This window comes from Vulpes lagopus, chromosome 11 (genome assembly GCF_018345385.1).
Source record: "Vulpes lagopus strain Blue_001 chromosome 11, ASM1834538v1, whole genome shotgun sequence".
NCBI classification, from domain to species: domain Eukaryota; kingdom Metazoa; phylum Chordata; class Mammalia; order Carnivora; family Canidae; genus Vulpes; species Vulpes lagopus.
Genome location: NC_054834.1, coordinates 105,539,382 through 105,683,560, shown reverse-complemented (window position 1 = coordinate 105,683,560; position 144,179 = coordinate 105,539,382). Strand labels below are relative to the sequence as shown.

At 41.1% G+C, this 144,179-nt stretch overlaps 3 protein-coding genes and 1 non-coding gene across 5 annotated transcripts; 2 read left to right on the top strand and 2 right to left on the bottom strand.

The window, feature by feature from the left end:
- Positions 1 to 55,740: 55,740 nt before the first annotated feature.
- NUP35 (nucleoporin 35) lies at positions 55,741 to 90,990 on the bottom strand. Its single transcript, XM_041722622.1, has 9 exons — positions 90,863 to 90,990; positions 87,199 to 87,369; positions 83,654 to 83,781; positions 80,959 to 81,025; positions 63,753 to 63,894; positions 60,543 to 60,612; positions 59,198 to 59,326; positions 57,785 to 57,949; positions 55,741 to 56,380 (listed from the first exon to the last, which is right to left on the bottom strand). Exons 1-9 carry the CDS (start codon positions 90,900 to 90,902, stop codon positions 56,303 to 56,305), a joined length of 990 nt encoding a protein of 329 aa, XP_041578556.1. The 5' UTR covers positions 90,903 to 90,990; the 3' UTR covers positions 55,741 to 56,302.
- Positions 90,991 to 92,419: 1,429 nt separating this feature from the next.
- On the top strand, positions 92,420 to 93,710 carry LOC121471710 (ADP-ribosylation factor 3-like). Its single transcript, XM_041722475.1, has 2 exons — positions 92,420 to 92,435; positions 93,185 to 93,710. The coding sequence occupies exons 1-2, from the start codon at positions 92,420 to 92,422 to the stop codon at positions 93,565 to 93,567; spliced, it is 399 nt and encodes a 132-aa protein (XP_041578409.1). The 3' UTR covers positions 93,568 to 93,710.
- A 20,069-nt stretch (positions 93,711 to 113,779) lies between these two features.
- DUSP19 (dual specificity phosphatase 19) lies at positions 113,780 to 132,348 on the bottom strand. 2 transcript variants are annotated; one of them, XM_041723367.1, is made up of 4 exons: positions 130,871 to 132,278; positions 125,705 to 125,751; positions 120,210 to 120,362; positions 113,780 to 114,825 (listed from the first exon to the last, which is right to left on the bottom strand). In XM_041723367.1, exons 1-4 carry the CDS (start codon positions 131,997 to 131,999, stop codon positions 114,586 to 114,588), a joined length of 1,569 nt encoding a protein of 522 aa, XP_041579301.1. In that variant the 5' UTR covers positions 132,000 to 132,278; the 3' UTR covers positions 113,780 to 114,585. The 2 variants fall into 2 exon arrangements, with proteins under 2 accessions (XP_041579301.1, XP_041579302.1); XM_041723368.1 differs by having other exon boundaries at positions 114,622 to 114,825; positions 120,210 to 120,244; positions 130,871 to 132,348.
- Positions 132,349 to 139,988: 7,640 nt separating this feature from the next.
- LOC121472452 lies at positions 139,989 to 140,095 on the top strand. The gene has a single exon (XR_005982918.1). It is a non-coding gene; the product is annotated as a U6 spliceosomal RNA (small nuclear RNA).
- Positions 140,096 to 144,179: the final 4,084 nt, after the last annotated feature.

The following is a 144,179-nucleotide window of genomic DNA, read 5'->3' as shown; positions in this document are numbered from 1 at the left end:
CTTGAAAGTAATGTAACACTGCATGTCAACTATACTTAAATAAAAATAAATTAAAGAAACTATGCTGAATGGGGAAACTTGTTGCCATCATTATGAGTAATTGCATCAATGACTCAGGCAGTATACACTGGAAATCATATTTCATCTCCCCAACATTCTGTGAGGCATGTAGTTCTTACCCTCCTTTTTTATATGTTAAGAACCAGGCTCAGAGAGGTTGCTTAATGCCCCACGTCACATGGTAGGGCTGAAATGAATACTCGTGCATAACTGGGAAAGCCTGAATGCAAGAAGAAAGTCAGGCAAATGAATTCTGTGTTGGACCCTGCATCATTCGAATCTTGAAGATTTGACCAGAAAGAACAGACTTAAAAAAAGATCTCACTTAGTTGAAATCCCATTTTTGTAAACTGTACACATATAGGAACTATTTATACGCAGGAACTATTCTAGTGGCTAAAACAATAAAATTAAAGTTTTATAAATGGCGCCTGATAACTAGTTATCACCACTATTGGGAATTTTATTTTCATATTTAAAATTTTAGATAACATCTTTTTTACCCTGACTTAATCTATGTAAAACAATCTGTGTTCCATATATCTCATTCACATATGTTATCATTACGATTTGAAAGATTTTATGTTATCTATGCCTAAAAAAAGTATCAAGAGTGGACTAAATTTACAGTTTAATTACAGAAATTTGAAAGCTGACCACTAGTTTCCTAGAATTCTAATTCTTTTTTTTTTTTTTTTTATTGCATTGGCAGTAAAATGCAGCCAATATGAGAGAATCCTTTTGGAAGCAATCCCAATGACCACAGGATATCTTTCATCTACAGCTCATGTCTTACTTAACATCAGAGAACACAAAGTGGGTGGGTATTCAAACTATTACAAATCAGTTTTGAATTATAACACAGGCAAATCTTGTTGATTTTACCATGATTTTTTTAAAGATTTTATTCATTTATTCATGAGAGATACAGAGAGAAAAGCAGAGACACAGGCAGAAGGAGAAGCAGGCTCCATGCAGGGAGCCCAATGTGGGACTTGATCCCAGGTCTCCAGGATCATGCCCTGGGCTGAAGACGGCGTTAAACCGCTGAGCCACCGGTAAAATCATTTACCATGATTTTTTTAAGGTCCTTCTAACACTATTTCCACTTATTAAACAGGACCCTCCAACTTCAATAAGATCTGCATCCCTAGAAATTGAAGAATTAATTTCTTTGTTTAAAAACAAAGTTATTTTTCTACAGTCTTCTCCTTTCCCCTTAAGACTTCCAAGTCAACACAGTAGTGAGAGTCTCTCTCTCTCCCTCTCTCTCTCTCTCTCTCCCCCCTTTCTTATTTATAGATCTATAGTAGCATTAGCTCATTTTTAATAATAATTTAAAAATAAATCTACGTCTTAAATCTCTTGATTTGGGGGTGATAAAGACAACTAAATCTTGAGAGATACAGAATTTAGGAGGGACAGAGTTACTTTTCCTTGCCAAAGCATGATATCCTGTTACGCAATTAAATGAGGAGTCTTCAAAAGGCTTAACTGACATCCCGGGCACGTCTGGGCTCAACAGCATAACATTTTGATAAGGAAAGTTGTAAACAGATGAGATACATATGGATTATGTTTCCCTTGAAATGCTCAGGGTTTTAAAAACTAACAGATAATGTGCTTTGAGCTTTCATCCAACTCTCCCTTCTTGTGAAATTCGATGACCCTGAACACAGCTCTCTCCCTCACCTAGGATTATGAACTGGTGTGGAAAGAGGAGCCACATATCGCAGCAGATCAGTGATGAGGGCACATAAAAATATCTGATGTACCAAATCCACCCTGTGTATTAAGATTTGTAGTTCAAGCCCACGAGGCACATCAGAAAGTAAAGGGTAACAGAGAAAAAAAAGCAAAAGGGGCAAATGAAACAAACATGGCACAAGAGCATTGGAAGGATTTTATTGTACTACAAGTCCACAATTCTCAATTTTGCAAAATCCCTGAACATTGAAACAATATGCAGTAAGTATGACCAGCCTATGAAACATTACTAAATGGGGCATTTGTCCTTATGTTCAATTGCCACAAATAATATATTTAATCAACTGAAAGGGATATAGTTGTATAAGGAAAAAACAATTGGACATATTCTACTTAACAGTGTCTTGCAGGACCCTGTCTCAGAACTTTTATTACTTTTAATATATAACATAAATACATGATACTAAAATATAATTAATATTTTTAATATAAGCGAATCCTTAGGAGAGGACTTCTGTATACTAGTAACCTGAAAATAAGCCCACAGCAGACGGAACTATACACAAAAGCACTTTGGGAAGGAGAATGAATGGACATTGCAGTTTGCTGGATGGCATAATTATGCTGTGGCCACAGTTGCCTGGAGCTTAAAAATACTATAGGACTTAGCACTGGACAAATAAACTAACATTTTCAGAGTCTGCTATGAGCCAGGCACCATATCTAAATCACATACCCAACCCCTTTGCCTCCTAAAAGCTCTCATCATGATCATCACCTTGAACGTGTCAATGACAACCTCCAGGACTCCAAGAGATCAAGCCAGGTTATTGTTAACTCTCAACTGTGTATATAAAATTTTATAGTTAACTTGTAGTTCAACACGCCATACAAAGCACACATATTCCTCTTCTCCCTCCCAAACTCCCTTCGAGATTACAAAGGTAAACAGACAAAAGAAGAGGAGAACAAAACCCATGGCACGGTGGAGTCAGAAGGGATGCTTTCTAAGGATTTGGAAATCTGATATTTTCACAAATTTCTGGAAGATGGAAGGAGAAAGGACTTACATTTATAAATCCAGTCTTACAAAACCAAAACAGTTCAGCTTACATACGTGAGGAGGCTATAAAAGGGGATGCTGGCTTTCTCTTGAAACAGATACACATTCAGGAGGGCTGTGGCATTCATTTCCAGCTGGAGCTGCAAGAACTTTCCACTAAAAACAGTGTAAGATTTGTTTGGGAAGGATTATCACTTAGAGCGTTTGGGCTGGAGACATAGGCAGAGCAAAGCCTGCAAGGATCCCAAAATAACTTAGTGTACCCAGAGAGTCCAACAAGGATGGCAGTTATCCCCAGGGGTAAAACTCAGTGAAGGCCTCTGCTACGGGCTGAATCGTGTCCTTCCCAAATCCGTATGTTGAAATCCCAACGCTAGTACCTCAGAATGCAATGTATTTGGAGACAGAGTCTTTAAAGATGTGGTTAGTTTAAGATTATGGGGGGGGGGGGGTGCCTAATCCATGAGGACTAGCGTTCTTATAAGAAGAGGAGAAAGAACACAGACATAGAAGAAAAAAACCATGTTAAGGAAAAGGGGGAAAAAAAGAAGGAAAAGGGGAGAGAGGCCTTGGAAGAAACCAAGCATGCCGACACTTTGATTTCACACTTGAAGCCTCCCGGACTGTGAAAAAGTAGATTTCTGTTGTTTAAGTCAACCAGTCTGTGGTCCTTTGTTACGGCGGCTGTAACAAACTAACACAATCACCACCCTATTGGTCCCAGTGAATCTCCACTGCTTTGAAAACTGTGAGGGTTCCAAGCTAGACTATCAATCTCCACCGATGGAGCCGAAAGTCCATGGTCAGTCTTGTATCCCATTCAAGAAAGACCTTGTGCCGAGGAGATGCCATACCGGGTATTTAGATGAATCGATATACTCCCCGTTTCAAAAAGATGATTGCTCAACCAAAACCCAACAAATATCTAATAGAAACTGAATAAGATGGAGAAACTTAACCTGGATGGATGAGAAATAACACAAGACAGAAATGCAATCTAAAAAAAAAAAAATCTAAAAATAAATAAATAAATAAATAAATAAATAAATAAAAATCTAAATAGTATCCTCAGAGTGTTATGGGCATGAAGAGCCAGCCTCCGAATGGAAAGCTATCTCATTTGAAATCCCCTTCTCATACCCAGGCCACCAGCACTGCCAGCCACCTGTTTCTTTAGGCTCTAGATAGCTAGGGACAACGATTAGTAAATGAACGGGGAAAATACAAAGACAGAAAGAACAGAGTGCGCGGGTTTTCTTGGGCTACATTCTCACAAAGTTTCAAGAATACCTGGTAAGGAAACTTTGATTAGTACCAGAACTATGCTGTATCCTAGTAAGAGATGATAGCTGTAAGCGTGTAGATGAGTCACAAATGTGAAATATCACCATACATCTGATATGCAGATAAAAATAATTATTATTATAAAGAAATAAATAATTTCCTTATTTCATCTGTGATGCCTCCAGTCTAGGTTTCTACCCGGGGGTAAGCAAAAGTATGCACATGAGTACTGTTAGATGATAGATAGACAGACAGATGGATGGATATTAGGATAAATGTCCAATGGTGTATAAAGCTTAGCCTCATCCAATAGTTAAAGCAGTTCCGTGAGAACCAGTCCATATGAGTGTATCAGCGTGGTGCTTCGGCACAGCGGCAGGTGACTGGCACTCGTGGATCCAGATCCCTTTGCCCGGCTTGTGCTCATTCAGCTCTGGCTGCTGCAGGCCCCAGACCCTCGGCTTCACCTTCCATGGGGTTCCTAGCCCATGGGTCCCCTCCACCGGGAGGATCTTTGGGCGAGCTGGCTAGAGCTCCAGGCCCCACTGCACAGGAGGGCTCCGAACTTCAGATCCCTACACGACCTCAACCCGTTTTGTTATCAAATTTACGTTCCTGTGGCTGTGCCCCAGGTTTAAGGAGGAAGAACTCGAGAGACAGCCTCTTTCTAGGGGCCTAACAATGAGCGGGGAAGGTGGCACAGCTGTAGCAGCCACCACCACCACCACCCCCGCCCTGGACATTGCCCCGCATAGGGAGGTGCCCCTTCCCGGGCCTCCCTGGCTGGCCGAGCGTCAACAGCTCTGTGCTTCTCTGCCCAGGGTGGGAGAGGGCGGGCCTGCCCACCTCGGGGGCCCACCTAGCCGGCCCAGCAGGCCTAGATCTTGATAAGGCGGAAAGAAAGAGAAGTGAACTCAGACAACCCTTTCTGAAGATAATAGCTCAGTTTCCAAATCTGCAAAATCTTATTTTTGACCGTGAACAGTCAAATATGATCTTTGTTCTCCTCGCATTTATTCATGCTTTTCCTAAACCAAACCTAGGCCTTTGGACGCTCAAAGCCAAGCAAGATCATCCACTCTAAACAAGGTGGGTGAACGAGACGTGGCCACACAGAATATTCTTTGGCCGCAAAAAGCCCACTTTATAGTGCTAGTTTATGCTACAGGGGCCTCAGTCAGGGACGGGAGTCTGCACGGTGGGAGCGGAGGCCTCAGGCCTCGGACTCCCCAAGACAAGAACTCGCCCGGGTCTCCCCACTTTAGGGAGGGACGAGCACGGAGGGCAGCATTCAGGCCAAAGGTGGGAGAGTCCCCAGGCTCCGTGAAGGTGAACCGGTGAACCGGCCCCCAAGTGATTCTGGAAACCGGTATAATTAGGTGCCCCCCGGGTGAGCCGTGACCTCAGCGGGTCTCTCCGGGAGGCTGCTTCCAGTCCTGCCGCACCTGGCACAGGTGGGCAGGGAGCAGCGCCACGGCGGTCTTGGGGGGGGGGCTGCACCTGCCCGAACCCGGGGGCTGCACCTGCCCGAACCCTGGAGCTGCACCTGCCCGAACCCAGGGGCTGCACCTGCCAGAACCCGGGGGCTGCACCTGCCCGAACCCTGGAGCTGCACCTGCCCGAAACCGGGGGCTGCACCTGCCCAAACCCAGGGCTGCACCTGCCAGAACCCTGGAGCTGCACCTGCCAGAACCCGGGGGCTGCACCTGCCCGAACCCTGGAGCTGCACCTGCCCGAAGCCGGGGGCTGCCCTGGAGCAGAGCTGGAGCCAGGAGCGTCGGCCGCAGGGCTCAGAAGCCCCCAGGCCCGGGTGCTGTGTCCCCAGGCTTCTAGCATGCGGCTTGTGTATCAGGGTCATGCATCTACCGCTTGCCTTGGAGGACTTGGGGGTCTGCCCGGAGGCACGTGCGCCCCCCATGCTCCCTTCTAGCTCCTCCCTGAGCCTTGGAAACCTCAGGTGAACGAAGCCAGTTCCAGAAGGCCGCAAGCTGTGTGGGTCGGTGATAAGGAAGCTCCCAAGGGGCAAATCCATAGAGACAAGAATGGCTCAGCCATCGATTGTCTGGGGCCGGGAAGGTGGGAGGAACTGGGAATGACTGGGGTGCCAGAGTGGCACAGGGTTGCTATATGGGCTGATGCTAAGGTCCTAAAAATCGTGCCCAACTCTGCGAATATAATAAAAACAGTTAAACTGTAAACTTTAAATGGGTATAATGTATGGCGTGGAAATTACAGCTGAATAACCTGTTATAAAAAAAGTAAACCTAAAAGGTACCGACCGTACTTCCCAACCGACGATTGCAGCCAATACTTTGTGGCCAAGGATGTGCGGCAAGCAAGCAACACCACTTTCTAGGACATCTTAACTCGCTCTGCCCTCTCCGGGAGTGTGATGCGTTGTCATAGCTCCACACTGATTGATATTTGTGATTTAGCAGCATCATCACCTTCATCTCCCGCAGCGATCGCACAGTTCAGTGCCACCTGCTTATCTCCTGCTGAGACTCCTATTGTTCTGTTTATCTTATTACTAAATAAATCTGTTTCATTTTAAAATGCTATGTTTTGGCTCCTGTGGCACAACAGCAAGCCCCTGGAAACTTGGCTCTTCGTGTTCATTCCTGATATCATTTTAATGGACTTCTGGCGCGCATAGGCAAACTACAGGTGGGCCATTTTCTAAAAAGATTCTCTTTTCAGAGTTGACGTGGAGATATTTAAAATCTCAGATAAAAAATAAAATGAAATAAAATAAAATCTCAGATAAGATTTTTTTAAGATTAAATTTTCTCTGTAGGATCTTCAAAACTCTAAGATAAATGAGTACTAAAAAAAAAAAAAAAAAAAAAAAAAAGCTGGTAAAACCAAAATACCTCACCAGAGCATAAATGTCAATTATTGAAAGAATATCTGAACTCATTAGGTTTTTTCTTAGTCATGAAGAGTACGTAATAGCTACATTTTCAAATTTATGTTCATCAACGTTGGCTTCTTCGGGGGCTCGTATAGACCCACAAGGACAAGGAGGAGGCCCAGGTCTTTGTCTCAGAGCAGGGTTGCCAGAAAAATAGAAATCTGAGCTCAGGAAAGAAAAGGTCATTCTGGGTTGTAGAAAGGGATAACTGCATCCAAAGTAAAGTGTCAGCCAAGGACCTCAAAAGATGATTGGGTCCCTTTGGCAGAGCCTAGGACATTCTCTAAGGAAATGAGCTGCGAGAGGTAAGATGTGTCGAAACGGGGCTTTGTAGTAGCTGCTGCAAACAGCCCATTGACAAGAAAAAGATTGGGAAGGACATTGGCATTCTGATTTTTTTAATCTTTATTTTTTTTCTTAAGGACTTAAAATGTAGTTGATTCTATGCCCATGCATATTTCTTGAAATGTTAAAGGAGAATTGAAATGCAACTCCCAAATCTTCAAATCTGCAAAAGTATTTGATCTCAAAACTCATGTTCATACCATATACAATAACTTTTACCTATTTCCTTTTTATTTTATTTTATTTATTTATTTATTTATTTATTTGAGAGAAAGAGCACAAGCAGGGGGAGCAAGAGAGCAGGGGTGGGGGCTGGAGGGTGGGAAGCAGACACCCCGCAGAGCTGGGTGCCCAGTGTGGGGCTCCATTCTAGGACCCCAGGATCATGACCTGAGCTGCAGGCAGACACAACCGACTGGGCCACCCAGGTGCCCCACTGTTACTTCTTCCTGTGACTTTCCTATCAACTAGAGTAAAGGGGAAAAGACTAAAGCATCTGACTCAGACACAATTCACCACAAGTTCCCAAATAAACACTTCGTGAATTCATCATGAGAAAGGACTTCTAGAGGAGTCCTAGAAGAGTGCCAGGGTCAGTGAGTTCATACGTGACTATAGATGCTCAACAAATGTTTGCTGATTGAAGACAGGTGACTAAATATGTGCCCAGACTGAGTCCTTACAACAACCACTCCTTAGCCTCACCATACACTATAGTTTTTGGTGAATCCTGCTAAATTCTAAGTGTATAGAGACACTACTACCAAAATCATATTAATCCCCACAATCCTTCACACCAAAGGCTGCAACTGAAAGTCAGACACACTGTAATTATGTTGATCTTAACTTGCGATAAGCTCCAAAGCCCTGGAGATGAGCCACATTAATCATTTACTCCATATACTTACTCTGAAGCTTCCAGACTGAATGGGCAACTAGTAACGATAAGTCCATGAGTGCCTGATGATATTCCATGACAGATAAAATTTGGAACTCTTTCTACAGATGTCAAAAAACATTTGTGCTTTTCCGTATTCTGGTTAGAAATGTTCCTTGTGTCAGTAATTTTGCACGAAACCCCAGACTATTTAGGAAAAAGGATTTTAGGTATATTAAGAGAAAATATTTATTAAATTAATATGAGATGAAAATTGCCTGAGGAAATAGGTGAAGTCTTAATCCTATTGACCGTGTGAGCTACTAATGCACAATTAATTATTCTCACACAATAGTCATTTGTGACATTGTTCTGTACTTGAGGGAAACACTAGGAATTTTTATGGAAACCAATTTTCATTGTGACGTCATAATATCTGCTAGTTTTCTAACAGGTAATCAATAAGAGGCATTTGAGCCACCACGTATTCCAATAAATAATCATGCATTTTACAAGCTTAGTAAATGGGGAACCAGACAGTGAGAAACAAGATGGGAAAGCTTTTAAGCAGAACAGGAAATAGAAATGGGTAATTGTAAGTGATTATTTCAAAGTCGGGTTAGTACTTAAAATAAGAATAATTCTGGATCCCTGGGTGGTGCAGCGGTTTAGCACCTGCCTTTGGCCCGGGGCGCGATCCTGGAGACCCGGGATCGAATCCCACGTCGGGCTCCCGGTGCATGGAGCCTGCTTCTCCCTCTGACTATGTCTCTGCCTCTCTCTCTCTCTCACTGTGTGCCTATCATAAAAAAAAAAAAAAAAGAATAATTCTAACCAAATAAAATACATTGGGTTAATGTTTTTGATCGCAGAAAAAAAAATAGATCAAGTTCAAAGTTCATGATAATGAAAGACAGACAACTAAAACTCTGAGTGATGCCAATCTCTAAACTATAGACAACACAATTGACCCACAGGAGCTATTTGAACAGTTTCTGAAACTTAAAAAAAAAAAAAAATCCATCTAATTTTGTCAGCTGCTGCTGCCAAGGAATGCATCGTGTTAAAATAAAAATGTCATACAATGTGTCCTTCAGCATAAAATCACCAAAGTGTTCTATGTTATTAACACAAGCACCTTTTATTATTCATAGAGAACTTCATTTCCATGCCTTTGAGTTAAAGGGGTTTAACTTAGTGAACAGTGTCCTCCATTTATTGCATACTTTCTCTAAAGCCCTGGACATTTCCAGCTGACAAATACAGACACAGTTTTCATTTTCAGAAACAACATTAGTTTGCTGCACCACTGGGTGAAATCCAAGCATTTAGTCAGGCTTGTTTCCCTTGCTGCCTGGCTTAGCACATGTAATGAGAATTATGTCTTTCATTTCTACGCCAACTTGAATATATTAGATGCAAGAATAACAGAGTCAGCACTATATCAAGATAGACATGCCTGCAGAAAATAATCTAATGCGTCCTTACCCAGGTGGCATTCAACTCCTAAGCACTGTAACTAATGAACCACAAAAAACTAATGACAGACCACGGTTTTATATTAGTCCCATAAAATTTCATAATTTAAACTATTCAAGCCATTTGTTCTTTTAAGCAGAATTACCTTAAGACACTGTCCAACAATCTACTACTACTAGGGTATTTTCTGCCATTTTGAAAGTAAGCGTAGGAGGGACACAGAGACATAATCAGACGATATTTGAGAGGTTACAAAAGGCTGAGTACCACACCAAACAATACTCTTTTCTCAAGAACAGTTAGGATCAAGAAAAGTAAATCAGAGTAATTGTATTTATTTTTTTACTTAGTTTTTTATATGTAGATTTTGGACTTTTTCCCAGTAAAGTGCCAAGTGCTAGGCTATCCTATCTCACATGTCTTTTCACTGAAGACTTACTGTCATGAATGAAATAGACTTCAATATCTTCATTTTAATGATGGAAAAATAGGCTTGGAAAAACTAGGCTTGGAAGAATTAAGTAACTTACTCAGATGAGCTAAAATCCAAAATGACGTTTGCTGATTCATTTAATCACTCGACTGTATGGCCCCCCTAGGACGTTTTGTCCTTAGTAAACAATAACTACGTGGAGTGCCTACGTGGTTCAGGCAGTTACACGTCCGACTCTTGATTTTGGCTCATGTCAGGATCTCAGAGTCCTGGGAGGGAGGCCCCATGCTGGGCTCTGTGCTCAGCAAGGAGTCTGCTTAAGATTCTCTCTCCCTCTTCTCCCCCACCTCCACTGCACTTTCTCTTTCTATCTCTCTCTCAAATAACTAAATAAAATCTTACACACACATACACACACACACACACACACACACACACACACAATGACTACCTGCTTTTATCATTTTTATAATTTTATTTCATTTGTTATTTTTCATTGTATTTGATTCTAGGTCCTTACACTCTCCTTAGGTTTAGCTAACTGTCCAAAAAACTCAAATTCCTTACAAAAGTTAATATTGATAAACAGGAATTTAGGCATTTACTATACTCCTGAGCTAAAGCAACTCTTGTCGTTTTGGTTAACATTCATTCAATGACTTTTTGTTGACTGCTTTGGTAGATGCTATTGGCCATCCCCAAGGCTCTCTTCCCCTTTGCCTGCCTCTGCTAAAGCATTTGGACGTTTTGAACCGTCATCTTCCAGACTCCTTTTCAGCTAGGAGTGGCTATATGACACACTTCTATTCAATGACATGCAAGCAAAAGTCACCTGGGAGTTTGTGGAAATATCTCCACTGCCTGATAAAAAAGTAACAAAGGTCCTGGAACTGAAGTAACAAAGGTCCTGGAATGCCTGGAACTGAGGCAGCCATCTTGTGTTTGAGAGTAAAAAACAAAAGGACCCAAGAACAACACTGAAAACGGGCAATCCAGATGTAGAGTGAAAGTCTTAAGACTCCACTCCAATCCCATGACAGTCAGTATTTTAGGAGTCTTGTAAAGTGTAGATAAATGTCCTTATAGTTCAAGGCTCTCTTGGCTGCATTTTCTGTAACGCAGAACCAAAAACCATTCTAACTCAGGTATGTGCTAGCCACCTTAGTGGCACTTTCCTAAGTCCTGTTGATACAGCAAACATTCTCGCAGAACTCACATTCTCATGAAAATGACATTAACAAATAAGCAAGTAAAGAATTTTGAGTACAGTAAAGAACTAAATAAAGCAGGGCAAGGGGATAGAGTGTGACAGTATATGTCCACAGAAAGTTTCTCGAAGGAGGTGACATCCGACCTAAGTAACATGTGGGACAAAACCATGCTTTGGAGGAAAATCATTTTAAACTAAAAAACAGTATACGCAAAAGCCATGAGACAAGAAAATTCCTGACATATTTAAGGATTCACAAATGACCGGTATGATGGAAGCCCAGTGGAAGGAAGAGCAGACACTGCCACAAAAGTAAGCAATGCAGTTTTAATATCCATGAACTTTGATTTTAAAGCCTTGTATTTATCTGGGAGCATTTAATTTCTTTAAAAAAAAAAAAAAGCCATTCCCTTGACTTTTGGTAATTCCCTGCCATGCACTAAAAACTTTTTGTAGAACATTATCCTATCTCAACTCTCCATGACATCATTGGAACCATTTGAAACTCCCATCCATTCACCTGTTTTTAAGGAAATTGGTGATACCAAAGAATGGTGGAGTTTCTTCGAAGTTTGTCTTTAGACATCCAAGGGATGCGTAACAGCACTTGCTGAGACCATAAAATAAATCAGTTCTCTGAATAGAGGTCTGCCATTTTTTCGTACTTCTTTCCCTAAGATGCTTCTAACACTAACCTACAGCATTTTTTAAATGAGTTAGCACCTAAGAATGGAAAAAATTAAACAATTTCCTCACAACATATTCAGAAATGTTGACATCCACGTTAATGATGAACTATGGGATTCCTTCAAGTCACCATCTGTTTGCAGAGCTATTTCAGAACCAGTGGTGCAAAGATTCTGGATATTTCCTTCTATGAGGAGACAGCTGGTAGGTAAAAGAGAAAAATGATAGACCCTAATCTAACCAATTAATCTGGTTTCCATATCCCTTTGTATAAGCATTATGGCAATAAGCTAAGGATGATTGCTTTTCACCTTGCATCTCAGTAGGGAAAGTGATGGATTTGCAAAATTTAGAACAATTCTAAAGATGGAATCAGAGGAAAACACTACACCAAGTGGCAAGACTAGGGTTCTGTTAAGGTCTACTTGAAGTTCTAGTATTAATATGTAGTTGATCTTATGATAAGCCTCCAAGACTCCATTATAAGTCTAAATATTGACTCTGAAGATAAACAGAGAGATACATTCATAGAAATGAAATACATCAGATTATATTTCATCATATTGAAATATTTATGAAAGTTCTGTTCAATACAAGAGGAAGTCATTTCTTCATAGTAGTCCAGCTAATCAACGTCAAAGAATTGATAACATTAGAATATCACCATTTTGCAACCCAAATGAAATCACTGATTCAAGCACTACTCATTAATGAATGAAACCATTAGTTAACAATTTGATGGTGGACTTTTCAACGGGAGGCAACAGGCTTCACCACCAGAAACCACTGGTCAATCTTGGAGCTTTTTTTTAAAGATTGTATTTATTTATTTGAGAGAGAGAGAGAGAGTGAGCGAACAAGCATGAGTTGAGGCCGGGGGGGAGGGAGAAGCAGACTCCCCACTGAGCAGGGAACTTGAAGCAGGGCTGGATCCCAGAACCCTAAGATCATGATCTGAGCCACCCAGGTGTCCCTGATCTGTTTTTATAACAAGTGGGCCAACCTGACATTGTGCCTCCACATGTGATACAACAGGAAACACAAAGGATGACCTGGAAAATAATCTGTTTCAAAAATTTGAATATGGATCAAATCAAATCTGTAGCACTAACTTTCATTTACAGGAAGTATGTAGGAATGAGGAACAATTATAACATTGAAAGAAAGCAAATAGACAAATCCAGAACTTGGGCAACTTACAGGGCACTTGCCATGAGTCAATGACATGGGGAGAAAGCTAATGAGGAGATGACTTCAAGTGAAAAGAGATTTAAGGGAGACAACCAACAAATGCATAAACTTGTTTGAATCTTTATTCTAAAAAAAACAAACAAAAACAGGTAAAGAGTTTTTTTAAACCAGAGAAATGTAATTATGAATTGTTTATTAGATGATACCAAAGAATTATTTTCAAAGTTTATTGTGAGAATGACACTGTGAGAATATAGCTTTTTATCTTTGAGAAATGAATACCAAAGTTCATTGAGGTGAAGTGATGCTATGTGGAGATTGTACCTTACACTAAATCAGCAAAGTAGGGAGTGGGGGGAGTAGATGAAGCAAATGTCAAAATCCTGATAATCTGAGTGAAGGGAATAGAGAGTTTATTGAACTATTTTCCCTATTTTTTTTTCACAAGTAAAAGTTTTTCTTTTAGAGAGAAAGAGCATGCAAGGCGAGGGGAGGGCAGAGGGAGAGAGAGAATCCCAAGCAGGCCCCATGCTCGGCACAGAGCCCATGTGGGGCTCAGTCTCATGACCCTGAGATCATGACCTGAGCTGAAATCAAGGGTGGGTCGTTTAACTAACTAAGCCACTCAGGGGCCCCTCATATTTGAAAGTTTTTATAATAATTTTTAATACTCGGGATCCCTGGGTGGCGCAGTGGTTTAGCGCCTGCCTTTGGCCCAGGGCGCAATCCTGGAGACACGGGATCGAATCCCACATCGGGCTCCCGGTGCATGGAGCCTGCTTCTCCCTCTGCCTGTGTCTCTGCCTCTCTCTCTCTCTCCCTCTCTCTGTGACTATCATAAGTAAATAAAAAAAAATTTTTTTTTAAATAATAATTTTTAATACTCATTAATCAGAGCTTCATTAGGTAATTTGTTTGAAAATGTTTCTCTTAGGACAAATAATATTACCAAAGCACTTTAAAAAATACGTGGCTACTGAAAATGTGCTAATAGATGGAAGCCGTCCTACATCCATGCATTCATATATGGCACCTTTCATTAATGGTGATAAATCTGCCCTTTTTTACTGGTTGATTTTAACATAATTTCCTCCCAGGCAGCCCGGGTGGCTCAACGGTGTAGTGTCGCCTTCAGCCCAGGGCATGATCCTGGAGTCCCGGGATCGAGGGCTCCCTGCATGGAGCCTGCTTCTCCCTCTGCCTGTGTCTCTGCCTCTCTCTCTCTCTCTCTGTCTGTCTCTCATTATTAAATAAATTAAAAAATTTTTAAAAATAGTTTCCTCTTTGGTGGTCTGGCATTTTATTTTTACTTTTCCTGTTTGAAACTAATTGTGCTTCCTACAAACAAGACTTTGTAAAAAAAAAAAAAAAAAAAAAAAAAAAAAAACAAGACTGTGTCTTTCATCAATTCTACTAAATTCTCAGTCATCATGCCTTCAAATATTTCTTCAAATATTTCTAGTTCATTACTTCAATTTTCTCTCTTCATCTCTCTTCATCTCTTTTGCTCTCCTTCTGGGTATGCAATTAAATGTATGTTGAACATGATTTTTCAATGTCTGCCACTATCACCTTCCTATTTTCTATTTTCTTGTTTCTCTGCATTTATTTGGTTTATTTATTCAAATATGCCTTCCATTTGCTAATTTTCTCTCCAGCTAACCTATTGTTCAACTTACTCTTCAAATTTTAAATCTAGCGACTACATTTTTTCATCTCTAAAAATCCTATTTTAAAATTTTACCTCTTTATAAATATTATTTACCAATAGCTTCTATTTTCTTGCCTTTTGATTATTATAAACATATTTACTTTACAATTTCTTACAGATTATTCACTATTATTTCAATTTCTTAGATAATCTTGTTTGCTGAGTCAGTCTGACTCAATCATTTTCTTGCAGGTGTGTGTGATTGTGTCTGTACACATACGTGCGCCTGTGTGTTCACTCATTTAGAAAATATATATTGGGCACCTAAGTGCCAGGCACAGTTCTACCTGCTTACCAGTAGAAGTGAACAAGAGATAAAAATAGTGAACAAGAGATAATAATCCCTGCCCTCTACAGCTTTCTTTCTAATCTTGTTCTTAAGCAAGACTCTCCGTCCTTATCCCAATCCCAGGAAAATATGGTGCATTGTGCACCATTGACACATTTCTCCTGAGCAGTTTTATTTTCCTTCCGTCAGGTGACCCAACATGTTACAGCTTCAGATACATTTTTATGTTAATTTCTCATTTTAGAATTTCCTAAACCATCAAGATACTCTAACTTAATTCCAAATCCATTTGAAGGATAGACCAAAGTTTAAATGTCTCCTACCCAAAAGAGAGGTAATTTTCCTTTTTCTCTCTTTCACCGTCCACTCTAATGGGTGATGTTTTCAGTCCCTTTTCTTAGAATATATTCTGGGCTCTATGCATGGGTCCAGCCTCCAACTCTCCTTCTCAAGAGCCCCAGGTCCACTCTCACATCTTTGTGTAGGTGATCAAATCTAAGCCCCTAGCTGCTTTCTGGTCCAATTCCTCTTCCAGGCCGTCACAATGTCCCGTTTGTACCTATCCAGGGCTCGTGTTCCTATTTGCTCAAGCATCTGAGAATTTCTCTCATACTCTGTTAAGTTCATCTATGCATATTATAAAAAAATATTTTGCTTGTTTTCTCAAGGTGGGAAAATTTCTATTAACTTTCGGGAAGCAGAAATAGCAATACTAACATTTAACAAGCTGCTAAGCTGGCCTGGCTGTCATAACGTTGGGATGTCTTCACATGAAACTAAGAACAATTCTTTTGCTTTTAACTCTGTATGCATGTTGAATTGTTTTACTGCTTATAAAGTCAAATTTTCATCTTATAATGATAATTCGCAAGTGAAAGGACTTCATAGAGTAAGAGTTTAGTTTCTAAGATACTTGATGAGACTTGAAAAAAAATGTGAAAAAAATACATACTAGAGAAAATTTATAGCTTTAGTTATTATAGACCAAAAAGTAAGGGACATAGGGGACTAAACACCAAAATGATTCCAGGTAAAACCAAATAGAATCATGGAGTTATACGAATAAAATTTCTCAGTGGACAAAAAGTAGAATTAAGGGGCACTTGGCTGGCTCAGTCAGTAGAACATCAGTAGAACATGTGATTTTTAATCTTGGGGTTGTAAATTCAAGCCCCATGTTGGGTGTAGAGATTACTCAAAATCTTTTTTAAAAAATTGTTGATGTGAGTTATCAGTTAGATATGACACTAGGGCCATTATGACCAAAATTCTTATTATAAAATATGATTTAGTTTCAGACAAACACTACCTCTATCATATTAAATTATTGTTAATTTGAGTTTTATTTGTTTTTATGGTTTGATATGTAGTGTATAACTTGTTATGATTTTATGGTTCTATTAGAGCTACAAGAGTGAAAAGAGTCTAATATTACATTTATATATATTTATGTAACATTATAAAAATGTAAGTAAATACTAGAGACTGGACTTTTTTTCTCTAAAAAGATTAAGAAACAGAAATGCAACTGCAAAAAGTTATCCTTTCCAGGTTTGTTTGTAGTTGCAAAATATATGCCCACACATAGGAGAGTAATATAACAAACTGTGGGCAAGTCTCTTGAGGCTGCAGTTTTAGATTAATGCTCAAAAAGTGAATTTTTTTATTATGTGAAACTAAAATGACATTATGTTTTGTCAAAAGATAATTTAAAGACCCCCTTTCAATAATAAAGGAATGAAGCTAACATGTTAAGGTTAAAAACATGGTGTTAAACAACACTACGTTCAAATGCTGACTCCATCATTTACTTACTCTGTGACCTGGAATAAATTATTTAACCACACTGAACTTCAGTTTTCTCCAGTGTAAAATGGAGTTAATAATTACTTCAAAGGGCTGTTAAAAAAATTAGACGAGATTTACTATTGAAAGTATATGACTAACGCCCAATTGGTCTTAACTCAAAGTCAAATCCCTCCTCCTACTTTTCCCTTATCCTGTAGAGGACAGGCAATAGAGTCCTGACTCTTTTTTTTTTAATCCCTAAAGATGTTCATATTCTATAAAACTCTTGATGAAAAATGATGGCAGTTCAAGTATCTTTAGAAAATAGCAATGGAAATAACTTTTATTTTTAAAATGTAAGCCTGTATCATGTCAAGTGTTCAATAAACAGCTGTGGGGTTTTTTATTTGTTTGGATAATAATCTATTTTATGCTTTATTATAAATAATTCATCATGCATAAGTTTTTTAGTCAAATATTTTCTTTAGTATAAAACTGCATTGGAATTAATGATATAATAATTTTTAAAGAGTTATTATTGAATGAGCTTCAATTTTTAAGAGAGCTAGTTCTGAAAAATTATAACCACAAATACAGAAAATACTAGAAACTTTACATAGGATTAATCAGCCAGTTAATACTGTTTTCTGAACATAACAATCGGATGACAATGAATGAAAGAATATAGAAATTAGATAATTCAGTCAACATAACTCATCAAAGCTTAGGTTGAAACATTTTTTCCTAATAATAGACATGTTCTGGTCTAAAGTCTACTCATTAAAGCCAAAGTATTCTGTACCTTTATTTTTTAGTTAGTTAGCCCATGGAGTCACAGCCCAAATAAGTATAATCCAAGCTCTTCCAAAGAAGTAAATCAGCTGAAATTATTTAAAGACACATTTTTTTAGACTCTTAACTATAGAGAACATTATAATCGTGACCAGAATGGAGGCAAGTGGGGGGATGGGTGAAACAGGTGGTGGGGATTAAGGAGGGCCCTTGTGATGAGCACCAGGTGCTGTATGGATACTACATTGTACACTCAGAACTAATATTACACTGTATGTGAACTAATTGGAATTTAAATAAAAACCTAAAAAAAAAGAGAGAAGGGAAAAAAAACCTAAAGGTAACATTATTGAAACCTAAGCCTAAATTGTATTTATGGTACTATGATAAAAGGTGTTCACAAATTAATTTTAATACTCACTAATGTCCTTCACATCACTATGTAAATAAATAAAATGCCTGTTACTGTAGATAAAATATGTATAAATCAATATTTATTGAAGGCTTATTTTGCACAAGGCAATGTAATGTAATCATTGATTAAAATCATTTTTGATAAAACTAATGATGTCCTACATTTGAAACCAAAAAATTGCTATTCAACAATCTATGACCAGGAAGCCGCTGCATACCTTATTAGTCATTAACTTTACCTTTCTCTGTCAAATGAGTAACTGAGATTTTCTCTGTCTTCCTCTCCCTGAATGCTGTATTAGAGAGTGCAAATCAATGACCACTACAAAATGACTACTCCTGACTGATTAAAGTCTCTTCTTGTGCCTATAAGAAGAGTCACATATGAAGAAGCAAAGCACGTTTCATATCCACCTACAATAAAAGCTCATTAAAGTTATGCAGCCCTCCAAATCCGGCTCAGTAAACGAGATTTACAGAGACATATTTGCATATATTAGAAGTACTAGACAGGATTTCTTAAATGCCTAGGAGCACTAGGCTGCCTCAGTTGGTAAAGCATGGGACCCTCTCCTGGGGTTGTAAGTTTGAGACCCAGGTTAGGTGTAGAAATTACTTTAAAAAATAAAATCTTAAAAAAAATATATGGCATAAAAATTTTAGAAAGGAAAACTACGAACAGGGACACCCAGGTGGCTCAACAGTTGAGCATCTGCCTTTGGCTCAGGTCGTGATCCCAGAGTCCTGGGATCGAGTCCCGCATTGGACTCCCCTTGGGTTGCCTGCTTCTACCTTTGCCTATGTCTCTGCCTCTCTCTGTGTGTCTCTTATGAATAAATAAAATATTTCAAAAAGAAAAGAAAACTATGAACATATATACATATCATTGTAGCCATATTTATGTATAGTTATATGTAGCTTTATGGTATCTAAGTTGTCCCTGTATCATTTTTAGAAATAAAATGTTAAGAGTGAGTTGAGAAATAGCAAAGGATTCTTCAGGAGCCCTTCTGTCCTTTATCAAAGACTCCTTGAGAAAGAAAATAGCTTCCAGACAAGACCCGTTCCTGATTAAACCCATAGAAAATAAGGACTCCTGAGTGGCTCGGTGGCTTAAGTGCCTGCCTTCGGCTCAGGTGGTGACCCCAGGGTGCTAATCAAGTCCCCATGGGGCTCCCTGCTCAACAGGGAGCTTGCTTCTCTTTTTTTTTTTTTAATAAATTAATTTTTTATTGGTGTTCAATTTACCAACATACAGAATAACACCCAGTGGGGAGCTTGCTTCTCCCTCTCCTCCCCGCTCACACACACTCTTGCTCTTTCTCAAATAAATAAATAAAATCTTTTAAAAATAATATAAAAAACTTAAAAGTGGGGAATAATAGGAGAATCTCAGCCATCTGAATTGCTTCATAAATGCTCAGGAATTGGAGGGAGAACAATGTAACAGTAGCAAAGGTGAGGGATGTCGCTAACTTCTTCCTCTTGTCGGAGCCCATGAGAAGTAGCAGGTAGGGAAACAGAATGGGAAATGTGACAGCTTCATGGCAAAAGAATTCAACTCCCATAAATACTAGGCAGAAACAACAAAATTGTCAAGACTTCTCATTTACAGTGATGACTCTCAAACTGCAGGGTCTTCTAGTCATTAAGTGTCCCAATCAAAGTGTTGTTTTTCAAGTACAGGAATCCCTTGCTTAATGATTTTCATTAGTGCTTGAAAACCCCGTGGTTAAGTAAAGAGCTTTTAAATGAAAAAATAAAATAAAATAAAACAAAGTGTTTCCATTAAGTTTAATAAGGAAATTGTGATGTGTTTGATCTCAACACAAAATTCTCAAATCATTTTCACAGCTAGAAAAATATATCAGTTGAATGAAAACATGTTTATATTAGTAATAAACAGCAATTTGAAAGTAAACAAATACGGCTTGTACATAAAACCCACTGTTATTGTACTTAACTATTTTCCTTATTTGTGAGACATTTTTCTTTTTTTTTCTTTTTTTTTTTTTGGTATTTTTTTTATTAGAGTTTGATTTGCCAACATATAGCATAACTCCCAGTGCTCATCCGGCCAAGTGCCCCCCTCAGTGCCCAGTCACCCCGTCCCCCCGCCCACCTCCCCTTCCACTACCTCTTGTCCGTTTCTCAGAGTTAGGAGTCTCTCAGGCTCTGTCACCCTCTCTGATATTTGAAACATTTTTCTTGACCAGTCTTTCAGATTTGAAGGCTCGTGATCATTTTGTACTTAAAATCATATCCCAGAAAAATACCTTTTGGGCAAAATATAGGCTAAGTAAGGGAGGACATAACAGATTGAAGATCCACAGAAGATGCTAAATCTCATCTCTCTCTTTAGAGTACACACACAAGGAAGTTTAGGACACGTTACCTAAACCACAAGCGCCAGCACATGTTTTAAACGGAAGGAATTTGAGAAACAGCAGGAGCAGGCAGTGCTCTCTGACCATCCCTCCTTCCTTCCCACCCCCCCCACCCCCCCCACCCCCCCCACCCCCGTGAAGCAGGTAATGTAACCCTCCTGTGAGAGGTGCCCTCCCCATTCCCAGAGGAAAGGATCATCCTTATTTCCAAAGATGCAAATGGAGAGGAATCCAAACAGGATTCATAAGCTTCCCTAGTTTACAAGTCTTAGCTCATACCCTCTGTCCTATCATATTTTCCCAGAGTCTTCCACTCTTCATCAAACCTTGAAAAAAAAAACTCAGATTCCACCATTTGTTTGGATCTTCCTTACAAAAAGATTCCTGTGTCCCATAAAACTCATGTTAAAAAAAAAAAAAAAAAAAAAAACTTGTATGCTCTTCTCTTGTTAATCTATCTTTTGTCAATCTAATTTACAGGGCCCCAGCCAGAGGACCTGGGACAGGAGAGAAAAAAGTTACCTTTCCTTCCCCTACACACACAAAGCAAAATGGTTTGGATTCATATGTACATGGCAGACAATTCAAATATGTTCCATGTGGAAAGCTCTGAATAGAAATTTTTACATCAAGGAAATTGTCACATATGTCTTTGCCTGAAATCATAATGTTGAAATGTCATTTTTATGGTGTATTCCTTTAGTGTACTTTGGGGGGAACAAGTTATCTAAGGAAAAGAATAAATAAAAAGAGTCATTGTCCAAAATGGTATCACTTTTCCAGTCATCACAGTGAAAAGTTCCTTCACTAAACAGTCATTATGGGGATAAATCTGAATAGAGTCACAAATGGAAGACAGATTAGTTATTCAATAAGAATTTTTTAAATGCCTGTCCAAAGCAAATTGGACTGCTTGCAGAACCTAACCCTTAGATGGGTTGAACTATGTTTACCCTTGTTGAGATTTTGCTGGAGGAAATGCCACAGGCTAAACCTGTTCAACCTCAAGGTAGCTTTCCTTTAGCAAAACTCTGCAAAACAAAAGATGTGTCATTCTGGTACCATTTAGCCTGATTGCTTAAAACAGAATAATTGGCCCTGGCGTTATCAGCCACAGGATACCTAGATCAATCTTGTAGACTGAAAACCTATTACTACTTGTAGATCATAGTCAAAACAACTGTATTCTAAAAGCGCTCTGACTCGGGAGGTGACGAATGGCATGAGAGGAGATGAACCCCTGCCTGGCCAGCTGGGAATCAGCAAACTCAACCCTGGCTTGACAGATTTGTAGCTCATTTCCCTTTCCTCTGAACATTACCTTCATGTCATCCCCTCTGTCTTAAACTCTACCCTGAAACAATTCCTGTTCCTTAATGTTTTGCACAGAGAGTTAATATTTTACCATTTTCATTATCTTTCAAAAGTGTATGACAGTCAAATATGGATTATTCCCCCATTGGCTGATCCTGTGTGATGTCATTTATTTATTTTTTCAAACATTTAATTTTTAGGGAATCTCTACACCCAACGTAGGGCTCAAACCCATAACCCCGAGATCAAGAGTCACACACTCTACCAACAGCCACCCAAGCACCCTAGACTGCCATTTAGATGTCAAAAAAGCAATAGCCATCTGAACTCAAGTCTGAAAAGCTGTTCTATTTACACCTCAAGTCTTTTTAGAACAACATAAAGGCAGTGCTAGCCAATAAATTTCTGCAATAATGGTTATCTTCAAGAACTGCGCTGTGCCATAGGGTAGCCACTAGCCAATTTCTGTTAATTTGAGTTTGAATAGCTGCATATGCCTGTTAGGCAAAGGAAAGGGACAAAAAGTGAAAGTCTGGAAGGTCTCGGCAAAGGAACCCATGTAGCATAGTAAAGAAATGTAGTTGGGATGTTGTTAGCACAACGCAAACAGAAGTCAGAGTTATGGCTCTCAGGCAAGAGCCCTTGATCTCCGCAGCAAGAAAGGAAGAGCCACAACTCTGTGCACACCGCTGGAGCTTATCTAAGACTTGCTATTGTAGAAGAGGAAAAAAACCGTATTCTCTACCCTCTTGAGTTTACTACCTGAGATGTGTGAATTAAACTGACAAAAGAGAGATTACAGAAGATAAGCATACAAGTGTTATTTGATCTGAATAGTTTATGGCTTATCTGCATAGGGATCTTCATCGAAAAGAAATGAAGACCCAAAGAAGTAGTTATACCGAAGGGCTTATATACCATTTTAACAAAGACTGATGAACTGGTAGAGAAGTGACAAAAAGAGAGGGGCTTCTCGGGCTGGTCAGTGGTGTGAAGGTAGATATATGAGGGAACTAATGGAAGATAAAGGTAATTTTAGGAAGGGCTGTTAGTGTAGATCCAGCTCAGTGCTGACTTTCTGTCCAGTAATGTCTGTTCCCCCCCGCCCTCAATCCGGGTATAGGAGATGCAACAGGGAAGATCTCCACAAAGGGAGATCTGTGTCCTGCTGCTATTAGGCTGATGAAGAAGAGAGACACCTCTTTCTGCCTTTACTGTGCCTTAATTGCCTTCAGCTCAATACAGTTCTCCTGCAAGAGTGGCATATTTGACTGAGGCGTGCTCTGATCACCTTCACTATCACTACCAACTTCTGCACAAGCTAAAGTCCTTTGTTTTCTAAGATGATTTTCGTTTCAATGTCTTCCCTCTTTAAAAGAAATGTGTGTGGAAATATAATAGGACAGGACTATGCAGGTCCACCTTCTCAAAGTTACGGGCTCACCCCAACCGTTTCTGAGATTTTTGCCTTCCCGGTCTCTAATTCACCTCAAATTTGGACTCTATGAATCTTTATAAGGCTCCTTTTTCTGCTGACATCATTGTAACCCATCAAAATACATCAGATGGTAATCAGATCGCACGCGTATGTAGTCAGAATCCACCAGGTACATAAGACTGTGCTAAGGGATCCCTGGGTGGCGCAGCGGTTTGGCGCCTGCCTTTGGCCCAGGGCGCGATCCTGGAGACCCGGGATCGAATCCCACGTCGGGCTCCCGGTGCATGGAGCCTGCTTCTCCCTCCGCCTGTGTCTCTGCCTCTCTCTCTCTCTCTGTGACTATCATAAATAAATAAAGATTTAAAAAAAAATGTTTAAAAAAATAATAATAAAAAAAAAAATAAGACTGTGCTAAGTACTGGAAATGTACTGCTGAACAACACACACTGACTCCCTCTCAGTCCTCAGTGAGCTTACAGTTTGATGCATCAGATATGAAAAACAGCAAACAACCTTTTTTTGAACTGGAGTGAGGCTCTGCAGGAAATGAACTGGGTGGCCCAAGAGAGAATAGCAGAGTGGTTGGGGGCGGGGGGTGCATACTCAAGCCAGGAGAGTTAAGGAAACCTCCCTGGAAACGTGAGCCGAGAGCACACAAAGGAGCCAAAGATGGAAATATTAGAAAGGGCTAAAAAGCAGGACTGTGGGAAGGTGCATTTGAGGGAACAAAAGGACAGAGGTGCTCGGGAGAAGAGGCAGAAGCAGGCAGGAATGCCTTTATTCAGGGTCCTGTAGTCCTGAGCAGGTGTTGGGATTTTATTCTAAGTGCAGCAGAAAGCTTGGAAGCATTTTGGAAAGAAAATGATATGATCCGATTTACATTCTAAAAGAGTAGTTCTGGCTGCTGCATAATAGAGAACAAAATAGAGGGAACAAGAATGGATGCAGGGAGAACGTTCTGGAGATTATAAAGTGCCCTTGTAAGTGCTCACCGAATGACTGCAAATATTCCCACAGCAGTCTATAAATAATCACTGTCCCACGTGAACCATTTTTTGAAACCCAGAACTGTATCAGTAGGTTAGGAGGCTGGGTCCTGGAATTTCATCACAAATCAGCTTAATCCTGAGGCTGAGGCCTGAGATTGATGCGACTGAGAGACTACAGTAGCAGGGTCAGGCATAGGTGATGAGAACCCAAAAAATGAGAAGAACGAACGATCCAAAGACATATGAAATGACAGCACGTGGTGACAGAGGGACTACCGGAGCCAAGACGGAATCATGAAATGCAATTCTCCAAGGTGATGAGACTCAGTCCCAAGAGCACACAGCTGCTCAGCAGCATGTGTCCATGTGCAGCTCTACGTCCTACTTTCCTCATCGGTAGGATGGGCAGGGGGCGGGTTTCTAGATCCTGGTGGGGCAGTGACGATCAAACAGCTAATAAATAGGAGCACTGGGAACAGTATCTCAAAAACCGTAGCCAGTTCAGAACACGTACAAACCTTGTTGAAGTACATTTAAGTAAAAATGTCAGATACCCCTCGAGTTTTGTTCTGACTTCCAAAAATAGCAATGCCATATGGCCATCCAGGAAAATTTAAGGTAATATTTACAAGGTCATTTTAATATAAATTTTGTTGACTTACATGGTTTAGCCACCCCATCTTATTAACTTTTATTTTTTTTATTAGTTATTTTATATACACCCAGTACCTCCTTTAGAAATCTTGCTTATTCGTTTTGTGGCTCCCTCTTGAGTTTAATAAGATATTTACCCTTAATAATGTAATAATTCTAGGTAAAACAGTATTGAAAAGTTTGAAATTTATTTTCTGACTTAATGAAAAATATTTAAGTCTCTAGATAGACCAAAGTTCTATCTTGCAAGGCTAGGATCAACCTGGAAAATAATCACCTTCAAGATGATGAGTAAAGGTCTTGAGACATCAGACAAAACAGAGAAGCATCCTTTTACTTTGAAACATTTTGGGGAAAGGTCAAGAAAAGAAGTACTTTTATTTGAAGGATGATTCATATTGCTCTTTCAGTGATTACAAATCAGGAGAAAATATTTCATTACATTTCAATACCTAACTTGCAAATCAAATAGCTGTTGGGGTCATAAGTATTTACAATATATAATAAATTTTTCAGTTACAAGTGCTGATAGGAATCAACATTAACATTTTTATTCTTTTCTCTCACAGAGGGATTAAGGGACTGAAATCCCTTTAATTGTTACTAAATCCTATTCCAAGCTTGAATTTGCTCTTATGGAAATTTTAAAGCACTAGAAGTCTGAACCCATTTTAAAATAAATGCCATTTGCTTCTCCCGACTTTCCTTTAATAATTGTTTAAGTTATTTAAATGCATGCAGACTTCTTACCGAGTGCTGAAACTAGGTGCCCACACTAAGAGTAAAATTAAATGCCTCATTTCCTTTATGACCAAGGCGGCAAACCTTTTCTTGCTATTATGGTGTGAATTCAGCAAATAACTCCACCGCCATTTATTGAATTTTTCCTCGTTCAGATATTCACATTCCAAGCTCTTGTATAGGTAGTGAACTGGTAACATTTTTCAATAAACCTCAAAATTTCATTTGAAATGCCCTGAAGCGAAGACAATACTAGCTATTACCTAGCAGAGGGGTGAGCCAGTTTAGCCTTTCGAAAGTTTGACATTTAAAAGAAGTCCGGAAACATAGATTAAGAACATCTTAAATTAATGCTGTAGGTTAACATCCGGCAAAGAACACATTTGCCATTAACTATTTTTGAAGAAACCTCCTGCTTGAGAGAAAAGAATTCCCTTTCTTTCCTAAACAAGGTATCCCCTTGTGAGTAGCCTTGAAATACAATTTCCAAAGCCACAAAGCACCTTTGCCCTTTTTCTGCAAATAGAACAACTCTAATACCTCCACTTAGAGCGTGCCGTCATCCTACTGCAAAAGAACAAGAATCAGGGACTCTGCAACAGTGGAGCCTGGCAACTGCTAAATGGCGATTCGCAGGAGTCAGGAATAGAGAACGTCATGAATGGGCTCTAAGAATCCTGGTAATTGTTTAAGAATTTTTGGAAAGCTTGAGAGGACTGTGGGATGGAGGTGCTTTTGCATCTCCTCTAAAATCAACTTTCTTGCCTCCTTTAAAGCCCCACCCAAGATCAGTTTGGCTTTAGATGGAAAACTATTTTTAACCCACCGATCACTAATAAAAACATGATCTTTGTATGGTTGGTACATCGCATGCGTTTCTGGTTGCAGATGAAGAAGATAGCAAGAGACCCATCTGTTGATAGAACATTCCGAAGATGTCATGTTTTTGCGTCATAATTATGAGATGAATTAGGGCAAGGCTACGTGCGATACCAATACTAAAACCGATAGCAGGTCGCAGTCTAATTTCTGAAGGTATCCTTCACCCTCTCCCTTTGTCGTCTATATTCAATCTGTCACCAAGCACTGTCCTTCTTCCAACATCATCTTCCTGCCTTCATTGTTCTTTCTCCTCCTTTCCTAGATTCTCATCATCTTACGCCTGAATATTGATGACATTCCCTTAGCTCACTGACTCTCAGACATCCGTCTGAGGAGGCGGGCAGGCACAGGACACAGCTTTACTGGTACAAGAGAAGATGAGAAAATAAGGACGATGCAGTAAGTCTTTAATGACACCAAGTGGATTCGTTCTAATGTTCTGTCCTTTGCTCCGGGAGAGTGTCCTTCCTACTAATTTGGTGTTAAAATTCAATTCCTTTGTGAAATAGTGGAGATAACAAGCAGTCATTGCTTTTTTTTTTTTTTTTTTTTTTTTTTTTTTTTTTTTTTTTTTGGTGTGTGTGTTTTTTTCTTAACGTCCTTCCGTAGCAAAACAAATATTTGACAACTCTATGTTAGTTCTCAAGAAGAGCCTGCCCACGTGGACTAGTGAGCTAGGTGGCCTCCCTCACTCCCACGTACCCTGTCCTTCCAGCTCCAGCTCTGATTATGCTCTTAATCTCTGGAAACAAAACAAAACAAAATGAACCACCTCATTCTTTCCCCAGTTTAAATATGCCTGAAATTTAAAAATTCTATGCATTCCTATAAGGGGTTGCTCATCCTGTTCATTTGCTCTAGTTCCCTTCTAGAGCCAGATTCCCTCAATTTCTTTTCTTGCTGAGTCAGCCCGTTAATCTTCTTAATCTTTCGTCTTGACTATTCCCAGGAGTCTGTGCATATTCTCAAGGAGGCTGACTTTGAGAAGGATTTTATTAACATGAATTTGAATTGGGAAAGGCAAAGCCAGACTTTTAGTTCTAAGTGTTCGCCCCTCTGGTACACTTTAATGTTGAAAAGAACCTTTCAGGGAGCCACGCTTCAGTTTACTGCATACGGATCAGCCTTACACATCGAGTGGTGTTCTGTAGACTCCCAGACACGGAAAAACCAGCCAAGGTGCCCAACAAATTTTGTTATGACTACTTTAGGACAGATTGAAACTTAAATCAACAGCCTGGTGGCTATGCTTAGGATAACAATTGTATCCAATTACTTTTCTCACCATTTCTGCCCAAACGTCTTTACCCTCTTCTCATTGCCAAAGACTATTAAACACCTCTCTCTGTGTTAAGGACAAGGCCCACTTACATGTTCGGAGCAGAGTGGTGGAAAGAGCATCTCTCAAAGTGTCTGGCGGTTCCTTAGTGGCAGCCTAAGCTCATTTGACATCTAAACGCACTCAATATGTAATTTTGATAAGGCATCAAAATAGCATTAAATTATGGGACATGAATGGTCCTGGAATGTTTGAACAAAAATGATGGTTTAAAAAGTAGATTTACTGAGCAGCCCAGGTGGCTCAGCAGTTTAGCACCGCGTTCAGCCCAAGGTATGACTCTGGAGACCCAGGGTTGAGTCCCACCTCGGGCTCCCTGCATGGAGCCTGCTTCTCCCTCTGCCTGTGTCTCTGCCTTTCTCTCTCTCTGTGTCTCTCATGAATAAATAAAATCTTCAAAAAAAAAAAGTAGATTTACTTTGAAGAGTCACTGTACCTCTGTTTTTCCTTGTGTCCATGTGCTGCATCCAAGTAGCCAGGTCCTAGTGGAAACAGCTCTAAATTGGGACCAGAAGAGCTAGCGTTGGGCAAACCCATCCTCACAACCTGTGGCGAGGTGAATTGTGGCCATTTATCTCCTTCTCTGAGTTTCAGTTTCTTCATTTGTAAGTAGGGTGAAAATTAAATACCCTTCAAGAAGTCTTTGGGGGAGTAAATGAGGAAATGTCTGTGAAAAATCTCTGTAATATTATTGTATTACTATAGGGAAGTCTCAAATTGAACAAGCCTTCATTATATTTGTGTTCAAGTATTGTGACCGTCAGCCAAAAGAGAAAAAAAAAAAATAGACACTACGCAGCCTGCAATCAAAGTCCCTACTGAAATAAATAAGGATAGGAAATCACTTTGCATACCTTCCAAACTTGCAACCAATGGTACCGCTTCAAGTGACACAAAACATTTTTATTGTACAAGTTTCTGTTTACTGCTAACAAAAATATATTATTTCTTATTCCATGCAGTTTGAGTGACAGGTTCAATTTTCTCTTTGGCTAATACAAAATGAACTACTCAGCAAATAATCGTGCACTGTGTCACAATATAAAATTAAAGAGATTTATGCAGAAAGTAAAACACAGAAAAGCTAATTATAGGTGGTTTTCATGAAAAATCTCCTTGGCATGAGCCATTTCAGTAGATTGATGAGGTCAAAAGTCAATTTGTAGTAGGCTGAGAAGGTGAAGAAGTGCAAATTGCAATTACATGCTTCTCTTTTAAGAAGTTCCAGGGAGAAAGGATGGAGGAAGCTGCGACACAATCTCCAGGAAGCCCACAGAGGTGGGAAGGAGGGGAGGAAGGAAAGAGTATTGGAGGAACGGAACTTCAAAGCTAGTAGAGAAAAGGGAAGGGAGAAATCGGTGGGATCAGAGGCCAATGGTTGATGTTGGCCAATTAAATGAGAAGCAAGAGAATGGCAACAGCAAGAGCCTCTCTCCCTTCTCCTACTGCCCAGACCTGTCATTTTTCTCTTGAGTTGTTAACCCTTTGAAAGGGACTGTGTTTGCTGCACATCGTGTGACTTCCTACAATCACGAATGACCCTCAAATGCCAGAGCAAATGAAGACTTCTCAGTCTCTGTCTCGCAGTGAATCCTTCCCGTCTTCATCATCTCAAAACCTCTCACCAACATCTTTTCATCTTCCTGAACGTCTCCTTTCCTAAAAGCCTTCCCGGAACCAGTAGGGCTGCCAGGGTCATCATGAGGTAGCAGCATCCCCCCCACCCCCACCCGCCCCGGCCCCATGGCATATCCTGAAAAAAGCGTAGCCCTCACTCACACTACAAGCCCCAGCTGGGTCGTGAGGGGCTTCAGTATGGATGATCACTCAACACAGGGTGACAGAGACTCCATCTCAACACATTTCATGATCATCAAGGCAGGAAGGAGGGAGCCGGCAGGCTCACGCGTTGCAGCCTAAAGCTCCGGTGAGGAGGGACACGCATCACTTCTGCTTACATTCCATTGACCTAAGCAAGTAGCGTGGCTGTCACTTCACAAAGGCCAGGGAAATGGAATACTTCTCTATGCCCAGAAGGAAGAGCATAGGAATATTTGTAAACAGTCCCTAAAACTCTATCCTCTCCCTCCCACCCTAAATATTTCACAAAATTAGATTCTTAACTTCCTTTTTCCACTTGTACATTCTTCCTGAATAAACTCATTTACTTCCCACGTGACAATAACACCAAATCGACATGTCTTGCCCCAAATTCTCTTATAAACTCAAGACCCGTTTACCTCCACTTGGATATCCCAAAAGCACCTTTAATTTAACACATATAATTGTGAACTACCATTCTCACCCTATCCTATCTCCTATAATTGACTGTTTGCTGACTTTCCCTCCTATTAAACCGTAATTCCCTTTAAATTATGTTTTATTTATGCTTGCATCGCCAGGACCAAGCAACACGTGAATTCTGGGAGGACACAAACATTCAGTCCAACTGCTATTGAAGACTTTGGATTTTACCCTGAGGGAAGTGGGGAGCCATTGGACTGCTGTGGCTTGCCATTTTAAAGCAGATTGATGGAGGGTATATTAGTTATCTGTTTGTACATGAATTTCCAAAAGACGTAGCAACTTAAAACCATAAGCATTTACAGTTTCTCAGTTTCTAAGGGTCCATAATTTGGAAGCAGCTAAGCGAGGTCATTCTAGCTCAGGGTCTCTCATGAAGTTTTCGACGAGATGTCAGCTGGGGCTGTAACTCCAAGGCTCAACTGGGGCCCGAGGATTCATTTCGAAGATGGCTGACCTATGCAGTTGCTGCCAAGAGGTCTCAGTTTCCTGTTGGCTATTAGCAAGAGTTTTCGGTTCCCTGCCATCAGGTTTCTTCATAGGATTGCCTGAGTGTACGCATGTCACGCCCGCTGATTTCCCCCAGGGAAGCGATCCAAGTAAAAGAGGCTAACATCACAATGTCTTCTATGACCCAACTCTCAGAGATGCACCTGCCCTTTGTGCCTCAATCTATTCACTAGAAGCAAATCTTTAAGTCCAGCTCACACCGGAGGAGAAGGGAGTTAGGCTCTACCTGTTGAAGACTCAGAGTTTGTAAATAGACTTTCAACCTCCACAGAGGGCAAGCGTAGAAACAGAGGACTAGTTAGGAGGTGCTAGCACAGGGAAAGGTGATAGTAGGGTGGGACAGGGTGGTAGCAATGGAGATATTAGGAACTGATTGGATGGTTGCCAGAGGCAAGAGGGTGAGAAGTTGGGCAAAACGGGTGAAGGAGAAAGGGAGATACAGGCCTCCAGTTATGGAATGGGTGACTCTAAGAATAAAAGGCACAGCGTAAGGAGCACAGTCAATGATATTCTAAGAGCAATGTGATGGGACAGCTGGTAGCTACACTTGCGCTGAACGTCATGTATAAACTCGTCAAATCACTAAGTTGTATCCCTGAAACTAATGTAACATTGTGCGTCAACTATATTCAAAAAAGGAAGAAGAAGAATGGACTGGAATCTTGATATAAATTGAAAATTGAGCTAGCAGGATTTACTGAGGGACAAGCAAGATGAGGAGTAAAAGAGGATGAGGGAAGTCAAGAAGTGGCTACAAGTTGCTTGGCCTGAGCAACAGAAGGACAGGGTCATCCCTAACAGATAAAACTTTGGGGATGAGTACGAGCAGTTCAATTTTGGACAACTGAAGTGAGACCCAGAGGGAGTAACCAACAAGACGGGAAGGGAACCAAGTCTGCCGGCCCTGGAGAAAGCAAAAATGGGTATCAAGGGGAAGGCCGCGACTGATGGTCAAGTAAGAGGAGGACTAGAACTGACCAGGGCGTTAGGACAGCACAGGACATCGGGAACCTCACGTGATGCCATCTCAGGGGGTGTGGAGAGAGAAGCCTGGAAGGGGTGAGTGAGCTCAGGGAAGATGGAAGAGGAAGAAGGATCTACCCTCAACGTGTGAGGAGCCGGGCACAAGGGCAAGTGGAAGCTAACACACATTCTCATCTTTTAACCGGTGATTCCACCTTTAGTTAGTGAATAATAGGATGTTTCAGGGATTTCACGTGACCTATTGACCTATTCAAGCTGTGGGTCTGATGAGAATAACTTTCTTGCTCATTTTCCTTATTTTGATCAATAGTTAAGTCATCATTAGTTTATTAAAATTATTAACTTATCATGTTCTACTCATGATTTTTATGTGAGTCATCCTCAAAAAGAACTTTGTGCTTTATTTCTAGCTTTTAAAAACGTAAGCAGATTGCCTTTTTTGTAAGTTTTCTATTCCTTTTCTTCCCTTTTTTCCCCCCTCTAATTTTCTTCCTCCTTGAGCCTTACTTTTGAGGAAAGTACTTAAAAAGTAAGACTCCATTTTTTTCTATTTTTTTTCTCTTTTTATCACCATGGTGACATATGCATTCCCAATAACTTAAAGAATTAAAAATCAAATGGGGGCACCTGGGGGCCTCAGCCAGTTAAGCATCTGCCTTCAGCTCACGTCATGATCTCAGGATCCCAGGACGGAGCCCCACATCGGGCTCCCTGCTCAGCAGGAGTCTGTTTCTTCCTGTCCCTCCACCCTTCCCCCTGCTTGTGTTCTCTCTGTTTCTCTAAAATAAATAAATAAAATTTAAAAAAAAAGAATTAAGAAGTAAATATAATTTTTTCAGTATTCAAATGTGTATTTGTATCAAAAATATGAGTTAAAGCAAATGTTGAAAATTGAAAAATTATTCCTCATATATTTTCAGATAGTTTTTCTCTTAAAATATTCAAAACTATTTTTTAAAATGAAAAGTCGCAGAGCTACCAGTTTCAAATTTTCACATCAGAATTATTTAAAGTCAGTAGTTTAGTTCCTTTTTTTAAATTTACTTAATAGTAATTATTCAATTAATATTAAGTTAATATGAATTAATATTATTCATTACTTTGGGAATTCAATACTTTGGACAAGTAAAACCATTCCCGATTCTCACCTGGAATAGCCATCTACTATCATACTTAATACGTAGTGAATCTAAGCATAAATACACGAGAATTGTGTTTAAGAACAAAACAGATTATCGTCGCCAAACCTGCCTCAGTAGCCATGTGCAACCACTGAGAAGACTTCGCTAACTGGTGAGTGCCTCCGACCCACACCTTGGAACACGAAGGGAGACGAGGAGAGGACACCAGGCCGCAGGGGGTCCACTGCATTGGTGCCATCTCCCAGGAGGGCTTGGTAAGTGAACCTTTCGTCTCACTGATGTGTTTCCTGGGCTCACAGCCTCCCCAGGCCTTGAAGCTGGGTCCTTCCCAGTGTGGACACCAGCACAGCACACGCCCTTCACAGCGTTCAGGCTCGAGGACCTTGGGCGAGAGAAGGAGGGATGCTTCCCCCGAGCCTAACCAGTGCGAGTCCCGAGAGCAAACGCTTCCTAACTGAAGTCCCCAGCTGTGCTCTCACCCTCCCTACCACGGAGAGGAGGCAGAGGGTCAGAAAGGCCCCATTTGGTTTCCAGAGCAACCTCATACCCGCTACAGGCTGGTAAATGAAAATCACACAATCACCAGGGAGTCAACTAAGAGCTTGGGCACCCGGGGCTTTTTGGATAGTTGAAGACGCTCACCTCCAGGTAGAGGCTGAGAGCAGTGTGACCAAAACCAGAATATTATGGGGACACTTGCATTGGACAGAGAATAAGGGGCAGGAAGAAGCCTTTGAATGATCTTAGCTTTCCGAAACTTCCATTTCATTGCTATTTCAAAACTCAAAGTAAGGTCCAGACCAAGGTGGAAAGTCATCTCTACTTTTGGCAGTCAACTATTTTCTCATTAAAGCTCTTTTTTTAAGGGAGGGGAGGGGCAAGGGGAGAGGCAGATGGAGAACCCAAGCAGGAGCCAAGCCCAGCACAGAACCTGATGTGGGGCTCGATCTCACAACCCTGAGACCATGACCTGAGCTGAAATCAAGACTCAGACACTTAACTGACTGAGCCACCTGGGCGCCCATACGTAAAGATCTTTTTATTATTTTATTTTCAAATGCTCTGTCCTGTTTCCTTTAGTCTTAATTTCTTTTAGTTGCTATAGATGCGTTAATTTCTGTAATTGCAACATATCTTCCATAAACAGTCATCCATAGGGAGAAATTCTATAGTTTTGTGTATATTCTAACTATTGGATTGAATCATGCAGAATTTTTTAAATAGTTGACATCCAAAATTTAGGTTTTTTGAAAAATAATCGCTTCTAAGAAGGTGATATACTTTTTTTTAAATAGCCACTGTGTTCTATACTTAATTTTATGAAAGGTTTAGTCCTCCATTGAGCGATGATAAAACTGATCCCAGATGGGGTTTTTATTTCACTAAATGCAATCTGAAAATGAACATGCTCTTTCATTTGGGAACAAAATTCAATTATAAAGAAACAGAAAAATGTGATCTGAGATCAATAGCCTATTACAGTGCCAGCATGAGGGATAATTTCAGTTCAGTTTAATGTACTGAAATATGTGGCTATATACTGTTTATTTGCTTGTGCATTCCTACGTGAGAACTGACATACATTTAGCTTAATTTTATGAGATACAAAGGATATACGTACAATTGAGTAGTGTTGAAAAGCGTAATAGAAAATTCAAAACCAACAAGTTAACATCCTATGGGGGAAAAATTATCGCAGCAAAATATGTAGATTCTCTTTTAAAAAGACAATGGGGGACGCCTGGGTGGCTCAGCGGTTGGGCGCCTGCCTTCGGCCCAGGGCATGATCCCGAGGACCCGGGATCGAGTCCCACATCGGGCTCCCTGCATGGAGCCTGCTTCTCCCTCTGCCTGTGTCTCTGCCTCTCTGTGTGTGCCTCTCTCATGAATAAATAAATCTTAAATAAAAAATACAGTGGAATGTTTAGATCCAACAGTCTCATTTTAATGAAATTTATATTTTTTTAAAAGTTGATTGTCAACAGAAATGCACTACGTCCCTGAGCTAATTAATTTTAAAGACGCGTATTTCAATTTCATAGATTTGTTTTTTAAGGTATGAGATTTATACAGATTATGTAATCCACGTCTGTGCTTTCATGGGTGGACAAGCAGAGGTCCAGAGAGGAGGCAGAGTGACCTGCTAAGGTCCATCAGCTAGTTAGTTGGGTAAGAAGTGTGCTTTCGCGGCTGGTTGGATGGGATAGGAAGCCTCCGTATTTGAAATGTCTCTGACGGTGCTCAGGACATGCTACCCCAAAATATGGAAACTTGGTATATTAAATATTTTAAGCTGAAGGAATCTGGGGAATGGTGTGTTGAAATAAATTTCCAGGCCCAGGATGGAGCCACACATGCCTAGGGTACAACTCAAAACTTAGATAACTGTCTGGTCTCTGAAAAGGATCCGCTCGACCAGCGCCCATTTTCTTAGTTATCCATGTATTTGTCTAAATATTTTACTTATGAAAGTAATGCGTGTTTGTTTTAAATAATTCAGGCCCCAAAAAAGCGTAATATCTCATTTCACAAATACAGCATTTCACAATATGCAGCCATTACACACCATAATTCTCTTAAACTACATAATGTCCAACTTCACAGCCGTCTCAGGAAGTTTCTCCCTCCGTCACAAATACTGACTTTGATCGAGGGCTAGTTTTCCAGTCAAACACATTTTTTTGGTGTTAGTGAAAAGCCCCACTCCCTTGCTAGGATTCCATCACACTGATTTTATAAACAGTGATACAGGAAGGGAAGTCCAGGTCCCTGACATCACCGATGTCTTCATCTAGTAAATTGGCTCATCTCCTTACAAGAGTAAATAAACAAATAAATAATCGTCATCAACAGAAAGAAGAAAGAAGAATGCCGTCTGGATCCCTAAATCCTTCAATGCTCTACAACAGCATAAAATTCTCTAGACATGCCTTTCAGATTTTTTTTTTAAGATTTTATTTATTTATTCATGAGAGACACAGAGAGAGAGAGGCAGAGACAGGCAGAGAACAGAACAGCACAATAAACTTAAATTTGCAGTAAATATAAATTTGATTAACCTAGAAAGAAAGAGGACAGCCTAAGTTTCTGCACGAGGTCTCGCACTTTTCGTTTTACATCTACATGAACCAATGATAATCCTCAGATCCCCTGGAGAATTCGCTCTAAAAACTGCCCACAGGGATCCCTGGGTGGTGCAGCGGTTTAGCGCCTGCCTTTGGCCCAGGGCGCGATCCTGGAGACCTGGGATCGAATCCCACATCGGGCTCCCGGTGCATGGAGCCTGCTTCTCCCTCTGCCTGTGTCTCTGCCTCTCTCTCTCTCTCTGTGACTATCATAAATAAATAAAAATTATTAAAAAATAAAAATAAAAAAAAAACTGCCCACAAAACAAATTGGATGTTTCTTCACACTGCCCCAAGTAACAGAGTTCCCTTTAAAATGTACCCAACCCTGCCCTTGTCTAGCTGTGACCTGAGTGTTCTGTCCTTAGCAAACTGCAGTCAACCTCTGCTTCTTGGACACATTCACACAACACTGAAGACAGCCCTATTAAAATAAATAGGGGCGCCCGGGAGGCTCAGTCTTTTGAGCATCCGACTCTTGCTTTTGGCTCAGGTCACGATCCCAGAGTCATGAGATGGAGCCCCGAGTGGTGCTCCTCAGTCAGCGTGGAGTCGGCTGGTCCCTCTCCTTCTGCTCCTCCCCCTACTCATGCTCTCTCTCTCTCTCTCTCTCTCTCTCTCTCTCAAATAAACGGGAGACCAGGGTGGCTAAGCAGAGTAAACAAGGCAAACAGTGGTGAGTGAGGTACAAAGGTGAGGGAGTAAGGACAGGAAAACCGTAGAGCCGCTTGCGAACCAGAGTTAGAACCTTAACATTTGCTCTGAAGGGTACAAGGGGCCCCTGGAGGGTTTTGAGCAGAGGAGCATCCTGACCTCACACTCAAAAGCGTCTCTCTGGTTAAGAAGAGGTTCTAGGGGCACCTGGGGGGCTCAGTCCATGAAGCATCTGATTTCAGCTCCGGTCATGATCTCAGGGTGATGAGACTAAGGCCTGCATCAGGGTCCACGCTCAGAAGGGAGTCTGCTGGAGAGTCTCCCCCTCTCTCCCTCGGCCCCTCCCCCTTGAAAATAAATAACTACGTAAATCTTAAAATAATATATATTTTGTATATATAAAAATACATGAATAATATACATAATATACATCTATACATAAAAATGTATAAAAAATATATATACAAAAATATATAAAAATATATAAAAATATATATACCCTCCGGGGCACAAAGGCGCAAACGGTGATGGCAGTGGGGATAGTGAGGGTCGTGGGAAGGAGCAGGGTTCTCGGGTTTGCCGGTGGCTTTGATAACAGATGGTGAGAGAAAAGAGGAGTCCAGGGTGGGTCCATGGCTCTTTGGCCTGAACAACCGCAGGGTGGAGTCACCGGCCGAGGAGTAGGTTTCATGTGGACACGTAAAGTCGGGGCCCGGGGGCTGATGAAGAGGCGACGTGTCATGGGACGCGAGAGTTCAGGAGAGTTTGAGGCCGGATCCAGGGACTGGGAAACACCAACATGGGATGATGTCAGAGTCGTGAGACTGGATGTGGTCACGAGAGTAAGTGTAGACAGGAAAGGGGAGAAGTGCAAGGGCTGAGCCGAGCCCTTACGGCCCAGCACCGAGAGGCTGCAAAGACCAGGAGGTGCCGACCGAGGAGGCTGACAAGGGGCAGCCAGTGGGCTAAGGGGGACAAGGAAAGAGGCGCCGGTTGTGCCAGCGCTGGCGAGGGGCCAAGCCCACGGGGACGGGCAAGGAGCTGTCGCGTTCAACAGCAGGGAAGCGGCTGGTCCCCTCCGTCAGGGCACTGTGAGCAGGAAGGCTGAGGCGAGAAGGCGCGGCCGTGAGTGCGAGGAGAGCGGGCGAGGGGCCTGCAGGCATCCGAGGAGGTTCGCTGCCGAGGAGCAGGCTGCGGGCTGGCTCCGGCCCCTGTGGCCTGGCCGAGGAGAGGCCGCCCCCGGCCGCCGCCGAGCTCCGAGCTCTCCCAGGCCGCAGGCCGCAGCCCTCACCCCGGCCTTCCCGCCCGGAGCCGTGAGGGACACGCGCTGGTGGCCGGAGGGCCCAGCCTGAGGTGATCCGCTGAGAACCACGACGGACGCCAAGGGCACCACGCGGTCTCCTGACGGGCTAGTTCCCGGCCAGGACAGGGCTGGCGGCTCGGGAGGGAAGGGAGACGCGGCGCGGGAGGCAGAGGGCACAGAGCCTCGGCCGCAGGTCCCCTCGGGGCTGGAGGTGACAACGGGCGAAAACGGTCACCGAGGCGTGTAGGCCACGGCCACTTGTGGAGGTTCTCGCAGGCCCCTGCCATGCTCATGCTCCTGAGGAGACAGCAAGGCCGGAGGCCAGCAGCGGGCGGCGGGCCCGGGCCGCGGGCTCCCAGGGCTTCCAGCCGCCCCTGGAGGGAGCAACGTCTCGGCCTGCCATGCCCCAGGCTATGGTTCCCCCGACAGTCCCCCGCTTGGAGGAAAAGGGGACGCAGAGGGTCACCTCGGAGGCGCCGGCACAGGGTTCCGTCCACTCCAGTTTGACTCCCGGTCACAGCTGTTCTGCTCCGGTCCCCGACCCCGCTGGCTCCTGGGCCACGAAGCTTCCAGAAGCCAGGGCGTCGTCCCTCCAATGGGGCCGGCCGTGCTTGTGCAGATCCCGGGGTGGGGGGTGGCTGTGGGACCCTGGAGGCCACCAACCCGCACGCCCGATGAGCGAGGCCTGCTTGCTTGGCCGGGTCCTAGGCTGGTGACATCGGGGCAGTGAGGGGACCCCCAGCCTGCCGCTGCCTGCGCTGCGGGTGTCCTCAGGAGGCCCGGGACGGCCCCACGGGGCGGCCCACCTCACCCAGGCCGCAGTGGCCCACTGGGGCAGCAGCTGGCCCGTGGGAGCCCGGCCGCTGCCTCCGCCTCACCTCTGCAGCCGCCCCAGTTGGCCACCCCCACCGCCTCCCACCCCAGCTGGCGGCCCCACAGCCACGCTCCCAAGGAGAAGGGACGGAGAGCAGGTCTATGCGGGGCTGCCTCACGGACTGAGCAGCACCCGCCCTCACTCAACCTCCTTCCCTCAGGTTCTGAGACGGTTACAGACAAGACTTTCTCCCTTCCTGCTGGCCGAGTCCCCTGCGCACAACGTCCTCCTTTTGGGTACTGACCCCTACGGCTCGGTCCGAATGGGACAAGGGTCATCTTTACTGTCACAGAACAAAGGACGTGATCCGAGGCCTCTGGACACGGCTCTAGACGAGGGAAGCCCTGGATGAACTTGGAACTGACGGGGGAGCAGCAGGTGGAGTGGCCCTGAGGTACCGGGGCCCCCTCCTCACCAACAACCACTCTACTTGCTCCGGGTGATCTGGGACTATTGAAACCCCCTGACTCTCCGCACTAGTGAGTCATGCCAAGGGGGGGGCTTTTTCAAACCACTTTTCATTCCATGATTGTTTTAGTCGTTCATGTTTGTTGCCATCACTGCCATTTTGCCTTAATTCTGCACTGAGGTGATTTCCCAAAGGGCACAATTTTTAAGAACCCAATCAATAAATAAATACGCTCCATGGCTATCTAAACTGTAAACCCAAAATATTATACCAAGTGATTATGTTGAGATTATTTATGCATTCCCTTTTAAAGGTCACTTCTCTAAATTGAAGGCTTTCTATCAAACTGACATTGCCTGTGTTTTGCTCATCATTGTTTAACCTGTAACAACCTATTTTCCTCGTGGGAGCAGAAAACCTCATTAATTCACCCAGGTTTGACAGCCAGGGCTGTAAGGAATTCAGTGCTTATTAACACTTAGGTAGCACAACCTCACTGAGAACTTTTCTTCCCGCCAACACACTGAAAATACATGGAAATATAGAGGCTTGCTTGAGAGCCAGCGCTCTACCTAAGGGATCAAAAATATTGATTCCATTGATTGTTCCTCCGCAAAGTTTGATACGCTGATCATATAGGGTCGTTTTGTGAAGCCAGCCCTGTAGCATTTTCAAATCTCTCGGTGACTCTGACCCTTCACACTCCCTCTTTCACATATTAGGATCCATGTGATCCCACTGGGGCAAACCGGATCATCCAGGATGGTCAAGATCCCTAATCTGATCGATTCACAAAATCTCTTTCGCCAAGGATGGTGAGACATTCAGAGGTTCTGGGGGATCAGGATGTGGACATTGTGGGGTGCCACTACTCTTCCTCCCGCACTAAGGTTTAATTTTATAATTAGTTGTCTATAAACTCTCTTCACAAACACCTCCAGGAAGGTGTCTGAAGTTTCCAAACTTGGGGGCACCTGGCTGGTTCGGTTGGTAGAGTGTGCAACTCTTGATCTCAGGGTAGTGAGTTCAATCCCCATGATGGGTGTAGAGATTACTTAAAAAAAAAAAAGAAAAGAAAAGAAAAAAGGAAAGGAAAGGAAAGGAAAGGAAAGGAAAGGAAAGGAAAGGAAAGAAGAAAGGAAAGGAAAGGAAAGGAAAGGAAAGGAAAGGAAAGGAAAGGAAAGGAAAGGAAAGGAAGAAAAGAAAAGAAAGAAAAGAAAAAGAAAAAAGAAAAGAAAAGAAAGAAAAGAAAAGAAAAGAAAGAAAAGAAAAGAAAAGAAAAGAAAAGAAAGAAAAAAGAAAAGAAAAGAAAAGAAAAGAAAAGAAAAGAAAAGAAAAGAAAAGAAAAGAAAGAAAGGAAAGGAAAGGAAAGGAAAGAAAGAAAAGAAAAGAAAGAAAAGAAAAGAAAAGAAAAAAAGAAAAGAAAAGAAAAGAAAAGAAAAAAGGAAAGGAAAGGAAAGGAAAGGAAAGGAAAGGAAAGGAAAGGAAAGGAAAGGAAAGGAAAGGAAAGGAAAGGAAGAAAAGAAAAGAAAGAAAAGAAAAAGAAAAGAAAAGAAAGAAAAGAAAAGAAAAGAAAAGAAAAGGAAAGGAAAGAAAAAAGGAAAGGAAAGGAAAGGAAAGAAGAAAGGAAAGGAAAGGAAAGGAAAGGAAAGGAAAGGAAAGGAAAGGAAAGGAAAGGAAAGGAAGAAAAGAAAAGAAAGAAAAGAAAAGAAAGAAAAGAAAAGAAAAGAAAAGAAAAGAGAAAAGAAAAGAAAGACTTAAAAAAAAGTTTCAACTTGGCTACATACACAGGGGGTGGTATCTAAAAACCTAAAGGCTGCAAGTTCCTAGCATAGGAGAGAGTCAAAAAGAGAAAACTGGCAGGTTAAAACAGCCAAGAGGAGACTGTTTGGACTTTATAGCTACAAATGACTGATGTATTTATTTACTCCCTTCCTACTAACACCAGAACAGGTAAACATCAAGAAAAAGTGCTAAAGCAACATTTTCAACAGAGATGAAACTGCTCGTCAGTAGTTACTGGGAGGTTAGTGAATATGCCAGGTAGCTAGTTGATGTTCGTGGAATGTTCTTGGTTGTCATAACGATGGGGAGGGACCCTAGGGGCATTCAGCAGGTGGGGACAGACATGCCGGATACACTGCAACACGGGGACGAGGACTACACAGATTCAGTAGGAAATGGCAACCACATGGCTTGTGTAGGTGAGAACCTGTTTAAGATTGCTTCGGCAAGAAGATGTGAGGTAGATGTATCTGTGTATGTGTATATATATATAAATTTATATATATATAAATGTTACCAAGCCATCAAAAAGGATGAATCTTGCCATTTACAGTGACATGGATGGAACTGGAGGGGCTGAGTCAGGTAAGTCAATAAGGGAAAGATAATCATATGGTTTCACTCATATATAGAATATAAGAGATTGCACAGAGGATCATGGGGGAAGGGAGGGAAAACTGAATGGGAAGAAATCAGAGAGGGAGACGGACCATGAGAGACTCTTAACTCTAGGAAACACACTGAGGGTCGCTGGAGGGGAGCCGGGTGGGGGGATGGGGTGACTGGGTGGTGGGCACTGAGGAGGCCACGTGATGGGGTGCGCACCGGGTGTTATATGCAACTGATGAATCACTGAACACTACCTCTGAAACTAAGGATGTGCTATATGTTGGCTGATTGGATTTAAATTAAAAAATAATCATTATAAAAAAATTAAATAACTTGGGCCTAGAACCTAATTCCACTTTACACATGAATACAAAGTATTTTTCGCGTTTTGTTATGCAGTGACCATATATGTGGTACGGTGTAATCCAGGACAAGATGTATTTTCTATTCAGAACTTAACCAAGAGTCGCTTATTATTTTGGAAAATCCTACCATCACCAGTCATGCTTCCTCGACCTTCTAGTACAATCCGATCTGCATCATCAGCTACTGCGGCCAGTGTGCTTCCGTGTCGACACACAAGTCTCTCACGACATCACTATGTCTTCCAGTGTAATTGCGCTCATGGATTTACATACCACAATACATGTATATTATATATTATTTTATTTTTCTCTTTGTCTTACAATTACAGCATTTCCCCCCCTAAATTTGTGTGTGCGTGCAGGTTACAGCGTCTATGAATTCCTTGCTCAGAGACTAAAAGAGGCAAAACAAAACACCTGTTATTTAAGGGAGCCTTAGGATTGTGCTGGATTTCTAGAGCTTACGCCTAGCGTCGATCTACACTTTGGCATTGATTTTACGTAGCCTTTGAAAATCACAAATATTCCTTACTAGAGTCACCAAATAGCTATGAAGATTTCGCATGCCACTTTCATACCACAAGCACTTTAGGGGGCTGCGTAGAGCGTGGTTTTATTCCATGTCTAATGGCCCACAACGAGTCCCTCTACCAGACCCCAGGGACTTTCTCTAACGCTATTCAATCTACACTTGTGGACTGTGGAGGAAACACTAAACAAATGTATTTTATTATACTAGTAAAAGGGTGATAAATAACAAAATAGAGCCTCATTTTGAAAAATAGGGACGTGTTATGATACCAGTTCTAACTACGGGAATTTAGTGTGTGTAAAGAGTGACCTTTTTTCCCCAAACAAGATAAACAGTGTGACCCTACACAGAATGTTAGGCAGTAGGTGTCTGTAGAGGGAGAATGCTTTACTCCCTTTTTAAAAACACGAATTGATATTTTATTCCTATCTCTAAACTTAAGGACATAGTTTTCTATGTCCTAGAGAATTTTGATGTATATGTTGAGTTTTTAGAGGGAAGGGTAATTCCTTTAAAAGGAAACATACTGGATAACCCTAGGTTGGGGGAGATATGCACAGAACCTAAATATAGGTGGGCTTCCGTGAAGCTGATTTCAGCTTATCAACCCCCCAAAAAATAAAAATAAAAGTAGAAAAAAACAGAAAAGAAAAAAAAATTGCCAGAAGCCTCAAAAAATCACATATTTGCCACTGCTTTCCTGAAAGGAACAGTGCAGGGTAAGTGTTACATAGCACATCACACAGAGTTGCCTAAAATTCCTCTTGACATCTCTCCCTCTTCCCGATACATGGCCATTATTAAGCTTTCTTCACAGTCCCCCGTATGTTTATAATCACAGAACTTACCAGTCCCTTAGGATAAGGGTTTTGTACTCCAGGACAACCACTTTTTTTGAGAGAGCAGCCCACCAAGGTTTATTAATCATCTATCCCAGTTGCTCCCTGCTTTGGTCTTGTCTTCGAGAGCACCTCACTGAGATGCTCTGGGCCCTGCTGCGTCTCACCAGCCTTAACACTTACATCCTTGCAAGTCATGAGCCGGACTGCAAGCTCCTAAACCTGAGATACTGTGTGACATCCGAGCCGTTACAGTTATCAGGAGAGTCTAATTGCGTATGTTTTTTTAAGGCTTGATTTCACCTTTTTCAAGAGCGCTCCTTCCATGAACCCTTGACCCAATTCCACCATCTACCAAATCCTTCCTTCCAAGATGGACCTTCACTTCTCCGGAAACCAACCAAATCTCCAAATCTTCCAAAATCTTCTTTCCTGTGACTTTTTCATTTGCTTTTTATTTCTTAACTGTGAAACCGTTTAAATATCCATTTTCAAATTTTCTAAGATACTCTTTACTGTGGAATCATTTCTACTTCCTACTGAAAGAGAAAAAAAAATAAAATCTTTTTATGAAAAAAAGTAAAAATAATAAAATCTTTTTATGACTTGACTCTAATTAACTACAAGCCTTTTATGCCTCTGTTACTAGGCAGTATGAGATTCATTAGAGTTTCCGTCCAGTACCGCCCAAAAGGGAGATCCCAGAATTCCCCAACCCTTTGACTTCATTTAGTTTGCTCCCAAAGAGTAATCAGTGGATTGGAGTTAACTGGAAACTACGTAGGTAAATAGATGGATAGATAATATAATATCCATATCAATATCTCTATATGATTTTCTAGTCCTGAAAATTCTGCTTTCTTTCTTAAATAGTCCAACCTCCAAATAGGTCAGCTGCCACTTATCAGAATTAGCATATAGTCTCCTTCTTACTGATGATATCAGCTTTCACATAACACCTGATTTTCTCTTCTGTGCAAGTAACTCTCACACAGAAAAACCGAAAAAGGGGGAACAGATTAAGACAGAAACGATTTCCTGCTTATGTTCAACTGATGTTCCCTTTAAATGATTTTTATCCTATTATACCGTATATATTTTTAGAAGCTCCTTCCAATGCTTTTTTGAAAAAGATCAGAGTGCAAATATAGACACACATACTTACATAATATAGTTATATTTTCTCCTGACACTTCCCATTCTGATCCCTGTTAGGATATTCTTCCCCACTCTGGCAAAATAGCTAACATAGATTTTTTTTTTTTTCTTGAAGGTTAACACAGTCTCTATCAAACTTAATATAAATAGAACTATTCTAGGAGCCTCAAAAATCACTATTGTTAGCAGGATGGAAAGGGCCTCACCGCTGATTGGCAAGATAATTAGCATCATGCCCAGCAAAGGGCCAGAGTTAAACTTTAAGGATGTTTTTATTTTTTTTTAATCGTTTTATTTCATTGTAATCTATTTCATCACGGTAAGTGTACGAGGAGGTTTTTAAAGCAGGATGGCTTCGTATTTCTTTTGCACACTCACAGAATTGCCGACGTCAAACTCCGGTAGCTCTAACACCACTCGGGGCAGTTGTTTGAGGCCATTTAGCTGGACGCACCTTTGCTCCTTGAATGGAGCCAAACGTGCTATCGCGTCCCCTGCCCGCCCACAACTCTCTACCGACAGGTAAGTCTGCGTAGCAGTTTGAAGAGATTAGGAAAGGAATAAAATACCTCCAGCACATGAAGATTTGTCCAACCATTTCTTGAAGACTGGCCTCTTTATGATTTTTTAAAGTATGGAAGAGCTGCAATTTCCCACCGACGGGCAGCCTGCGCCTCAGCCTCCGAGCTCACCCAACATTTACTCATCTAATAGTTACTGCTCCCCAGGTGCTGTCTTAAGCACTTTTAGACGTCAAGCCATTTAATTCTTTCACCAGCCCCAGATGATAGACGCGAATCCATCTCCCGAGACGGGACGGCTCGCGGGGGGCGGCAGCTGCCCCCAAGGCCACGCAGCCTGTCCTGTCTCTGGAAGCCTACGCTACTGTAGAGCGTCACGGAACACGATGCCTTTTTTTAATGGACGTAGGTGGTCAGAGGTAAGATGGGAGAGACGTGCGCCCCGGGGAGGAAAAGCGACCTGGTGTCACTACAAGATTTGTGATACCTTGAACTTGATGACCTGAAAGTGTTTATAAGTCTCTATTTTTGTACTGCCTACATGTGCCCCCTGTCGACCCACTTGGAGCGGCCACACCTGGTCCGTTGTCGCGGCCACTGGGACGCCGCCTCATAGGCCTTCCCAGTAGTGCGAGCTGAAGCCACCGGACCTCTGCGGTCAGCCACTCACCATCCCCGACCTGGCGTGGCTTTGTCCTCCAGCCGGCCCAGCCCGGCCTGCGTTCCCGGGGCCCTGGGGACGCTGCGAGCCCCGTCAGGCCTCAAGTGGGGGCCTTCGCACCGTCACAGCCCTGTACTCCGTTGGTCAGAGCAACTCCCCCAGCTGCCCCAGGCTCGGGGGGGCACAGAAAGGGACCCCACTTTGCAATGCAAGGAACTGCCGAGTCACGTTGCAAGGGATACGGGCATGAAGTACACAACGGGGCGTCTGGCGGCCCGTCCTCCAGGTCCCAGGCCACGGCTGGCCCCACTCCCGGCGCCTGGCTCTCTGCAGCGCAGGCAGCAGCCTGGACCAGATTGCAAACCCCAGCAGATCGGAGAGCCCCCCAAAGACGTCGAGACGCAGGAGTGCACAGCTACTACTCCACCCGCCACGGCCGGAGCCTCCGGACACCCTCCGGCGCCTCCCTGCCAGCCCGGAGCAGGCGAGCTGTGGGCCCAGGCACCCCCGAAGGGCTCTCAGCAGCCCCGCTGGTCCCCAGGCAGCACTCTCGGGAGCGGGGGGCAGACACCAAGGCTCGGGGAGCCCGGAGGCCAGGGGGCGTCTAGCTAGAGGACGGGGGAGGGTGGCTCCAGCCACCGTGCTGGGCTCTGGACTGCGACCCGCAAGGCCCTGCGCCTGCCCTCCAGTGCCAACACCACGCAGTCGTCAGAACAGGTGACACGCGTGGTCTCTGGCGCAGGTAATCACAGGGCTCCTGACGCTGCCTTTTATTTTTCTCCTTTAGTCCCAGCCCGTGACCTCACAGTGTCCTGTGGGTGGGACCTGTCACCGTGGACTAGGTGTGAGCTGACTCACGACAGGAAAGACCGTGGGGCGCCCAGCAGACTTCCCAGGTGAGGAGCGAGTCCCCGTGCAACGTCACAGGCCCCCGATGTCCCTGGGCCTTAGCGACTAATCAGTCGTTACTCTAACCACGAGCATCTCAAAACTCACAGGACTAATTTTCTTTCCCACATTGGTCACAGCATCAGTCGTTGATCTTGCAAGAGCTTTACGTCGAGCCCGACAATGTGACATGGGGATCGGGGTTCGGTGGGAGCAGGAGCTTGCTGCCTTGAGGGTGTGCATCGCGCTCCAGTGAGCGGGCTTCCGGCACTGCGACAACCAGCTGGGCACGAGGCAGCTGGGTCCCCAGAGAGACTTGTCACCATCGGGAAAGAGTCGTCACAGCAGCGTGCACCCATGCCCAGCGTTGGGCCCAGGGGGAGAGCCTCGCAATGAGACCCTACCCCCCAGGGACTCGGGGACTCTGGAGGAGCACTCTGGAGCTCTGGGCACTTGACCTACTGCTTCAAAGCTTGTGGCCTCTCGTGAGTGACAGGGTCAGCTGGGGTGACGGAGACCGCAAGGGCACCCAGAGGGTCAGCCTCGGTCATCGCACACAGGACGCCGAGCACAGAGCTCGGAGGAAAGCTCTTCTCGGGAGGATTCCCACGGCCGGGCCGCTCGTGGTCCTGCTCGTGCCCCCTTGAGCCACAGCTCCCCGCCCGCGGGCCGGGCTGCCTCGATGGGATCCATCCTGTTGAGCCACTACTGTGTACGATCGGAGGGGACCAGGAGCTGTGACGGGCCTGACACACTGAACTTTGCTGCATGTGCTCGAGGCTGCCAGAATGGAAGGGCGTGGAAAACACATCCCAATACTAGGGGACACTGAAACAGGAGCTTAAAGACAATCTTAGGATCTTTTCTCTCTCACTTAATCCTTAGCATTTTGGTTTTAACAAGGACTTAGGGATCCCTGGTTGGCGCGGCGGTTTGGCGCCTGCCTTTGGCCCAGGGCTTGATCCTGGAGACCCAGGATCGAATCCCACGTCGGGCTCCCTGCATGGAGCCTGCTTCTCCCTCTGCCTGTGTCTCTGCCTCTCTCTCTCTCTCTCTCTCTCTCTCTGTGTGTGACTATCATAAATAAATAAAAATTTAAAAAAAAAAAAACAAGGACTTAGCTCGTGGGAAGAAAATGCCAAAAAAAAAAAAAAAAAAAAAAGGACGACAAAAGGCAGTCAAGGATTAAAATTGACTTCAGAGAGGATCCAGGTTGGCTGTGCTACAGACAAGAGGCACCGCTTTCCTCTAAATGAGTAAAATGACTTTAAATTCGCGTAATCGTTCCAGATCATATTAACCTGGATTTCCTGGGGAGGAAGAAAACATCAAGTAATGCTGAAGTTCAGAAAGCGTCAAAGCCTTTGCCAACTCCCCAAGTTACATCAGGGGTCAAGTCACTGCGCTTTCAGCCTCCAAGGGTGGAAGGCAGGGACCCGAGGGAGAGCCTGAGCCTCCCCCACCCGCGGTCAGGAGGCCCCGGGGACAGGATTAGTGAACGGGCCACACACACTCCGCCCGAGACTCCTCCACCACAAAGCATCCCTTCCCTTCCCGTTTCACTTGGGGGGTTCAGGGGCTTATCGCTGCTTCAATCCAATGACCCCAAACGGCTTCAAACAGGGCAACGTTTATTATCTTGCAGCTCCTGGAGGCCTGAAGTCTGGAGGGCTGAGAAGAGGCCCCAGTTAGTCTCCCCAAAATGAAGAGGTCAACAGGGAGGCTGCTTGGGAGAGGCTGCTTCCTCGATGTCCCCTCGAGGTCCCCAACCGCCCCCCCCCAACGCTGTCCACTGAGGGCTCCCTTCATCCAAGACACTGTCCATGGTTCAGGGGGTGGAAAGCCTCCTCCAAGCTCAAGGGCTCCTAGGATTAGACAGGCCCCACCTAGATAACCCGATGCCCTGCCCACCTGGAGGCCTTACCCTTTTGACGTTTGCTTGTTTTGAGCTTTTCTGTTTAAATTGAGGTGCAATTAACAACCTAGTTTTAAGTTCCTAACAGGATTCGATGTTTGAGTGTATTAAGAAATGATCAATAGTCACGAATTTTTCTATATGATTTTTAATTGTTTAGAGAGAGTGCGTGTGCGAGCGGGGGGGAGGGCCAGAGGGACAGGTTAGAGCGAGAACCTCACGCAGACTCGGCGCGGAGCGCGGAGCCCTCCCTGGGGCTCAATCCCACGACCCTGAGACCACGGCCTGAGCTGAAATCAAGACTCCAGTGTTGAACCGACTGAGCTGCCCGGACGCCCCCCAGTTTCCTTAGGAGAATGTTTAAGATCTACTCTCGGCAACTTTCAAATGCATTATCAGTGTCATTAGCTACAGGCCCCGTGGTGTACGTTCCATCCCACGCCTTATTTAAGACTGAAAGTTAGTACTTTGACCCCCTTCACCCATCCTACCACCCCCCACACACCTCTCCTCTGGCAACCACCAATCCCTTCTCCGTTATCTACGAAGATGGATTTGTGGTAGTTTTGTTGTTCCTCTGTTGGTCTTTGCTTAGGTTCCAAATATGAGATCACACGGTATTAGTCTTTCTCTGCGGGACTCACGTCACGGAGCACAACGCCCACAAGGCCCATCCGTGTTGCCGCAAGTGGCAGGACTGCATCTATCACGGCTCGGTGATCCTCTGTTGTGTACACACACTACATTTTTTGGATCCACTGATCCAGTGGTGGACGCTCACCGTCGTTTCCAAATCTTGGCTACGGTAAATTAGGCAGCAGTGAACATGGGAGTGTGCACATCTCTTTGAGTTAGTGTCTTTGTTTTCTTTGCATAAATACCCAGAAATAGTATTACTGGATCACGAGACGGTTGTACTTTTGGCTTTATAAGGGAACTCCACTCTTTTCCACAGCAGCTGCCTCCACTTATATTCCCACCAACGGTACTTAAGGGTTTCTTTCTTCTCCACATCCTCGCCAGCACTTGCTATTTCTTGTGGTTTTGATAATAGTTATCCAGCAGGTGTGAGGTGGTATCTCATTGTGGTTTTGATTTGCATTTTTCTGGTGAGGGATGGTGAGCACCTTTGCATGCACCTGCTGCCAAGGGCCACGCCCTTAATCGTATCTGCTCAGCTCCCTTTGCTCCCTTTGCCGTGTCCTACAACATATTCACATGTCCTGGGGATCAGGATACTGGCATCTTTTGGGGCCATTATACACCCACCACCAAGAACGAAAGTTCAAGATCCTTATTAAGGTCTAGAAGACCCGATGTGACCTGAGCTCCCATCATCTCGTCTGTTTTCCTACCACTCCTCCCCTGGCTCACTCCACTCCAGCTTCCTGTGCTGTTCCTTGAGGTGCCAGGCACACTCCTGCCTTTGTTCTTGCTGTCCCCTCTGCCTGGATCATTCTTCCACAAACCCCACCCTCACAACCTCATCCCCTTACATCTGCCCGATCTCAGCTTGTCGAGGAGGCCTACCTACGAGGAGGGCTATTTAACACCCCAGTACTTCTGATCACTTTGTCCCCAGAGCAGCTACGACCCTTGAATGTGCCCTGTGACTTACTCACCACGATTATACCCTGTGGTCTTCCTGCTGGAACGTTAGCTCCACGGGAGTGGATACCCACCTGTGTTCCTCTGATGTAACCCCAAGGCTCTAGCGCGTGTTAAGAGCTCAACTATATTTACTTCAATTAGTTGTTACTGCTAGGATTACAGGTACTGTGTACTTTTGCAGGTCATACAAACCGTAGTTTAGCTGCTTGAAATACGGAGTCAGATCTCCTTGATACTGACTTCTCCTTCTTAAATCAATGACCTAACTCAGTGTTTCTATGTTTCGATTCATCAATTTTCCTTTTATTCTGGCTCAAAAGAAAACTCTGAGAAACAACCTATTTATACCTATTCATTCCCTCCAAAACATATTTTTGATCTTTTATGATAATAGTAAATATGTGCAAGAAGACACCAAAGGCTCAAAAAAGGGCAGATAGGAACAAAGAAAGTTGTCAATATTTCGGAAAGCGTAAACTTAGCAATTACTTTTCATCTCAGACTTTGCAGCTTGTTTTTACTGCACAACTTCACTTCGGGCACTTCTGCCCGTCTCCACAAGATGGAGGCACCTCTGCAGTTTGAGTTAAATGTGACTAAGGCACTTGGAACAGAACATTATTGTCAACAATAGAAAATCTATTGAAGTTCCACTTCAAAACCTGTTTCTGCAAGAATTAGCAGGTGCTTATAAAAGAAATGTGAGAGAGACAGACTGAATTCATGGGAAAAAAAAAAAAAGGTCTTCCAGATTGGCCAAGAAATAACCCGGTAGGTCACTTGTGACTGGAGAGGCCCCTTCCAGCCCAGCACAAGGGCCCGGGCGCCCCGGGCTGCAGGAGCCTGGGCCTTTGAGTTACCAGAACTTCCTGCGCTAACAAGGCCCAGCTAAGTGCTCGCTGGCACGAGACCCAGGAGGAGCTGGGCAGAGCGAGAGGCTCGAACATTCGCCCTAACAACCGCGCGCAGCCACCTATCCTGGGGTGTTCGTGCGTGGCAAATGTGTAGAGGACTTTAAACGTCCAAGTCATTCACTTCCTTGGTCTCCCGTTGTTTTCAATACTTTCTTTTCAAATAGTCTTTTACCAGGTAGTTGATTCTCGGGCTGCATTGGGAACCCAGGAGACTCATTTAAAACACCCCCACAGTGCGTCCCAAGCGACTGAAGCCAAATGACCTAAATACGAAAGAAACCGCGCTAGGCCTCCACGCCACTGCCCGGTGAAGCATCCGGTTGCTGTCCTATTCCTCGAAGTATGGATCCACGTGATCTTAGGGAGATTTTTTTTTTTTTTTCAAGATTTCACATGTGTGTGAGCGAGCGAGCGCAGGCACACACAACAGGAGGGCAGGGGCGGGGGGAAGGGAGGGGAGATCTGCAGCAGACCCCCGCTGAGCCCAGATCCCCACCATGTGGGACCGTGGAGGGCGCCCTCCCGTGACCCTGAGAGCCTGTGAGCCCAGAGCTTGCCGAGCCACCGGGGCAGGACATGCGCTCTGCGAGCTCACCCTGTTCCAGTTGCTGTGTAACCTGTCTCCCTAAAATTGGGTTTACAGCACCCACGTCACTGTGTCTCCCAAGGTCGTGAGCTCAGGAAGGAAGAGGCTGGGCCCGTGGGGTGCAAGCGGCTCTCCCAACACGGTGCCGGCAGGGAGCTGCTGGGAGACGGGGGGCGGCCTCCCCTCCCCTTGTGGCAAATCAGGGCCTCAGAGCCCCAGGTACAAGCTGGTCCTGCACAGGCCAGTCTGGGGGCCAGTGGACATCACCCCCTACCCCGTGAACCCAACACCTGCACAGGAGACACAGCCCCTGCCTCTCGGGAGGGGGGGCACGGGGGATGTCAAATCTGAAGGCATCCTTAATCTTCCACATACTCATGGTTTTCTTGAGACTAGTTAGCAGGCGGATTGACTGACCTTGCTAACTACTCCATGATGGTTAACGTTCAACGGGTCCTTACTACACGACCGGCGTCGACCTAAACGACTCACACCGTATCCGTCCATTTAGTCCGAACGACCCCGTGAGAAAGACACTGACGTTATTACCATTTTGCTGATGAGGATGCAGAGGCACAGAGATGTAACTTGTCCAAGGTCCTGTAGCTTAGTAGACACAGGATTTTAAGTCTCACTCCAAAATCCACGCTCTTAATTATTGTCAAAAGCAAAGTCTAAAATTCCAGTAACTTAGCCACTACTTTCTCACTAACCAGTCAGCAGCACAGGAACGTGGGCCGCACACACTATCAACGTTCACGGACGGTAAGTAAACACCCCGAGTCAGGAAAGGAAGTACTAGGTCCATTTTGTCAGCTATTGAAAATGATGTCAGATGGATTATTTTCACATTAAATCATGACCTACTTAAAATTTTAAGTTAAAATACGGATTCATTTCCTGACCTGCAGTTAATTTCCAAAACTGGGTCTCTGAGTTACAGCACTCAAGCTTTGGCTGCTTTAGCATTCAGAAATCTTCCAACTTAAGAATTTTAACTTCCAGCAGCTTACTACATCCAAGGAGAAATCCCAACTCTTGGAAAGCCTACGTGGACCACCGAACAATTTAGTTAGAATAGTGTTTAATTTTGTGGGGAAGGCAAGGGTGGAGGTTGGACTGGGGCACAGGGAAACTGCAGGTGCAATAGTTCCTTCAGGAGTGGTGGTCACATGATTACTCACCTCATATTCCATTCAGCTGCATTTTCATTTTCTGTATTCATGTCTTATTTGCTGATTAAAATGCTTTTTAAAAAGAAGGGAAACTAAAAAGAGGTTTTGCTTTACAGACAATTTAAAAAGATCAAAAGCAGATTCGCACCCAGCCTGAGGCCAGCTGCCCTCCAGCCCTACTTTCCCAATAGGAGGCAATTCTTAGACCCAGAAGAAACAGGAGACGACTTAAATTGTGGAGAGAGTTTTCAGGGCCCCAGCAAGGACATCCAGTAGTAGTTCCCCCAAGCCTTCCTCATTGCTCAGAACACAGTGAGTAGAATTCCCCAGGAATTTTAAGGCCTGTTAGATACAAGGTCATAGGTGACCTGATGAACCCCAATGTTCTCACGGCTCCTGAAAAATGGCCCGTCAGTGGGCAAATCACAGTATGTAACCAGGGAACTCGATCATTCAAATACTGTGGATTGATGGCCTCATGTTCATTAAAAAGTAAGTGGCACATACTCAGGCATCCTGGAAAGGCAGGTGGGTGCCAGGGGTGGGAGATAAAGCACAGAAGTCCAGCTTTACCACCTGGGTGCGGTTCTGAAGCCCTACAGCGGGACAGACATCCTGAGACATCTCTCTCCCAAGGACAAATTGTTGTACCTCGTTCCTCCCACCACTACAAGAGATGAAGCATGTGGTAGGCTGCTGGATTTTTGAGACTACACAAAATAGATGGGAAAACACTTCAACCTATCCCATAGGGGACCCAGAAGATTTTAGTGGGGCCACGGGGAGTGGGCACCCGACACGTCTTAGTGCCAAAGCATCAATCACACAGCACAGCCATGTGACCAGGGTGGCCCATCAGCTCAGTGTGGTCAGATCTGCTGGCCTCCAGCCCGGCCATCGTGGCAATAACCCCCGACACACGCAGCACGGGGGCCAAGCAGGCCCACAGGCTCTGAAGTCTCATGAAATGGTGGCCCAGGACCCTACATCACGTACCCCCAAGATACTGACGCCTCTCCCTCTGTTCACAGTCTATGACTTAGCCGGAGTTCACTACCATCAGCTAACGGGAGAAAAAATACAAGTTTCATTCACGGAGGGATGAGTTTCTGTACGCCGAACACGGACTGCTGCCGTGTTCGAGTGGACGAGAAAGACGGCAGCGAGGGAAGATCCACCCAGTGGGCTGAGCTTCAAGCAACGACGCTGGTCAGCACTCTGATGGCGACGTGATGTCAAATTCAATGCTCACCGTAGACTTTGTGTCAACAGCTTCCCAGTAATTCAGCTCATCTGAGCACATTCTCTGGTCCATTTCCCAGGAAGCGCTCAAGGAAAACATGTTTCCTGAACTCCTGCAAGCTGACGCCTGGGAAGTAATTTTTATGCTTCAAAATCACTTTTGTTAGAAATAAAATATTTTGTTCACATTTTTCCCAAATATCTTAAATGTATTATTTTCACCTGGCACAGTGCTGCTTCTAAGTCACTTGCTGTTTTTATCTAGATACCCAAACCCAAAGTTTTTATATGAGAGAACATTCTCAGGTAGGCAGGGTGTTCTTTCATTACGTAGCTCCAAGTTTTTTAAAATTCCTTTTTTTAGCAAAGTACACCGCCCTAGGAGAGCCCAAGTTCAGCATCTGCCTTGGGCTCAAGTCCTGATCCCGGGGTCCTGGGATCGAGCCCCACCTCCAGCCTTCTGCTTAGCGGGGAGCCTGCTTTTCCCTATCTCTCCACCTGCCACACAGCCCCGCACCCCCATGCTTGTGTTTTCTGTCAAATAAAATCTTAAAAAAAAAAGAAGTACTCTTCATATAATTCGTTCTATTTAGGCTCTAAAGTTTGTCATTTTCTCATGAATCCTTTTTACATCTTTCCTGATTTTTCTTTTTTTTTTTTTTTAAGATTTTATTTATTCATGAGAGACAGAAAGAGAGAGACAGGCAGAGACACAGGCAGAGGGAGAAGCAGGCTACATGCAGGGAGCCCGACGTGGACTCAATCCCAGGACCCCAGGGTCACAGCCTGGGCTGAAGGCAGACGCTCAACCACTGAGCCACCTGGGGATCCCCTTTCCGGATTTCTAAAGTCATCCTACTTTGACATTCTATTTCCCATAAGACATTATCTGCTGTTTATCTGCTTTTGTGTTTATCCTAGTTTAGTCTTCATTTCTAAATTACTTTTCCTTTTATTTCTAGTACTTTCCCAAGTTTTTGAAATTCTGCTTGATATTCATACTCTGTATCACTTTCAAAATATCTTAGAAGTCATTTTTAAATAATAGGTCATAGTTCAGATCTACTATGGGAATGTCTGTCTGGTGTTCAATGTTTTTAGGATATTTTGCTCCTTATCATCCATTTTTTATCATCCATTTTTTAAAACAACTTTGCATGACTACAATTTTATGTTACTTATTTTTATATGAAATCAGCTTCTCTGAAATTGCAGAGTAACTTCTCTAGCTTTCTCAGTTTCCACTTCTGTAGTTTTCTGTAGTATTGAAAAATACGGCACTTTGCTTTCTCAGATTTTCCTGGCTCTTTTCGTTCACTTTGGTTTTTGTAGTGTTTTTTTTTTTCAATTGAGATGTAATTGACATGTAACACCGTGTAAGTTTAAGTCACACAATGTGTTCATTTGATATATTTACATCTTTCCTGGCTCTTTTTAAGTAAATGATGTAACGGATACAAAGACAAGTAAGCTACTCAGATATAGCAAACAAGTACTCTTGATTTACCTCAGGTCATGACCTCAGGGTCCTGGGACTAAGCCCCTCATCTGGCTCGCCACTCAGCAAGGAGTCCTGCTGGTCTCCCTTCAACACTTCAACTTTTTTTAAATAGTTAATAAGTCACTTACAAAAATGGTTCAATATATATAATTGACAAAGTTTATTATCAAGAAACTTTAGTAGGTTTTTAAAAAGACTGTTTTGGTTTTAGAATACTGAAGGATGACAATCCACGATAGGACATATATAAACAAGATAATTATAATATTAAATTAAAAGATCATAATTCAAATTGTTAGGTACAATCTTTGTGTCTTGTCAGAAGGAGCTGTACAAGTTACCCTTCATGAAATTCAGCCCACTAACTCCTGAAGACTACAAAGCCTCACGACAAATTCAATTAGATATTTTACAGTAATCAATGCTGAGTTTTTTGTGCTTAAGCATGCAATTATCACAGAAAACACCAAATCCTATTTACAGGGATTTCTTTTTCTTTAAAACGTGTCTCAAGCATCTTTTAAAGTGCGAGCTACAAATATGCTGTATCCTTAAAGAAAAAGGCTTCTAAGGAAAGTATGAGCCAGCTTTCCAATACCGCCAAGAGTGGTTATATAACTAACCACAGGAAGTTGGCGGTACTCTGCTAACTCTGTTTTAGTGTAGCAGCCTCCTCCACGGTAGGTGAGTTCTCGGTTCTTACTATACTACCAGCCGAACATGTACTCCATTGCTTTGGATACAAGACTTTCATCTTTTTTTGGCGTTTGTCTGTCAGAAATAACCTATTCAAAAAAACATACACAATTGTTAGGTTATAGTTTCCTCAGTATCATAATCAATTCTTGACTTAAAAGCTAATTTAAAAGAGTCGAACAATTAAATCCATTTGTAGTACTGAACTGTATATTTAATTATTAATATCTGGATTTAGTCAGAACATCCTTTGCTTTAAAGGAAGGACAAAATCTTATTCCTTTGGCAAGACAAATTACATCTGCTCCTTATATCAGGAAACTGAACAAACACACAAAAGCTACAAGACTTTCTTTTTAATAGCCTATACACCCAGCACAGAGCCCAATGTGGAGCTTGAACTCATGACCCTAAGCTGAGATCAAGAGTTAGACACTTATCCAACTGAGTCATCCAGGCACTCCCGGAGATGAGGATTTTAAAATACTGGTTTAGGGGCGCCTGGCTGGCTCAGTCAGTAGAACTTGTGACTCTTGATCTCAGTTGTGAGTTCAAGCCCCACAATGGGTATGGAGCCTACTTGGAAAATAAAAAAATAAAATAAAATACTGGCTTAAAAGAAAAACCTTAAGGAAAAAAAAAACAGTCCTAATCTCCAAATATCAAGGGAAATCCAAAGATTAAATCGTCACTAACTGTCTTACTAAAGCATAGGGTAAAAACTTATTTGCTGTTTCAAGAACCACGTCTGTGGTTAGGCAAGTTCAGAACCTGGTTAATTAAGTAGGGTATAATATCACATCCTGAATGAGAGTCACAATACTTTTATCATTCTTCAATGTATACATCAACTTTCCCTTTAAATTTTTTGAAATGAGTAATTTTGAAATGGGATCTGGTCAGTGGTTTTTCTGATAACTCTAACCTGAGGTTCTTTATTTGTGATGCCATCAGATTTAGTCATCAATTTTTTTTTAAAGATTTTATTTATTCATGAGAGACAGAGAGAGAGGCAGAGACATACACAGAGGCAGAAGCAGGCTCCATAAGGGGAGCCCAACATGGGACTTGATCCCGGCACTCTGGGATCACACCCTGGGCCGAAGGCAGGAGCTAAACCGCTGAGCCACCCAGGGATCCCTAGTCATAAGTTTTAACACAGTTTTTAATATTCCCTCATGCCAGAGATATTCACAAGAGAAACTTTTAATATACGCAAATATAACTTAGAAAAATTAAACTCTCAAAATGTCTTAAAAAATGGCAAAGTTTCAACGTAAGTTTTCAATTGGCCATAATTCTAATTTTTAAAATAGGAAATTTAAGAATGCAAAGTTTATAGGTATTTCAAGGCAATCACGTCAGTAAGAATTAAATAACCGTCAATCCAGCAAAAAAGTTAAACATGCTATGCATTTCACCCTTTAAAAGTATATCTTTTAATAAATACATACATAAAGTATATCTTTTTTTTTATCCAATTCTTAAAATACCTGATAGTCACTAGTAGAAGCTTTGTATGCTGTAGCAAGAGGTCTCATGGTAGAAATCCTAGGAGTACTTCCAGGTTGGGTTGGTGTACCTAAGGTTTTGATTGGTGGTGTAAAGGCTAGAGATGGAGATGATAAAGCACATCTGTCATTGTTTTCCATAACATTCTGGAGAAATAAAGATAAAGAACTTCTCTGTTTATAAACATAACATGTTATCTATCATCCACTATTACATCCTACTTAAAAGAAAACTTTATTTTTTTTTTAAGATTTTATTAATTCATGAGAGACACACAGAGAGCGAGAGGCAGAGACACAGGCAGAGGGAGAAGCAGGCTCCATGCAGGGAGCCTGACGTGGGACTGGATCCTGGGTCTCCAGGATCACACCCTGGGCTGAAGGCGGCGCTAAACCACTGAGCCACCTGGGCTGTCTAAAAAGAAAACTTTAATAAAAGGGGCATCCTTTCTTTGATCTAATTAACCTTTCAAATAATTTTAGCCTTGATAAAACAATGTATGCTTCTGAGCTAGTTTTTGATACACAATGCTCGGCCAGAAAATCCACTTCAATACTTGATCAAAACAACTAGAGACTCACAACAGCAAAAATCTAACAAACTACAAGGAAGAAAAAGCAGAATTTTGGGGAAATCCTGGGGTGAGGAGAGGAATAAAGTCCAGTGTTACTTAGTAGCTAGGAACCCCAGATTCTCCTCTATAAGCATCCGTTACAACACAATATAATAATTACATAACTAAAAAAGCTTCAGCCATTTAATAGTTAATCCTTTTAACCATTCCAGTGAAATCTTTCGTTCTACTGAAATAGCAGCATTCTTTTATAGTATTTAAGGAATTTGATGTTGCTTTGCACAACAGAATGAGAACTTAAGAAACCTAAAATCTAGGTCTCACCTTTAATTTTTTTTTTTAATTTTTATTTATTTATGATAGTCAAAGAGAGAGAGAGAGAGAGAGAGAGAGAGAGAGAGAGAGGCAGAGACACAGGCAATGGGAGAAGCAGGCTCCATGCACCAGGAGCCCGATGTGGGATTGGATCCCGGGTCTCCAGGATCGCGCCCTGGGCCAAAGGCAGGCGCCAAACTGCTGCGCCACCCAGGGATCCCTAGGTCTCACCTTTAAAAACACACTCTGTCTGGATAAGTTACTTAAGTCCTCTTGGCCTCTTTATCTGTAAAATTAAGGGGCCAGTATGGATTATTTCTAAATTCTAAAGTCTTGTGACTACATTTTTGGCTTCCCATGAAAACAGTACTGTAACACCATCACATTTTACAAAGCAAGAAAAAGGGGCATAGTGCAGCCAAGTGGCATAACCGTCAATGTCAATGCTTAGACCCATGCTCTCCGTATAGATTAAGCCACTTTCCTTACATCAGCAATAACTTACTTTATCTATACATGGTTTTACACCAATCATGATGGACTCTCCAAAAATCCTCCCATCTTTGCTTAAGGCTTTCCGGGCCTGCAATTTAGATTGATAACGAATATGCATCCAATTTCCTGTGTTAGACATCTGCAAAGAATGAAGTTGTTTTTTAAAACATAAGATATATAAAATCTAAGAAATGAATTCTGTTAGAAAATACAAATATATAAAGATATATCTGCTTCCACTTTTTTTTTTTTTTTAAAGATTTTATTTATTTATTCATGACAGACACAGTGAGAAAGGCAGAGACACAGGCAGAGGGAGAAGCAGGCTCCCTGCGGGGAACCTGATGTGTGGCTCCATCCCAGGACCCCGGGATCAGGACCTAAGCCAAAGGCAGATGCTCAACCACTGAGCCACCCAGGAGCCTCTGCTTCTACTTTTTATTTAATGCCCCATTATAAGCCGTATGCTAGGATTGAAAAAAAAATCCTATTAAACAATTTCAATAATTTCTACCTAACCCTCAATTCTCTACTATCAAAAGTATTGGCAAATATTAGAGTGACTGGGTGGCTCAGTCAGTTAATAAGCATATGACTCTTAATTTTGGCTCAGGTCATGACCTCAGGGTCCTGGGATCAAGCCCCATATGGGGCTCTACACTCAGCGAGGAGTCTGCTTGTCCCTCTCCCTCTGCTCCTTCCCCATCTCGTGCACACGCGCACTCTCTTTCAAATAAATAAATAGAAGAATAGAATAGAATAGGTGCCAAATATTCTCTGAAAGTAAACTAATTCTCAAAAAGATACTTGTTTCTTACAAATGGGCTTTATTAACACTATTAAGTTTATAAAAATTATACTCATCAATCTAATTTTCTGTAGGAGGTAGTCAATCCCTGCTAACAGAAAAAAGATTTGTTATTCATAACTTGTTATAGGTAAGGCAAGGTAAGATACTTTTTCAAAAATGTTCTAGATAAGGTTAAAAAAAACCCTAAGAACTCTGTACATCAGGAACTTCTCTCTTTTCCTTTATCTCCAATAAAACAAGCTCATACTGGAAGACAGTAATATAAATATTTCCCATAATTTTTGTTAAAAGAGACTGTGAACTATTTAAGGGTGGGAGTCTGAAATTCACATTCTCTTGCTTATCTTCTCTCTTTATCCCTTTTTATCAACTACTATGCAACTTCTACCCTTCTACACTCCAACAGATATATTCAATGAAAATTTAAGAAAGAAAAACTTTAGTTTGGAAAGAGTAGACAGTATTCAGCAGCAAAGTTTCCCTCAATTCACAGCTTTTTTTTTTTTTCAGACTAAATCTTGAACTGAAAAGAAGTAAGCCTTACCACATGTTTTAAGATATTCCCATATTGTGCAAATTGTAATAATATATAGGAAGCAGATGCTTGAGGAAACCTGAAAAAAGAATTGTCCAAATAGTCAACTTCCATAACAAATACAAATGCAAATTAACATACTTGTAAGTGTTTTAAGATACGGTCCCAAGAGACTAAAATATTAAGGAAACCCCTGATTGTTGTTTCCCCCATGTCAGCTAAATCTATCATTGCCCGTCACCCAAAAACAAATATGTTAAAATTAGTTTTGACTCACCCATTCTTCTCCATCCCTATATTCCATCTATGAAATCTCTAAAATTCCACTCCCACTGCCTTACCATGTCCAAAGAACTAAGAAGTTGCAGCTCTGTATATATTTTGCAAGAGTGTGTGAGCATGTGTATATGAGTATGTGTGAAATACTGAGGTATACTATGGTTATTAAAAGGAAATGAATTTTAAATTATATAGTCCTTATTACACATTGAGCACCAACTGAAAATTCAGAAATTTAGTTCTCAAACAAAAATGAAAGTCAGTACCAAGTATCAATGGTATAGAAACATTTAAAAGGATGGTTACCAAGATTTTAATAGCCAAAATCTAAGAAAATTGTGATTTTCATTTTCTCCTTTATAAAATTCTGTATGGTTTAAATATTTTATCAGACATTACTATTATAATCCAAACAATTAAGTTATTTTAAGTTGAAAATCTGGAGTTTTCTTAACCAACAGCTTCAGTTAGGGAGGACTTGAGACAAACCATAAGAGAGACCCTTAATCAAGCAAACAAACTGAGGGTTGCTGGAAGTGAAGTGGGTGGGGGAATGGAGTAACTGGGTGATGGACATTAAGGAGACCATATGATGCAAAGAGCACTAGGTATTATATAAAACTGATGAATCACTGACCTCTACCTTTGAAACTAATAATATATGATAATTAACTGAATTTAAATAAGAAATTTAAAAATTTAAAATAAAGAAGGAAAAAAACCTAAGGAAAAAACAGAGTCACAAAAATAAATGAGACGTGTACATATTAAAATGTGAGTAAAATACTGCATTCAAGACTCAAATTTTATAAGATTTCTAACCTTAAAGAAAAGCAACAAGTGCCTATAAACCAGAGCTGAAGAAAATAAAAATGAAAGAAAAATAATGGTTGCAGTAGGAGGTATTTGAAAAATAAAATGTAGTTCTAAGACCCTAGGACCACTGAGTGGAAACATTCCAATATTCTGTAAAAGAACTACCCTAAAACAATGAATGAATGAATGAATGACCCTGAGTCAACAGGAAAAAAATTATCAAAGAAAGAACATACATATTTTAGATATACTACCCTATAAATGATCAAATTATTTTATCCCTTAGAAGAAAATGTTTCAGTTCTTGCAATCAAACTCATATGGTTACTAAACATAAAACCAACAGAAAATTAAGAGGTATGAAAGTGTTGATCTTAAAAATGAAGAAAAAGACTAGGAGAAGAACTTCAAGTAATTTATCCACTTACTGAGGAATCTAAAAGAGACACCATTAATACTGAGCCTCAAAAACAGACTTAAGGGTGGACATCCAAGTTCAAAAACACAGCCATGCCATGAAAGAATATGAAAATTTAAATAAAAAAGAAAAAAAAATCAAGAGGCCATCCAATTGCTGTGGGCTAAGCATGATCTTTCTGGAGAATAAGAGAAAGCAATAATCCTAATTTGTCACCTAAACAGGATCAGTAACAAAGAATCTTTGGTAGGTTACACACAGAACAGGTGTCAAGTATTGCCTTAGAAGAAAAATTGCAGGGCAGCCCTGGTGGCACAGTGGTTTAGCACCGCCTGCAGCTCAGGGTGTGATCCTGGAGACCCTGGATCGAGTCCTGCATCAGGCTCTCTGCATGGAGCCTGCTTCTCCCTCTGCCTGTGTCTCTGCCTCTCTCTCTCTCTGTGTGTCTCTATGAATAAATAAAATCTTAAAAAAAAAAAAAAGAAAAGAAAAATTGCAGCAGGGAAGTAGGAAAAAAAGGACAAAAGTGGGAAGGACAAGTTTTCACTGTAGATTCTTATAATTCCTTTGAATTTTTAAATTTTAAATAAATTGAACATATAAAGTCCACTAACATTTACTGTGTATTGTCCAAGAAGCTCATATGTTATTTATATACTTCTTATCCCAAAACTAAATATAGTTAAGATCCAGTATCAGTATGACACATCACACTTTCAGAAGCAACCTTATGTAGTATGGTAGTATGGTATGAACAGTAACAGCTTAAAAATCAAAGACCTAAGGTTTTTTGCGGACACTTTACCTAGAACTAGATGTAAACCTCTGAATAAGTCATTTAATCTACTACTTTGGTTTTCTCATATGTAAATGATGCAATGTGATCTCCAAAAGCTATAAAGTACTTTTTTTTAATCTAATAATCTATTCAAAATGCATCTAGGGCTGTCACGTACAATTTCTATTAATACTCAATATCCTGTGACTATTAAGTACCAACCTTGGGATACAGTATGTATGTATATGTATGTATACATATACACACACATATGAAATTCGATTTTAGTTCCAAACTGGTTAAGTCCAATATAAGCAGAGAAATAACCACTACAAAGAAAGGAACTCCTAAAGTCTAAAGATGCAAAACTATTCCATTATCCAACAAATAGGCTTAAGAGAAAAGAATATGGGAAGTGGCAAGCAGATAAACACAAATACTGAACACTTGAACACTTGTTCAGAGGGGTACCTGGGTAACTCAGTTAAGTGTCTGACTCCTGATTTCAGCTCAGATCATGACCTCAGGGTTGTGAGATCGAGCCCTACTTCAGGCTCCATGCTCAGCACGGAGCCTGCTTAAGATTCTCTTTCCCCCTCTCCTCTGCCCTTCCCCTCCCTCTTTAAATAAATAAACAAAAATTTTAAAAAATAATAATATGCATGCTGAAGTGTCAGGATAAATGATTGGTAGTGATGTGTGCAACTTACTCTGAAATGTACCAACAAAAAAAGATGAGTTAATGGAAGATAAAATGAATGTAAGTAAAAAATTAACTGTAAAAGCCAGGTGGTGGGTATACAACCATCTGCTGTGCAATTTTTTTTGATATGTTTAATATAATGTTTATTATAAATGTTGGAGAAGTTTTTTTTTTCTTTCTTTCTTTTTTTTTTTTTTGGAAGAGTAAATTATTCAGAAACCTTACCCGAACACAGTCACCCAAGTGTCATCAAGGTGATCTTCAGAAGTCAGAGAATCTCCTTGAGTATAAAAAGGATCCAGCTGTGCAGGAGATAATGTTGTCTTTCGTGGCTGACCAATGTTTGCTGGACTAAACATACTTTGCCCTATATTAGTATATTTAGTAAGTTAGTTACAAATATAAACATCTTGGTTTATTTTAAATCAAAGCTCTCAGTTTAAAATGAAAAAAGACACATTAAAAGTTGGCAATTGCATAAATATTTTGAAATATACAACTGTAATCAAATGATAATTTTATACAACCGTACAATTTCAGAGCTCATTAATAATTGAGTATAACTTATAATCTTGCAAAAGTTTTATTATTTATTATAAATTTGCTAATGTTTTAATTTTCAGTTAAGCCTACACCAGAAGGATCTCCAATCAACCTCAAGGACTTCTACTAGATTCATCTTCTAAAGTAGCACTTTCATCACAAAACTTTTGCCTTAAAAATATGCAATAACTCACTACCTACAGAAAAACCTAAATGCCTTGGCCTCCACAAAATAGTTCCAACCTTACTTTTTCAATATTCCCCTAAAGAGTATCTACCCTAGTTCATGAGATATAAATGCAGTTTTGTTTTCTTTTATTCAGGTCATTTCTTTCTGAAATTTCTAACACTGTTCTCTCTTTGCTTATCCTTCAACAACTACCAATTAATGAGTACTGACTGCTACATCGCCAAAAGGCCAAGCTAAATGCTTTACAACATGTTCATTTTATTTCAGAGGCACTATTATACTAAGACCATACATTTCTGAGAAGCAGAGATTATTCCTTCATCTTTGGAGTAGTAATAATGAGTCAAACAAAAATATTTTTACAGCACTTAAATATGCACCAAGCAGGGGTGCCTGGGTGGCTCAGTTGGTTAAGCATCAGACCTTTAATTTCAACTCAGGTTATGATCTTAGAGTCATGAGATTGAGCCCCTCATCGGGCTCCATACTAGGCACAGAACCTGTTTGGGATTCGCTCCTTCCCTCTCCCTCTGTCCCTCCCCACACTAGCTTATGCCCCCGCCCTCCCAAAACACACTAAGAATATTCTAGGTTATTGAAGAGACAGTAGTGAACAAGTTAGGCTAAAATAAACAAAAACCCCACCTATCTCTAATACAACTTAGATTCTAATGGAAGACAGACAAACAAGTGAATAAAGTATGTTAGAAAACAGAAGCTCCTACAGAAAAATAAACAGATAAAGCAGAGAAGGGAGACAGAAGGACAGAAGTGTGTGTATATGTATATGTATATACATAGAAGGGCTAAATGAAAAAAATATTTCACTGAGATGCCATTAATACAAAACCCTGATAGAAATAGAAGTCAGAGCATGCCAATATCTGAAGAAGTAAACGTTAACTGGAGAAAAAAATCTTGTACAAAGGCCCTAAGAAAGGATATGACTGGTGTTTGATGAACAGTAAGAAAACCAGTATTTGCACGGTAAGGAGGGGCATTTGAGGTGAAAACAAGTATAGTAGCACAGAGGTAACTAGAAGTCAGATCATGAAAAAAACCTTTGTAAACCACTGTAAATAAAGCCTCTGGCTTTCACCTCAAATGAGTTGAGAAGCCAAAGGAAAACTGTGAGCAAAAGTGCCACAACAGGACAAAAATTTTGAAATAATGAACAGCAGCAATTTATTTAGAGTACTTATTATACCATTTTTACATGTACAATTTTATTTTTTTTAAAGATTTTATTTATTTATTCATGAGAGACAGAGACAGGTAGAAACACAGGCAGAGGGAGAAGCAGGCTTCATGCAGGGAGCCCAATGTGGGACTCGATCCCAGGACCCCAGGATCACGACCTGAGCCAAAGGCGTCTAGACGCTCAACCACTGAGCCACCCAAGTGCCCCAATTTTATTTAATTCTAACAATCTTATAAGATAGGTCCTGTTAGTAACTCCACTTAACAAATTAGGAAACAGGGAATGTTAATGTCTAGAAGGGCAGCTGGAATTCCAATCTACATGATCCAAATTCAAAATATAAGCTCTTAGGAAGTAGCCTAGTTAACACTTGTATTTACTCCAGCAGCGGTTTATAAAAGTGTGCACTAGAGACCAAGAGCTCCCTATGACCCCTCTCATAAGATCTGCCAAGTCGTAATTATTTTCATAGTCATTTAAGGTTTCATTTGCCTTTACACTCTCACTCTCTCATGAGTGTACGGTGGACCTTTCCAGAGGATACCTGGTGTGATACAATCAACTGAGATTGAATACAGAAGCAGATAGGAGATTTCAGCTATTATTTTAGGCCAAACATCGAAATCTGAAAAGCACAAAGCAATGTCACTCTTCTCATAAGAATCTTTTCTTGTAGAAAAATATTTTATTTAAAGAAAAAGGTTACTTAGGTTTATATGAAACAAATTACTTTTAGATGAATTAATACATACTGCAAAATATTGTTTTAATTTCTAATGCAGCAAATAAACATCAATAGCTATAATCCAAAAGCTCTTTGGGCTTCAATTTCTAAGTATATTAAGGACCCAAGGGGCCCCTGAGTGGCTGTCAGTTGAGAATCCTACTCTTGATTTCAGCTCAGGTCACGATCTCAGAGTGGTGGGATGCAGTCCTGAGTCAGGCTCTGAGCTTAGCAGGAGTGGGCTTGAGGGTTCTCTCCTCCCCCCTCTCCCCCCACACCCTATCTGATAGTAGAAATAAGTAAATCTTATTTAATAGGGGTATAAAGGGGATCCCTGGGTGGCGCAGCGGTTTGGTGCCTGCCTTTGGCCCAGGGCGCGATCCTGGAGACCCGGGATCGAATCCCATGTCGGGCTCCTGGTGCATGGAGCCTGCTTCTCCCTCTGCCTGTGTCTCTGCCTCTCTCTCTCTCTGTGTGTGACTATCATAAATAAATAAATAAATAAATAAATAAATAAATAAATAAATAAACAAACAAACAAACAAATAAATAAATAAATAAATAAATAAATTTAAAAAAAAATAATAGGGGTATAAAGGACCCTGAAACTAAGAAGTCTGAGAACAAGTGTTCTACAGGGCCTTGTACATGATTCACAATCCATGTGCTAACTTCTAGAGGCTCTCTGCTCAGTACATTCTGTGTATCCACTGCCTAGTCATTTGTCCTGAATGCCCAACGGAGTTGAAAATCAACCTAAAATCATTTCAAAGTGTTTGTAGTCAAATGGAGCTTTCAAAGTATGCTCTTTTTTTTTTAAGATTTTATTTATTTATTCATGAGAGACATAGAGAGAGAGAGGCAGAGACACAGGCAGAGGGAGAAGCAGGCTCCATGCAGGGAGCCTGATGTGGGACTCAATCCCGGGTCTCCAGGATCACGCCCTGGGCCGAAGGCAGGCGCTAAACCGCTGAGCCACGGGGACCCCCTCAAGGTATGCTCTTAAAACACATAAAAGAGGAGGGACAAAGTTACTGTGTTAAGTTTCATAAAAGGCCATATACTCTATTATCCTGATCGGAGTTTTACAATGCACATAAAAAATTCTCAAAGATTATCCAATAAAGAAAGATTTATTTGTAACTTTATTCAACCCAATATCTCCTATACTTTAATGACATTTTACCTTCATAAAACACATATTTTGGTAAATGGTGATTGTGGGTTGAGTATATCCTAAATACCTTAAAAATGTTGATTAATGGGAGAACTTACACGAATGTTATTAGGAAATGAATAATAAAGCTATTCAAATCCAAAGCTGAGATACAAAAAGGGTAACTGAGTTTTCCTATTTATAAATACAGAATGATTTTCTCCGAACCACACAGAAAGTTCTCTTAACAAACATATTCAATGACCAGTCACAGTGACACACTGTTAATCCACAACAAAGTAGTACTGGAGAGTCAAGTTATTCTCCAGATATACCACTCAAAATGTCAAAATAAATTTTAAAAAGAAAAATCCTAAACAGCCCCCCAAAATTTATTTGGGGATATTATTATTTTATTTTAGATCCTCATGTTCCAATTGCTAGTGAATTACAAAAAAAGTATGAAAATATCTTTAATGTACGGGGGGAGAATGAAGTACAGCATCTTGCTTTTAGGAAGGCAACATGTGATCCTGGCAGGAGCCCAGAACAAGACTGGACTGAATAGCAGAAGGCTAGTGTTGCTACCCCTGGACCAATCATTGATCTTGGTAGAGAGCATCATGGGAAGATGAGAGGAAAGACAGTAAATGGGTTTGTAGTTAGTTCACACTGTACTTCTATTATTTACTGTCACAACTAGAGGGAATTACTGAACCTCACTTCCTAAATATTACAACAACAAAAATAAAAACAGTAACAGTATAATGATAATTGCTAGCAAGTATATATCCTATATATTCAAGGTGCTGTTACAGGTTCTTTTGCATGCATTCATTTTTAATCCTAAAAGAAATTCTATAAGATAGAACCTACCTTCCACATTTTACATATGAGGAACACAAAACACAACTGTATATAAAACACCTATCCAACATAGTTGAAGATTAACTGAAAGAGCATGTTTAATAGATTCAATAAATGTTAGTTTCCATTTTATGAGGCCAGTATTATTCTGATGCGAAAGCTGGATTAAAATCAGATGATCAACAGATGTAGAAAAAGCTTTTGACAAAAATGTAACATCTTCTCATGATAAAAATGTTCAAATGGATACTTCAACATAATAAAGGCCATATTTGTCAAGTCTACATTTCACATATTCAATGGTGAAAGGTAGAAAGTTTTTCCTCTAAAATAAGGAAGAAAGAAGGGTGCCCACTTATCACTCCTTTTGACATACTACTGCAAGTCCTCGCCAGAGCAACCAAGCAAGAAAAAAATAAAAAATAAAACGCATCTAAATTGGAAAGAAGGCTGCAAAACTGTTGTTGCATATAAAATGATCTCATACATGGAAAATCTCCAAGACGCCACTAAAAAACTTTTAGAATTAATGGATTCAGTAAAGTTGCAGGATACATAATCACACAGAAATCAGTTGCATTTCTACACACTAATAACAAAATTAAAAATATGTAAGACAATCCTCTTTAAAATATCATGCAAGAACAATACATAGGAATAAATTTAACTAAGGAGGTGAAAGAGTTTTATACTGAAAACCACAATACTTTGATGAAATAAACTGTACAGACACAAATGGAAAGATATCCCAGGGTCATAAACAGGAAGAATTAATATTGTTAAAATCCATACTTATCAAAGCCATCTACAAAATCATCAGCAAGATGAAAAAGGCAACACATGGAATGGGAGAAAATATTTGCAAACATTTATCTGATAGAGGTTACTCTCCAAAATATATAAGGAACTCCTACAACTCAACAGAAAAAAAAATTTTTTTTTAAGCAGAGGAACCTAGTAACATTTTTCCAAGGAAGACATATAGTCAACAGAGACCAAAAATGGTGCTTAAAATCACTAACCATCAGGGAAATGCAAATCAAAACCACAGAGATATCATCTCATACCTTTTAGAAAGGCTATCTTCAGAAAGATAAGAGCTAGGATTTGAAGAAAAGGAAAACCTTGTATTCCTTTTCAAATATAAATGGTACAAATATAAATTGGTACAGCCACTATGGAAAACTGTATGGAAGCTTCTCAAAAATTACAAATAGCACTATCATATGATCCAGCAATCCCCACTTCTGGGTATATATCCAAAGAAAATGCAAACAGGATCTTGAAATTGCACTCCCATGCTCCTGGCAGCATTACTCACAACAGCCAAGATATGGAAACAATCAAAGTGTCCCTCATTGGATGAATGGATAAAGAAGGGGTGACACATAAATGGATGTTTTTCAGGCATGAGAAGGGGGAAATCCCACTATTTGCAAAACAAAGATAGATCCTGAGGACATAATGTTAAGAAAAAGAAGTCAGACAAAGAAAAGACAAATACTCCATGATCTCACCTTTATGTGGAATGTAAAAAAAGCCCAACTCAGAGAAAGAAAGAGTAAAGGTTACTATGGCCTGGGGGCTGTAGAATATGGAGAGATGTTAGTCAAAGGATACAAACTTCTAGTCATAATACTAGAAAGATCTTGGGAGGTAAAGAACACCACAGCGGTTATTATTAATGATACTGTATTATATACTTGGAAGAAAGTTAACTCCATGATCACTTTGTAATATGTGTGCCAAATAAACACAGTGCACACCTTAAACCTACACAATGTTTTATGTCAACTATATCTTGAACTTATAATACATGTTTCCCTTAGTTACTATATCCATAAGACTCACTCCAATTGGTTACTCCAATAATCAAAAGGAACAGTGGTAGATAAGAACAAAAGTTAACTGTTTAAACAATATAGAACGAACTTCAATATAAATGATGTACTTGGTACAATTATTCTTTTACACTGAAGGAAAAAATATACTCAGAGTCAAGTCTAAAAAAAGACTTCCAGGAATAATGTCTAACTCTTGCTTCCAAATGGCACCAAACCAAAACTATACCCTCAACAGGATCAAAAGTTAAAGGTATCAATTAATTAAAAACTATAGTGTAACTATATTCTAACCAGAGGAAAAAATATGGTCACTTAAAGATCTGAAAATTCTTAACTCTTTAGTACACCATACAACTTGAATCCACACACTTCACTTGGACTCAAGTTTAGAAACCTACAATTAATCTAATTTAACCTAATTTAACCATTAAAGTAATGCAGCCTTTCCTTCAGAAAAAAAAACTATGTTTCAGATCACTTCAGATCTATAAGGATCATTAAAGTACCTATTTAATTCAGAACACTATCTTAGACACTACTAGAAAACAAGGAAAGATGCTCAAGACTGCTTATGTTCAGTCGTCAAGTCACCAGGTTAATAAGAAACAGCTCAGCAGCCAGAAAGCTTGAAAAATATTCAAATATTTTTTAAAAAAGCAATCAAGCAAGTGAAGATATGCAATCGTTATTAACTCTAGAGAAAACAAAAAAGCATACAAGAAGGAAATGGAATCTCAGTATATATTACATGGGTCAGTCTCATAGACTTACCTTTTAAACCCAAATTCATCCTTACAAAAAAGACAATACAATTTATTGGGGAAAAAAAAAATCAAACTATATACATGATATATAATACATTTAACAATTATTCTTTTTCTCAACATCACAGATGCATTTAATAAGTACAACACATTTTTAAAATCAGGATGATTTAAAATGAACATGCTACTTTGACAACTGTCTGCTTACCAGCTAACTTATCAACTATCCCCTTTAGGAAATATGCAAAAGCACACAAAAAATACCTTTAAATAAATTTAGTTTTTACTACAAAGACACGCCTTTAACATACAAAAGTTAGTAAATGGTATTTTAGTATAAAATCTGAAGCCAATTCCAATTTTTTATGTTGTATATTGCCATTAAAAAAGGTTCAATTTACTTATGCTACATCATGTAATAACCTTCAAGCAAGAAATTAAATGAAGGCTCAAAATGAGACAACCATTATGACCTTTAAAAATAAAACAAATCAAAATTAAGTCTCAAACGAATAAGCAATCTAATTTTTGCCCCGTCAACTACTCTGAAAAACATAATTACTTATACATAATCTAAAACTATTTACATAACTTTAGCATAATTGCCCCCCACCTTGTTAATGTTTAATTGCTCCACTGATTTTTACTTCCTTTCAATCAGACTTCTGGTACCCACATGCTAAGCTCTGTAAAATGAAAATAAAGTACACCTATCAAACCACATCAAATTGGACTGTAATGTGTCTCCCTTGGTAAATCACTATTCAAACACTCTTCATAAGATCAAATTAAAGCAGAGGGCAAAAGACCTTATTACTCTTTATGAAATGTCTTCAATTAAAGAACAGATTCAATTACTCAAAATAGGCCACTAACATAAATGAAAAAAAAAGAGACAGAGTGGTAAATTTTAAACAGATGCATGGCATATGAAAGGTGGGAAATAGAGGTTCCTGGTAGTGTTGTTCCCTTCTACCATGAAACAATGTAGCACAATGTAAAGTAAAGAATTTAGCCTCAGCCCAAAGAAAGGTCTGGCCTTTGTTCAGGTTCTCAGGAGGTAACCTCAAAACCCTAGGAATTCCCAGGGAGACAGGAGTATTTGTGTTATTCATGGCTTGTCCCACAAGTGCACTTGACAGTTTATGCTAACAAGGTGGCTCACGGTGGGGGCAGGTCACAACATAAAGACCAACCATGTGATTCTGGTTGGAGCTTTGAGCCACATGCTGTCATCCCACCTCTCAGCAGAGGAAGGGACTGGAAACTGATTTTAGCCACTAGGTCATCATCTTTACGTAAAGAGACTCCAATAAAAACTATGGACATGAAGACTTCCGTGAGCTTCCCTGATTGGCAATATTGCATGTATAAGCACCATACATCAACGCTGGGAGGGTAACACATCATGGAAGCTTCGTGTTTGGAACTCTCTTAGACATCACCCTATGCATCTTTGGCTCTAATTTATACTGTTTTGCTATAATAAAACTATAACTTTAAGCACTTTCAGGGGGTTCTGAATCTTTCTAGTGAATTATCAAACCTTAGAGTAGGTTTGGGAAATCCCTGTATTTGTAGCCACTTGGTCTGAAGTTGCGGGCAACTTTGGGGACCTCCAAATTTGCAACTGGCATCTAAATCCTGGCATATTAATCTGAATGTTTCTTCAGACTTTTCTGATTAATAAACTCATTGTACTCCAAGAGTACATTGAACAATGGATATAACAATACCCAAACATAGTGAATACCTGTATTCATCTCTAAGCCCTCTCAGACACCCCAATGACAGTCATTCTAGGAAGTCTCAGGTTTTGAGAACATGGGAACTGTGGAAGGTGTGAAAGAGGATGCTGGCTGAAATCAAGGAAAAAATTTTTTAAGGTGCATATAATAAGGAATGAGATGGCAGGCCTTTCTTCATCTTAAGTAACCAGATGACCACCCGTCAGCCACTCCACCCCTAAGAGACCAAGAATTTAGTTAGTATCCGAGGAAAAAGGAACCTAACTGGCTCAGGATCCAGTGAGTCCAACCACAGTAGAGAACTATACAGAAACTGATAAAGTGAAAGTCTTGCATATTGAAAAGGAGACTTCTCCCTTTTCTATATTAAGAATACCTGCTTAGACATAAAGGCTGAATGTAAAGAACTCTTCTTTGGGAAAATTTTAATTCAAAGAAAAAGAGACCTACATAAACTGAAATCAGAGATTTTCCCAACAAAAATCTAGCTGATTGTCCATTCCTCTTACAGTAAAGCCCAGTAAGAGACAAAACATCAATTTCCACTTTCCAGCCAATGTTGATCCACATACACAGATTCTAAGTAGTTTTAGTGTCTCATTGAACTAAATATGTCCCCACCAAGAAAGAAAGAACACTTAAAAAAGAGAAAGGAGGAAAAAAGTAAGAACCAGAAGGAAATAGTATGAACAGGAATAACACACCAACATTAATCTCACTGGTAAGATATCTTACCCATAAAACAAGAAAAGGATACTATGTTTTAAAGTACATTTAGAGAATAAAAATTAAAAACGGGAAAATAAAAAATTATTACAAGAGTTGGAAACTGAGACTGAAGACATGTCCCACCAAGTAGAATACATACATAAAAGACCCCATAAGAGAGAAAAAGTAGAACATAAGAAATCTCTTAAGTGCTCACAAACAAAAGGAATTCCAGAAACAGGAAACAAACAAACAAACAAAAAAAAACAGAAGAATAATTACCAAACAAATACAGGGAAATTTCCCAGAACTGTAGGTTAAGTGCTTTGATTTAAAGGATCTGTAAATCAATTCCCCCGGAAAACAAATGAAAAAATCCCACATCAAAGCACAGTTGTGAAATTGAGTATACTAACCATAGAGCGATCTTAAATTTTTCGAAACATACAAAAGCCTAAGAAATCATCACAAGTGACTTCCACGAAACACTAGAAGCTTGTAGACAATGGAATGATGCCTCCAAAATTCTGAACCCAGCCAAATCAGCATCCAATGTGAAGACAGGGGGGAAAAAAAAAAGCATTTCAGATATGAAGTCTTAAATTTCATTTCCTTCACAAGCTTTCTTAGAACGCCACTCAAATATGTTCCTCACCAAAATGAGCAAATAAACTAAGAAAGAAGAAAGCATATCATCTAGGAAAAATAGCTCAAGTCTAGAAACTTGCTAAGGCAAGTTCTAGGATGATAGCTGTATACCATGCTGAAACAGCAAACCGCCAAAAGAGAGGCTAAGAGAGAGAAGGTCTCAGTTTAAAGCAAAACAAAACAGTATCTGAAACGGTCTTTGAGCATTTTTTAAAAGACAGATATGTATCTTAGCAACAACATTTGCTTAAAATAAAGGTAGCAGATGGCACAGAGAAAATCAAATAGAAAAAAAAACAATTATTAACTTAATGAGAAATACAAATTTTAGAGAAAGGATAAATTATACTATTTGGTTCAGCATAAAAAAGTGTTTATATAGTCAGAAACACTGACAAAAGGAGTAAAGTCTGACATACTTATATTCAGATAATGTGGGGGATGGGATGTAAGACAGATTATCTCCAATTGCCTTAAGATAAATTACCAATACTGAAAACTGAAAATCAGTTAACATACATAATCATATATGGCTGACTGAGTAATGGACCTCCAACATGACTACATCTCAATACCTGCAGCCTGTGAATATTTACCTAATATGGCAAAAGGGACTCTTCTGCAGATGTGATTAACAATCTTGAAATGGGGAGATTATCCAAGATTATTCAGACAGGCCCCCAATATATCCACTAGTGCCCTTACAAAAGGAAGAAGGAGGAAGATTTTAACTACAGAGGGGATGTGATGATGGAAACAGATTGGAGAGATACACTTTGAAGATGAAAGGGGCCACAAATCAAAGAATACAGCTAGAAACCAGGAAAAAAAAAAAAAAGAAAGAAAGAAAAGGATTCTTTCTCCCTAGAACCTCCAGAAGAAACCGGCCCTATGAACACTTTGACTCTAGCCTTTCTGGACTTCTGACTTCTAGAACTGTTTGAAAATAAATCTGAATTATTTTAAGCCACTAAATTTGTGGTTATTTGTTACAGGACCAATAGGAAACTAATACACCATCTCAATTAGATAAATGGAGGTAAATTCCAAAAGGAATAGCTCTAAGATCTGGACTGATTGGTTCTGGAGGAATAAAGCTAAAGAATGCTACACTTTTGGTTCTGGAGGAATAAAGCTAAAGAATGCTACATTTCATTGATTTTCTAAAACTATCTCCTTTTATGATTTTGACTAAAAATATAAAATATTATCCCCACCAAAACTAGATACCACCCCATGATCCTATGGTTAGTCCGGCATGAGATTATATAAATTTTGGTGACTAATTTTTAAAAAATATGGTAGGGAGAAAATGGTCTCCCAAAGATGCCTAGGTCCTAATATCCAGAAACTGAGTACATAATATTACATGATAAAAAGAAATATGGGATGTAGATGAAATTCAGACTGCTAATCATCTGATTTTAAATGAGAAGACTGTTCTGGATTAACCTAGTAGGTCCACATAATCACAAGATTCCATATATGGGGAAGGAAAAGAGTGATATAAGAAAGGCCCAAGTGGCTAGTACAGGATTCACAGATGGTAGGGAACCATGAACCAAGGAATATGGACAACTCTAGAAGCCGGAAGAGAGAGAGAGAAAAAAAGATTTACCCCTAGAACCCCCAGAAAAGAATATAGGCCTAAAAAATGCCTTGATTTTAGACACATTCTTCTGACTTCTAGAATCTTAATAAATTTGAGTTGTTTCACACCATAAATCTGCAATAATTTGATTGCAGCATCTGAAATTAATGCAATCTAGAATAAGGTTATTGTTTACTAAAATTATTTTTTTAAAAAAACTATGTCATGCCAAGTTGCACACAAATATTCCATACTTTTTTTGGCACTGGGATGTCACTGCCTCAAAACACAACATATATATTGGCTTTCTGTGTCTCCTGTAACAAATTACCACATACTGGGTGGCTTAAAACAACAGAAATTTATTCTTTCACCATTCTGGAGGCCAGAAGTCCAAGATAAATCAAATTTTCAAAAGGGTCAAATGTATGCCAAAGGCACGAAGAGAAAACCCATTGCTTGCCTCTCTTACCTTCTGGTTACTGCTGGCATGTTTTGGTGTTGACTGGCTCTTAGTGCCAATACTCTAATCTTTGCCTCAGTCTTCACATCATCTTATCCTCTGCAGGTCTCTCAGGTCTGTGTCAAATCTCTCTCCTGAATGTTCAGGACACTAATAATTGGATTCAGGACTAGTGAGGTAATTATCAGGATTATCTTCTCCCCATCTTTCTCTCTCCTTAACTCCCTAGCTTTCCTTGGGAGCTCCTCCTCTCATGATCTTAACTACTTGTTTTAACCACAGAGGTTCTGGGGATTAGGACACAGACATGTCATTTTGTGGCCACCATTCAACTCACTACAACTTACATCCATCAATCCATTCAGTCAACAAAATTTACTGAGGTCCCTTTATAACCAGCTCTGTGATGGGCAAATAATGAGAGAAAAAAAGGGGGGGGGGCGGATTTCTGTCCTGAAGGAGTTCATAATCCAGTAATGGAGAAAGACAGGAGCTGAGCAGAAGGAGCCATACAGGAGCACATACAAGGAGCTACTAACCCTATAACCCTTTTCAGTAAAAGGTCCCTCACAGATAAACTAGCCCTTTCCTTTCCCTTCTGGGAACACTATCAGAACTCGGGAGTCCCTAGCATCAACAAAAGCAGTCAGAAGTGCTATAGTCTGCATATCATACTTACTCTGTTAACCATATGCTAAAATAAGGGCTCTCACATTCAAATTGTAGATAGATAAAACTGGTAAGCATCTGAGAAGACAACTGATAGATGTGGGAAAGAACTTCCCAAAAAAATTTTAAGAAAAAACTTAAAAGAGTATAAAAAGCAGAGGAACATTTAAATAGTAGCAGAAGAAAACTGAAGAGTAAGGATGGGGAAATAGGGCAAACATATATTCAGGGCAATAATATCCCATGGTTGAAAAGTGTTTCTGAAATTCTCTAGAGTTTCCACTTTGTCAAGATTTCCCTGCATCAGAAATAAGATTTTTCAAAAGATTTTAACATTAGCTATGAAATAAAAACAAACTCCTTATTGGAAACAAAGACCTAAGCATAAAATAAGTCACATCATCAAGTCCCATGACATCGCTTTATAAAAGCTGCCAATCTCAGAAGTTAAAAATTACAAATTATATACAGAAGTTTCCATTTATTTAACACTATAGGAGCTTAAAAAATAGCTCTAAGTAAAAATTTTATGTTTCCCTTCAATTTTCTCAAGTCAACTCCTTTTCCCAATTCTTGTCTATTACTGACCATGTATGATAGATCCTCAGGCTCATCACATATTTTCAAAAACACTTCTTTACCACTTCTACTCCATTTAGACTTTGTATACATAAATTCTTTAACCTCAAAGTAGAAGCAGCAGTGGCTCCCAGTGGCCAATTTATGATACATGTATTTTCCTCCTACCATGGTTCTTGTATTTTCACATATAATTTCTAAAAATACAAGAACCTCCTAGAAGTTAAACTATTAGAAAAAAATGACAAAGGATGTTTAATTAACTTTAATTATATGCTCTTTCACTTGACAATAGTAAGACTACTATGTTTGCTCTTCAAACATTAAAAGACCCTTTGAAGAATAAAATACACTACTTAACATTATGTGTTTTTGCATTTTCAACGTCCCTGGAATCATTTACTGACTCAATAACTGACTCAGCAACTAGTCAAATAACAACACTGTCATCTACCTATTTCTATGATCAGATCAAGTTTTAAAAGATTAAAACTAATTCCCCCAGAACATTCCACCAAACATATGTAACTGAAACGGAAGTAACAAATCTAGAATTTTCACTACGATTAAGATGGCAAACAGAAATCTAAAGATACCTCCTCAAAGTTTCTGTCCCCTGATTTGACTGGCAATTCAAACACTAACCCAGGTACTGCTGAGATGGGACTTTGCAAAAGAATTAAGGTTATTAATTAGCTAGGCCTTAAAATAAGGAATTACCCTGGGTTATTCCAGGGGACCCAGAGTAATCAAATGAGCCCTTAATAGCAAAGGCCAGATATGTCAGAAATACAACAGAAGGAGGAGGTCAGAGAGACTCAAAGTATAAAAAAGATGTTGATCTGCTATAGTTGTCTTTGAAGATTGAAAGGGAGCCACAAGGCCAAAGAATAAGAGCAGCCTCTAGAAGCTGAGAAACACCCCCAGGGCACAGCTAGCAAAGAAACAGGGATCTCACTCCTACTTTCACATGGAAGCAAATTCAGCCAAAACCTGAATGAGCATGGAAGTGGATTCACCCCAGAACCTCAAGAACAGAATACAGCCCTGCTAACACCTGAGCTCTAAAGCAAAGAAACAATCTGTGCCCAGACATCTGATCTATAGAAACCGTAATAAATTTCTTTTGTTTAAAATCTTAAAAAAAAGAAAAGAGGAGGGCACCTGGCTGCCTCAATTGGTAGAGCAGGAGACTCTTGATCTCGCAGTTTTGCACCCTTCACCGGGTACAGAGATTACTTAAAAAGTAATCTGTGCCTCCATGTCTCTCATGAATGAATAAATAAAATCTTTAAAAAGAAAAATAAAATAAAAGGGACTATGAGGACACTGCCTAATGAATATTCAGACTGCTTGAAACTGCCTGGAAGATCAAAAGATCTAACCTGTCATTGGATACTGCTTTTGTTACCCATTCTGATCATCTCTGCCTTTTGCTGGAGTGTTCAGTACATTTCATTTTATAACAATTGTAGATTTGGTTCATTTTATTTTATTTATTTACATCCTTATTTTTAAGACTTTATTTATTCATGAGAGACACAGAGACAGATGCAGAGACACGGGCAGAGGGAGAAGCAGGCTCCCCATGGGGAGCCGGACGTGGGACTTGATCCCGGGACTCCAGGATCACTCCCTGAGCCAAAGGCAGATGCTCAACCACTGAGCCACCCAGGTGCCCGATTTGGTTCATTTTAAATCTATTGTCTTGCTATTGCTTCTTTGGTTCCATCTTGTTGCTATTCCTCGTTTTCTCCTTTCCTACTCTGCTTTGCCCCTCATTTGGATTAACGCAGTAGTAGCCTTTTACCTGGTCTCCTTGCTTCTACCCCATCCCTCACCCCAAAGTCTACAATCACTACAGCAGCAGTTTCATCCTATTTGTTTTCCACCTTTTCTGGGTAAAGATCAGTTGATATAATGACATACAAGTCCCCGTACTAAGGGTCCCCCGTTATCATTCTGACCTCATTTCCTGTTTTACCCCTCACTCGCACCATTTCACACTAGTCTCCTTGAACACCCCAGACAGACACACTCCCACTTCAGTGCCTTTGTACTTGCTATTTCCTCTTTTTAGAACACTTTCCCTACTTCCCTTACTTAGTTCAGGTTTCTGAACAAATGTTACTTTTCCTCTATCCTTCTATAGGAAGCAGAGTAATTGGTCCCCAGAGATGTTCATGTCCTTAGTCCCAGAACCTGGGAAGAAGTCATGTAACATGGGAAAGGAGAATTAAGATTGCAGATGGAGTTAAGGCTGCTAATTAGCTGACCTTAAAATAAGGAGATTATCCCAGATTATCCAGTAGAGTCCAATGTACTCACAAGGGAATTTAAGAGGGGGACAGAGATGTGGTTACAGAAGAAATGACCAGAGACGCAAAGCTGCCAGTTTTGAAGATGTGGAAGGCGATCACAAGCAAAGAAACGTGCGAGGCCTCTAGAAGATGGAAAAGGCAAGTGAACAGATTGTCCCCCAAAGCCTCCAAAAACTAAACACAGCTCTCCAATGCCTTGATTTCAGCCCACTGAGATCCATTTCAGACTTCTCACCTCTAGATCTGCTTTTTAAGCCATTTTTAAAATTGTGGTAATTTATTATGGCAACAAACAGAAAACGAATATACTACCTTACCTAAAATCATAAGCCCTGACACCCACTACTTACCCTCTTTGCTTAGTTTTTCTCCATAAAATGCATTATTTTCTAACAAACTTTGTAATTTAATTATTTTATTTATAAATGTAAATTCTGTAAATAAATGCAAGCTCCACAGAGGTAAGGGTTATCTATTTTGTTCAGTTTCCCAGGGTCTGGTACATGGTTATGTGTTCATGTATTTGTTGAGTGAACATGTGACAGGCGATATGAATATGTAAGAAGAGTGTGCTAATGATGAAGCGGATAGTGATAAAAATACCATTAAAGAAAAACTACAGAGGATCCCTAGGTGGCTCGGCGGTTTAGCACCCGCCTTTGGCCCAGGGCACAATCCTGGAGACCCTGGATCGAGTCCCACGTCAGGCTCCCGGCATGGAGCCTGCTTCTCCATCTGCCTGTGTCTCTGCCTCTCTCTCTCTCTCTCTCTGTCTATCATGAATAAATAAATAAAATATTTTAAAAATAATAAAATTAAATTAAAAAATAAAGAAAAACTACATATAATCAGTGAATGTAGTTAATGACATTTAGATCTATAGGTATGCATTAACTTCTTTCAAAACACCTTTATTGCTCAGTCTCTGTATTCCTTTTCTTCCCAATTGCAATACCCCCTTTTTAAATCACAGGTTTTAGTAACTCAGGAGACACTATTAAGTATATATTTTTGGGGGGCACCTGGGTGGCCAACTCTTGATTTTGGTTTAGGTAATGATCTCAGGGTCGTGGTATTGAGACCTGGGACAGGCTACATGCTCAGCAAGGAGTCTGCTTGAGATATTCTCTCTCCCTTTTCCTCTGTCCCTCTCCGCCACTCACATGTGCACTCTCCAATAAATATTTTTTTTCCAATAAATAATATTTTTAAAGTATGTATTTTTTCAAAAACTCAGTATTTTGAGAATATCACATCCTACCTATAAAATCAGGGAAAAACCTCAATATACAAAGTATTTCCTGCCCAAATGAAGTTACTAACATTTGAGAAAGTCTCCAAGTTTGAAACGTAAAAGAAAAAATTTTGGCAATTATCAAGGAGATTAGTCTTTAATGTTAAATGGCATTATTTACCTGCTCCAGGAGTAGGAGTAGTTGTCATAACTCCAACAAGAGGACTCTGCATCACTGAAATGTTTGGCTACATGAAAACAGAATAGAATGTTAAAGTAAAAACACAAAGTTAGAACTTCTAACCATAATGTAAACGCAGTGAGTGTTGGAAGGTTTCATTCATTAGACAACTGCATGCTGGGAGGTACTACAGAGGCCTCTAATTAGTTCACAATCTAAGAGTACTCCAACTTTTCCCACGGAGCAGTATTAATCTAAAATATGCTGGACCCTTTAGCATATTCTTTAAAATAAGACACATCATGGGGCAGCCCGGGTGGCTCAGCGGTTTAGCGCCGCCTTCAGCCAAGGGCGTGATCCTAGAGTCCTGGGATCAAGTCCTACGTTGGGTTCCCTGCATGGAGCCTGCTTCTCCCTCTGCCTGTGTCTCTGCCTCTCTCTCTCTGTGTCTCTCATGAATAAATAAAATCTTTAAAAAAACAAATAAAATAAGACACAGAGAAATACACTATTTCTAGTAGAAAGTAACTTGCTATTAGGTTTTAATCCCTAACGTACACAGTATTTGAAATAACAGCACGTGGTTCTTCAGATCACCAAGCTCACACAGAAAAATAGAAAGATGACAGGCCTATTTGTAAACAGACATTTACAAACCATGAAAAAATAGTCAAATCAATCTACATAATAAAAGAGAGCGTATCTCTGCCTCTACAAGTAGAAAGTTATAGAGCAAGAAAATTATCCATACGAATCCCTTTAAATGTGAGAAAACTAAAGATTAAACAGAAGTCCTTCTATAAACAAAGACAACAATATCTAATCAAGAATAAGAACAGACTCTTTCTCTAGAAATAAATAGATTTTTTTCTGCAACGTCCTCAATTAAGGAAATATAAAATTTGGCTATTATCCAGCAACCAGAACAAAATGTTGAAATTATGTTAAGAGAATACAAAATACATTATATTGTTCAATTCTTAATGCCAGTTTCTTTCATGATTAGAAAGAGGCCTCAGGGAGCAAAACTAGTTTAGGCTTTACTAATATTCTTACCAACATTTAAGTCAAAAACATTCTCTACAAATTATGACAGAAGACTTTTAAATATTTTGAACACACCAGTAACTGTAAACTACCTTTGTTTTCATTGATCATCAGAGAAGTAATGAAAACTAGCATGAATTTATAAGCCAGTGGTTCTCATACCAAACTAAACAACAGATATACTTGTCATTCTTTAGAAAAATATCCCAGGCCAGAATATTCTGATTTGTTAGAATGCCACTGTCCAAATATAACACAAACAATATAAGGAATTTTAAATTTCATAGTAGACACATTAAGAAAATAAAAACAAGTAGTTTATTTAATCTAGTACAAACAAATTATCATCATTTTCAATATGTAATTAACAAAAAAAGCAAATGAGGTAGTTCACTTTCTAAGTCTTCAAAATCTGGTGTGTATTTTTTAAGTTTTTATTTATTTATTCACCAGAGACACAGAGAAAGGGGTAGAGACACAGGCAGAGGGAGAAACGATGCAGGGAGCCCAATGTGGGACTCGATCCCAGACTCTGGGATCACGCCCTGAGCCGAAAGCAGACGCCCAACTGCTGAGCCACCCAGGCGTCCTGGGTGTGTATTTAACACTTAAGTATATCTCAGTTTAGTACAGGAAGAGCCACATTTCAAATGTCAATAGCCACAGTTGGCTAGTGGCTACTGTGCTGGAGAGTGTAGCAGTTATAAAAGTATTGGAAAGAGAGGTCATGTGTTCAACCCAATGTATTACTTTTGCTTTAACAAGTAGGCCTAAAAAAAAAAAAAAAAAAAAGTAGACCTAGTATGCTACATTTTCCCAAACCAAACAGAAAAAATGTCTTTATTCAAAGAACTTATCAGTTTATCTGACACACAGTTTGAAGTCCTGCTAAGCACAAAAGTGACAGAAGACTTGCAACTATATAGGCGAATTAAACTTCGTTGCCTATAAAGAAAAACCCATACTACCTTTCAACTAACCACAGTAGTGTTAATGCGGCATGGCAGTTACAAACGCTGGCTCTAGACTGAAGACTGCCTGGGTTTAAACCGTAGCTCCACTACACTAGTTGCCTTAATCTTAAAAATTACCTAAGCTTTCTGTGTCCTAGTTTCCTCAATGATAAAATTAAGCTCATAAGAGCTACTTTGAAAATTCACCATGAGGAGCAACTGAAATAAAACCAGAACCTATAAAACCACAGAATTACTGATATGAGAAAATAATCTGGTGTTCTATTACATTAAGTACATTTCATGATAAACACAATCGAGGGGCAGCCCGGGTGGCTCAGCGGTTTAGTGCCGCCTTCAGCCCAGGGCCTGATCCTGGAGACCAAGGGATCGAGTCCCACATCAGGCTACCTGCATGGAGCCTGCTTCTCTCTCTCTGCGCCTCTCTCTCTGTGTGTGTGTATGTGTGTGTGTGTGTGTCTCTGATGAATAAATACAATCTTAAAAAAAAAAATAAGATAAAATAAAATAAATAAACACAATCGAAGTAGATCCTATGATAAATGTCCTTAATGCTTATCCTGTACAACACAGTTCCACTAAAGCAAGCCTCAGTAAAACATTGATCTTCACTGTGCATCCACATAAAAAAACAAGAAATTATTGTGGGTCATATACATGAATGTGTATGTCACCTGTCTTCTTGAAGTTAAAGGTGTTGATCCAAGTCCTGGGCTGGAAATATCATCATATATACTTCTAACTGGTGGAGCTCCACTTTTATCTTTATGAGCTGGTACAACTGGTTGTGGTGGTGATCCACCTACAATGTATAAAAAATACAGTCAGATGAGAAAACAAAGAAATTTTCCACCTTTCTTTTTTCTTTTCTTCCACCTTCCTGATAAGATTCTTTTTCATTTATATTCCTAATATGTTGATTTAAACTCTTGTTTCCTAGGGCTTCTCAAATTTCAATACACTTAAAAATCACCTGGGGATCCTGTCAAAAATTCAGATTCTGATTCAGAACATGTGAAGTGAAGCCTGAGATTGTGAATTTCTAACAAATTCCCAGTTATGCCAATGCTGGTGATTCAGACTCCATGTAAATGAAAGGTTTCAGAATAAGAAAACAGAAATTTTAGTTTTTAACAAATACATGTCGTTTTTGCTTTCTCTACAAAATCCTTAACATTTCAATACAAAACTTAATCCTATTTTTCACTTGATAGTAGGTAAACAGTTCCAGCTTGTATAAAACTTGAATCAATATAATCCCCTAATGTGGAAATTGACTGTCGGGATCCCTGGGTGGCGCAGCAGTTTGGCGCCTGCCTTTGGCCCAGGGCGCGATCCTGGAGACCCGGGATCGAATCCCACGTCGGGCTCCCGGTGCATGGAGCCTGCTTCTCCCTCTGCCTGTGTCTCTGCCTCTCTCTCTCTCTGTGTCTCTGTGTGTCTCTCCCTCTGTCTCTGTGTGTGTGACTATCATAAATAATAAATAAAAATAAAAAAAAAAGAAATTGACTGTCAAAATTAAACAGGTATCATTCATGTTTCACACAACAGAAGCATATTTAAGTACATAATAAACATATAAGAAAAGAATCAACTCTTGGGGACATAAAGATGTCTTTATAAGTCAGAGAACCAGCAATGCCAAATAGTAAAACAGTCCAGATTCTCTGTTATGACTTATCCTCTGAACTTAAATAGTATAGCCTAGGCTATTTGGAGGGTAGGCCGTAAAACAAGACTGATCTGCTCTGTCACTTATTAACAAGTAGACTTAAGCAATTCTTTATTGCATTTAGCCTCAGTTTCCTATTTTGAAAATCAGGGATATTACTATCTATCCCTTATGATTGACAAAAGAATTAAAGTAACATATAAAATGCTTAGCATATTGCCTGGCTGATATGTACTTAATATATAGTAGCTAAAATAAAAACACACTTGAAATATACATTTGACCCTTGAATGACACAAGTATGAACTGTACAGGTCCACCTATACACAAATTTTTTACAGTACAGTACTATAAATCTTTTTTTTTTTTTTTTTAATTTTGAGAGCGAGAAAGCAAGAACAGAACAGGAGCAGAGGGCGAGGGGCAAAGGGAGAGGAAGAAGCAGACTCCCCAGTGAGCAGGGAGCCTGATGCAGGACCCCATCCCAGGAACCCAGGATCATGACCTGAGCCAAAGGCAGACGTTTAACCGACTGAACCACAAAGGCGCCCCATCCTTATGATATTTTTTAAAGATTAATTTATTTTAGAAATAGAGAGCGAAAGAGCGTACAAGCAGGGCAAGGGGCAGAAGGGAAAGAGAGAGAATCTTCAAGCAGACTCCCCACTGAGCACGGAGCCCAATGTGGTGCTCAATCCTAGGACCATGAGATTATGATTGAGCAGAAAGTAAGAGTCAGCGGCCAACCAACTGAGCCACACAGGTGCCCCCATCTTCCTTATTATTTTCTTTTTTTTCTTTTTTTATTTTCTTTTTTTATAAGGTTTTACTTATTTATTCATGAGAGACACAGAGAGAGAGGCAGAGACACAGGCAGAGGGAGAAGCAGGCTCCACATGGGGAGCCGGATGTGGGACTTGATCCCGGGACTCCAGGATCACGCCCTGAGCTGAAGGCAGATGCTCAACCACTGAGCCACCCAGGTGCCCCTCATAATTTTCTTAATAACATTTTCTTCTCTTTAGCTTTACTTTACTGTAAGGATAGTTTATAACATATATAACATACAAAGTATGTGTCAGAAAACTAATTTATGTTACCAGTAAGGTTTCCAGTCAATAGTAGGCTATTCGTAGTTAAGTTTTTGGGGAGTCAAAATTATATAAGAATTTTTCAGGTGTCCAGGGGGTCAGTACTTCTAACCCCTGCATTGTCTGAAGGTCAACTGTATAGAAAACAAAAGCTATCCAGAATAATGTTAAGTCAATTATATCAAATATAATTTTACCCTCCCTGATCAATCTTAAAATAATAAACCACTTTAAACCAAGTAATACTTTAAGAACAATCAAATTAAGAAGTTTTCCATTTAATCCCTTAAAAGGATTTTAGCTCACATTTGGAATTCAATCATTTTTGCAGCTAATTTTTACTTCTTGTAGTCAAAATTTCACTTATCTTTAATATTCTGTGCTGATCATTGCAAACTCTGTAAAAAACTGCCCCATAGTTTGTAGAGTAAGTCCTTTCATTAAACAAGGTGAAACTCTTAATTCACTATGGCTAGAAGTAGAACTCATATCTACAAATTTCAAATTATACTTCTGATTGTTACAAATGGCAAGGTCTCATCTTTTTTTATAGCTAATAGTCCATTGTGTACATGTCCTACACATTCTTTATTCATTCATCTATAAAGTCCTAGAAGGTACTGTGCTAAGTGAAAGAAGTCAGAGAAAGACAAATACCATGATTTCACATGTATGTGGAATCTAGAAAACCAACTAAAATAACAAAACAAACCAGACTCTCGGATATACAGAATGAACTGGTGATGGCCAGAGGGAAGATAAGTGGGAGGATGGGCAAAATAAAGGGGATTATGAGGTACAAGGTGCTAGTTATAAAATAAGCAAGCCATGGAGATGAAAAGTACAGCATAGGGAATATAGTCAATAGTACTGTAATAATGTATGGTGACAGCTGGGGACTACACCTTCCATGGTGAGCACTGAGTAACACACAGAATTGTCAAGTCAATACACTGTACACTGAAACTAATATAGCACTGTAGGTTGATTATATTTCAATAAAAAAAACAAGTTACAGTTATTTTGACTGAATGTTTGCTATTATATTTATGTTATTTAAATGCATTAAGTTATTCAGTTGAAGTTATATGACAATATTTCTTCCCCAGTCCTCCACACTTTAACATCTCTGATATGGACAATTTATAAAATATGGTATCTTGGCACTGTATCATGTTTAGTGCTTTTCTTTCTTGGTGCTACTTAAGATAACAGTGAGTTTATAACCAAGGGCATCCTAAATTGGATGGAATGCAATACACATAGTTTTAATGTATGGTTCTTGGAATTAAAATAGCATATACTACATATACCTGTACTCCAAGAGTCTAAAAATTAGAGGCACTGTTTTTTTTTAATTGATAATGTGTTGAAAAGGGTGAATTACTCTTTTTTAAAACTCTAATACACATATTAATTAATAGTACTATGAAATTATTTTAAGCAGTTTACCTACCTGCAAGTAAAGGTGATCTCATTTCCATTACTCCTACCGACGGGCCACTGATTGATCGAGGTTGTGGAGTTACTGGAGCTGGCAAATCCCCCATTAGAAATCCAGGTAAGAACTGGGCATTAACCCCTGGCTTCGGAGATGTCGGTGACCCTAGCATCATTGGTTCAGATCCTAAATGAATCAAAAGATAAAAGGACTTTAATGTTACAATATCTAAAAGATGTAGGAATCTAGCATAAATAATTTTGAGAATTTAATCAAAACTTACATATTACAGAAGCATAGTTGAATTTATTACTTAAAAAAACAATAAAAATTTCTATAAAAATGTGAAAGCACTTTTAATAATATTAATCTGACAGTTGTTCTGTTTACATTATTTTACAGATTTAAGAATCAACATTTATGGGATCCCTGGGTGGCGCAGCGGTTTAGCGCCTGCCTTTGGCCCAGGGCGCGATCCTGGAGACCCGGGATCGAATCCCACGTCAGGCTCCCGGTGCATGGAGCCTGCTTCTCCCTCTGCCTGTGTCTCTGCCTCTCTCTCTCTCTGTGACTATCATAAATAAATAAAAATTAAAAAAAAAAAGAATCAACATTTATGTATAAATGGAAAAATTTTGGATCTTAAAAAAATTCTTACTATAATCAGAATATCATCTTTCCATTTCTGGGTCAGCTTCTACTATGCAACAACCAAAACAAGTGCAAGGTGCTTGACACAAAGTCTTAGCATATCAAACATAATAGGTTCAGCTTGCCGTATGTACCATTTTTTTCTTTCCCATAAACAAAAACCGTAAAAATTTTTGTAATAAGAGTAAAATCATGCACACTCATCATTGCATGTATATGAAATAACAGTAATGATTAGCATCCCAACTAAGAAATATATTGAAAAATTTGGAAAGTTTATTTTTTGGATCACTTTTTTAAATCATTTTAAAGTTAGGAATACTCAACAAAAGTCTCCCCAACATAAAACCAATTTAAAGAGAGCTGATACTTCACAATCATGAATTCAAAATTAATTTTCACAATTTACAGGGCATTATTCCCATTATGAAGATAAGGAGGCTATAACGTACTCTAATTTCACAGCAAAACAGCACAGTAAGGAAAACATGGATCCTGGAGTTAGAGACCCGGGTTCAAGTCTCTAGGCAAAATGGGCACAATCAAAGAGCCCAGTCACAGAGCTTTGCTTAGGATTGCAGCCAAGAAAGCACTGACCCCGTACCTAATATACAGTAAGTGCTCAACAAACATTAGTTATTATTTTTATTCTAAGGGTATCCTAGAATAGCAAAAACTGAGTCACTAAAATGTAAATGTAGAGCTTGCAATTTCTGCTTAAGATAATTTAAATTTTCAACTTTGTGACAAGGCTGAATGTAACTCAGGGCACTCAGAAAGGTCAAACGTTTGATGTATCATCTATAATGGTTAACTATCCTTGACCTCTACGCAGCCTCAAAAATCTGTTTCTTGCTATCCAAATGCTGTCTATTATTTATCCTTCCTCATTAATGGAGACACAGATATTAGCGTTGCCAATGCAAGTGTATAAAAGAGGAAAAAGGCAAAGCAATCCAGGAAAAAAATAAAGCAAATGTTGAAATACGGTGTGAAAAACTATAACTACATTGTGGTTATTTTAAAGTGCCATATTACTTACTATGTTACTATTACATATTTCCAAAGATCATAGGCACCAAAAGTCTAAACAAAAGAATATTCTGAACAGACCCTAAGAGACCTGTGGCAGTAAACACAAAGTTTTAGGTACGACCGACCAACTACCTCATTCTCCCGTCCCCACAAAACACAAACCAAACCAAAGACCATATGGCAACTGTAAGAATCAAGTCCATAAAAGTTCTGATCTACACTGTGACACACAGAAAGCACCAGAGTGGAGGGCACAAAGGGTCTTAATGCACCTGCTACCAACCACCCTTCAGCCTACATTCCACTCGGGGAGCTGAACAACGGATCCTGCGGGTCTTAAACTCCATTTCCTGGTCTGTACACCTAAGATGCTGAGTCCTCTGTCCTACTCAGCTAGCACCATTTGCCGAAGAAACCCTTAAGTTTTAAGACGGTGTTGGTGCTGGGAAAGTCATTTACTCTTCACCTGGGATCCCTGCACTAGGTGGACCTGAGCAATCAGTATCAGCCAATGTCAGACTGCTAAGCAGGCGATAAACAGGAACAAGTTCATTCACATTCGCAGGCCCAAGAGGCATAGACTCCAAAATGTTCTGCTAAGTCTAAAACTTTGGAACTGGAAAGGGACGGTCTTCCGTTCTCGAAAACCTACAGAATTCCCTAGACCAACATCTGTGTAGGTAAGTGTACAGGTAGCAGAGCAGCTGCCGAACGTCATGCACCTATGAATACACTGCAAGTTATTCTTGGAAAGAAGCATTTTGCACAAAGCATGGCAAGCACTAAACACCTTTTAAGTCCTAAAAAACAAAACAAAACAAAACATTGTACAAACACACACTGTGCTTTTCTTTCAGAATGCCGTAGCCTCCTTTTCCAAGGCGGCTATAGGACAGCAGACAGCCCTCAGCTCTAAACACGCACACGGTTCTCCCAAGTGCCGAAAGGCACCAACGAAAAAGGAAGTCAAGGAAGTGGACATCCTGGTCACTTGATAAGTCGGGATTTTTTTTGCTGTTGTTTACTTTTTTGTTTTGCTTTTCTGTTTTCCCAACGACAAAACACTTTCACCAGGGCTGTGGCTGATGCGAGATAGAGACCTCCGAGGAAAAGTCACTTCCCTAAGATAAAGGCGGGAAAACGGGGCTGGACAGGGACAAAATCCAAAAGCCAGCATCTCCGTGGCTACCAGCAAAGGGTTAAAGGTCAAAGGTCGCGCAGCTCCAGTTCCCATCAATAACGGCTTCCTTTTGCAAAAAGGCCTGGGGACAAGACAGGCCACCCATCCTGCAGGAACTAAAGGCCAGGTGGGGGGTGGGGGGGGAGCCTGGAGAGGGGAGGAGGAACGGGGGGGCGGGGGGGGGGAAATGGGAGAGGGGAGAGGGGAGGGGGTAGGGGGGAGCCGGGAGGGAGGAGGGAACGGGGAGGGGAGCGGGAAGGGGGGAGCCGGGAGGGGGAAGCGGGGAGGAGGAAGCGGGGAGGGGGGGAGCCGGGACGGGGGAGCGGGAAGGGGGGGAGCGGGGAGGGGGGAGGGGGGAGGAGGGAAGGGGAAGCGGGGAGAGGAGGGGCCAGGGGGAGGGAAGGGGGAGGAGCAGTCCGCGCCTCCAGGGCGCCGCCCACCCACGTGGACGCGCCCCCCGCCCCTGCCCCCCCGCGCCTCTGCCCCCCGCGCCCCTGCCCCCGCCGCCCAGCCCCCCCGCGCCGCCCCCCGCCCGCCCCGCACCGCACCGCGCCGCGCCGCGCCGGCCCCGGGGGAGGCTCAGGGAGGCGCGGCCGGAGCGCGGGTCCGCCGCCGCCAGCCGTCCCGCCCGCCTCGCAGCCAGCGCCCAGCCGCCCGGGGCCGCCCTCCCGGCGCGGAGCTCGGGGACCGCTGGGAGCTCGGGGGCCGACAGGGGCTCGTCGCCGCCACGCGAACTAGCGAAGGGCCTGACGGCTCCGGGAGCTCGGGCGCGGGCCGCGGGGCCGCCGGCGAAGAGCAGCAGCCCACACTCACCCGGCGCGGGCGCCTGGGCTTCCACCGCAAAGGCCGCCATGGCAGCGGCCACTCCGCCGGGCCCCGGGCCTTCACGATTTTCAAAAATGGCGGAAACTCTCCCCACGGGTAAGGGCGCGCTGCGCGCGAGGTTGCGTCACTTCCGGACCTGCGCCGTGCGCGCGCTGTGGGCGCCGCGGCCGCCATTTTTGAATCGGGCAAACGCGTTTGCCCAGGCTCCGCCTTTCTGGCAGGGGTGCGGCGGGAAAGGTGGGGGGGAAGCGCGGCGGGAACTAGGTCCCGGGACTGTTGCTGCTGCTGCTGGGATCTCACGGATGCACGCGCCCTTTCACCCACAGTTTTCTAATTAGCGTTGAGTTTACCCAGCACCTGCCGTCGGCCAGCTTTTGCAAGTGACACCTGGGACAAAGGACCTTCGTGAAGCTGTTGCTGCGGCTCTGCAACGCTGTGGGCTCGGGGGAGGAGCCCCATCCCGAGGCCTAGCGCCCACCGTCTCCGTGCAGCTACAGGGCCACAGGTATACGCCAGGCATCATGAATATGACGGCTTATTACACCTGAATACCTACAAGAGCTTTGCAGTAGCCCCCCCCGCCGGCCTCCCCCCTGCCTTGCAACTTTCCTTGACCGGGTCTTCCAGGATGGTAGGCAGCACTCACCGTGTATATCTGCACGTGCAAAAAACGTGTTTCCTGCTGCTCATGACTCTATAAAAGTGACATATTGCATGTGCATATACCTACCCATGCTCCCTCCCACCTGCCTCTGGGATTTCCTGAAATCCCAAGTCCAGCAAGAATGTTCTAACTGAGTGAGGCAATGACAATTCCAGCATTGCCTAATTTCTGGCAAGTTCCCAGAAACCAAACCAAAAACCGGTTGACTTTAAAAAAAAAAAAAAAACCAGGTGTGTGGGTTGAATGGTGTTCCTCAAAGAGGTCATGACCTCAAAGAGGTCATGTTCAAGGTCTGACCTCCAGTACATATTTATTTATGTGACCTCGTTTGGAAATAAGGTCTTTGCAGATGTCACCAAGGTCAGAGGAGGTCATACTACATCAGGACAGATTTGGCAGCTTAAACCAACAAAAAATTTATCTTTTATAGTTCCGAGGCCAGAAATTTGAAATTAGTCTTATGGGGCCAAAATTAAGGTGTCAGCAAGACTGGTTTCTTCTGCAGGCTTCAGGGGAAAATCTGTTTTCTTGGGCTCATAGCTCCTTCTTGGCCCTTCACAGCCAGCGGCATAGCATCCTCTATCTCTTTGCTTCTGTCATCACACACCCTTCTTCTGTCGTAAACTCTCCCTGCCCCTTCCTCTTTATAAGGACATTTGTGATTATATTTAGCGCCCCCTGAGATAATCCAGGATAATCTTCTCACTTCAATATCCAGTTATACTAAGTCAATAGTCATATCTGCAAAGCACCTTGTGCCATATCCGGTAACATTCTTAGGTTCCAGAGGTGAGAGTGAAGAGACCTTCAGGGGCTATCATTCTGCCCAACACACCCACCAATCTCCTTTTTAGAATTAAGGTACCAAGAAGGATGCATAAATGAAGGAATTTCTATGTAAATTTTGATCTGGCCAAACCAAAGAACACTATGCACCTGTTAAAAATCAATTCTTCCACCCTTTCAACCCTTTCGTCCTTTCCTTATCAAGTTATAAAGATGCCCCCAGTTTTCCCTATAAAAAAAACCTTCTCTAGACCTTGCTCCTTCTAGATACCATGCACTAATTTCACTCAAGATCTCAAATGGAGGCTCTACAGACTTTAGTAGGTGATCTCTTTCCCTAACGTTTCCATCTTGTTTTCTAATTCATTGCACACTGGCCCCTGTGTAAATCCTCTTCTGAAACCGCTGACCCGGGTTCCCTTTCTCCTAATTGCCAAGTCCAGGCCTGCCTCTTTGACATCTGCAGTACTCAACTGCTTTGACAGTCTTTTCCTCCATACAAGTGTTTTTTGTTTTTGTTTTTTTCCCGTTTTGGTGACGCTGCACTTCCTGTTTCTCCTTACAACTTTCTCCTCTTTCCCTTTTTCCATTCCTGATCCATTTCATTCTAACCTGGCAATATTGTTGTTAGTAAAAACTTGGTCCTCTCTCTCTTCTGTCCAGTTAATGCCCCACCACTCTCTAAGGCCAAATGCTACTTTTCTAGATGGTTCCTGAACAACCTAGCATAGGAAACCTCAAAAACAAACTAATATTATCCCTAAAACTAGGCCCATTCCATTCAGACCTTTCTCTTTTAGTCTCTTAGAAACCCAAAATTAAAATGGCAACATGTTAAAACAGAATTTAAGGTCAAACAGACTTGAATTCAGAGCCTAACCAATATACAGTTTGGGATGTGGGTGGCCAGGACAAGCTTCGACCTCTCTGGAGACACTACTTCCAGAATACCCAAGGGTTGATATTTGTGGTCGACAGCAATGATCGGGAGCGAGTAAATGAGGCCCGGGAGGAGCTGATGAGGATGCTGGCAGAGGATGAGCTCCGGGATGCAGTGCTCCTTGTCTTTGCAAACAAACAGGATTTGCCTAATGCTATGAACGCTGCTGAGATCACAGACAAGTTGGGCCTGCATTCCCTGCGTCACCGCAACTGGTACATTCAGGCCACCTGTGCCACCAGCGGGGACGGGCTGTACGAAGGCCTGGACTGGCTGGCCAATCAGCTCAAAAACAAGAAGTGAGAGCCAGGCAGCCCTTTCCGACCACCCCACCCACCCCTGACATACCTACTGTCTCCCTGCCCCAGCCCTGCCCCAACCCTGCCCCTTCCTTCCCATTGCCAGTGTGGCCAGGGCCCTGGGTATCATGTCTGCATGCCCAACAAGAGCCTTGCCTCTCCTGCTTCCCCTCTGCTCCCCTGTCCATGACTAGTCCCCAGTTGCTGTTCTGATGATGAATCATTCCAATTTATCGGATTTAAAACAAAAAAAAAATCGTATATTACTATATACGTATAGTATATAGTAATACTAAATCGTATATTACTTGGATTTGTATTAAATATCTCCAGATTTTACTTTCTGTAAAATAGAAACAATACCTTAAAAACGGAGTAATGCTTAATACAGGTGCCCGGTCCACCTTACTTTTTTCTGGCTTCCAACTTCCCTGCCATCAAACATTCAGGTACAAAGTCTTTTTTCTGCCTCCTCAATTCTTAGACAATTGCAGTCAACACTTGACATTTCCTTACCTCCAGCCTCTCCCATCAAATCTAACATTCCACCAGCCAATTCTCTCTTCTTTGTTCCTATTACCCAGCTGTTCAAAAGCCCTCATGGACTTCCTGATCCCTAGAGCAGCCCCCTTATCCTCAAACCCCTAAGATTCACGTGTGTAACACATACCAGCCGGTACATATATTCTCACCTGGGCAAACAGGGAAAGGGAAAACCAGAAGCTCAGGGTGTAAGGTACTATAAATTGAATGTGTGGGTCCCCCAGATTCAAATGTTGATATCCTAACCCTCAATCTGATGGTTTTCAGAAATGAGCCATTGGGAAGTGATTAGGTCATGGGGCGGAGCCCTCATGCATGAGACTTCTAGTCTTATAAAAGAGACCCCACTGAACTCTCCATGCCTCCCTACCTCTGCTGTGTGAGGATATAGTGACCAGACTGCCATGTGTGAACCATGAAACAGCCTCTCACCAGACACCAAATCTGCTAGTGCCTTGATCTCAGACTTCTCAGCTCCCAGAACTGAGAGAAATAAATGTCTCTTTTATAACTCACCCGGCCCATGGTATTCTGTTCTAACAGGCCAAACATACTGAGACAGGAAGGGAGCATCTCTTTCAGAGATTGCAAGAGGCCCCCTTAATGGGAATACACATTGTCGTCCTAATATCACCATAATGTGGTTGAGAACTCTGGCCTCAAACATCAGGTCGCTTTACCCCAACCTTCTTCAATCAATTCTCCCCATCATTGCCCTGGGCAAACCTTCAACGGCCTTGGTCACAGCGATCCCTCTTTGCTTTCCACCCCAATGACTAAGCCCTGCACTTCCTACGGGTGGCAGCTCAAGCCTCTCTGCTACCATGAAGCTTGCCCCCCCTGTGCCAGCCCTCAGTCATCATTCCATTTCAGAATGTCCAACACGTTATTTCTGCAACTCATTTGCTATAAGACATTTGTTTCTTTTTTTTTTTTTTTAATTTTATTTATTTATGATAGGCACACAGTGAGAGAGAGAGAAGCAGAGACACAGGCAGAGGGAGAAGCAGGCTCCATGCACCGGGAGCCCGACGTGGGATTCGATCCCGGGTCTCCAGGATCACGCCCCGGGCCAAAGGCAGGCGCCAAACCGCTACGCCACCCAGGGATCCCAAGACATTTGTTTCTTAAGTTTTTTCTCACTAGATGGGTTTTCTCAAGGACAGGGACTGTAAACTTTTCTATATTTCCATCAATCTTCAGTAAATACATATTAGAAAAATAAGTAATATATTGAAAAAGTAAATGAGTGAATGAGCTCCAAAAAAGTAAACATTCAATAAAGGTTAATTGTCTGACATTTTGAATCAATTTTGTATGTTTTCAGATTTTTTAAGATCATAATTTTGTACACTAACTCTATTATAAGTGCTTATTATTTATAAAATGAAGTTTATAGTTCTAATTATCCTTTTTTGATAAGATGAAATTATCATAACTTCGATTATCTTGAATGAAAAACTCATGTGGCATGATTTTACTTTTTTATATTTATTAAACTAGAATCTTTAACAATATTGCATGTTTACCATATTCCTCTGCACATGAATATTATCTTAATTACAATATACTTGTTTTTGTACTTTCCTCTCTGAATATATTAAGTAAAATTTCACATAAAATGGAACATCTAAAAAATAAATAAGTAAAAAATTTAAAATTTTTTTTATTTTTTTTTTAATGTTTATTTATTTATGATAGTCACAGAGAGAGAGAGAGAGAGGCAGAGACACAGGCAGAGGGAGAAGCAGGCTCCATGCACCGGGAGCCTGACGTGGGATTCGATTCCGGGTCTCCAGGATCGCGCCCTGGGCCAAAGGCAGGCGCCAAACCGCTGCGCCACCCAGGGATCCCCTAAAAATTTTTTTTAAAAAAATGGAACGTCTATTCCCTATTTCTATTCTGGATTCATGGTTCCCTGAAGTCTGCCCTCTGATGACATAAGATTTCATCAAAGCACCATTTTTGTAGACTACTGATATTCAAATTTAGATGAGGAACCCTTTCTTTAACAAAGTATTGTGCAGATACTTACTACATACAAGAGAACTGCTCTGGTTGGGGGAAGAAAATGGGAAGACTCTGAGGCCCACTAACTCAGGTTCTTGTGCCCTAAACTGTAGATTGATATCACACCTCCAGGTGACCCTGGAAACCTTTGGGTGGAGTACCTGGGGCTACACAGAGCCCAACTTGAAAATTAGTTCTGAGCTTTATGTATATTTCAACTTTCTTCTAAAGTCAAAACAAATTTCTTAAAAGTCAGAAATATGTGAAATCTCAAGATTTACTTATGTTCAATATATTTGATATATTCACAGAGCCAAGCTGCTTGTGTATACATCATATATACTCGATACTCAGTACCTATTTATGTTTATTAATATGCAGTATTTGTATATAAGCATAAATTCATTCTCCTAAAAGCCCACTCCTAGCCCATTCTAAAAATAAAAACAAATATTTTTTTTTAAATTAAAGTGAATAAAAAAGATATCTGAACAGTTTGTCACCTTCAGAAAGAAAGCAAGGAGAGGAAGCCTCGGATCACTCAGGTTCTCAGCATCGCAGCCTCTGGCAGTTGGTGTAGATGGGCTGCCAGGCACTGAGACTGTGACGTCACATACAGCACACAGAGGAACCATGACTCTGTAGGCGCCAAGGACAAGTGATCTCCAAGAGTTTTGTGATGTTTAAGATGTAGGGAACATGTCCAGAAAAATACAGATCCATTAGTTTCTATTCGCATCATCTGACTTCCATAAATAATCACCAAAGCCATGTCTTTATAAATCAAAAATGAACTATTACATTTGGAAATGTGTGAGTTTTGTCTCATCATCTTATTACAGGAAACAACTGGCAGAAAGGGGTAGCCAAATACCAGGAAACATCAGTTTAGCTGATTCACCTGTTGTCGTTAAAAAATTAAATGGTTCTTTGCATCTGTTGGAAGTGAAAAAGTAACATCAAAATTTACATAACTTTGAGAGGGAGGGATGAATAAGTGCAACACAGAGGACCTTTAGGGCAGTAAAACTACTCTGCATGATACATAATAGTGGATACGTGTCATTACAAATTTGTTTAAACCACAGAATGTACAACAGGAAGAGTGAACCCTGATATAAGTGATGGATTTTGGATGAGAATGATGTGTCAGCGTAACAAGTGTACCATCCCGGTAGGAGATGAGGGAGGAGGGGCATGGGCAGAAGGCACACGGGACATCTGCTGTGAATTTAGAACTGCTCTAAAAATTAAGGTATATTTTTTAAAAACTCATATGACTTTCAGGCTTAATTTTATTTCCTGCTTTTATATTGGAACTATCGTATAGATTCAATCAGATATTTGAAAACCCTGTGGAAGTTTAAGCAGGCAAAATAGACAGCTTTGAGAATAAAAAATAGGATTGATTTTAGAAAGAGCTTTGTCTGGGATTTGCTTTGAAATAATCTGTTGTGGTGATGAGGGCAGGAGCAGGGAAGGAGCATAATGGCTAAAGGTATTCTTTAAACAAGAAAAGCCGTGGGGTGACAATTACTGAGGAGGCATTGATTATGCTGTTCTCTATAACTTTGTGTATGACATTTTTCCTAACTAAATTCTTTTTTTTTAATTTAATAAGCCTAAATTCTAAGGTGTTCAAAGGTCATACATTTTGCCCCAGTTTATGTAAAAAAAAAAAAAAAAAAAAACCTAAACTAAATTGTGACCAAAAAAAAAAAAATTTAATGGAAAAATAAATTTTTCCTACTTGACCATGTCTTCATTTAGAGAAGCAGCATTTTGTTGAGGACAGGAGCAAACCTTGATTTTAAATAATAGTTGTATGACATTAAAATCTCTAGAAGTTAGCTCTGTCATCTGAGTACTGGAAATAATAGTACCTACGTCATATGTAATACATTGACTTATTCACCTACTGATAAATATATGAAATATACATTCAATGACTGAAATTTATCCTAATGTTCTTATCTGTATTCAGCATATCACATAGTTTTTAATAAACTTCTTTCCCCATTAACCCACCAAGCAGTTCTTGCCAGGGTCACCAAAGACCTCCACGAAACTAAATCCAAGACATTGTCAGTCTTTATCTTAAATAAATCTCAACAGCATTAGTTCACACTAAATGCTCTTTGAAATTCTCCTTAGTTTCTTTGACATTATACCCTCTTGGTTTTCCTCCCACCTCTCTGATCACATGGCCAGGTTCCTTTTCTTGACTCATCCTTCCCCGGCCAGCCTTTAGTTTTTTATTTTTTTTTTAATTTTTTTTTATTTTATTTTATTTTTTTTTTTAATTTATGATAGCCACAGAGAGAGAGAGAGAGAGGCAGAGACACAGGCGGAGGGAGAAGCAGGCTTCATGCACCGGGAGCCCGATGTGGGATTCGATCCCGGGTCTCCAGGATCGCGCCCTGGGCCAAAGGCAGGCGCCAAACCGCTGCGCCACCCAGGGATCCCCCCGGCCAGCCTTTAAACGATACTCCCCAAGGCTCAGTCTTACGGTCTGGTCTCACTCAAAGCTCTTTCCCTGTGATGTCATTCGTGTCCATTGCCCTCAGTGCCTCTCAATTCATGCCTCCAGCCCAGATCATTCTCTGAGCTCCAAATTTATCCAGTTGTATCCTATGACATCTCCACTTAGATATTTCAAAGGTGCCCCAAAATCAAATATAAAAACCCAAACTTAAGCTCTTTTCTGTAAAACATGAATATTTATCTCAGAGAAAGGAACCACCAGCCATCTAGGTGGAAAAGCCTTAAACCGTGGGATGGCCTTGAAAATTTCTTCCCAATACCAGTCCGGTGTCAGGCCCTATGAATTCTGCTTTTAAATACCTTTCAAAAATATACACTTCTTCCTGTTTTTACTGCTATAACCAAATCCCAGCTTTCTGGTCTGATACCTGGTCTTAGCTTCCTGAATGCTCTTACTTTTTCTCCCTAACCCATTCTCCACAATGCAGTGTGAGCGATCTTTTAAGAAATAACATTCTGGGGGCGCCTGGGTGGCTCAGTTGGTTAAGTGACTGCCTTTGGTTCAGGGCTCAGATCATGATCCCAGGGTCCTGGGATTGAGCTCCCTGCTCAGCATGGAGCCTGCTTCTCCCTCTCCTCCCACTTGTGCCCCACTTGTGCTCTCTCTTGCTATCTCTCTCTCTAATAAATAATTTAAAAAAAAGAAAAAGAAAAAGAAAAATAACATTCTGAGCGTATTGCTCTCCTGCTTAAAATCTTTGAGTTGTTCCCACTGGTTTAAAAGACCAAAATCCTGGATGCCTGGGTGGCTCAGAGGTTGAGCACCTGCCTTCGGCTCAGTGAGTGTGGCTAACCGTGTGTCACCCAAGGACCCCCAGGTGCTTTGGGCTGTAAAGGAAGCTGCTCTCCATGCTCAGGTGCAGGCTTTTGTATTACTGTACACGGTCTTTTCTCTGAAGACAACGACCAGAATGACCAGAATCACAGTTGCCAGGTCTTGGGGTGGTTGCATGTTTAGCTTTTTGAGAACCTGCCAAACTGGTTTCCAGAGGGCCCCTCTGCACTATGGTTCCACCAGCAGCGTGACCTGCAAGTGATCATGTTTCTCCTCGTCCCAGGTGATCCCCCGTTTCTCCTCGTCCCAGGTGAGCCAGTTTCTCCTCGTGTCCCTGCCGGAATTCCTGTTTCCCCCCGGGTCTCACTGTAACGTCCTGATGGGGACGCAGGGTTGGCTCCTCGCGGCTCTGACCTGCACCTGCCTGGTGGCCAGTGGTGCTGGGCATCTCCTCGTGTGCTTACTCACCACGTGTGTGTCCTCTTCAGTCAAACGTCTCTTCATGCCTTTGTCCGACTTCTAATTTGATGGATTTTTTTTTTACATCAAGTTTTGAGGGTTCTTTATATATTCTATACGCCAGCCTTTTGTTGGATACATGGTTTGCAAATATTTTCTTCCATTCTGTAGCTTCTGTTTTCAACCTTGTCATAAGGTCTTTCAACAGAGTAAAATCTTGAATACTGATAAATCCAGTTTATAAATTCACCTCTTATGGATCATAAGTTTGGCGTCAAGTCTAAGAACTTTTTGCCTAGCTCTAGATCCCAAAGATTCTCTTCTATTCTTTTCTAGAATTTTTCATAGTTTAACATTTAAGTTTCTGCTCCATTTTGAATTGATTTTTGTTGAAGGTACTAGACTACGTCAAAACTCATCTTTTTAACTGTGAAAAACCAGATATCCAATTGCTCCAACACCGTTTGTTGAAAGGCTCTCTTTCACTCTTTTTTTTTTTTCTCTTTCATTCTTTGAATGGCTTTTGTCAAAAGTCAGTTGAGTATTTGTGTGGGTCTATTTTCAGGGTTCTCTGTTCATTTTGGTTCCATTGATCGAAGTGACTGTCTGTCTTGGGTGTACCACACAATCTTGATTACCGTAGCTGTATAGTAAGTCTTACAGCTGTATGAGGAGTACTGCCATGGCTATATAATAAGTACACTTTCTTCTTCTTTTTTTCTGAATTGTTGTAGCTATTCTTGTTCCTTGCCTCTCCATATAGATTTTAGAATAATCTTATTTATAGCTATAAAAATCCTTGCTGAGATTCTGATAAGAATTGCATTAAACTTGTATATCAACCTGGGGAAAATTGACATCTTTACTATGGTGAATCTTCCAGTCTGTGAGCTTCCAGTCCATGAACTTCCAGTCCATTTATTTACATCTTCAATTTCCTTCATCAGCATTCTGAGATTTGGAGCATAGAAGTCCTATTCATATTTTGTTAGATTTATGTCTAAGTATTTCTGTCTCTGTCTCTCTCTCTCTCTCTGAGTGATTATAAATGGTATTGCCTTTTAAATTTCGGTGACCTAGCGTTCATTGCTACTATATAGAAAAACAAATAATTTTAGATATTTATCTGGTACACTACAACCTTGCTGAACTTTAACCTGTTCTAGTCTTTTTGTAGATTCTTTGGAATTTTTTATGCAGACAACAGTGCCGTCTGCAAAACGAAGACTTGTTTCTTTTTCTCTGATCTGTATACCTTTTATTTCCTTCTCATGATTTATTGCACTGGCTAGAAATTGAAGCAATATATTGAAGAAGAGTGGTGAGAATGCACATCCTTGCCTTGCTCCCAATTTAAAAAAGAAAGAACAGCAGCATGCAGTCTTTCACCCTTACATATGTCAGCTATAGGGTTTTTTTTTTTTTTTTTGGTAGCTCCTCTTTATCAAGTTGACAAAATTCTCTGTTTTTCTTATTTTTCTGGGAGGATGCTGAACAAGTGTTGAAGTTTGTCAAATGCTTTCTCTGCACTGATTGACATGAGCATGTGATCTTTCTTCTTTGCCTGGTAACCTGGTGGATTATACAAATCGACTCTCAAATGTTGAACCAGCTTTGTATACTTGAAAACCCCATTCTGTCATGGTATATAATTCATTTTTTATATAGCTGAATTCTATTTCTAATATTTTGTCAAAGATTTTTCCATCTGTATTCAGGAGTGATATTGGCTGTAGTTTTGCTTTGCTTTGCTTTCTCCCACTGTGCTTGTCTGGTTTTGGTATGAGACTAATACTACCTCCATAAAATGAGTTGGGAAATATTCTCTCCTCTTGTATTTTCAGTAAGAAATTGTGAAGTTGTTGTTAATCTCTTTTAAACACTTCTCTAATGAAATTAGAGAATTAGAGTTAGAATTCTCTAATGAAATTTTATAAGAAAATCTGATCTTGGGGCCTAGGTGGCTCAGTGGTTGGGCATCTGCCTTTACCTTAGGGTGTGATCCCGGGGTCCCGGGATCAAGTCCCGCGTCGGGCTCCCTGCATGGAGCCTGCTTCTCCCTCTGCCTGGGTCTCTGCCTCTCTCTCTCTGTGTCTCTCATGAATAAATAAATAAAAATCTTTTTTAAAAAATGATCTTGGAGATGTCTTTTTTTAGCAGCTTTTAAATTGCTAATTCAATTTACCTAATAGTTTATAGAACTATTCAAATTATCTAATCATGTTGAGGGAGTTATGGTAGTTTGTGCTTTCCAAGGAAGTGATCCATTATTTTGTCTAAATTGCCAAGGTTATATGTAGAGTTATTCATAGTATCTATCTCTTTATTGTCCTTTTGATGTCTGCAGTTTCGTAGTCCATTTAATTCCTGATATTAGTAATCTGTTTCTTCTCTTTTTCCTTTGTCAATCTTACAAGAGGTTTGTTAATTTTATTGGTGTTTTCAAAGAACCAGCTCTTGTATCATTGATTTTCCTGTTACTTTTCTCTGTTCAATTTCATTGATTTCTTTTCTTTCATCCTTCTGTTTTCTTTGCACTTATTTTTATTTTCTTTTTGAGGTTCTTGAAGTAAGGACTTAGATTAATGACTTGAGGCTTTCCCTTTTTTCTAAGGTATGCATTTCATTTCTCCTATAAGTTTCCCTTTCAGAGCTGTTTTAGCTAGGTGTGTCCCACACATTTTTCTATTATTTTTATATTCATTCAGTTCAGCATATTTTTTGTTACTCTGAAACACTTGCCTTATTTGCCCTATGGATTATTTTGTAGTGCGCTGCTTAATTTCCAAGTGTTTGAAGATTTTCTTGGTGTCTCATATTACTGGTTTATAAAATAATTCCAGCGTGGCCAAGAAATACATTTTATATGATTCAAATTCCTTTACATTTGTTAGAGTTTGGTTTCTAGCCCAGGGTATGTTCTTTCTTGATACATGTTCCACGGGCACTTGAAAAAAATGAACAATTCTGCTGTGGTTGGGTGGAATATTCAATAAATGTCAGCTGGATCCTGCTGGTTGATGGCATGGAGTTCTTCTATATCCCTGCTGATTTTTTGAACATTTATCCTATCAAGTAATTGGTAAGAAAGGAGTGAAGTGTCCAAGTATGATTGTAGATTTGTCTATTCTTTCAATTCTGTAGGTTTTTGCTTTGCACGTTTGCATCCGTATTGGTTGGTATGGACACGTGTATGAGTGCTGTGTCTTGTTGGTCTGATTATTCCATCACTTTATTTCTTTATCCAGATTTGCAGCATGTTCAGCCATTCTTTCTTCAAGTACTTTGTTCAGCCTTGCTTTTCCACCTGTCTTCTAGGACTCTAATAACAGTATCACATCTTTTGTTATTGTATAGCTACTTGAGGCTCTCTTCTTTTTTTTTTTCCTTTTTTCTTTTTTATTACTTCTGTACTCAGACTGAGTGATTTCTATTCTTCTGTCTTCCAGCTCACTGAGTCTTTCTTCTGTTCCTTCCAACCTACTGTTAAGCCCATATCCTGAGATTTTTATTGTGCATACCTTTGGTTCTAAAATTTCCATTTAGTTATGATTTATAGCTTCTATTTCTCTGATGACACTTCCTATTTTTTTTCCTGAGGCTTTCTTATTTTTTTCATTTGTTTCAACTCTGTTTATAATGGCTCACTGAAACATTTTTATCATGACTGCTTTAAAACCCATGTCACATGTTCCATAGTTAATATCTTCAGGATCATAACTTAATTATTGATAGATTTTAGAAGAGAATATTAAAATTTCTCCCATTACATAGATTTTCCTTGATACAAACAGTTTTTCAGCTTCTTGCACCCTGCACCATCACTGGAACATGTGGTAACTTTGCTCTTCCTCAGTGGCTTCTATTGTCTGTCATCTGTCATTCTGACTTCATTCCTAAACCTGTGTCTTATGCAACAACTTCCCAACAGCTTCTAAGTCCTTTCATTATTTTTAATATATTGCCTACAGTTATAATGACCTCTTTCTCCACAAAATTCACTTACAAACAGAAGTGTCTTTAGATGTGTTCTGAGCTTTGAACACTATTTATATATGTAGTTCTAAGCATAACCCAATAGTACTAAGAAACCCAATATTTCCGAAGAGTATTTGTTGAGGGCAGCCCCAGTGGCTCAGTGGTTTAGCGCCGCCTTCAGCCCAGGGCGTGATCCTGGAGACCCAGGATCAAGTCCCATGTCGAGCTCCCTGCATGGAGCCTGCTTCTCCCTCTGCCTGTGTCTCTGCCTCTCTCTCCGCGTCTCTCGTGAATAAATAAATAAATAATCTTTTTTAAAAAAAAGAGTGTTTGTTGAGAGCATTAGTTCTATGTCTACATAGGTTACAATATATGAGGTTCATTTTTAAAAAGATTTTATTTTTTTTAAGATTTTACTTATTTGAGTGAGAGTGTGAGCAAGAGAGAGAAAAGGTGTAGGGAGAGAGGCAGAGGGGGAGGGAGAAGCAGACTCCTTGCTGAGCAGGGAGCCCAATTGGGGCTCAATCCCAGACCCTGGGATCATGACCTGAGCTGAAGCCAGATGCTTAGCCAACTAAGCCACCCAAGTGCCCCTATGATTTTATTTACTTAGGGAGAGAGGGAGAGCAATAGAGCAAGCACAGGGCAGGGGCAGAGAGAGAGGGAGAGAGAGAATTCCAAGCCAACTCTGCACTAAGTGCGGAGCCCTACACAGAACTCAGTCTCACAACCCTGAGATCATGACCTGAGCCAAAATCAAGAGTTGGATGCTTAACCAACTGAGCCACCCAGGTGCCCCAATGAGATTCTATAAATTACAAGAGAAAATAAAGTTCTAACACTAATAACAAGAAACTTTCTTGTTTGGAATATCTGTGCATTCATTAACTAATGAATTATATTGCACAGTTGACATTTTATTATTTAAAGTAAAAATAATTGAAGGGACTATCTTACAGACTGGGGACGACTTGCATACCCCATGCTATTGGCTGGGAGAGGACTGGCATCCTCTGTGCTGGGAACCTGGGGGAGACTAGTATACTCGGTGCTGCAGAATAAAGGAAGGTTGGTACACTCTGTGTTAGAAACTATCAGATTGTGTTATCCTGTGATGTGAACAAACATTTTACAAAAGCAGAAAACAAGTGAAGTCTCTGAAAAAAAAAAAAAAAGTCCAAAATGACTAAAAGATTTTTCCTGACCAATTCAGAGTAAGAAAATAACATCAGTATAGTGCTTTATAGTTTAAAAAATATTTTTCACATTATTTAAGGATAGACATTGATTAGGATAGACAATTATCAAGTTAACATATAACAAAAGAGAATGGCTTGATGCCTAATTTGTTCCAAGTTCCTCTGACCAAAGTATTGCACAAGGTAGAACAGGGAGCCTGGTTTTCCTCTGCTTATGTCTCTGCCTTTCTCTGTGTGTTTTTCGTGAATAAATGAAAATCTTTAAAATAAAATTTTTTTTAACTGCACATTGAGGAAGGAAATTTTAAAATTGTGATTTTTTTTGCAGCAACCTCTTTGATATCAGCCATAGCAACTTCTTCTGAGACATGTCTCTGGAGGCAAGGGAAACAAAAGCAAAAATGAACTATTGGGACTTCTTCAAGATAAAAAGCTTCTACACAGTGAAGGAAACAATCAACAAAACTAAAAAGCAACCTTCAAAATGGGAGAAGGTATTTGCAAATGACATGTCTGAAAAAGGGTCAGCATCCAAAATCTGTAAAGAATTTATCAAACTCAACACCCCAAAAACAAATAACCCAGTAAGAAACGGGCAGAAGACATGAGTAGATATTTTTCCAAAGAAGATAGATGTATAGATGGCCAGCCGACACATGACAAGACGCTCAACATCACTCATCATTAGGGGAAAACAAATCAAAACTACAATAAGCTATCACATTACACCTGTCAGAATGGCTAAAACTCACAACAGGTGTTGGCAAGGCTGTGGAGAAAGGGGAACCCTCTTGGACTGTTGGTAGGGATGCAATGCAAAGCAAACTGGTGCAGGCACTCTGGGAAACAGTATTAGAGGCTCCTCAAAAAGTTAAAAATAGAGCCACCCTATGATCCAGCAATCGCACTACTAGGTATTTATGCAAAGGATACAAAAATGCTGACTCAAAGGGGCATGTGCACCCTGATGTTCATAGCAGCATTATCACCAACAAACTACGGAGGGAGCCCAAATGTCCATCGACTGATGAATGGATAAAGAAGAGGTAGTGTACACACACACACACACACACACACACACACACACACACACACACACACTGAAATACTACTCAGCCATGAAAAGGAATGAAATCTTGCCATTTGCAATGACATGGATGGGACTAGAGAGTATTATGCTAAGCAAAATAAGTCGGAGAAAGACAAATACCATACGATTTCACTCATGTGCAATTTAAGAAACAAAACAGATGAATATAGGGGAAATGAGAGAGAGACAAACTATGAGACAGACTCTGTAGAGAACAAACAGGATTGATGGAGGGAGGTGGGTGGGGGTGATGGGGATCAAGGAGGGCACTTGTGATCATCACTGGGTGTTATATGTAAGTGATGAATCACTAAATTCTACTCTAACTAATATTACACTGTTAACTAACTAGAATTTCAATTAAAACTTGAAACAAATGAAAACTAGGATTTTTAGGGATATTTTCTTACAATGAAAAGAATACACCATTGGTATCTGTAGACACATTTTTTCCTGGTGATGATAAACAGGTAATTGCTTTCTTTAAAGTTTTTGCTGTTGCTAATTAATATTACCATTGTAAGAAGATCCTGGTAAGGGGCACCTGGGTGGCTCAGCAGTTGAGCATCATCTGCCTTTGGTTCAGGGTGTGATCCCAGGGGTCCTGGGATCGAGTCCCACATTGAGCTCCCCACAGAGAGCCTGCTTCTCCCTCTGCCTCTCTCTGTGTCTCTCGTGAATAAATAATATCTTAAATAAAAGAAAGAAGTTTAAACAACATGGGAATAAGTGATGTAAAGGGCAGCCCTCCACCCCCACCCACCCAGGGGCTGAGAATTCAAGGAAGAGCATTCCCAGGTTGGCATCTGATTGCTGTTGCAGTGGAGCCATGGCCCACTGGATGGCCAAGGTAGCACTGTGACGCTGAGTGATGGAACTTGCTGGAAGCCCCCCCAGGATGCCACCACACAACCAACCACCCGAAGGCCTACCTGGGGAACGTGCCGGCTGGTGGGCCTCGGGATCTGAGCCAGGTGGTGGAGAAGCTGCAGCTCCACAGGAGCTGGGCCACCTCGGGGTACCAGAACCCCACAGAAAGCTCCCCTCCCCCCGCCCCAGGTCTCTCCAGAACATCGCATCTTGCCAGTTGTCACAGGGAAGTTCTCCAGCCCTGGCCTCCTCTTTGCAGAAGCAGTGAGGGTGGGGTTGGAGCTGAGGGATACTAGAACAGCCACGTCACCCCTGTTCCTTCCTATTATGAGTGATGCAAAATATCACACAGAACACTCTCGCTAATGATCTGATTTCTAAGTAATTTTGGTAGAAGACTTTACCTGAGGTAAAAGGCACTTGTATTTGCTGCTGCTTAGAGCCCCTATGTGGGTCCTGTTCCAGACCTGTCATTCCCACTGTCACCTTCAGGCCCCATCAGACAGGCTGCCGAAGGACACTGTGGACTCTGCCAGGGCTGAACTGTCCTCTGCAGTGGCTGGTATTAAACCACCACGACGACGTGGGTCAAGTTTTGCCCCTTCCTTCCTCCCTCCCATCCTTTTAACAAGCGATTTTTGAAAACACACTGGTGTACGTAAACAACATGGTAAAAAAAAAAAAAAAAAAAAAAGTCTCTGTCCTCTTCAGGAGCCCAAGCTTTAATGGAAAAAACCAACAAAGTAGAAAAGTAAAATATAGAGAATGTTGGTGATGATTCGGGCATGCAGCAAGTCAGGGAGGAAAGGGAGATAGAAGTGTTAGGGACGGGGGCAACTTTGAACAGGATGGTCAGAGGAGGCTTTACGAGGGGCTAACCCTTGGGCTCAGGTCTGATGTTTGGGGGGGTATGACAGGTAGAGAGGAAGGCTGTTTCGTGGTGGAGTCTTGATTATGCATTTTCAAGCAGATGCGGGGGTGGCTGCAGGACGAAGGGAGAAAGCAGTCATCAGGGAGGCCGGAGCCAGACTGTGCCCAAATCATCTCGGTGCTGTCATGGTTGGAACACTCAGGAGTTCAAGAGTAATTCAGCATATTCTCTTGGTTTAAAATATGAGTGTTCTATTGGAATTTCACTGCCAGTTTATCCACCGCAACGCCAATTAGAAGATCTCACTTTAGAGATCCCTGGGTGGCGCAGAGGTTTAGCGCCTGCCTTTGGCCCAGGGCGCGATCCTGGAGACCCAGGATCGAATCCCACGTCGGGCTCCAGGTGCACGGAGCCTGCTTCTCCCTCTGCCTGTGTCTCTGCCTCTCTCTCTCTGTGTGACTATCATAAATAAATAATAAAAAATAAATAAATAAATAATAAAAAAAAGAAGATCTCACTTTAGCATTTCATATCCTCAAACGGTTAGTGCAACAAACCTCCACATAGACCTTTAACTAACTTATATTCTAAAACGTGTACTTTGGGGTTTTGCCGACAGAAGGTTTAACCCAGAATTTGATAACAAATAAGTAGTACATAGTTTGGAACAAACAGCCTCAGAGAAACAAAGATATTAATAGGGGAAAACAGTAAATGTATTATTTTTATTAAAGTGTATCAATACCTAGAAACAATAAAGGGTACATTATAAATATGGATACAAAATAAGTAGATCACTTGAAATAGAAAAGTTTAACCATAAGTTACTTTTAAAAGGATATCAATGGAACAAATCATAAATTTGTTAACTGTAAATGCTACTGTATGTAAGAATATAAACCTTTAAAATCTTGTTTAGATTTTTAAATAACTACAGCATGACTAAATGTTCAGGATCCCTTAGGCATAAATATTATTACTTAGAGACACCTAGCAAACCAAATACAGCTGACCTCTGAACAAAATGTGTTGAAACTACACAGGGCCTCTTACGTGCAGATTTTTCTGCAGTATAATACTGTAAATGTGTTTTCATTATGGGATTTTAATTTTTTTCTCTAGATTATCGTTAGAATACAGTATATAATGCATATAACATACAAAATGTGCTTGTCACCTCTTTACGTTATCGGTAAGGCCTCCGGTCCACGGTAGGCTGTTGGTATTTGTTTCAGGGGAGTCAGAAGTTACACATGAATTTTTGACTACGTGGGGAGTTGATGCCCCAACCCACATTGTTCAAGGACCAACTGTAATTTATTGTGCTGTATTATTGTTGTTTTAAAATGTACTGCAGTTTTGCTTATAAAGGTGTTAATTCATTAACTGAGTAATATTGTTAAGACAATACTGACTTATATACTTGCTACACTTTGAGTATTTGAAGAAATTTTTTTTTTTAAGATTTTATTTGAGAGACAGAGTGTGAGAGAGAGCATAAGTACGGGCAAGTGGAGAGGGAGAGGGACAAGCAGACTCCCCGCTGAGCAGGGGGCCTGATTCGGGGCTTGATCCCAGGACTTGAGATCATTACCTGAGCCAAAGTCAGGGACAACCAACTGAGCCACCCAGGCGCCCCTGGAGGAATTACTTTTGAGGGGGGCTTTGTGCATTTGAACCTCATTTGAGTTACTAATAATCACACTGACAAATTCAGGAAAGTTCCCCACCACCACTGAGATTATCCACCAGAATCAAAGCAGGTTCCCTGTGTCACACGCAAAAAAAATTTCTAAATTCTATGTCCATACATTTCAATCAGGGTCAAACGGGAAGAAGGGATGCAGAAGTAAAGCTGCAGTAACAATTTTAAATACTGTACTCCATTTTCCCTGAAATCTTTCTCTTAGTCTAATGGTCTAAATTTTACCCAGAACCAAGAAAAGTATTTCTTCAGTTTTCTAAAAATTTAAATAGTTCCTGTATTTTCAAATTATATATGATCACTAACCTATATTAAAGCACAAAGTTAGCAAAAGATTTAAAAAAACGTTAACCTCAAATAAATATAATTTTTATCATATGTTCCAGTACCTTTGTTCTACTTATCTTTTTCAGCTTGGTAGGAAGGCTGTATATTTCTTTTAAATGTTTAAAAGCAAATGATATTTTAATTTCCTCCTCTCTCTAAAAATGGTAGAAAAATCCATTTTAAAATAGAGGCAAAAAGTCCTTGAAACATTTTTCCTCTCCTCAAAACAAACCTATACTTGGTATACATTTTTAAAAGTTTTTAATATGGGAGATGATCATTATGAAACAATTTTCTTTTTATAAATAACTAGGTCTGACACAGTGACATATCCATGGGGCACACAAGAAACATACTGTGCGTAACATATGTATGAGATATACCATTGCCTTATACAGTATCCCAAACTTAAAAAACTGAATTACATTCACTGATTTATTTACCTATGTTAGATATAGCAAACTACTATCATTTAAGATAAAACAATATTGATGTTCAAAGCACTTCTGTAGCTGATACAGAAGGTATGTGTTTGCACCATAACCAGATAACTGACAACTAAGCACACAAACCACAGACATAAATAATATACTATCCGCTATGAACAAGTTCTAGTCAAGGCTCCATGTCACAACATCTAGTGGCTGAAAACTAAAAAGCACCTAGTAAAAAAAAAAAAAAAGATATTTAAATAAATGCTTTTGTGCAAATCGAACAGGTTCACTTAGCAAACCCTCAGCAATACTGACCATAAAGACAACAAACAAACAAACAAACAAAAAGACAACAAACATTATATATCAGTCTCATGCTTGAGAAGATTCCGCCTCCTTGGTCTGCTTCCAAGAGTTCACTGTAGGTAGGTCACCCACATTTATGTTACGTCTCAACAGAAGCAGAGTTCATAGCTGTGCATGTGATGGCATCCTGTCAGGGTATAAGCAATCTCAAAACCTCAGTTGCATTTATCAGTTCCACTTTTCGATCTTGACAGTGTAAGGAATATGCATTCTCAAATACACAGAGGTACTCAATGTGTACTTTCCAACTTACATACAGGAATACGCTTGTTCTCTATAATGTGTATTTAAGAAGGGCTCGAGACTTTCTTAATAAAATCTAGATGGCAAATGAAATTTTCTAAGTCATGAAAGGCTATTCGAAAGCTATTAAATAAATTCTATCCCAATTACTGTGATTAATTTTAAATACACTTTATTCTGAATGATTCAAGTAGTATCTTTAAGCAAATTTATAATGTACAGAGTTCAGCCTTGCCAATATGGAGACTTAATTTAAAAAAAGAAAAAGAAAAAGAAAGAAAACTAGTCAAAGCCTCTGGCCAGAGATAAAATTGCAAATGATTTTAGGCTTTCTAACAAAGGACTTAAAATTTCTCACAAAACCATAGCTCCTCTTTCTTGAAAAATGCATTCTCTAGTAGAATACCAAATTAGAAGACAGACTTGAACAAATCACACCCAAAGCATGATCCTTCACCATAAAATATTTTCCCACAGATCCAAGGAGATCAAAAATTATGACATGTAACCCAAAAACAGAAAGCTAGGGACCCAGGATATGAAAAACAGTATAAGAGACCAGATCACCAAAAGAACCATAAGCTCACAATCACATGACATTTGTACAAAAGTTTTAAAAATTAAAAAATAAATAAATACAGGCAATATAATTAAGTTAAAAATAAAAAGAAGGTTCATTTTCATAAAAGGACGTAAAAAACTTTGTGAATACTGTAACCACTATATAAATACAGGCATACCCCAGAGATATTGTGGGTTCAGTTCCAGACTACAACAAAGTAAATATTGTGAGTCAAATGAACTGCGTGGCTTCCCAGTGCATATAAAAATTATGTTTACACTATAGTCTACTAAGTGTGCAATAGCATTATATCTAAACAATGTACATATCTTAATTTAAAAATACTTTATTGCTAAAAAATGCTAACCATCATCTGAGCTTTCAGCAATCCGTAATTTTTTTGCTGGTGGAGGGTCATGCCGTGATGTTGATGGCTGCTGACTGATCAGGGTGGTGGTTGCTGAAGGTTGGGGGGACTGTGGCAATTTCTTAAAATAAGACAATAATGAAATCTGCCGCATTGATGGACTCTTCCTTTCACGAACAATTTCTCTGTAGCACGAGATACTGTTTGATAGCATTTTACCCACTCTGGAACTTCTTTCAAAATTGGAGTCAATCCTCTCAAACCCCGCTGCTGCTTTATCAACTAAGCTTATGTAGTATTCTAAATCCTTTGTTGTCATTTCGACAATCTTTACATCATCCTCACCAGGAATAGATTCCATCTCAAGAAACCACTTCCTTTGCTCATCCATAGGAAGCAACTCTTCATCCATTACAGTTTTATCGTGAGATTGAAGCAATTCAGTCACATCTTCAGGCTCTACTTCTAGTTCTAATTCTTTTGCTATTTTTACCACATCTGCAGTTACTTCCTCCACTGAAGTCTTGAACCCGTCAAAGTCATCCCTGAGGCCTGGAATGAATGTCTTCCAAACTCCTGTTAGTGTTGACATTTTGACCTCTTCCCATGAATCACGAATGTTCTTAATGGCATCTAGAATGGTGAATCCTTTCCAGAAGGTTTTCAATTTACTTTGCCCAGATCCATCAGAGGAATCACTGTCTGTGGCAGCTATAGCCTTACGAAATGTATTTCTTAAATAATAAGACTTGAAAGCGGAAATGACTCCTTGGTCCATGGGCTGTAGAACGGATGTTGAGTTAGCAGGCATGAAAACAACATTAATCTCATTGTACATCTCCATCAGAGCTTGTGGGTGACCAGGTGCATTGTCAATGAGCAGTAGTATTTTGAAAGGAATCTTTTTTTCTGAGCAGTAGGTCTCAACCGTGGGCTTAAAATATTCAGTAAACCACGTTGTAAACAGATGTGCTGTCATGCAAGCTTTGTTGTTCCATTTGTAGAGCACGGGCAGAGTAGATTTAGCATAATTCTTAAGGGCCCTAGGATTTTCAGAATGGTATATGAGCATTGGCTTCAACTTAAAGTCACCAGCTGCATTAGCCCCTAGCAAGAGTGTCAGCCTGTCCTTTGAAGCTTTGAAGCCGGGCATTGACTTCTCCTCTCTAGCTATGAAAGTCCTAGATGGCATCTTCTTCCAATATAAGGCTGTTTCATCTACATTAAAAATCTGCTGTTTAGTGTAGCCACCTTCATTAATGATCCTAGCTAGATCGTCTGGGTAACTTGCTGCAGCTTCTACATCAGCACTTGCTGCTTCACCTTGCACTTTGATGTTACAGAGACGGCTTCTTTCCTTAAACCTCATGAACCAACCTCTGCTAGCTTCAAACTTCTCTTCTGCAGCCTCCTCACCTCTCTCAGCCTTCATAGAATTGAAGAGAGTCAGGGCCTTGCTCTGGATTAGGCTTTGGCTCAAGGGAATGTTGTGGCTGGTTTGATCTTCTATCCAGACCACTAAGACTTTCTCCATATCAGCAATAAGGCTGTTTCGCTTTCTTATCATTCGTGTGTTCACTGGAGTACCACTTTTAATTTCCTTCAAGAACTTATCCTTTGCATTCACAACTTGGCTAACTGTTTGGCGCAAGAGGCCTAGCTTCCGACCTATCTCTGCTTTCGACATGCCTTCCTCACTAAGCTTAATCATTTCTAGCTTTTGATTTAAAGTGAGAGACATGCGACTCTTCCGTTCAGTTGAACACTTAGAGGCCATCGTAGGGTGAATAACTGGCCTAATTTCAGTATTGTTGTGTCTCAGGGAGTAGGGAGGCCCAACAAGGAAGGAAAGATGGGGAAAGGGCCAACTGAATAGTCACCACATAAGCAGTATTTATCAGTTAAGTTCACCATATTACATGGGTCTGGTTCATGGCACCCCAAAACGATTACAGTAGCAACATCAAAGATCACCGATCACAGACCACCAGAACAAATACAATTTCAATGAACAAGTTTGAAAGAGTGTGAGAATTACCAAAATGTGACACCAAGACACAAAGTGAGCAAATGCTATTGGAAAAAATGGTGCCAATACACTTCCTCAATGCAGGGCTGCCACTTTCAATCTGTAGCACATATAACATCTGCAATACAATGAAGTAAAGTACACCTGCATTGTGTCAACCTTCAGATTTTGGTTATATCTTTTTGGGAGGTTTAAAGTATTAGTTTTTCATCTCAAATTCTTTACATAGAAATTGACCACCCTCTGAAATAGTAAGTGAAGTAGCACTTCAAGTTTTTTCCTTCATGAAAATATTGCTGGAATAGAAAAATACCAAAAGTCTTAATCAACTGATTTAACCTTTCCATGCTCGAATAAAGATTTTGAATGTAATTCTTTTTCTTCTACAGAAATCAAGTATTGGTAATACATTATTTTTTCTTAGCAAATCAAAGCAGCATCCGATCACACATTATAATACCAAAGAAAACATCATATAACTTAAAAATGTATTTATACTCTAGCTCAAGACAATCCATTCACCTCCATTTCTACTTGAAAAACGCAAGACAGAAGTAAGTTTTTACTGGTCTACTTTTCAAAAACAAGGACGGGTAGCTGTAGGGGCCAATGCAGAAATTACAGTTGTCCTTTATCTGCTGGAATGTGACTCACAGACTGTCACCCCTTTCTAACTCCTGTATGTTGTCACACTTAGTGCTTTCTTTGCCCTGTTGATACGTACGAAGCTGCTCCATGAAGCCAGCATTTGGACATATGGAAGGCCTTGCATTCTTCACCAAAGAAAAAGCACTGGTAAATGAGAGTTCTTCAGAATTCATCAGGAATCCTATTACAATTGCAGCAGCCCTGGAAACTCCTGCATTACAATGAACCAGAACCACTCCATCCTGCAACAAAATCAATGAAAAACCTCCATTATTCACTTGGAAAGGTTACTAAAATCACTTGTACACTCTTACACTACTTGAAATTATAAAAGAAGGTTCATTTTATTAATTTGACTCAATGTATTCAATTAACAAAATTTAATTCACTGGGCAGCCCGGGTGGCTCAGTGGTTTAGCGCCGCCTTCAGCCCAGGGCCTGATCCTGGAGACCCGGGATCGAGTCTCACATGTCGGGCTCCCTGCATGGAGCCTGCTTCTCCCTCAGCCTATGTCTCTGCCTCTCTCTCTCTGTGTCTCTCATGAATAAATAAATAAAATCTTAAAAAAATATATATGTAATTCACTGTAAGCAACGAATGGAAAATAATCCGCCAATCAACCAACCAACTTCTCTTCCTACCCCTCCTCCCCCCGGGAATGAAATGCTTTGACAATGTATTTGGAATTTTGAAAAAGTATCTTTTATCAAACTGAAGTAATCTACTACATATAAGAGCCTAATAAACTTAGTAGATACATATCTATAACTAAGAGAAAAGTCACAGGTCATGTATGTGCAAACTTTTTTTTTCAAAAAAAGTTTTAAGACTTTATTTGAGGGATCCCTGGGTGACGCAGCGGTTTGGCGCCTGCCTTTGGCCCAGGGCGCAATCCTGGAGACCCGGGATCGAATCCCACGTCGGGCTCCCGGTGCATGGAGCCTGCTTCTCCCTCTGCCTGTGTCTCTGCCTCTCTCTCTCTCTCTCTGTGTGTGACTATCATAAATAAATAAAAATTAAAAAAAAAAAAAAGACTTTATTTGAGAGAGAGAGAGAGATCTCATGTGAGAGAGCAAGCACAAGTGGGAGGAGGAGGCAGAGGCAGAGAGAGATGCAGGGTCCCCGCTGAGCAGTGAGCCTGATGCAACGTGGGGCTCGATCCCAGGACCCCAGGATCATTACCTGAGCCAAAGACAGACACCCAACTAACTGAGCCACCCAGGCGCCCCTGTTTTCTTATATATATACCTATTTCCAAATTTTAACTGCTTCTGTACGAGACGGGCTAACGCCAATACTCACTATACATACATGGAACTTTTCTGTGTATAATAATAGCTCATTTTTATGAGATTAGAGACATTTCAAAAATCGTGTTTCAGTAAGTGATGAATTTCCTAGTAAGGAAATTCTCTCAAAACAAACCAGATGTTCCAAACAGACCCGGAGTGGTAAGCGAAATGAGAGATACCAGTCAGTCATTTTTAGTATTTCCTGACTACATACTAGTCATCTCTGTTTTGAGCCATAATATGCCTTTGAAAATGAAACCAGATTTATTTTCAGTCTTTTACACTATACATTCAGTGCCAGCTCATGTTTAATGTTAGTATTTTCTTCTTTCTTATATCTTGTATGTAACAGCTACCCTTCTGTTGCTTTTCTACAGCCTTTGAATTGACTTATTTACCTTTTATTACTCTTTGGTATCATACTGTCCTTGCAAGTATTCCCACAGGGGCTCCTGGGTGGCTCAGTCTGTTAAGTGTCTGGCTCTTGGTTTCCACTCAAGTCATGATCTCAGGGTGGGGAGATCGAGCCCCATACAGACTCTGTACTCAGCGAGGAGTCTGCTTGAGATTCTCTCGCTCTCCTTCTACCCCTCCCCAACTCGTTTTTTTTTTTTCCCCACCTCATTCTCTTAATAAATAAATCTTAACAGAAAAAAAAAAAAAACTATTCTCAGAAAAGTTATTGGCTTTATATCCCCTTTCCAGAACTCAAAATAATAATAATTCAAAAACTTATAAAGTGGGGCAGCCAGGGTAGCTCAGAGGTTTAGTGCCTGCCTTCAGCCCAGCGCATGATCCTGGAGACCCAGGATCGAGTCCCACGTCAGGCTCCCTGCATGGAGCCTGCTTCTCCCTCTGCCTGTGTCTCTGCCTCTCTCTCTCTTTCCATGTCTCTCATGAATAAATAAATAAAATCTTTAAAATAAATAGATAGATAAAAACTTATAATTTTTTCTTTGCACTGCTGTTGTCCTCTCCCTGGAAAGCCTTTGTTCCTCTTCTTGGTCCAGCTAACACTGGCTTCTGTTCTAAGAAGCCTGTCTCTCTCTGAGTGAGATGGGGTCGGGGGAATAGCTCAGCTATCTTTGGGCACTGTGTCCTTAGTGCAATTTGAGGCACATAGTAGATATTCCATAAATGTTTGCCAAGCAAGTAAATTAATTTTGTTCTCCATTTCCAAGAAGAAAGTGTTCTCCTACAAATTTGAATCACTGTTTTGCTATGCGCAGACAGGAATCATGTTATAGTATTTCCAGTTTATCAAGCATCTTCTGTTTTCATGCTGTTGTGAATAAATTTTCAACTAGACCTTAAGCTCTTTGAGGGCAGCAGTATGTACGTATCCCTCATATCTTCTCAGAATAAGTAATTAATATTTATTGACAGATTAATGAATCATGTTTAGGTTTTTATTTTTTTTATTTATTTATTCATGAGAGACACAGAGAGAGAGAGAGAGGCAGAGACACAGGCAGAGGGAGAAGCAGGCTCCATGCAGGAAGCCCAACGTGGGACTCGACTCCAGGTCTCCAGAGCCTGGGCTGAAGGTGGCGCTAAACCGCTGAGCCACCTGGGCTGCCCAAGTTTAGATTTTTAAATGAATCTTTTGAAAAATAAAAAAATATCAAAACGCTACCAGTAGTTATGTCCACATGGTCTAAGAAGGGTGAATTTTTACTTATCTTTGTATTTGTCAATTTTTCTACAATGACATAATTTACTTACATCATGTTTTTAAAATCACATCTCATAAAATGAGTAATAAAGTAAACATGGAATATCAAATACATATTTTGATATTAACAAAACCTTTTGTACATAAAAAAAAAAAGGGAGTCAAATTTTCATAGAAGAACTCTTACGACCATACAGGTTACCCTACTATTGTTCCCTCATGTGTATTTCTATCCTTTCAGGTATAAACCTAACACATAATGCATGACACAGATAGTGGAAAGGCAGAGAAACCAAACAACAGGGTTTTCACAAGTTCAGAGGACAATGAGAAAACACATGGGAAACCAGAAGAGATCCCATTTGGCAGCTGCAGGTAAAAAGATAAAACAAGCAAGTAAGGCCTAGAAAGGTAGTTTTGAAATACTCAATTCACTGAGTAATCACATTTAATAAAAATCTGCATATGCAACAGAGAAAGTTACAAAAAGATCTCTTCTAGAAAAAAAAAAGAAAATTCAAGAATTCCATCGCTCAAACTAAGTATGTATTAATCTGAAGAGTAAAGAGTTTTCAGGGCAAGGAAATACTGGCTGAGGTTAGGAATGCATCATAAAACTGCTTGAGAAATCAGAATAGATTATGGAATTCCAGCACATCTTGTAGCAGAAACATCTTAGGTACCTCCTCAGATTCTCTTGCTGCCATCATCTCATGGGCTTGCTGCACCTCAGCTGCCACCCCTGTGGCCAACTGCTCCCCTTAGGTCTGATGAGCATTGCTTGCCTAAGAAGGCCTGGCTCTTGCCCTGTGCTGGTCTCTGCATAAACAAGTACACCCTGAACTTCTGAACGTGGATGAAAAGTCAGACCACAGGCCACTGAGCTTGGCTCCAAGGCAGCTGCTGAAGGAGTGGAGTGCTGTCACCGGGCGTTGGGCGACCAGTCACCACCCCCTGCCCCTCCCCGTGGATAAACTTTGACCAGCCTAGTGCAGGAGCTGACAGAGCCAGACAGATACGTGCTCTCCCCTCTCCCTCCCAAAGTCGGTGTGGAGGAGTGATTTCTTTGCACTCCCTGCGGGGAGGTGACTTATGTGGCAGAGCAGATACACCTGCTGAGCACCCGACTGTGTCACAGGCAGCTCACGGTGCACTGTGCTTGGCAAAGTAAATGTACCAGCTCACGTGGCTGCGCATCCTGTCCTGAGTCACTTCCCTTTCTACCCACTCTCACTGCCCGTGGATTCCACCTCTCACCTGAAGCACCAGCTCTTAATCTTGGTCTCGGGGTCTGTGTTTTAGGAAACCCAAGCAAAGGAAACATCTACTTAACTGTTACCCTTTCCACTTGCAACATGGACACATCTTCAAACATGAATATGCATTTGGATGATGCCTACATTTTTCTCTTCCCATGTAAGGTCTACCTCACATCTCCCTAGAGAAGCAGCTAACATGGAAACGTTATCTTGTTTATTTTCGCACTATCAGCCGGCACACTGGAATGGTATGATCTAGACCCTATAAAATTTTTCATGAGAGAAAACACTGGGCAGTATTAGGTCTTGAATCAGAAACTCTCTTCCTCTTCTTTTATCTAAATACCTGCTATTAAATAAAGCTGAATGGCAGCCATTTTGCAGATGACCTAATGGAAAGCACCTAGAACAGTGCTGGGGATGTAAGGCATTCAATAAATATTACTAAATAAAAGGAAGGAAGGGAGAGGGAGGAAAAAAAGGAAGGAGAAAAGGTAGAAAGGAAATCATTAGCCAGAACTCAGCTAAGCTGGATTCTGATTGTTAGAGGTGCCCCAGGGGAGTTAACTTTACTCTGTAAGTGCTTCTATCTATTTCTCTCACATGAATTTTGTAAGAAATTATATACTAACTAAAAATGATGTCATTTCAAGGTACAATTACTGGTAACAGCCAACCTAGACGCCCAATGTTGACTTGAATCTATTACCAAAGTTGAAGCATTATATTATCTGTTGGTCTTTTGAGGTCAGAAAACCAATGGACAGCTTCTGAACAGTGTTTTCATACAATATCAGTAAAGCAATACACATATAGTCCTTAGAGCAGCCTATAATTTTCTACTGTTGAAAATGCATAAATTCACTACTAGCCCTACCACAGCCACAAAAATGCATATTAACCTTTGTAAATACGTTAAGAGGCCTACAGCAGCATCTATCCCTTACTCCACCTTATCTTGCAAATTGGTCAGAGGGCAGGTGGTTATAAATCATCAAAAGAAATCTAGCATATATAAACACAGGGAAGTTCAGTAAATGGAGAATTTTGTCTCCTAACACTTCTCAGGAAGCCCAGGAAGATGAGAAATTAATGTTAAGAGTAAATATCTCATTGAGGGGCACCTGGCTGGCCCAGCCAATACCACATGCAACTTGTGATCTCAGGGTCAGGAGTGCGAGCCCCACACTGTGCAGAGAGATTACTTTAAAAAAAAAAAATCTCACTAAGAAAAAAAATTGGAGAACTAAATAGTTGTAGATGTTCATGAAAGATTGTTGGAGGGGAAATTTCATAGTGGTTCTCTCTGTATTCATTTCAAAAAGAATAAAGATTGGAAAACAGATGGTCTTTTAAAATTTCTGCCTTTGAAGAACCTGTGGATCACAATAAAACTTACCTTTGCTTTTGCTTGTTCAATAAATTCAAAACATTCTGGAAAATAAGACAGGATATTGGTTTCAGGAAGATCCAATATAGAAATGCTCTTATATATAAAGTCACCGAGGAAAGCATTTTCAACTCCATATGCAACATTGAGAATGTGAGTCACCTTAAAGAAAAAAAGAGGATGGTTTTTAACATTCTCTAATGAATTAATACTAGGCTGATCAAAAAGAGAATGGCATGTTGAGATCTGTAACAAGAATAAACAATTTAGGCATCACTCACTTGAATAATTCTTGCAGGAAGCCTTCTCCGACTGCCCATCCCTCGCCAGAAGTGCTAATTCTACATTCCCATGGCACCCTCTACTTGCCTTAATTAGGCATTTTGAGATTATTTGTCTCCCTCGAGGTACCAGAAACTCCATGAGGGTACAAACCATGTTTGGTTTATTATTATTATAAGTAAGTACTGTTGAGTAAGCAGTGACTTTAGCACAGAAAGTACTTAAAATACTTGTCGGGAAAAAAAAATCAATGATTATCCACGTAAAAAACATGAATAAGGAAAGTACATCAGTAACACAACCTTCCCTTTCAATAATTATTTCCCAGTTTTCCTTCATATTCTTTATACATATGATGGTTCTAAAGTGTGCTGCACATTAGAATCACTCAGTGAGTTTGTAAAAAATGTCAAAGCCACCAGGCCTCAAACCCAGAGATTCCCATGAATTAGTCGTGTTGAAAGGACAGTCACAAAAGATTTTCTTTCAAATGGTACGCAGAAGCAACTTTCTACTCCATCTATGCATTTGAATTCCTTTCCTACAGTCTACCAAGCATATGGAAGGAGCCAAGCGGAAAGTCAATTAGAAGAATCCGAAAGCTAAATGGATCAGAAAAATAAGGCCCTGTTTCTTGTCGTGACATGCCTCTCTGTACTCTTCTTTTTCTTCACATGGGTGTTAGGTTTTGCCTATTTCCGTATTTTCACGTATTTCACGCATATCTTAGAATATCTGTCCAGCTGTGCCTCTCTTGCCCCACTGCCCTCATAGTTGCAACTCCAGCAGTGCCTTACTCCTCCTAGCACAGCTGACTAGATTCAGACACTGGACTTAAACAAGACTGATCAAATTATTTTTAGAAATTTAAAAAATAGGTGTATAAGACAGCTAGAGTGGTCCACAAACTTCAGAGCTTTAAGACAGCCACTTTCTATTAGTGCTCAAATAAGCTGAAAAAAATTCTGCTCCTAAGAATAGATGTGCAAAGAGAGGCCGTGACACCAGTGGGAGAGAGGGACCCTCTTGGATGGCAATCGATTCTCTAGCACAGCCACTCTCTGCCCCCAGAGATCCCCCTGAATCATTATACACATTCTCCTTCCTTCCTCTGGTGTCTGTGCTTCCCAACGCAAAGAACACTGGTTAAGACACTACAGGAGTTAGGCCTTATGAAGAGAAAGCCACAGGCCATTACCTGCCTTGTAGAAGACAACAGAAAAACCCTCAAATGTCTACTAAAAAAAGACTTTTTAAAAAATATTTTATTTATTTATTCATGAGAGACAGAGAGAGAAGCAGAGACACAGGCAGAGGGAGAAGGAGGCTCCCTACAGGGAGCCCAACATGGGACTCGATCCCAGGACCCCAGGATCACACCCTGGGCCAAAGGCAGATGCTCAACTACTGATCACACCCTAGGCCCCAAGAAAGACTCTCGAATACAGAGGAGATGGGAGAACTAGAAAGAAAGAACATTTTTAGAAGATAAAGTCTTAAGTGTCCTCCTGCTTTCCCCAGTGAAGTCTTATCTATGTCAAGTCACTCAACGCCAGTATACTCGTGACCGGGATTATGATTTTGCCCTTAATTATATAACATCTTCCAATGTTTCACATTATTGATGTGTCTCCCTTGTCTTTACGACTATATTCTACATTCCCAAAAGACCAGGAAAGAGGTCTCTTATATACAGATGTACTCATGCATGTATATATATCTCACTATCTACATATCTTCACAGCATTATGGAGAACACCAAATGCGAATCTTAGGAAAACCTGCTGAAAGGTAAAAGTACTTTATGAATATGGTGGGTTACCAATGCCTGGGGAGTTTAGTTGTTGGGAAATACAATTTACGTGTGTACTGATTGGTTCTGATTTAAAAAAAAATTGTACTGAGTTACAGGTGGTGGTGGGGATGGGGACCCAGTCTAAAACTCTTTCCAGTAATTAAGCCTACTTCCAAAATGTAGTTATGAAGGTCCTGACTAGAGTGGTTGCCCTTGGGTTGCCCTTTGTAACAGGGATAGTAACAGCCCCTTTACTGAGAACTTAGTACGTGCCAGGCATATAAGTTATCTCACTTAATCCTCACATTTAGGCATTATTATTTCCAATTTTAATAAACTTTCATATTTTGAAACTGGTTCAAAAATCGTAACATTATAAAAAAGAAGCAGTAAGAAGTCTTGCTCTCACCCTGTCCCTATCCACTCCATTATCTCCCACCCACATGGTAACTACTTTTGTTGGTTTCCTGTACATTCTTCTAGAGCATCTTTAGGCAAATCATTTATCCCCTTTCTTACACAAAGGGAACACCTTGGGTTCCTCTCTCACTTAAATATGTCCTGGAGATTTTCTCACATCAGTATTTACAGACCCTTTTCTTGGTGTTTTTTTTTTAATAGCTATACAGTATGTGGGTGCCCTCTTGTACGTGATGTCTGAGCTCACGGGTGACTTCTGCCGCCTGCCCAAACGCCAGTGTACCCGCATTACTGCTGGGAAAAGTTGCGGCTGCTGGAGTGGACCTGGAGCGTGTGCGCGTGTGGCACAAGCTGGATGAGCTGTTTGAGCAGGAACGCACCGTTCGCACGGCCGTGACTGACCGGGCAGGATTACTGGCCTGATGCTGCACCACACGATCCAGCATGACCCGCTCACTACCGCCCCGCGCTCCAGTGCTGACCGCTGAGCCTCACTGGCCCCGAAGTCCCCAGGCCCTGCATTCCAGGCCCGGGAGCCCCCCCGAATCCCCCGTTTGTCTGCTCTGCCATTCATCTGTTTCTTCAATGGTCCCTGAGTTTCTCCCTGTGCCCATCCACCATTTGACTACCCAGATGCCCTTATCAGAGGGTCTCAGGATTTTCTTCTGTTCTTGTCTGTCCCTCTGTCTCTCCATTCTCTGTGCCTGGGTGGGACTGTGGAGTTTGCTCACTGTTGCCTCCCCTCTCCCTGGTTTTGTTAATAAAATTTTGAAGAACCAAAAAAAAAAAAAAAAAAAAAAAAAAAAAAAAAAAAATTTATTCTATGGTGTGAGTGTACTATTAGTTAGCCAGTTCCCTCCCTATCAATGAACATGTGGGTTGTTTTCAATGATTTGCTATTATGAACAATACGGCAGTAAGTAACTTGGAACATTTTATGTTATAGTCTGTTTTCTATTTTCCATAGAGCTTTATAGGGCACACACCAGGCACTCAGATGTGTTATTAATAAAGCAACTATTATTACTGTACCTGAACATTAAAATGAAATTCCTATTGAAATTTCTGAAATGATCCTCCACAAGAGAATTTCTATTCATTATAGCATTTAAGTCCTAGAATAGCCCTTTGAAACATGCCATGCATTTAAATCAATAATCTAAATTTTGCCAAATTGTGAAACTTTTCACTAAACCCTCTTATTCAGCTGCCTAGTTTACCTTTGCTTCTTTTAGGCATCTAACAGGGTCACATGTACAGAGACAGAGGGACCTTTTAAACCTGCTGGGTTCACATAGCCAGGATGAACGTGAATTTGAACTAGCGTATTGTAAGAGGGGCTAGATAATGAAACACTTGCCAATGAATGAACTTATCAGTTTTTCTATTTTGCATTTTTTCCCTAAGAAAAACTAATTTATTAATGTAAGCAAGACTTTGAAACTTGTTCTACTTATGTTAAAATATTAATCTAAGAAGCGCCTGGGTGGCTCAGTTAAGTGTCTACCTTCAGCTTGGGTCATGATCCCACGGTCCTGGGACTGAGCCCCAAGTCAGGCTCCCTGCTCAGCCTCTTATTTATCTGACTTTGTGTCAAATAAATACAATCTTTTTTTAAAAATATTGACCTAAGATAGATCCTATTAGGAAATAACAGTAACTCTCATATCCTTATGTGATTCCAGGCCATGATCTCTTATTGTCATGCAGTTATTATTATAACTGTTACTGCAATCTCCTGCCAACTAGTCTCCCCACCTTTAGTTTGTGCAACACTCCAATTTATTTTCTATACTTCCTCTGACAAGCAATTTTCCTAAACTGCCAATTTAGTAATCTGGTCTCTTCTCTGGGTAAAGACCTTCAAAGACTTTGGCGTCAAGTCCAAAGTGTTTACTGTGGCTTACATGGACTTTTGGGATCTGACTCTTGCTTCTATCTCTGGCCCTATTTCTTGGTATCCTCTTTCTCACTCTCTATTCCTGGGCTACTGAACTTTTTTTTTTTTTTTCTATCTCTGAAAGCTTTAGTCTTTCTCTACTTCTAGGCCTCCACACAAATCATTTCTGTCTGTTCCCTCCCCATCCCATCAGAGCACACTTCAGTATCATTGCCTCCAGGAAGATTTCCCTGACCTTACAATCCCTAACCCAACCCAATCCAAACAAACATGGCTGAAGGGCATCATCTCATACACTCTCCAATCGCACCTGCATTTTCCCATCAAAGGACATAGTACTCTGTCCTGAAGGTACTTATTTGTCTTTCTCCCCTCCATGTCCCTCAGATTATAAGCATCATGTGAATAAAAACCTCTTGCATTCCTCAAACCATAGCAATTCCATGATGCTGAAATATTGCTTGACAAAACAATTCTTTTAGGCTGAAATTCTTTTAGGAAATACTGAAATAAGTAATAAATCACATCCGTTGAGGATGAGAGATGGCACTGGGGAAGAAGTGGTATGTGAGGTGGGGACTTGGACATGGGTAGATCTTGGACAAGAAGAGAGGAAAGTCTATCCCACACATAGGAACTACGTAAGCACAGGCAAGAAAAAACAATTCAAAGTCAGGTTCATGAGGATACATGAAGGGAAACAATATAAAACTGGAAAGCTGGGTTATAAATCCACATATTCTAATTAGGTACAATAATTTTTGCAACTTTATTAAAATGGCAACTAAAAAATGTTACCAATTAAACTCTGAAATAGGGAGGGGCTCCTTGGTGGTGCAGTCAGCTAAGTGTCTGACTCTTGGTTTCAGCTCAGGTCTTGACCTTGAGATTAAGCCCTGCATCGGGCTCCAAGCTAAGCAAGAAATTTGCTAAAATTTTCTCTCCCTCTTCCTCTTTCCCTCCCGGTACTTGCTCATTCTCTATCTCTAAAAATAAATTTTAAAAAACCACCACCAAAAACTCTGAAATGGACTAATAACTTCCTAAATACCTGTAATAATTAAAATACTTCCTATACACGGTGCCAGACCTGAAGCATTTTTTTACCTTGTGCTTTTTCAGAGTATCCAGATCATGAGCAGCATCTTGTGACCCTATAAGAAATAAATCATATCACCATGATCATAAAAATAATCATCCTTTTTTTAATCTAATTTTTACAATAATCCTATTTATTTATTTATTTATTTATTTATTTATTTATGGAAGAGAAAAATTAATTAGTTTTATTAATGCTACTGAAACTATTTTAGTTTTATCATGAGTTAATGTTTGGCTTTAAAAATAAAACTTGGGAGGACTTCAACGCAGCACTTAAAAGACAATTTAGAAATATTCATTAAGGGGTGCTTGGCTGGCTCAGTTGGTTAAGCACATGCCTTTGGCTCAGGGAACCGGCTTCTCCTGCTCCCACTCCCTCTGCTTGTGCGCTCTCTGTCAACCAAATAAATAGAAACATTGATTAAAGAATATTAATTTTGTATATATCTTGTCTTCTAAAATCCCACTTCCAGCAATTTGTCTCAAAAGTCCCTGGTATTGCAAAGATTAGCTATCAGGATGTTCATTATAGTATTGTTTATAATACAAAAAAACAAACAAAAAACTCCAAAACAAATAAAAATTTTCAACCAAAAGCCTAATAATAAGGGTTGGGTTAAATAAGATAGGGTACATTGATGTAGTGAAATATACCATTAAAATGAGACTGCACAGGCACCTGGCTGGCCCAGTGCATAGAGCATGTGACCCTTGATCTCAGAGTCATGAGTTTGAGTCCCACATTCGGGATAATTTACTTAAAACAAAACAAACAAACAAACAAAAAAACCAACGAGAATACAGAAGAATATTTCTGGCAAGGAAATATATATTCTCCATATATTAGGTGATGATACCATTAGGTTACAAAACACCATCATCCATTTTTATAAAAAAAAAAATATATATATGTATATGCCTAAAAATGAACAGGAAGTACTTTGAACAAAATATTTACAGTGGGTTTACCGGTGATTTTTCTTTGTCACGCTCGTTTGTGTTTTTTACAATACATACCTATTTCTTTTGTAACTTGAAAAAGGGTATTAAAAAACCACCCACAAAATGACTTGGTGCCATTTGGCTATGGAATACCCAATAACTTAGAGCAAACACTGCTGGTCCCTGAATTCCACCCACATTCCGTGTACCAACAGGGCCATCCCCTTGTACCAGTTCTTCCTGTCAGAGCTGGCTCTCCTGATCTACCAAACTTGGAAAATGACTCTGGCTAATAAGCAAGATCAAACAGGAGATAACTGGTTAAAACAAAGTGAGTTAAAACATTTGAAAACACAGGGCATTTATTATTTAAAGATTTCAAATATTTTACTTTCCTAAATTAGGATCCATTTCTATGCACAATGTTTTTCTCACCATACCTACCTGGGGAATCTGCCAGCTTCTATTATGTGATTTTAGATAGCTGAGAAGCCAGCAAGTACACTGGTTGGCCAATATTCTCCTAGTAATCTGAAACACACTGGTTTCTTACCAAGCCTACACTTAACTCTATTCCTAAAAATTAGTCTATCAATATATCAACATCTGTTAAAGCTGGATGGTGGACACGTAGCTTTCTGTAGTATTACGGTCTGTAATTTTCTATACATTTGAAATACTTAGCAATTAAAAAATAATTTTAGTTTCCTGCAGGAAGTTCTAACCACCTCTGGGGGAAAAAATGGCTTCTAATAAATTCAATGCAATTTAATTTAATTATTTAAATCATCTTTTAAATAATAATTAGCTCTTCTCTGCCTATTTCTTAAAATAGCAAAAAGAAAATTAAACATGCATAAATGAAATTTTTTTAACCCTAAATTGCCATTATTATACTTACCAAAGCTAGATACTTTGATCATTTCCATTAAACACATACACACCAACACAATAGGTTGATCATACATCAGAATTGGCTGCCACATTTTGAAAGTCACTTCCAGAATATGAACTCTATTGCAACAAATCTATTACTCCTGAGACCAAAAAAAAATGCAACTTGTATGCTCTGCCTTTTCAAGCAGTAAGAAAATCATGAGTGTGTTAATAGGTGGGACAACAATTTAGTCAGCATAAATGGATTTGAGGTAATTGGCTTGTACGTGTCATCTAATATTTGGTAGTATTAGAGTTCAAGGTAATTCTCTCTAAATTCTAGATATAAACATCAGCTTTTCTCCTTTTATAAGTGGTTGCTTTGTGTTACAGTCCTGTGTTAAATTTTTATTGGAAAGATACATAATTGGGCAGTCCGGGTGGCTCAGCGGTTTAGCGCCGCCTTCAGCCCAGGATGTGATCCCGGGATCCAGGATCCAGTCCCACATTGGGCTCCCTGCATGGAGCCTGCTTCTCCCTTTGCCTGTGTCTCTGCCTCTCTCTGTCTCTCATGAATAAATAAATAAAATCTTAAAAATAAATAAATAAAATAAAAATATAATTTGCAAAGCTTAGGGCAAAAATGTTAAGAGCTTTTTGTTGACCTGTTAGATAGTTCAAGGGCCTACATAAGATTTTTGAGGTGCAGAAGCTGGTCTGAATTCATGAGCTACCTGAAAAAGATTATTTTTATGGCTTTCCTTTATTCCCCACCAAAACCAAGTTATTTTATATAGTGCTGGGTGGGAATTGTGTTGCAGTGAAGAGATGAAGGAAGCTCTTTGAAGCAAACCTAGAAACAATTCCATCTCCAGAGAGAAACTCAGTCTGGCCAGAAACAACCCCTGCATCACTCATGCGGAAGAATTCAGATGTCATCATCCAGGGGTCCCTGGGGGATAAGGCACATGTAACCAGGCAGTAAAAGGTCCATCTACCTCTCACAGGAGAGGCTGTACCTGATAAAAACATATCCCACTTCCTGGTCCAGAGAGGAGCCCATGGAAGCTCTAATTCCACAAGTGTCTCTCCCAGAACTTTCCCAGGATTCTGGGAAGGGCTCCAAGGCCAGTCTGAGAATATTACCTTGAGCAGCTCACTTTGGCTAAGCCTAGATTTAAAAAAAAAGAAAATCACAAGCAAAGTTCATGAGAGAGTGAAAAGATTATTTTAAAATTCTACCATAGTGGGGCAGCCCGGGTGGCTCAGCGGTTTAGCGCCGCCTTCAGCCCAGGATGTGATCCCGGGATCCAGGATCCAGTCCCACATCGAGCTCCCTGCATGGACCCTACTTCTCCCTCTGCTTGTGTCTCTGCCTCTCTCTCTGTGTGTCTCTCATGAATAAATAAAATCTTTAAAAAAATAAAATAAAATTCAACCATAATATTTTAAACCATTATTGCTACAACGGAAGCTGAATAACCAAAAACGGTGCCTGGGCGTGTTTTCCTTCCTAGGAAGGGTGGTGTGAAAGTCCTGGGTAAACCTTTCAGACTAGCTAAATGACCCCTTAATTTTTCACTGGGCTTTGGAAACTAGCTGGGGACATCTATCTGAAATGCAAGATAGCTCATGGAGCGATTCGTGCACCGCATAACACAGTAACAAATCCAGTGTGAGCTGCGATTTAATTTGTTTCAAAGACTTTTCACCACCTCAGGATAACCCTGTGAGAGAAACAGATACCTTGGCCTTAGTTTTACAGGCAGTTTCTTGGGGAACCACAGAGTATGAAGGACTTATGCTAGTTCATCTACCAAGAGGCCGAGCAGGACTGAAAACCTGACTCCCTGGGGCATCCTAAACCACAGTGTAGACCAGGAGTGGATCAGACTCGGGCTAGATGCCCAGCTCTGTCATGTACTATGTGTGTTACCTTGTGCAAAGTACCTAACCATTGTTAAATCCAGTTCCCATCTGTGAAACGGAGCTGATCATCCCTACTTTCTTTTTTTTTTAAATATTTATTTATTTATTCATGAGAGACAGAGAGAGAGGCAGAGACACAGGCGGAGGGAGAAGTAGGCTCCATGCCGGGAGCCTGAGGCGGGACTCGATCCCAGGACTCCAGGATCAGGCCCTGGGCTGAAGGCGGCACTAAACCACTGAGCCACCCCGGCTGCCCCGATCATCCCTACTTTATAAAGAGAGGTGGTGTTTTTGTTTTGTTTTGTTTTTAAAGGAGATGCTGTGTGCGCTGCACAACAGGATGTGGCTATTTCTGACGCCCACCAGCTCAGGGTTTGTTTTACTCAAGAATGCATATATATGGACAAATCAATGGTCTTTCCAAATCATAATTTCTCTATTCACAAATGAAAAAGAATCCAAATCTACTTAACACATTACTGTCTTTTTTTTTTTTTTTTAAAGGACTAGTGTAGGGGATCCCTGGGTGGCCCGGCAGTTTAGCACCTGTTTTCAGCCCAGGGTCTGACCCTGGAGACCCGGGATGGAGTCTCACGTCGGGCTCCGTGCATGGAGCCTGCTTCTCTGCCTCTCTCTCTCTGCCTCTGTCTCTCATGAATAAATAAATAAATAATCTTAAAAAAAAAAAAAAAAAAAAGACTACCGTAACAAACTCTTGCCAAGCCAACAGGAGGTGTGTGTGCTTTTCACACCTGTGCTTCATTTACTATCTGTGGACCACGCACTGTATCGAGAAACAATATTCTCCACCACACAAGAAATCATAAAACTGGGATGCCTGGGTGGGTTAGGAGTTGAGCGTCTGCCTAGGGCCCAGGCGGGGGTCCTGGGATCGAGTCCCACATCGGGCTTCCTGCATGGAGCCTGCTTCTCCCTCTGTGTCTCTGCCTTTCTCTCTCTGTGTCTCATGAATAAATAAATAAAATATTATTTTAAAAAAGGGAAATCATGGGCAGCCCCGGTGGGTCAGCGGTTTAGCGCCGCCTGCAGCCCAGGGCTGACCCTGGGGTCTCAGGATCGAGTCCCGCGTTGGGCTCCCTGCAAATGCAACGTGGGCTCCCTGCAAATGCAACGTGGACACGCTATCCTGCAGAGAAAAAAAAACAAAAAAACAAAAAAAAAGCACCAGGACGTAAGCTGTTCTCGAATCCAAGATCCAAGCAGCAGGTGCGGTGCGCTCCCAGCACCTGGGCTTCTGGCGGGTTATGCTGTGGGGCAGACACCACCCGCCGGCCCTCGCCAAGTCCCAAATCTAAGAAATAAGGAGACATTTCGGCTTTTCGGGAAGCTGCCTGATGAGACTAGAGCACCGCGCATCCGGGGGGGGGGGGGGGGGCGGAGGCAGCAGCAGGTGCGCGGACTCACCCAGCAGCAACCAGGGCTTCAGGACGGCGACCCGCAGGTCGAGGCTGAGGTCCGGCACGAATCCGCAGCTGCCCCCGCGGCCCGGCGGCCCGGCCTCCACCACGACACCCCGCGCGCCGTCCCATGTTTCTATGGTGGTCCTCCCGGTCAGCGAGGTCACCCGGGTGCATTGCTTCCGGAGGCCCTTCCGGGAAAAGGCTCTAATTTCCTGGCTCAAGGCGTGCATCCCCCGCGCCCCCTGCGCCGGCCCGCGACCCGCGGCCGGCGAGCCCGGGCGGAACCGGAAGCGGCCGGGGAGGAGCGCCGAGTGCGCCTGCGCCTGCGCCGGGGGCGTCGCCGTCGCTGTAAGGCGGCGTCTGATTGGCCACCGCCGCGCCCCGGGGGTCGCTACTTCCGGCGCCCGCCCCTGCCCCGCCCCCCGCGCTGGGCCGGCCGCCGGGCTCCTTCCGGCTGCGGTTGGCTCTGGCTCTGTTTTTTTTTTTTTTTGTAAGATTCTCCTTACTGGTTCGCGAGGGACGCCGAGGCGCGGGCAGGGGGAGCGCAGGCGCCCTGCGGGGCGGTGATGCGGGGCTCGGTGCGGGACCCCGGGGCACGCCCCGGCCGAAGGCGGAGCCCCCCCCCGCCGCCGAGGCCCAGGCGCCCCCAGGTCGGCCTCGGTTACCCCCGCGGGAGCTCCGGGCGGGCACTGCGGGCGGAGCCGCCCCGCGTCGCTGCGGACCCCGCGCAAGGGCCACGGCGGCAGGCGCGGGACGGGGCCAGGACGCCCGGGCTCCTCCGCGGAGACCCCCGCGGGACACCCCGTCCTCGGGGCCCCGACCTGGGCGCGGGTCCGCCCCTCCGCGGAGCCCCCTCCCCCCGCGGAGCACACCCCCGGCCGCGGGGACCCCTCCCCCCCGTCCTCGGAGCCCCCCCGCGGAGCCCCCCCGGAGTCCCCTCCCCCCCCGCGGGGCCCCCTCCGCCGGCGCCGCGCTCCGGGGCGTTTGCTGCCCGAACGCTGCGGGTAGATTGGCGAGGTAAAGCCGCAGAAGTCACGCCGCTGTTCTCGGTGCGGCTGAGACGAGCTCGGGTCTCGCCCCCCGCCCCCACGTTGACGAGCCGGAGCCGGAGCCGGAGCCTGCTTGCGGCGCATGCGCGCTCTTCGAGTCTGCCTTACGCGGCTGCGGGAGCGCTCGGTACCCGTGGCCTCGGCTGCGGGACACGGTCCTGCTTGCGACGGGACGGCGCGTTTTGCAAACGAAACCACGAGATTGGGGCAGCGGGTGGCGCAGGGGTTAGCGCCGCCGTCGGCCCGGGGCGTGACCCTGGAGACCCCGGATCGAGTCCCGCGTCGGGCTCCCTGCGTGGAGCCTGCTTCTCCCTCTGCCTGGGTCTCTGCCTCTCTCTCTCTCTCTCTCTCTCTCTCATATATGAGTGAATAAATAAAATCTTTAAAGAAGAAATCACAAAATTAAATACGAATGTTCCTTACCCCGCTTATTAAATGCTCTTACTAAGGCGTGTATTTGCACTTGCATACGGTGAAGACGTTGCACTTAACAAAAGCTCCCCCCCCCCCCCCTCCACGACATACCCGACTTTTCCTCGTTTTGAAGTTTTCTGCTGTGGAACTGAAATAAACCAAGCTTCTCCCTGTTGGAGAACGAGCCCCAACACCCGGCCATCCACCGGGCCCTCCAACATAAAGAGCTGGAAAAAATGCTTTGCACCATCTCCACGACCACAGGTTCACCAAAATCAACTCTAAGCACACATTATTCTACATGTTGATCATACAATGATTAGGGGATCCCTGGGTGGCGCAGCGGTTTGGCGCCTGCCTTTGGCCCAGGGCGCGATCCTGGAGACCCGGGATCGAATCCCACGTCGGGCTCCCGGTGCATGGAGCCTGCTTCTCCCTCTGCCTGTGTCTCTGCCTCTCTCTCTCTCTCTGTGACTATCATAAAAAAAAAAAAGGGGGGGGGGAGCCCTATTAAATATTGAGCATTTCCTACTTGCTAGGAAGGGTGCTTGCAAGCAAGCAGTTTTTAGGTTCTCAGTGCTATCCATCAGGTGCTTAACGGCGGTTTACACACATTATCCCATCTGATCTCACCACAAGCCTATTAGGGACATAGTATAATCATCTGCATTTTACAACTGAGTGAACTCAGACACGGAGAAAGCAAATAACATACCCTACACTTCACAGCTCCTAAGTTTATAACTACAAATAAAACCTACGTTTGTTTTAATCCAATGCCTTAGCTCTTGTTTTCTTTGAAATAGTGCCTCACTCCCCCCAAAATCACAGCTAACAAATACTTATCCAGCATCTGCTATGTGCCAGGCACTATCACAGTCACTGGGGATGTAGCACTGAATAAAAACAAATCCCCTCTTTCGTGGAGCTTGTATCCAAGTGGAGGGAGCAGATGGATAGACAATATATAACCACATTAGGTCATGATTTAAGTGCTGAAAAGAAAAATTAAGTGAGTTAAGGGAACAGAGTGAAGGCACAATGTGCTGTTTGCCACGGGTCAGTGAGAGAAAGGCCCTCTGATAAAGTGAATTTTGAGCAGAAATTTGAATAAAGTTCAAGAGCCAGACCCTCCCTGCCATCTGGGAGAAGAGCTTTGCAGATGGAAGAAATAGCAAGTGACACAGAAGTGTACTGGTGGGAGGAAAGAGATGGAGACATTTAGGAAACTTAACGGGTGGCTAACGTGGAGCTTGGGAGAGTGAGGGGAAGAGTGGTAAGAGAGGAGGTCAAAGACTTCGGGTTTCACGCTGAGTGAGATGGGAAGCCACGTGGTGGATCCCCCTTCAGCGAATGCCTGTTGGTGGGGGTGCTTTTCTTTTTTTTTTTTTTTTTTTTAAACTTTTTTTTAAATTTTTACCCATCCATGATAGTCACAGAGAGAGAGAGAGAGAGGCAGAGACACAGGCAGAGGGAGAAGCAGGCTCCACGCACCGGGAGCCAGACGTGGGATTCGATCCCGGGCCTCCAGGACCGCGCCCTGGGCCAAAGGCAAGCGCCAAACCACTGCGCCACCCAGGGATCCCGGTGGGGGTGCTTTTGACACTCCCCTTAGGGACCGCCTCACCTGCAGAGAGCAGGTGTGCCTTCGGTTGTGCCCCTCACAGGACAGACCACATCCACGACTGATGCATGAGGAAGCACAAAGGCCTGGCCATCTTAGCCCAATTTGAAACGACTCTGCAGGGCACCGTGGGGTTAAAGTCCAGCATGTGGTTGGCCGAGCCTGTCACTGGGCATGAAAACCTCTTGGCTTCTCGGTCTGCCCACGCCTGATCCTTCCATTCACTTCCACAATTGCTGATACCAAGGCCAATCCTTAAAAAAAGTCCTGCATGTCCGAACTCAACCTTAGTCTGCTTCTGGGGAAACGCAATCCGTGACAAGTGATGTGACATCATCCTTCTGCTGCAGAAGGATCTTTCTGGCTGCTGTGTGTGTGTGGGGGCGGGGGGGTTGCAGAATGGAGGCAGGGAGATTTGTTAGGAGGCTCCTGCAGTGGTCCACGTGGGAGAAGACAGTGGCTTGGGCTAGAACGGCAGCAGAGGCAGAGGTAACAGGTATGCAGATCCTAGATGCATATATATGGGAACCAAGCCAGGGGGATTTGTTAGCAGATTAATGTGGAGATTAGGATAATTACGAGGATTTTTGGTCTAAGCAACTAACGAGATTTGCTATTTACCAAGAAAGGGGTGATGTGCAGATGAGAAGTTCACTTTGGGATATGGTAAGTTTAATGTGCCTCTTAATCAAGCAAGTGGATATGTCAGGTGCACAGCCGCACCTATGAATCTGGACTTCATAGAAAGGATCTCTGCCAGAGGTGTGAATTTTGGAGTAATTGGCTCAAAGGTGCCTCTTAATGCCCAGAGCCTGGGGCGCCTGGGTGGCTCAGTCAGTTAGGCATCTGATCACGGCTCAGGTCACGATCTCAGGGTCCTGGGATGGAGCCCCGCGTGGGGCCCCTCTCCCTTTGTCCTCCCCCGCCCCCCCCCCCCGCTTGTGTTCACTCTCTCTTGCTGGCTAGTTCTTGCTCCTTCTGTCTCAGATAAGTAAAACCTTAAAAATAAATAAATAAAGTCATGAGACTAAACATGATGATCCAGTAGTGAAAACTGATGGAGAAGCCTGCCCCTATGCCCTCATTCAGGGGCGAGGAGGAAGAGGAGGATCCAGCAAAGCAGAGTAAGAAGACGAGGGAAAAGGGAGAGGGGAGCCAGAGAGTACAAAGAGAGTGTTTCAAGGACAGTGTGATCGACTGTCACATGCTTCCTGCTGCCCGTGGTGTTAAGAGGGAAACCGAGCACTGTTACTGGATGTAAGGGCCTCCTCAGCCAGAACAGATGCTGTGTCCCTGCGCTGTAGGTGCAGCATCTGATCCAGTCCTCCTGACAACACCATGGGGCAGATACTCTCTACTACATTTTTTTTTTAAGAAAATGACATTTAATTTGGAACTTAAGGATCTAGTCGTTGGTCACGGACTGTGGGTTGGTTTGTTGGATTCTAAGAACACGAGGAGCACAGGTGCATCTTAATCAAAAGCCCATGTCCTGCTCGCCACGGCCCTCTCCGAGGACGGGAGGACTCAGCCTGGCACCTGCTCACGACGTGTGCCTCGGCGCCCGCATGCCTGCAGCAGCCCCACGCGGAGGCCAGCACACGGCTCTGATCCCAGCTCTCTGGATTCGGTGTTTAATGCTTGTTCTACGCCACTACATGGGCTTCCCAAAGCCCTTTGAGGGCAAGACTCCTTTTCACCTAGCTAGCCTGGATGCAGAGGGATTGGGGATGCAGAGGGATTGGGGGAGCCCCGCTCTCCGGGACTGGAGTATGGGCAGCAGACAGAGAAGAGGCAAACTGTTAGGAGGCCCAGGCCAGAGGCAGACGGCAGAGGCTCATCCATGGAGGAAGCCTTGCCTATGCGGGGACACCACCGGCAAGGGAGTATCCTGGAGGAGGGCGACATCCCCCTTTTTTTTTTTTTTTTTTTGGCTTTAAATCATTTATTGATTAGTAAAGCTTAAACGGTTTGCATATTTTCAGCACGATATCTGGTCAGGATGACTGAGAAAACCCCAAGAGAAGGCACTAAAGGTGCACATCTGAGCACGGACCATGGTGCTAGAAGGTTAGTGAGGCACTGGAGATTAGGGCTGGGGGACCAGGGGTCCCTGAGCACCAGCCACTGCCATGCAGCCTGTGGGTCTGCAGCCCCTGCCCCAGGAAGCAGATCAAGGGGACAGAGGATGCAGGGCCACAGAGGAGGCTGGGGAAGGGGCTGCCAGGCTGAAGCTGCCTCACTTGACCTTCACCCCCAGGAACAAGCAGCTGTGCAAGGACATCTGAGAAAATCTTCAGGGACTCCTCTCAGAGCCCAAGGGGCACCCCATGTAACTTCCCTCTTCTAACAGATTTAGAGTATTTATGCCAAGTGCGGTACTAGGCATTTTCCAAGTATTATCTCTAGTCCTCCCACAAATCCCACTTTACTCAGATAAAGTAATCGAAATGCAAAGTACAAGTAAGCAGTGGCTCTAGTATTCAGTCTCAGGTCTGTTGGATCCCAATGCCCACTTTCATCCTGCTACCTAATGCATTCAGACATATTACATAATAAAATCATCATGGGAATATGTACTCTTACTTCACATAGGACCTATATGGGTAAAAACATTTATAAATATTAAGAAATATTTTTTGCATTACAGTTTGGGGCTTGAGTTAATGGTCCCCATTCTGCACGTCACTGAGAATGTGCAGACATAGGCTGAAATGCATACAGAGAAAAACCAAACTTCTCTTGTGATTATGGCACTGTTCCCTGTGCAAGCTTTGTAAAGATATTTCCAAAAACTCAATTCAATTAAAACAAGTTTCAATGCAGATTTTTCTTTATGGCTACAATGCCTATAGTATGAATAGGCATGCTCCAGTTTGTTACTGGAGCATTTTCATTACATAACATTTTTTGTTTACGTATGCATGGCTATAGTGATAATACAATGGTTAAGGACCTCACATGGCCCAAAACAATGGAGATCGTTTCAAAGCCTAGAGAAAGAGATTTTAGGATATAACTTAGAACTTTAGAGTTCAATTCTTTGTAATATGCTTTTTATTTTTTTATTATTTTTTTATTTTTTTTTTGTAATATGCTTTTTAAAAAGTAGGTTTCACATAATTGTCTAATTCTTTTTCATCTTTTCTATCTCCCCTCAAAAAACAAACGGTTTTTGTTTTAATTTTTGAAATCAATAACATGCTAGGTATATGAGTTTGTCTCTCTTGCAGCCACGGTTCAAAACCATATAACTAGGAAACAAATCAACCAACAAGCATTTATGGCATATCTGCAACGAGCATAATATTTCTCCAAGGGTAGTAAAAGTAGAAAAAAAAATGGCATTTGATTGCATTTAAGATACTATTGAGTACACAGTATCACTTTGTATACCACCAGGAGAGAATATATTCTGCCCTTGAAACTATTACAATGTTTAAGATGTCAATTTTTGTTGTAAGATGCTTCTTGACTTTAGGAAAGTTAATAATATGAAAAAATGTGCATTTTTGGAGTTGATAAAATTAAACAACTAAAAATAGATCCTGATTTCCAAGAGCTCACAATGCTATTTTGGGGGCAGGGGAATCAACCGAGAAAAAAATAAATCACAGAATAGGAAAAACAGTATTTGCAAAAATATAGAAGTAACAAAAAAAATCCACACTGTGGGGCAACAATATGAATTAGCTTTCTAGCTATAAAGAAAGGATGCATGTTGGGAATAAAATTTATGCAGTATGGGGAGTCTAGGTTATAAAAAGCTTCAAATACCAGGTGGAAATGTTTGGGCTTGCAGTGTCTAAGAACAGTAAAAGTGACATGATAAGAAATATTTTATTATACAGGCTGAAGAAAATAATCAGAAGACCAATTAGAAAAGCAAAGAAATAATCCAGGTATAAGGGACATGACAGCTTGGATTACATTGAATCCCATAAGAACTGATGACTTAAAAGGCAGTTTTCAAAAATAAGTGAAAGATATTGAAAGAATGAATGAAGAGACTGAACAAAGAGGTTCATCAAACACAATATGAAAATTTAAAGCTAGGGCAACTTGAACTCTAGTCTCATGAGGGTTATGAGTTTAGTTTTATAGAGTGTCGAGGAACCCAATTTATTTATTTAATACCTGCCATTTTGTAAGCCTTCAATAAATTTTTCACAAAGGAGTGAGGAAAGCCATGACATCTGGGTTGAGTTGAGGCCATTCACATAGAGGTGATGGTTCAATGAGAAAATATGGATTTCTCAAAAGAGCCAGTTTAGAGAAAGCCCAGTCAAGGACAATGCCTTGGGGGACAAACTTTGGAGGCCTGAAAAGCAGGTGAAACATGAAAAGAAACCAGATAAGGAGAAGTCATGAAAGCTAATAGAAAATATGGGCTGTGTAATCAAAGGTTAAAAAGAGTTTAAAACAAACAGTTGCCCAACGATATAAGAAGTTACAGAGAGGCCAGGGTACAGAGAACCAACAAAAGATAACTCGACATGATAAAATGAGATCAGCTGGTGATTTTTCTTGGAATGGCTTCATCAGAGTGACAGAGACAGCTGTCAAATTAGAGGGGCTGAAGGGATTTGATGGATTGGAAGCAAAGACAGATGTAGGTCATGCTCAAATCCTAGATTATCAATGACAAAAAATTCCCCTTCTATGCCATCATCCTCAAGTAATGTTAACCTCTCCACTTTCTTTCAGGAATTTATTGATTTATTTATCTCATTTAAATGTCTTTAATTACATTATATTATACGTATAATTATGTGTAATTATACATATTTTTAAAATATTTATTTATTTTGGAGACACAGAGTGCAAGTAGGGGGAGGGGCAGAAGGTGAGGGAGCTAGAATCTCAAGCAGACTCTGCGTTGATCATGGAGCCTGTTGCAGAGCTTGATCCCAGGATGGTGAGACCATGACCTGAGCCGAAATCAAGAGTTGGATGCTTAACTGACTGAGTTACCTAGGTACCCCTCTAATTATACATTTTTTATATATATATATATATATATATAAATATTTAAATTTTTATTTATATATTAGCTTATGATATTTTTATTTAAAATGATAGAAATGGAGAACTGTGAACAAAATTATTTTTTAAAAATTAGGAATAATATGGATAATGTTAACTAAGTTAATAAAAGCCTAGGATATTTAAAAATACTAGGGAGTGTATTTTGAAGTTTAAAAGAAGTAATTTTAAGTCAACCAAAAGAACGTGGTGGGTCTTAATGTTAACTGATTATGTTGTCTAAAGCACCGAAATAAGCAAACAACAGAATAATGGTCAAGAAATTTATTTTTTTTAAAGATTTTATTTTTATTTATTCATAGAGACAGAGAGAGAGAGAGGCAGAGACACAGGCAGAGGGAGAAGCAGGCATCATACAGAGAGCCCGACGTGGGACTCGATCCAGGGCCTCCAGGATCACGGCCTGGGCTGCTGGCGGTGCTAAACTGCTGCGACACCGGGGCTGCCCAATGGTCAAGAAATTTAGAAAATGTTTGGGTCATACATCAACTGATCTAATCCATTAAGGAAACCATCTATATTTCTGGATTTTAGATGGATTAATTAGAAAGCCATAGTGCTTTCCTTTAAAATGTGTCTTGGTGTCATGGGTAGAATAGGTGATGGGAACTGCATGATGAGCACTGAGTAATGTGTAGAATTTTTGAACCTCTATATCGTATGCCTGAAACTAATATGACACTGTATGTTAACTATACCAGAGTTAAAATTAACGATTTTTCAACAATGTGTCTTGATGTCAACAGTCAGCTGAATGACCACCTGGTCCAATGCAATATGACATTTCTTCTATTTTTATCTTCAATCTTCTCAACTAAGTCAAGAGTTCATAGTAACTTTTGTTTCTCTGGAGATACTCAAAAGGAACTATATATTTATCTGAAGATATCTCTAAAAATATTCTATGACAATCAGTAGTAAAAGCTAGAATCACTAGAGCTAAGCACATAGGTGAAAGCACTCCTTCTTTTCAAAAATTGGTTATTTAAGTGCTTATGTTGGCAGCGCATATACTAAAATTGGAAAAATATAGAGAAGGTTAGCATGGTCCCCATGCAAGGATGACATGCACATTTGTGAAACATTTCATATTTTTAAAAAATGGTTATTGAAAACTAAGTTAAGTTGGGATGAGACTATGTAGAGTGAAAGGATTTTTTTCTGATCTCTGAGAGGTCACTCATTTGATGGTAGTTCAGACTTTTACTTCCTGATGGTCCGATTTAAAAGACCAAGATTGAAAGACTTCAGATTTTAAAGATTTGGATTTAAATACATTGATAAATAAGCATTTAGCAGGAAGAGAGGTAAGGCATATTAGATCAATGAATTTAGGGAAAAAAATACAAATTTCACAACTTTTTCCATGCTGCAATTCTAGAAAGCAGACTGCAAGAATAGTGGAGTGAAGGTTAGGGAATTATATTACTAGATATTTTGCTGATCTCAGTTTTGGATTTTGTTAATTTTTCAAATGAAGAATACACCCCAGCTCTAAAACTACATGATGCCTCAGGTTGAAAAAAAAGCAGCAAATAATGAGAAACTTTACATGAGTATTTTTTATGGAAAGACTGCAAAAGATGATGTGCTGTTCTATAGTTGTACTGTATAACTTTTGTGTACTCTTTTAGCAAGTCTAGAGTATTTGTCTACTAATCAAATATGTTAAAATAGTTATAAAAGCAAAAACACATTTTGCTTTTGTTTATTTAATTTATATTTCCTGTGTTTCTATAAAACAAATCAAGGTTCATGGCTTCCTGTAAATATACTTTTAAATACATAGCACTAATTAGTCTAAAAAGTTTAACTGTGTTATTAAAAAAGATTTCTCTTTTCATAATAAAGAGTCAAACAGTGCTTCAAAGCTAAATGTAGCTAAATCATCAGTGTATTCAATGTTTGAATGCTTGATGAAGCCTTATTATTCTAGTTCTACTCGTTCTTTACACTGCTGAATTTAGTACCTCACATTGTACTCTATTGACAAGGAAATCTTTGAAGTTTCCAAGAAAACTATTAAAAAAATCAGATTATGGAGGAAAAAGTTTTCTTACTGGCTAATGGAATGATTTAAAATGATGGAGGAAGGAGGGTTATAAATCAAACAGAATTAGCTGTATGTCAATAAGTACTGAAGCTGGGTGATTGGTACATGGGAGGAGGGTTGATTTTACTATCCTTTCTCCTGTTTTTTGAAAATTTGAAAATATCCATTACTGAAAAGTAAACAAATACATAAATTAAATAAAAACAACTTATCAGAACATACACCTTTGTGGGGCACTTGGGTGGCTTAGTTAGTTAAGTGTCCAATTCTTTGATGTTAGCTCAGGTCATGATCCCAGGGTCATGAGATTGAGCCCCATGTCACTGGGCGTGGAGCCTACTTAAGATTCTCTCTCTTCCTTTCCCTTTGCGCCTCCCCCATTCTTTCTTTCTCTTAAAAAAAAAAAAAAAAAAAAAAAAGAAAGAAAATATACCTTTGTGATCTCCTGAAATTGGCCTGTGTCTTGGCAATTTAAGGATCTTAAAAATTGTGTTCGGGGATCCCTGGGTGGTGCAGTGGTTTAGCACCTGCCTTTGGCCCAGGGCATGATCCTGGGGGCCCTGGATCGAGTCCCGCGTCGGGCTCTCTGTATGATGCCTGCTTCTCCCTCTGCCTGTGTCTCTGCCTCTCTCTCTGTGACTATCATAAATAAATAAAAATTAAAAAAAAAATAAAAAAAATTGTGTTCATTAAAGGAAGAGCAAAAGAAAAAAAAAAAGCAAACGAAAAAAGGAAAGCAGGGAGAGAAAGACTAACCAGAAAATGATGCCCTAATGTAATTAATACTACTATTAATAACTGTTCTTATTAACCTTAATAATATGTTAGTGTTAATATTATTGAATGCTCTGGGGAAAATAACTCAATAACTTTTTAATAATATACTCTGGGTTTTTCTACTACTTTTAAAAATATATTTTACTTTATTTATTTTATTTTTAAAAATATTTTATTTATTTATTTATTCATGAGAGAAACAGGGAGGGAGAGAAGCAGGCTCCATGCAGGGGGCCCGACGTGGGACTCGATCCCAGGTCTCTAGGATCACACCCTGGGCTGAAGGCAAGCCCTAAACCGCTGAGCCATCCGGGCTGCCCTTATTTATTTTTTTTAACTAAGTTCTATGTCCAATGTGGATCTTGAACTCATAACTCCAAGATTAAAAGTCACGTGCTCTACTGATTGAGCCAGTCAGGCACCCCGTTGTACTTCCTTATTTTTGCATTTCTACTCTAAAGAGGACTGACAGCTAAGAAATATGTTTTCATCACTTTTTTTTTTTACATGGAAAGTGTGTTATTAGTCTTTTAGCGCGATTCAGGCTACTGTTACAATGTTTTTAAAAAGTCATTTTATATATTTGTACAATATAACATTTTAAAGTGTCTAGAGTTTGCAGGTCCCTTCCCCATCAGAGATCAGCACTGCATGGAGTTTTATTATTTTACCAAAAGAGAGGAACCATATAACTTCGCTGTGCACGTGTGCATGGGCTGGTGTGCACGTGTGTGCGCGCGGCTATTTATGTCTTAGTAGCATAGATGACTTGTAATTTACAAGCTGTAGAGTCATACAACGTGTGCTTGTCTCCATGGCAACCATCTCTAAGATAAATGCACTTCTGAACAATGATCTCAAAATAGTCTGTTAACCATTTTTGTAGATTTCCATTGTAGCAGCAAAAAAACAATTTTGAATATTTTTGATCCATTCCCTAACCAACAAAAGTAGACAACAAACATATTTCCAAATCCGTGAAGAAACTACGGTTAAGTGCAATAACAATTTCTATAATAAGCTCAAGATTTTGTTCAGTCTCATTTTCATTTTATGGGTTATCTGTATTTATTGCTTCTCCTGCAACTTTTTGGCTTCATACATTTTAGCCATTTATCCTCTTTTTGAGAGTTCTTGGCTATAAAATGAAGAGGAAGAAATGATCCTGCAGGTCTCTTGCAGCCCTGAGATTTTATGTTTTTATGATTTCTCTACTCAACTTGAAATATTATGAGAAAATGAGCTTGGAAAATAAAAATAATTGGGACCTAAGTCAGGCAATTTTTTCTCCTTTTACTCAGAAAGAGGAGAGTTAGGTTTTGTTTTCTAAAGAGTCTGCTTTATTAGTATTGTTGTATCTTTTTTTAAAAGATCTTTAATTTTTTTATTTGACAGAGCATAAGAGAGCATAGACGGGGGCGTAGGCAGGCAGAGGGTGTGGGAGAGACAGGCTCCCTCCTCAGCTGTCTCGGGAGCCTGATGCAGGGCTCCATCCCAGGACCCTGGGATCATGACCTGAGCTGAAGGCACACCAGCTCAGGTGCCCATACACTTTTTTTCTTTAAGTAGATTCCATGCCCAACATGGGGCTTGAACTCATGACCCTGACATCAAGAGATGTATGCTCTACTGAGCCAGCCAGGCACCCCTATAAAGGACAGTTTTAAAACTATTTATCATAATGACGGGATTGCTGTTCCTATAAATTCCAAATTTTTAGTCTTTTTTTTTTCCTATGTAAGTTGTCTACATGTTCTTAACCTTAATTAGAATATCTTAATTTTCTAAAAATGAAGGCAAGTTGAATGGAGTTCTTACATTGGGGGAAAAATCCTTTCTGTAGTTTTAAAGATGCTCATTTTGCACCCACTCCTCCACATCCCCTCGGTTGGAGTTTCAATATCCGAGTCCTCCAAGGGACTGGGAAAGTCTGTGACCCTAGATGGGCTGGGTCAGAATGTACCTCCATGGAGAGGACTGTAAAAAGCAGGGCTGATTCTCCCCAACCCTTTTCAGTTCCTGGGGAATGGAAGGCTGATTCCTTGGGTTTTCGTGTCTCTACCACTCCTCCTCCCCCGCCCCAACCACCTCTGGGGCCAGAACATTCTCTCTCCCCCAAGATTTGTAAGGAGAGGGGAGGGGCAGTTTCCCTAAGCTTTCACTCAGAGCAGCCTGCAGCAGAACTGTCAACGCCACACTTTCTTTTCCTTGGAGAGCAATCCTTACTTGGGGCCCAAATAAGGATTCTTTGATCCTTTAGAATTCCTTTGAAGTAGTTTCCTTCCTTTGGAGTATCACGTCTTCTCTCAGAGCTCATCTGAATGCTGCTATGTCCTCCTCTTGTACTTTC

Coding starts and splice junctions, on each gene's coding strand:
- DUSP19 (XM_041723367.1), bottom strand. CDS start 131,999: ATGCGCCGCAAGCAGGCTCCGGCTCCGGCTCCGGCTCGTCAACGTGGG. Junction 120,363..125,704: donor ATACTCTGAAAAAGCACAAG/GTAAAAAAATGC, acceptor TTTTTCTTTAAG/GTGACTCACATTCTCAATGT. Junction 114,826..120,209: donor TTGAACAAGCAAAAGCAAAG/GTAAGTTTTATT, acceptor ATTTTGTTGCAG/GATGGAGTGGTTCTGGTTCA.
- NUP35 (XM_041722622.1), bottom strand. CDS start 90,902: ATGGCGGCCTTTGCGGTGGAAGCCCAGGCGCCCGCGCCGG. Junction 63,895..80,958: donor TACTCCTACTCCTGGAGCAG/GTAAATAATGCC, acceptor ATACTAATATAG/GGCAAAGTATGTTTAGTCCA. Junction 59,327..60,542: donor GGAATATCTTAAAACATGTG/GTAAGGCTTACT, acceptor CATTCTTTGCAG/ATGTCTAACACAGGAAATTG.